Source organism: Dermacentor albipictus, chromosome 2 (genome assembly GCF_038994185.2).
Source record: "Dermacentor albipictus isolate Rhodes 1998 colony chromosome 2, USDA_Dalb.pri_finalv2, whole genome shotgun sequence".
Classification (NCBI taxonomy): Eukaryota; Metazoa; Arthropoda; class Arachnida; order Ixodida; family Ixodidae; genus Dermacentor; species Dermacentor albipictus.
In genome coordinates, this window is record NC_091822.1 from 132,328,624 (window position 1) to 132,456,123 (window position 127,500).

General features: G+C 47.1%; 2 protein-coding genes across 2 annotated transcripts in view; both read right to left on the minus strand.

Annotated features, from left to right (window-relative positions):
• The window catches only part of LOC135918862 (adipolin-like), a 22,754-nt gene extending 8,402 nt beyond the window's left edge, over nucleotides 1-14,352 (minus strand). Inside the window, exons 1-2 of the mRNA XM_065452541.2 lie at nucleotides 14,131-14,352; nucleotides 1,445-1,591 (exon numbers count right to left, since the gene is read on the minus strand). Of these exons, the coding sequence (XP_065308613.2) occupies nucleotides 1,445-1,591; nucleotides 14,131-14,352 (369 nt within the window). The remainder of the gene's footprint in view (nucleotides 1-1,444; nucleotides 1,592-14,130) is intronic.
• A 17,627-nt stretch (nucleotides 14,353-31,979) lies between these two features.
• On the minus strand, nucleotides 31,980-83,115 carry LOC135917856 (uncharacterized). The gene is made up of 10 exons (XM_065451446.1): nucleotides 82,953-83,115; nucleotides 77,601-78,028; nucleotides 74,994-75,206; nucleotides 72,996-73,403; nucleotides 71,021-71,199; nucleotides 69,919-70,033; nucleotides 68,810-69,052; nucleotides 44,220-44,398; nucleotides 41,609-41,723; nucleotides 31,980-32,479 (listed from the first exon to the last, which is right to left on the minus strand). Exons 2-10 carry the CDS (start codon nucleotides 78,006-78,008, stop codon nucleotides 32,348-32,350), a joined length of 1,992 nt encoding a protein of 663 aa, XP_065307518.1. The 5' UTR covers nucleotides 78,009-78,028; nucleotides 82,953-83,115; the 3' UTR covers nucleotides 31,980-32,347.
• Nucleotides 83,116-127,500: the final 44,385 nt, after the last annotated feature.

A 127,500-nucleotide genomic window follows, 5' to 3' on the forward strand; every position in this document is an offset into this window, starting at 1 on the left:
CAGCAGTGCACGAAGCTGGTGAGACGATATCTATGCAAGGACACATTTTAGTCTCCCAAAGCCGCTTCGCTACGCAACGCATGACCGTCAGACAACTTGAGGCAGCAGCACATCCAGCAGGGCCTGTGTTAGCCAAATTTATCGTGCGTAAAAGCAGCACTAGATTATCATGGTAGCGATAAAACCGGATGCCGGAATGATGCCGGAACACCATGGCTGCGATGGCCAGTCACTGACGACACTTACGCAGGGGCGTTTTTTTTATTTAGTACGAGTCCAGACACGTTACCTACGTATCTTGGTTCTGGGGAGACTCGTAGCTAGTTTACTGCCCTTCATTAATGAAGGAGGGAGAAAGAAAAGGGAGGAAAGTTGCAACAAACGATGTGCGCTGGCTCATCTCACGGCGTTCAGTGCAAATTCAACGGTGGTTGCGCAAACCACAGTTCCTCGGATAGCACAGCCGCGGGCTTTAGCATACTTATGTGACGGTGATGCTCGACGCCCCATTCCCTATATCTCTTTTTCTTTGAGCACTCTGTATTTCCAATAGTAAGTAAGGGTAGAACGCAGGCAATGTCTTTCGTCATGAAAGAAGGGACAGTTGCGTATAATTGCCATTCTCCACGTCATCGCAAGCGGTTTTGAGATTGAAGTGCATTGAGTTCACCTAGGCTTTGAAAAACGAATAGGCGTTATCTTTCTTTCCTTGTTTATTATGCACCAACGAAGCCCAAAAGCTTTTGTAGCAGGCTTCTTTTATAGCCCAGAAATCTGCCGCAAGGCTCACCTGTTATATTTATGACGTCATAATTATTGTCGGTTGCGCTGCTTAGCACGAGAGGGTGGGAACAAATCCCGGTCACGGCGGCTGCATTTCAATGGGGGCGAAATGCAAAAGTGCCGGTGTACTGTGTATTGGGTGCACGGTAAAACACCCTAGGTAGTCAAAACTAATCCGGATTCCCTCACTACGGCGTATCTCATGATCATATCGAGGTTTTGGCCGTAAAACCTCGGAATTTATCTTTTAAGTTATTGTCGAGGAGAAGATGAAATTAAAAGGCTGCAGTAACGTAGTGATTCCAGAAATGCTAATATGCTGAAAGAATGGGAAGATGAATAGATCTCGGAGAGTACAACGAAACATCCAGAGCACTGCGGGACGCCTTTGACGTCACGCACGAATCTCTGCGCCGGCATCCGAAGAATGCGTAGAATGTTTTCTCTTTCTTTTTTTTTCAAAGTCACGTGGCTGAGCTCAGCTTCGTCCCCCATCCTGGTTCACTGAAGCTCCCTTTCACATGAGGTCACTGTTAATTTGCCGATTTGAAATGGCCGCCTGCCTATTGAACCAAGATAGAACAAGAAACACGTGAACCATTTTTGCTTGATAAAGCATGCAGGTTTCCGCGACAGAACTAAATCATGCACGCCCACTCACCATCCTGAGAAAAGACCGGTCGACTTTCTTTTTGGGCCTTGCAGTCTGCGTCCTCTCAGAGTGCCGCAGAAAAGATTCCCAAGTCATCCGAGGATCGAGTGTCGTCTGTCGTCCAGGCGTCGTCTGTCGGCCGAGCCGCCATTCTGGCTGGAGAAGGAAAGTGCGCAAAGCTTGTTAACCACTAGAGTTTTCTTTTACCATTAATGATGTTGACATAATTAAATAATGAGAAGGTGGCACGAATAGGATGTGCCAGCTTCACCCATTTACATGCAAAACATCGAAATGTAAGTCCCATGTCATATATTATCGTGATGACAGCTAGCAGAAGCACGTCAGAAGATGAAGCAAACACAATAAATACATCAGCCTTCACCCGAAGACGTCGCAGGACAGGACATAAACCTTTAGCCCACGAGCCGGCATGCCCTACACGCGAGCAATCTTGGGCCCGACGAAAGTTTGAGACCTCTGTTAATTAGACATGCGTTTCTTTTCCTTACAAGGGAATACATTGAAAGATGGGGAAAAAATAATAGCTAACAATAATATTGTAACAGCGTAGCTAGAACGAAAACTTCAATCACTGAGTAGATTTGAGGACAAAGGTCCCTATACCAAAATATTTCTAAAGCAAAAACTACTCGTAAGAACACCGGCGAGTCAATATTATTATTGACTGGCCTGTTATTGTTACTGGCCAGTCATATATATCATTAGCGCAGGTGGTCGGCCAATGACAACCAGCACTTACCATCGAAAACCATCGTAAATTGGTCTCCAGGGTACAATGATCGAAGGGCTTCCAACGCACAACAGGGATTATAGCATAACTAAAGAGATTTTATTTACACGAAACACCGTCTTACTTTTTCAAGAAATGGCCTTCGGGGCACGCACGTAACAGTGTACTATAGGGTGGTGGGTTTCAGTGGTCGATAACGAAAGCTACATATGTACTACCATAGCAACATAAATAAGTGTATTGGGCTGCGCGAGTACAAAGAACACCTGCAAGCCTTGCTCCAGATACAGTGCAAAAGCAAAATCATATCATGCAACTAGATTAGACGCGCAATAGCGGAAAACAATTGAGTTCAGCTCTCAATGCACGACTCGCTTTCGGTTAGATGGAACCGCCATGCACGGCCAATGGAAAATAACGAAGGTGCTGGGTACATCGCTCTCCATTTCTCTTATTTTCTCACAAAAAGCCCTTCATAGCCTCTTGGCGAACGGCCAGGTTCGTCCGCTTCCGGGACGGTGCGGCCGATCGATGAAGAAGCAAAACTTGGCTCCCGTTCAACGTGGGCTACATCCGCATTGTACCTTTTTTTTGTCATTCATTTATGACTCGAAGTAGTCAAACAGCCTTCCTCCTAACTTCCTCCAAGTACACGAGTCCGGCGCTGCTGTGATCATTTTTCATTGGCACTGTGCACCACACTTTGAGTCCGTTTGTTTCCGTTCCTGGCTGCTCCTCTCGAGCCGCTGTAACAGTGTCGCAGCCGCTGATAACGTTGTTGTTATTGTTCACATCGCCATTTGCACGTATCTTGTCGACAACAGAGAGCTATAGGCTAGGCTGGGGATGTGCGGAACTTGGCAAGCACTCCTAATGGGAAACAGTGGAGTGGGGAAAAAAAGTAGCTGATCTAGAGACAAAGATAGGTGCGTTCAGAGAAATAATCGCCGCTGTTCTTCCGCAATGCCCGAGAAAGTCAAGGGCATCACGGTAGTGAGATGCTTTTCAAGAGCTTTCTTTTTGTTTTTTAATGATGCCGTGATATCGTCCGACCACGCTTCTTCTCCTAGCGAAAAAAGTGGATGGTTCTTTGTCTGCGCTCGACATTTCTTGCAAAAAAGAAAGCGTCCTTGTGCGCAGATGAAACGATAAAAGGGTAACACAGTAATCAGTACCACTTACTCTAAAAGCGGATGGGTGCGTGCAGCTTTCTTTTAGTCGCTTGTCAGGCTTGCCACTCATTAGTCTACGCTTCTTTCTGAAGAGATGGGTAGAGGTTGGTATTCAAGAATATAACAATTCACAAACGCTAATTTGATGCATTATAGCGCCCTCACGAGTCAATTCGCATAATCAAATTTTCTTGCGAACTAGACTGAAGTACTAGATTTAATCCATAACTCTCGTCACTCTCGTCACTCTCGTCTCCAGGAAACGAGAACTTCCAGAAACAGAACAGCAACGTCTCCTTGGGTCATAGCGTTTCTTCTAAAACATAATTACTCGAATATTAGTTATAACGTCAATAGTCGCTCAGGCAACTTTGTTGGGACACAGAGATCAATGCTCGAGAGAGAAAAAAAAGAAAGAATCGAAGTTTCCAAGTGGCTACAGGACAACGAGAGTCACTGATGTATGGCTGTCTTCGACGAGCGAATGACCTCAATGGTGTATTGATTCCACGCAGCCAATTTTCTACTCGGGCACCGTGGAGCTCTTCATTACGCCAAGCACAAAACGTATATCTTTCACCCGGGCTTTTCCTTGCAACATTCGACATAAAAATTTGAGCACCACGTTCTCATTAGCTTTTCCAAAGATAGGCTGCAAACTAGCCTACTATCGATCAAGCTTCCCGTCGAACCTTGAGCGCTATAGTGCAGCCCTGATGATAGAACCACAAGAACGACAATTTGCTCTGCATTCTCCTCACTGGAACATTTTGAAGGCAGCTACGCAACCACGCTGGTTATTGTCTAAGTATGATTCTTTCTTGACTGCCCTTTCTTGCAGCATAAACAAACAAACAAAAAGCGCACCAAACATGGAATAAAGCTGTTGAGCGACTGCTTGGCAGCGCGCGAGTCGATAAGCAACAAACGAGCAGCGAGTCGGATCAATGTATCCCCTTAGGAGAGCACAGTTGCACTTTTCTTTTGCTTCCGTGCTCAACCCCGTGCTACCCGACCACCAGGCCCTCATTGATTCCGCGTCTGGGACTGGACGCCGCCATTGTAGTGGAAAGAAGTATCGTGTCCGCAAACAGAATGCCGCATTAGTAACACGTCTGCAGAAGAAAACGCTCACTGAGCGGGGGAGAAAAAAATCTGAGAGAGTCAGTGACAACAAAAGAACTGAGCGAAAGATACTCGCCCGCTCATTAAAGCAAGTTACGCTGAGAGCAATATCTTGTGCCTCACGCGAGCTTTCTGCAGTACTGCGAAACGTATTTGCGAGGCACCAATACAAAGAGGAAATGGGGACATGTGTTACATTAACAGGGGTTACAAGTTAAGGCTTTTCTGCCTTGCTTGTTAAGTGAAGGCTCTTCCCTGCTTTGCTCCCATGTAGACGCGCCAATAATTCTCCGTAGCGGGTGAGGGGGCGGAGGGATGTGTGCAGAGAATGGGAAGTCGTGGGTTGGAATGACTGGTCACTTACCCTTCACTGAGCGGCCGAGCCGAAGGCATATCTGCAGTGGCGCTGGCATCAAAGTATAGCCTATACAGAATGCTGAGGTGGTGAGAGGGTCGGGGATTGCGGCACTTTCCGACTCCCTATGCCATTTATGCTTTGTATGATGCCCTTGTTGCCAAGTGTAACAACATTGCCTCTGTATCGGCAAGCAGCCTCTTATTTCAAGAGTGTGAAGACCGCAGATATAGTATATGAATCGACAGATAGATGCAGAAGTGGACTTTCAAGCTATGTTCGCTACTGACTGAACTGAGTGCCATTGAACTTTCGAAAATAGTGAAGCAATAAAAGATTAGGCCGCCAGCAACATTTATCTCTTTTACTTGTGCGCGCGACTACAGTGAAAAGATAAAGTGGGAAGACCAGTAGTCGGCTCAAGGTTGAAAAAAAAGAAACATGTCAGCGCATGGGTCGTTTGGGAATTAGGAGCATGGAAACGCCGCCGTGTAGCTTTCTTTGGTTTTATTTTTATAGAGAAGCTGCATATGGCTAGGGTTCTGTGCATTTTTGGTCTCCATCAAGAAAAACTATCATCATCAACGATGCACTCACCCGTAAGCACTCCTACCCCAGTAAGCAAGCAAAAATTGCAATGGCTCAAAGTCCCGTCAGGTAGAGGCTAAAAGCACTCAGCAAAGTGATGCAAACACTGCTTACATTCTTTCTAAACACGTATACAACATACACAAGAGCATGTCGAAAACTGACATCATCAATGGCCCATACCCCCGTAAGCAAGCAAGCAAGCAATGCAATGGCTCATAGCCCCGTAAGGTTCGTGGCTACTCACTTTGCGTGGGTTAGTTGCGATGACACCACCCCTGTGGTCGTCGTTGGTTATTTAATTGTGGATGTGTTGGGACCGAAAAGGTAGTGGTTTAGTCGTTTCGTGTTTCAGGCATATCCCTCGCGATGCCACAACGAAGGCCCAACCGACAGCGCATTGGCGTACGTGCACCGATTTGACATTATCAAAGAATGTGCTTTCAGTTGCGAGCATGCCGATCAGGGCACATCACAGCGACCCCAAAGCCATTGTGACCGTCGTTACTAAGCGACAATAAATTATACAATAAAGACTTTACCACAAGTTCTCTCACCACTACGTTTACAGCTTCGCTGGTAATCCGCCTTCACAGAGGGGAATGGCTCATGATTTCTTTTTTTTTTTGACGCTTTGATGAAACAAGTGTTTTTCACTGCTCCTGCATAGTTCTGATTCATTCCGGGGAAAAAATTAATAAATTTTGTAGGCGCAGTTTCCGCTCACTATTTCTCATCCGCTACAGAACGGAGGTCCACGAACTCCGTGTCTTTGTTTCGTGTCGACGGAAACGGCGAGAGCGTACGCCTAGGTCTAATTAGCCCCTGTCGCATAATTCTTTTGTCACTTTGAGTGAGCTGAGTAGCTGCAAATTTTACGGGTACTGCTCTGCATGGGGATAAATGCAGCAATAACCGGTCATCGCGCGCAAGCTTTCACAGGGCATCGCTACTACAGTCACTTTGGACAGAAGATGTATGACATGCTGTCGAGAAAAGTCCTGGCCATCGTCCAAATGAGTCGCTGAGCATCATTCAAGAAAGCGCACAGGCTGTTACAGTAGCAGCGGCTTGAGTTGGACCAACTCTCATTTGAAAAGAGCTGGCTTGAAACACTCGCTTTCGACGCTGTTTGCCAGCATCTACAAGGCTAGCCGGTGCTCGGCTGTGAAGAAGAAGCAAAGCTTGTGTGAAGAAACTTCTGCACAACATGTTATTTGCACTTCGCTCGTCTTTTCTAATTTAAGCCTCATTCGCAGTACGGCAAACGTAATGACATCGCACAAACTTTTTGCCGACGCTGATGGATGTCAGAAAGCAACAAATACTGCGCGAGTATATTTTTGGCAGAGAACTTCCAGAGCTTGCGAGAGAACTAAACCACTCCATTCAAAACGTCGTCAGTAACAGCGAAATAAGTATTCGGCTTTTGCTCTCGTAAAGAAAAGACTAAGCAAATCCCGACAGTTAGGAATATTCTGTTATTCTTTTGTACCGACCAGCCATTCCACAGGAACAATTCAGAGCTCTACTGCTACTGGATGGAGCCGCGTATTTTCTTGCTGATTTGAACGAAACAGAAACGTTCGTTACTCAGAAAAACAGAAACGTTTCTTCGTCTGCTACTGTCTTCCAACTTCTCGGTTCATAGAGTTTTTCTGCACAAGCAAAGCAGACAAGAAAGGGAGCGGGGGAAGGGGGAGGGGGACCTTTTACTGGCAACGAGCTTTCTCTAGAACAAAGAAAGAACTAAAATATTCATCATACGCCAGAAGCTGCTGCCTGTGTTCAAGCGATTGATTCCGTGCTTCCTCCAGCATCGCGAAAAACCGAAATCTCTTCAGTGGAAGGCAACCGTACCAGCCCATTTTACTGAAATTGCATTGTACAAAGATCTGTGTGCGCAGAAGTTTGATAACAAGCATTTCCTATAATTTGACGACCAGAAACGCGAACTAACCAAGCAGCACTGTTTACTCTCACAGCGAAGGGTTAGTTTCCGAGTTCTTTAGCAAACCACCACAAGTAAAACCCGGAAACTGTCTAAGAAACAGACGTATATAAAAAGCCATGGGAGTACATGACTTTGACTCAATTAAAGTCTTAAAGGTGCAGGTTAAAGGTGCAGTTAGACACGAAAACTATATCAATCATTCGGATATTTGTACCACGCCATTGCATCGAGCACGATACATCACATCATTTGAAGTCTGTTCCTTAGCCACTTGGTAGTGCCACCGGTAGAATTTCTCGATGCATGTTGTTGGGGATTTCATGCTGCGTGATGCGAACATGCGATTATGCTAAGTGGAATTGTACGCTGATGCACGCCTGCCTGGAGCTTGTCTGGGAAAAAAAAGTGCTCTCGTATCAGTCTTCTAGTGAAGAAGACAATGTCAGAAGTGAAATGACAAGAGGAATAAATAAATAAATAAATAAATAAATAAAGCAAGAAATATATGTACACACGCGTGCTTCGAGAACGGAGCGGAACACCGGCTTCGCTATGTTGCGACTTTGGAGGTGAACCGCACAGCTGCTGTGGTATTGGTACACCGGTGTTGTGGCCTCGAGTCTTCAACTACGCCGCTGGTAGACCTACTGTGAAGCGTAGACAAGTTGCCCATCGGGTAGAAATCGGTTCTTATTGCCGGAACTGCGACGAATGCTTTCTCTGCGATCATGTTAACCCTTCAAACTAATTACGACTTGTTAAGACGCGACCCAAAGTGAAACACGACAAGAACAGGAAAGAGCGTCACTCGCAAGTTTATTCGAAGACGATAGGTTGGAGTGAACCTGTTTGCTTCGAATAAACATAGTTGCGAATTGATTGATTGATTGATTGATTGATTGATTGATTGATTGATTGATTGATTGATTGATTGATTGCTATAGCAAGGGTGAATGCTGAGGATGACGAGATGGCCGTCGACAATGAGGGCATCGTAAAGGCGAACCGGTCGTTCACAGCAAGCCCTGTTTCGAGCTTTGAGCTGCTGTCCCGCTGAAAGGCGTGTGCCTAGAACAAGTTCACTCCCACCGTAATGAATAACAGAACCGGTCACCATGCCGATGGCTCATGTGAGGATATCCAGCAAAACGAGCGTGCCACCGATGCCAGAGTCTCTCACTTCTTGCTCGTGGGAGCTTCGGATCGCATACAAGGGGCCACACTTCGCGCGACGCTTTCAAATGTCACGTTGCTCGGCTCTTTCTTCGAGCACCAAAGATGAGCAGCTCCGCGAGCCAGCGAAACTCGGTAAAAACCAATTTCTTTGAACTTCGAGTTTCGGCCTCTCCTGCGAGCACACCCCACGCAAACAGAGCAGGCAAAGAGAGAGGGTGGGGGAATCTTCGCTCAAACACCGGCGAACTCGCTGCAATCAAAGACGAGGCACTCAATGTGCCGACCGTGAAGCTCTGGTGGTCTTGACGCGGATCCAATCTTCGATCGGGTCACGGCGCCAGCAAGACTGCGACCTCGCGCCCGCCCGACAACCGCTCAATTGTCGCCGCCGTTAAGAGGAGGGAGGGGGCGTTCTAGCCGGTGCTCGAGCCTTCCGCGGGCCTCTTTTCCGTTTTCCCTTTTGCCCCCTAGCGAAGGAGCGGTACCGCCAGGCGTTAAGAGACACACAGCGTGGACCGGCGTTGTTTTCCAAGCAAACAGCGCCGCACTCCGCTGCTGTGTCCGAGGATCGAGTGAGGCAAAACTTTGCGTCCCAAACGGCAGCCGTCGGGACTTGGCTGGGATTGCTTTGTAGGAACCACAAATACCTCTCTTTCTCGCTTTTCTTTTCATTTTCTTTGTTTGTAATGCCTGCCCACGCTGCATAGTTCGAGGGAAAGTCTTCGGTAGAGTGTGTGCCTCGCGTGACTGGTTCATGTTTTCTCTTCTCGGCTTACGTTCGCGATGCGCGGAACATGGCGGCAGTCATCCGGCTGGGCCGGACTTGACACCAGCGTATTGCAGCTTCACTCGCCAGGAAAGCGACGAAAGTTTCTGCCCGGCCGAGGGTGGCAACCGGGCGTGACAGACAGTCGATCGGAGAGAGCCGGTCCCGCTCGTTCTAATGTTTTCAACGACTTCGGACCAATTACAGTTGTCTTGCCTCGTCCTATACATTGGTTATTGTAGTTTGCTCGCAGTATAAAACATGTTGTGGGGCTAGTTGATGCATAGCTTTCAATAGAATAACGCCAAAAGTGACGGCACACAAGAAATACATCCTAGCGCTTTGTCCTGTCTGTATTTCTTCTTGTGTGCCGTCACTTTTGGCGCTTATTCTATTGATAGTTAGCTCGCCCTTGTCGTTTAGCACCTTTATTTGGGGCACGCGAAAGTTACTTCTACGCTTGAAGTAAATCATAGCGCCCCTCTTACCCGCCGTGGTTGCTCAGTGGCTATGGTGTTGGGCTGCTGAGCACGAGGTCGCGGGATCGAATCCCGGCCACAGCGGCCGCATTTCGATGGGGGCGAAATGCGAAAACACCCGTGTACTTAGATTTAGGTGCACGTTAAAGAACCCCAGGTGGTCAAAATTTCCGGAGTCCTCCACTACGGCGTGCCTCATAATCAGAAAGTGGTTTTGGCACGTAAAACCCCAAATATTATTATTATAGCGCCTCTCTTCGCATTTACTAACATTTGCAAAATATTGCCTTCAATGATAATACAGTGTAGTTTGGTTTGGTTTTCCTCCTCCATCGATGGCACGTGCCCACTGCTGGGGATTCTGCAAGGTTCGGATGGTATTAGAAGATAAGTTCACTTGATAATTGTATAGAAGGAATGAACAAAAAAATCATGTACGAAGTATATACACTTCTGTCTTCTTCTAAATCATGATTGCTTGGGCTTGTGCAGCATTACCGTAATTTTTAAATTTGATGTCAAAGTTTTCAATGTCAGCAGTGTATTTTTCTGCTCGTGTTTTTATTTATCCTGTAATTATTTTTATTGTCATAGTGCGAGTGCGTTTTAGTCGGCACTGACCACCATAGCTGATGGCTTATGATCCTTCGCATGTCCAATGCTACAGCCGAGGCTTTCGCCAGTAAACTACGAGGTATTGAAAAGTATTCCTCTACGCCTGAGCATAATATGAACCATTGTTTTTCACGAATTTTTAGTTTGGAATGTCGGTGAAGCAACTCGTAGTGCGGGGATTTGTTTATATATATATATATATATATATATATATATATATATATATATATATATATATATATATATATATATATATATATATATATATATATTGGGGATAATCAGTGCCGTCTTCACTCCTGATATCTGTCACTTTGGATCGTCATCGAAAATGTCGCTGAATGAGCATACGATGGCGCCACTGAACACGGTTCGAACTCGCGATTTCACATTGCGCGCTGGGTGCTCTAACAACTTCAAAATAACACTTCATGGAACTGGCGATAGCACTAGCATGTTACGCAGCTCTACGCACGTACGGCCAGGCAATAGGAACTTGACCTGATGCACTTCACGGAGGAAATGTAAGTGAACGAAGTCTCTGCACATCCTAAATATGGCGGGAACATGTTGTATATGGCAAAAAAAGTGTTGTGAAGTACTTGTGTAGAGTAATTAATCCGAGTGAACATAGGCTACCCTTGGCAATCACGTAACACGTCGCTCACTATCAAATGTTTCCGCTGAAACGCCTTCAAAGGAACACTAAAGACAAAAGTTGGGCAGTATCAGTAAACTAGTCTTTTTTTTTCGATACATAAAGAAGCCACTCTTACCGTGTAACTAGGATTGAGTGAGAAAATTCGTAAATGCTAAACACGGGCGGTGACGTCGCCTGGAAGTTCTGGCGCCACATTGCCGTGACGTCATGAATTTTGACAGTGCCTGCTCAAGACTAGTTAATTTTTCTATTGGTAAAGCTGAAACACTCCATACTCAAAAAGTGCCTAGGACTGAACTTCACAAATTTCGAGAACTCTGCTGCTGCGCCCAAAGCAACCGAAGTACAGGAAGGCAACTTGAAATCTGTAACGTCAAACTGACGTACCGGCGCTGAAATTTCAGCTTGAAACTCAAAAACTAAGAATGGCCATTTACTCTTCTAGTAATCAACGTATTTCCACGAGATTATCTAAAGCAGTATTGGGGCGAATTATTTGCTAATCTATAGTAGTTTATTATTTCTCTTAAGAGCCCTTTAAGTACCTTAGACTTAAGCCAAGTTTGATCAGATGGGCATTTTGCAATTTGCGTCGCGTCAATACAAATAGTAAACATTTACATTATTCTATTATGCGCAATAACTATTGTACGTAAGTTAAAATTTTACTAAAAATAACTTTACATGATTACACAAGCACATGGCACTCGACAGAAAGGAAGCACAATATGGTGGCAGTCGGGCACTATGGCACTCGCGAGCTTATCTTGTCACATTGCGTGTGTGCAGCCGACAACGTAGTTCTTATTCAAAATCCCACCTTAAGGATCCGCGATATTTTTTTCCAGCTGGTCCACCGAAAAGCAAACCAGATTTTTGATGACAAAAAGCACATGAAGCCCATTGCACTCCTCTACATTGTTGTAGTGCAAGCTGACAGAGAGGCACAACATAAAGGCAAATTTGACAACCACATAGCGGAAGCTTTCAAGAACAGTTGTTGAAAGAAGTTTTTCAAAGTAGAGCATGCCACACAAACAAGCCCATATAGCTAGCCGTTGTACTTTTTCTCCGAAACACTATGTGCCCAAGACACTTGTCCGAACAATTTCGTTGTCTTTGTGTTTAAAAATGACACGACTTCACCCTTTTCGGCTTGCGGAACTTGGCTGATTACCGGCAAAGAGAAGATTAGTGCTGTAGACTCAACCCATTTGAGACTTTCTTAAGGAGACGCGTACATTATCAAAACCTGATCCGCTGCTAACAAGTTGCTGCAGATTCTCAAGAGCAGCACGAAAGTTGTTAACATTCATTCACCTTCGTCCTTGTTCCAGGCAGCCGAAGCCTGCTACCTAAGTCATGAGAATGAACTTGTGCTTCTTACGCAGCCTTAGCAGGCGAGCCTAGTTACTCAGACGTATGTGCTTGTCGGCGTTTCGCATGGAATTAATTACTCACCCACAAAACAAGATGAGCCATGGCATCTCTTTTGCAGGAGCAACCGTGTTTTTCCGCTTGGGCTTCATTTTCAGGACAACTCACATATGCAAGAGCCTTTTGGATTCAGTGCTTAGAGGAACATAAAGGTCGGTAACGTGTATTCGTGGGCGTGCGCGTGTGCGGGCACGTGTGAGAGCAGAAATGCGACAATTCATCGCCGTCCTCTCAAAGCGTCGTTTCTTATTCTTTTAAATTTATATATATATATGTAATTGCGTATGTGTGCGTGTGTGTGTGTGTGTGTGTTGGACAGGCAGGTGTCAGAGGCAATTTTACAGGGTGAAGCATATTAAATACTTAATAAAAAAGCACCTACAATCAGTCACCACAGTCAGGTGGCGGGGTGGTTGCGGGCCTCACTGAATGAAATATGCTAAATAATACAATAAAATAACAACCTATGTTACAAAACATTCCTCTGGACTAACATTTTTCTCCAAGTGCTAAAGTCGTGTCTTCAGGTCATTGGTGGAAAGACTGGCAGCAGCGTCCTCTCTCGATCGGAGGAAGCGGACGTCCGACCACCACCTGTGCAGCTTGCGTTGCTTGCGTCACAAAAAAAAAACGTTCAGTCCGGAATTATTTCTACTTTTCTTGTGTAATTTCGCCCAACTTAGATTTCAGCCCTATTGTGCAGATCCTCAAAGCGATTTATAGACTCCAGATTTATAGAACTCCAGAAGGAGCCAGTAGTTACAGATGGACAAAATACAATACAAAATTAGATAACTACATAATAATAGGTAGAATGTAAGAGTGCTCAAACGAACATTCAGACCTTGCCGCGGAACGGAAGTGGGATGACGTGTATAGAGAACTTAAGTTCATAAACGTAAGGGCTAGTGCCACTTCATGCTTGAATCGCTAATTCATATAGGATGCACTAAAAGACAAGAACGGCAAGTGAGCCACACAGGCATATACGAAAGCGCGCTATCCACTCCGGAAGAAACATGAAACGACATATGCATATGGCAGTGCTGTAGCCTTACATGAACGAGTAAATGGTGCGCTGTCGCATGCATCTTTGCGTGCCTCGTTCAAACTTCCGGGTCTTCTAGCAAGGCTTGCACATGAGTTCATTACTTAAGTTTCTGTAATTTAATTACTTTAGGGATGTACTTTCTTAAATGCGATTGATCTTTGAGTTCGTAATTATTACTTGCTTAGCTTTTGGTGGCAACTAGCAATCATAAGGTACAGTGCTTGCAAGCTACGATCAGAGCACGCTTGCTAGATAGATGCACAGCCCTAGATCAATTAAACCTATTGTTCACTATGACTCTGGTTATTCAAACATTTAGTGGAGGGTCTACAAAGGGTGCCAGCCTCGGTATACAGTCCATCCCCAGAATATTAACACCCACCAACAGACGCTAACACTACGTTGCACCTAACATTTGCTCAGAGGACGGGCCGTGGCCGCCATTGCATAGAAGCTGCCTTGTACGCTTTGCAACTCGTCTATCGTAGCATGTGAGCAACGGCGTAACCAGGTCCCGCGTGAACACACCTGTAAGAGAGCCACGCGAGAAGATTGCGCTTACCTGTCTTCTCCAGGACGATCCTGCAGCACCCCTGGGGCCCTCGCGTCTCCTAGAAGGCATCTCTCGCGTCTTGCGGTCAACCTCCGCGGCGATTGACGGCGCTGCCGTCACGTTCACCGCCGACGTCGACGTGGGAGCCGGCGTCGTAGCCGTGACCACAACGGCCACGGCCGCCGCCACAGTGGCGACGCACACCAGCGTCGCCACGCCGCAGGACACCATGAGCAGCCTCTGCCGTCGCCGATGCCCCTTGTTCTCCAGCAGCACGTGTCCCGCCGCCGTCGTAGATCACGGGTTTAGGCCTAGCTCCGGGGCACGAACGGCGCTTAGACCTAGCGCTTGACTTGCGGCGAAACCAAGGCGCGACTGGTGTGGCAAGACTTGAGCGCGACCTGTCTAGACGACACAGTCCAGCCACCGTTTGCTATGATGGCTAAGGGGGTTCCAATCGTTCCAAGCAAGCTACGGGGACGACTGTTAGACGTCGGCTGAGCTTCCGGCTCCGTCCGCGCACTTCCTATCCCCGCCTCTTCCTGCACCTGCACGACTATACCTACGAATGACCAATGCGCGAGCGAACCAGGACGACCGCTTTGCGAGCGCGTGAGATGGGAAACCGTGTCCGAAGGTGTCACGCACAGACCTCTCTGCCGACTTCAACACCGCGACGAGGCCACCTAAACGAAAGAGGAGGAAAGAGACGGTTCCGAGGTGGAGGAGGCGGGAACTGTTTTTCCCGCGGATTAGGGAGGTGCGTCGTCGCCGCCTTTCCTGTCACACCCGCTGGCCTTTTTTTTCCCCTCGCCGTCAGTAAAGCATGGGAAGGTGGTACAACCGCGTGTTCCCCCAAGAATAGACGTACGCGGCCATGAAAGCAAGGGGCGCAACGACACCTGCGTAAAGAACGACCGCCTCGAGAAATTGCGCCTCCCTCCGGCTTCTTCTCCCTTTTGTTGCAGCCAAGTTCGCTCGCACAGACGCACGCACGCTCCGTGCGTGTACTACGCATCATTGTTTGCTTCGGTTTTTGCCCCCCTCTAGAAAAAAAAAAGAAAAAGAAGCGGAGGCTTGTTCGTGTGTCACAACGCCTCGAGTCGGTTCTCCTTCTTCCTTCTTTTATTTTTCGCAAGAAGGACAGGCGGCAGCCGGGCTCTTCCGCCACGTGCACGTGCGCGGCCCCGGAGAAGAGACTCCTCCGCAGAGAGCCTCACACGCCGTCAGCACCGACGCTCGGTGGTGGGGCAAGCTCCATTGTCCTTTGGGCCCGCCCGCACGCGCGCTGTTCAATCGAACGGGGGCTGCACCTGTGCCGTGCCGGTGCGCACCGAACGACCACCATTGACGCCACGCGGAAGGGTCGGCATGGCGTTTCAAGCGTCGTCGGCCGCCGTAAACGGAGGAACAAGGAGGGTGAGGAGGTCTCTCGGAGGCCCTCGCCTCTTCCATTAGGTCCCCTCCTCCGCGACTTTCGCTGGCTGTCCAAAGCGGTTACCCTGTTTCGCGCGTTTATGGTTTGTTTTTTCTCTCCCCCTGCAGGTGTTAGCTTCCTTCTTTCTTTCTTTATTTCCTCCCTTCCTTCTTTCTTTCTTCCTTTCCTTTCTTTTCATTTCCGTCTTTCTTTTTTCATAATCTCCTTTATTACTAGTGCCAGTTCGTTTACGTTCCAACTCCTCCGTTTCATTTGGAGCAAGGCTTTCATGCTGCTTCTCCGGTTGTTTACACACGTGGGCAGGGTTTTTCAAAGCGGCTGCTAAACTAGTAGTATACGAGGTGCCGGCAATGCCTCTTTCAAGCCGAAAGCAGCGTTTCTCTATGAGCGCACATATCGAGACGGAAGTGGCCAGAAGGCCGTGGCATAGAAGGTTGGCTTTCACTGAATGGTACCACTAGCCACAGAGGACAGAAAAACACTGTCCTGTGTGTGAAGCACGGAATTAGGTTTTCATTTGAACCTATGGTTCCGTCGCTGTCGTCAGCTGCCCGGTTGCGTTCGCGACGTCCTTCAGCGGAGCCACTTTAACAATATTCTGCTGTCATACTACATTCACAATTTTACTCTCTCTTTCCATAACCCTTCCTGAACAAATAAATTCATTAGTGAATTAAATTACAATTAGGTTATTACCTAACTAATTATTTTATTAGATTGACGAATAGACAGGCGCTCTAACGAAGGAACGAATGCGCATAGTAACAAGCTTTATAAGTCCTGGTGCTTGTGTGAAATGATTATTTGATATGTAACCGTGAACCCTGAATGATGTATGACGGAACCACCCAAGAGATAAGGAGTAGCCGGCGCCTTAAATTGCGCGCCAACATCTCCTTATATCATATCAATAAAAAAAAAAAACGAATGCTGGGTGGCAGAGGGGGGGGGAGGGGGGGGCGCTTGTTCCACCTAATACGTGCAGAAATATTTCACAGTGAGGAGGAGGAGGAAAAACATTTCTTTAAAAAAAAAGGACAAGCAGATGTGAAGCTGTTAGCCTCTCGGTGGTAGGCATTTTCCGTGTCCGCATCCGTTAGCAAAAATGTGCGCCGATCCCGGAGGCAGTGCAGGCCAGGAGCAGTGGCTCATACCCCCGTAAGGCGGAGGCTTCAGGAGAAGGAAAGAAAGAGAGAAGGCGGAGATGTTAACCCTAAATGTTAACCACCCTACTCTGGGGGACGGGAATGAGGGAACAGAAAGACGAGATAGAGAGAGGGAGGGGGAAGACGCGCTGAGCTAGCGCACGCACGCGGTTGGCCTGAGCGAGTCAAAGGCATTCACATAAGCTACTCAGCCTCAAGGAAGACAAAAGTGCCTTCACAGCTCTGTGGGCCGACGAGTGATGGCGACGTTCTTCAAGTAGCACCTGCATAGACAACGGCCGATCGTCCAGGCGTCGCAAAGTGATAATGTCTCTCTTTCCGACTGAAATCGATGACAGTGGCTCAATAAATATTCGATGTTCTCTTCGCCGCCGCAGATGTTGCTCGCAGAACTGTCGGTCCTTCCAGTCAAAGTAGTGTACACCTTCGTGAAAGCCACTCCTTACCACAGTCGCTACAGAAGCGATGTCCCATGTGGGTGAAGCCCTGGTTAAGGTCGGAGTTGAAGCGAAGTGTTCAGTTCATGCAACCTGGTGCGTCTTATATTTGGGATGTTCCACTCTGTTAATGCAAGCTTGCGTGCGAGGTGAGGAATCTGCCTTGCAGCGTCTGTCCTGGAAAGAGGAATGGGACTGCTGTGTAGTTCTTGGTGGCTGCCCGTATGGTATGATATGAAGAACCTTATTTAGGTCCTGAGGGATCAGTCTGGGACTGATGCGGGCCGCTCCCACGTCGGTACAGAGAGGCCGAGCCCCTCTGCCATCACACGGGCCCTCTCGACAGCCCTGAGTTGGTCCGCCAGCACTTCAGTGTGCAGCATCCGCTGCCACCACTGTTCTCCTCGAGAACCATCACCGGCCAACGCCAAGCAGCGCCACAGCATGTGTTCTAAATCGAGCAAACCCACGCACTTACTACAATTGACTGAAACCCCGCAGTCCGGATTAATTTTATTCATGGCTCGGACAGCTTTGTCTGCTTGATCATTTCCACGGATTCCGCAATGACCAGGTAACTAGTGGAAAATAATTTCGTGGCCTTTCTGTTTGTTGTTGTGATGAAGTTTGACCATTGTGTATGTTGACTGTTTGTGAGCTCCACGTCTGAGAATTGACTGCATGCTGTGTAAAGCCGGCCTCGAGTCGGAAAAACTGGCGCATGTACCAGGATTCTCCGTGTCAATAAACTGAAGCGCACTGCACAGAGCCGTCAGTTCTGCAGCCGGGGACGTCGTTGACATGTGACGTCTTGAGTCGCAGTGTTACTCCTCTTGTCGGTATAAACACAGCACCGCCAGAACTGGCCGATGTAGTCAATCCGTCAATATAGATGTGTAAATGGCTACTGTGTATCTCGTACAACGGGAGTAAGCTCAATTGTTTTAGTGCAGACGGAATTAGAGTTTACTTTTATTGCGATAGCAGTTATATGGACACTCCAGGCGCACTTCTGCCGTCGGCGTCGCCGTCGCCGTGTGGTTCCGTATGAGTGAAAGCGTGTCAGGGTGAGCCGGCGAACACGGTTCAATCTCGCATGCGCGAGCGAAGAACGCGGCCCGGATGCATGGCCTCTTCTGTGGCGCGCGATGCAGAGGGGTGATGCGAGGGAGGAGGGGCACTCTTCTCTGGCGGCTGCTACGGTGCCTCGTTGTCCGCCTCTCCCGCCGCACCGTACAGAGTGGAGACAACTGTGGCGTCTACTACGGCGTTGGCCACGCGAATCGCGGACCCCGTTAAAGACGCTTTGGCGGACGCCGTAGTGTGACGCCGTAGACGCTCGTGTGTCTTGAAAGCGATCTGCGACGCGGCTAAAGTGCGCGCCCGCGCGGGCCTCATCTTCATAGCGATCTGCGATGTTTGCAGAGTGCGCGTAGTGTCGGTAGCTTCGTACGCGCTGTGCATTCGACGTTCTGTTCACGTTGAAGCGACAAATGCACGGAGGTCAATTGGCTCGAGGCTGCTGCCGCGATTCCGAACTCCAGCATTTTCACAGACAGCTTCCGCTGTCATTGAGCGAGATGTGTTCATGTTTGCCTGTGCGCGCGTGACACTGTGCTAGTCAATTTAGTTAGAATACATTGACGGGCTAGTTGGTTTGAATCCATGATAGAATGTCCAAGCGCGACTGAACAAGGACGTAGAAAGAAGCAGTCACATAAAGAGAGCGCTGTCTGTGTGTGTTTGTTTTTTTCTACGTCCTCGTTGAGTCACGTTTACATATTCTATCATTCTTAATTTAGGTAGTAAGCGAATGCTTACAAGTTTATACGGCCGATAAAACTACTTTCCTTACTTGGTACAGCTATCTACTAATTTGCTATCGCAATCGGTGCTTCGCGTTTCGGGTGGAACTGCGAATTTTTTCTGATGTCCTTGAATTCTGAGGTGTACTTCAGGACGGCACAAACACCATGGAAGAGACACCGGCCTGGCCGCAGGTATGTTCCCCGATGGAAGTGATGCCCGATATGCGTTGACAGTGGTGCTAAATGAGATACGGGGTCTTTCCACGATGAGTGCTGCGAGGTGGTGGCAAGGGGTCCGGGCAATGTACCTGACATGTGCACGCATTGCCTCGACGGCGATGTGTGTTGTGATTGAATAGTCTTGAGTTATGGCAATAGTTTCAGTCGTTGACGAACTACGTGGTAATTAAAGGCATATCCTCAGAGTTTGGGCCTGAACGCTCTGAATTGTAGGAAAATTACTTTTGCTGGTGTAGGATATAACAGGCAGGCCGTGCAGGAGGAACCTAACAAACAATACCTTGTACAGCTGTAACATGGGCTAAGTGGGCACCCCCTGAACAGATGACAAATAGCAATCAGTCGCTTTTTCACATGGTTCAGGTGAGGGGTCCAGGACAGGTCTCGGTCGATCCCAACCCCCAAGGACCTGTGCCTTCTGCTGAACGATATCACAAGTCGGTTGATTGATATGCCGCATGTAGACATTGGCTTCCGGGTAAATGCCACCACTGCGCCCTTTTCCTACGTCTCCTGCAGTCATTTTTTACGAACATGGCATGACGTCGGTAACGCCGCCTTCTGAAGCCGAGCGCGAAGCTCAATCCGTATCACCCCCGACGTCCAGATACAGATATCGTCGGCGTAGATAGAGAACTGAACGGTGCCTGATAGGTTCTCGAGCAGTCCATTAAGGGGTAGATTAAAAACCATTGAGCTTAGTATTCTGCCCTGAGGGACTCCGCGGCTACTGTGATACTGGGGTGTGGGTCCATCCCCTGTGAGAACGTAGAAGGATCGCATCTGTAGGTAGCTATATGAACCCAGAGATATATGTTGGCTCCAAGTCCTATTGCTTCTGACGCTGTAAGGCTGGTTCATGGGTGACATTATCGTAAACCCTTTTAACGTCCAGAAATAAGGCAGCAGACGAGTGGTTACAGGCCTTCTGGAATTCGACGCACGTTACCAAGTCGACAACATTGCCTATAGATGAACGACCGCGGCTTAACCCTGTGAACGTGCCTGGGTAAATTTCTTAATGCTCTAGGTACCACTCCAGACGCGTTAGAACCGCCAGTTCCTTTACTTTTCCTACACTACTAGCAAGCGCGATCGAACGGTATGACGCAATGTCCAAAGGCAACTTGCCGGCTTTGAGGAGCGGAATCAGGCGACTTGACTTCCATTCCTAGGCGAACGTGCCAGTCTGCTGCCAATCGTTGTGCATGAGCAGGAGTGACCTTCGAGCTTGTTCACCAAGGTTACACAAAGCGTGGTATGTAATGCCATCTGGCTCTATACCTACAATGCAGAGTGAGTGAAGTCGTAAAATCCTTCTGTAGGACGACTGCTGGTGAAGCAAGTTCCACTGGAACGCCGGCTCCCAACCACTCACCATTATCACGTGATCCCCGTATGGAGTAACCTTTATTCCAGGACGAACTATAGGCTGCGCTTGCTTTATGCAGGCGTTCCTCGGAGGCTTCAAGCACTCAGAAAAGTGAGGCAAACAGTGCATACATATTTTGTAATCACGCATACTACATGCAGATTAGCCTACCTTTAAGTAAAGAATAATCCCAAAACAAGCACTTCTACCACAGAATTGATGATAAGGCGCTCTTTGTAACAATGCGAAGCTCGTATCGAGACCCGCATGTGTTTCCCGCCAAATTACTATTGCGCAATCTGCCGCGGCGATGACAGCTTACACGTGGGGAGTGACGTCCCTGGTCTTTCGTACACTGATTTCAATGTTGTTGCAGCACCACTGCGGGTGGTGGCTTGGTGTCAAAATTAACACAACTGTATATTACCATTACTAGCATTACTCTAAAGCAGTACAGCATTGCAAACCACCCTCAGCAGTTGTACTGGTGGTATTCAACAGCTTTGCTGGACATCCTCTTAAGCACGGCCCGGAATGGTGAGTCAATGCTTTAAATGACACAGCAGACTTGCGCGACCTTGCAGGACCAAGGTTCGATATCCAGCGACGCGGTTTCTTTGAAGCAGTTGCATTAAGAAATTTTGATTGCCTGTAGTTAAACCACATGCGCGCTTCAAAACAATGTCCTCATATTACTCAGGACATGGACACGATCTAATGCAAATTTAAGCTCGGTGTCATATTTCTTTCTGTCGTGGAATCTAGAAATTATGCGTATAACGCTCCGGTAACGTCGCAAATGACCTACACATAGGCATTAAAGGGTCCCTGAAGCACCTTTTATCCAAGTGGAGAAAGGCATTGAAGTGAAAATGGGCTATTTTAGTGATACTTTGACGCAAAAAGTACTTCGCTGCGTTCAGCAGAAGCGGAGTTATTGGCAATCAAACACGGCCTCCGCTGTGCTCCCGTTCCTTCTTCCATGCCTTGCACTGCGAAGGCTACGGCGCAGTGGGGCGTGCCCACGGCTCCCCTCCTTCTAAATGTCACCGTGATGCGCAGTTCAAATATCATTTTGAATGTCAGCGTAGACGCCACGACTTCCGCCTTTGGCGCCTACTAAAGGTAAGCTAAACGCGGTTGTCCTCATCGAGCCGCAGTGCGCTAAGCCAGTGGATTCGTGGAGGCACCCCACGGTGACCTCGGTATCTACGCCATGTAGCCGAGTGCAGCTTGATGTCAGCTATCGGCCAATAGCAGCCGTCTAAGGCAATGACAAAATAAAGCGTCCGATGACGAAATAAACGGTCCAGGAGAGAGTGAGGACAGTGCCTTCTGTTGAAAAGAGAGCATTTGAGAGAAAGGTGACTTCGCGATACGCTCTGCGAGCTCCTCGCACCGCATAAAACGGCAAAACTTGGCCGAGATGTTCACACTAGCGGGTGCTACCCGTGGACTATGTTATTTCACCAAGTCCTAAGGGCCCCTTTAAAATTTGCCAGGACATAAGGCATAACGCCCCCCCCCCCTTTCCCTATTTCTACCAAATGTGGAGCCGGTGCTACTTTCTTCCCCTAGGACCACGGGACTACGCGCTTAGTATAAAGCCTGCAACATTGGAGAACATTCGTGTTCAGTAAATATTTCGAAATCGCATATTTGGGTCAGAAACATTACACGTAGTTTCGCGACACATTACTTCTAACATATAGCCTAGTGCTCGACGAAAACTCGTGTGGGGAGGAAACATACTCAAACCAACATGGCTCCTAACACGCCTCTAATTTTCCCTGATTGACAACTCCGCCTTGCCGTACCCTTATTTCAGGACACTGGAAAACATTGTGAATAACGGCCCTTTATTGCTTTAATACCCTAGCTTAAGACTTTTTTTCCTCTCTCTCTCTCTCTCTCTCTCTCTCTCTCTCTCTCTCTCTCTCTCTCGCTCGCTCGCTCGCTCTCTGTGTCTATTATCTTTTTTTTTTTTGCAGAAGCCGTAATTCGACGACCGCTAACATTTTCCCGCGCACAGAATGTTACTCCCATTCTTTGATAAATTTTACTTTAGCCGCTGTTCTAATCTTTCTTCGAAAACTGGTGAAATTATACGCCTTTCATAAAACACACTTTAGCATTCTAGAGCGCTCGCTACATAATGTACAGCAATGATGGCAGTTAATATACGCCTTTCGTAGAACCCAATTTAACGCTCCAGAGCACTCGCTAAATAACCTGCTGCAAAGACTGCCATTATTCCACTCACTTTCAGCTTTCCCTACACATCAGGTCTATTTCCTCAATATATAAATAAGATCTCTCGTTTAGTTAGGCGAGTTGAATACCGGGATCACACGAATGCTCAGCAATAATTTCCAAAGCTCCTAGGTAATCCAGAAGCGTCAGAATTTCTCCACACATTACCCTAAGCATACGTTCCGGTTCCAGCGAATGTGAAGTTGATGTCACAGTCAGTTCTCTCAGGATACTTAGACGCATTGCGGAAAACGGTCGTGTGATGCTTTCAAACATTTGCTTCAGGAAACGTTTTTGCAAAAGCTGTAATTTAGACTTGCGCATTTACCTTCGCATGGACATCAGACATAACGGCTCCCCCTCCCCTCCTTTCCTTTCTAAGCTCTTTCTTCTTTTTTAGTAAGTCTTAGGTAGCGTGGTATCGGAACACAGAACATTGGAAAAGCGTCCTGGCCACTGAGTTCTTTCTATGGCCGCTCTTCCGACATGATTTCGTTCCGGCAATTGAACGAAATGAGAGAGCAAAAAGAAATTGTTTTGTTTGGCGACATTGACGCCAATAGGGAGTTTTAGAAATAAGCGACTAGAAGTTAGCGTGCGCTAATCACCATCCGTGCAAAAGAACCGAGGAACAGTTCTCAGCAGGCGCATTGTCGCTGACCCCGGTCTTTGAGATACACCAACAGGCTTGAGCGCGACATCTATAAACCTATCGGCAATCGACGGGCATACAAAATGACGCGCATAGCGAGTTCGTGGTTTTGCTTATGCCTTGTGGGCGCGTGTTTCTGAAGTTCCCCCCCAAAAATCCGAGTTGCCATAGCTTACATACCGGCGACGCGACTGTCAAAGCCTTCCCGCGGACCCAGTGAACTTTACGGCGGAGCAGAGATGTAACCCGACCCAAAGACGTGCGTCACAATGACAGTAAGGCTTTGTTCACACCTGGGAAGCGAACGGAGAGCGATAGACGTTCTTTTCGGAGATGAATTTCTTTTTCGAAGATGCACAGGGATCAGCTGAAGAAGGGAAGGCCCGGCAACGCAGGGGTTAGATTCGCCCGGCTAAGCAAAAGAACAAGACAATTGGGACAAGCAACGTTTTGCTGCTGCACTTTTCTATGAACCCCCGCTTATCGGCAATCTTTGTCCAACTCTCACTCTCGTGTAAGGTGTCCCTGTAGATGCTGTGAGTTTTATCTGACAACACGAGGTAATATTTAATCGCGTCGATTAGCGTCCCCGCTGACACTTTCGGCGCCATGTTCAATGTTTACGTGCCAATGCAGCTTCTGGCGCTGCGGAAATGCTTTCCCCAAGGCGAAGAAAGTTGATCCGAGAGTGATCACGTTGGCTGCCTAGTTTTCCACTCGCTTATGGGCGAGAAACGGGCGGATTTTTTTTCTTTTTCTTTATTTGGGGGGGGGGGTGCTTTTGACCGCTACGACACCAAATGTGAACGTAGCCTAAGTGATTAAGCGATATACGCGTGGGGCGCTTGCTCTTGCTGTGGCCTTAAAACATGGCTCATACAAACGAGGGCGATTGGCAGCACAGAAGGTGATGAAAACTACCCACAGCAATGAAAGACTAAAAGAAAACAAGAAAGCTTTAGGTGACCCAATAACAGTGCACTTTGATTCAATACACTAAAGAAAAAAAAAGATTGCACCCCTATCGGCACCCCTAGCCACACCAATTTAAGGGGTCGACTGAGCAAACAAACCAATAAATGATAATTATCCTCATAGATTTTACCATATATAGAAGCATGCACTAACTATCTTTCCGACATTTCATAATTTATTTTTTTCTTTGCTGTCCATGTCTGTTTTGATGGTCTAAAATTTATTTTTCGAAATAAGAGAACGCTAGTTCACTTGTGTATGACATTCGCGCTGAGGCTGGTGTCAAATCATAATCAGCTTATGGGCTCCTTTCCCTAGAGAAAAATATATATATACTGGGGGAAAAAACACACACAAAAACAACGGACTATAAATAAAAGAATGAAGCTTCCGCCTACGGCGCCGATGCAAAGTCTAGTGAAGCCCTTTATTTTTTAGTTGTTGCTTCGGCTGTCGTTACGTTCTTTTTTTTTTTCGCGCAGCAACCCGAATTCATCACAAAGGCGGAAAAGCACGTTTACTATACGTAAGCGGAATTCTACCCTCGCACTTTTTGCGTTGCCATCAGCAAACCATGGTGTGCGGCACTCTTGTTGACATTCAATATTCGCTCGGTGTGCGTCAAAACCGAAGTGGACATAACATCTCTAAGCTATAGGATGCTCAGTGGCAGTAGCTCCGGCGTCCAGCGACAGGCCGCGGATTTCCCACGTTTTCCGAACTGGCATTTTTAAGCTAACGCACGAATCCTTCTCTTCTTGTTCTTGTTTATTTTATTTTTTTTTGTTTCCAGAAAGCTCGGCACGACAGAGCTGTCACCTTTCAGGGAGTCATTGCAAAAAAATGCAATAACTCTCTGAAAACGGTCGTGGGGCAGAGTGCTTCCCTTTTTTTGTTTTATTTTTTTTTCTTCTGTCTTTTCCGCAGCCGATATTTGAGAGCGAGTATGTGTCTGGCCTGGATTTAGTATTCTTCAGGTGCGGCTGATTTTGCGCCGCTAACATTTGAAGGCAGCGTTATCGCGTTTCGCCAGCGAGTGTGCAAATCCGCGTTCCCTTTCTTTTCTTTTTTCTTTTTTCCGCCACCCAACCTGACCGACTCGAACGGAATGCCTTCCGTTTGATGGCCGCGGCTGGAACTCAATATTAAAGGGTTTCTTTGGCACCTCTTTTCTTTCTTTGTGGTGCTCTTTTTTTTTCATTTTTGTGCCTGTGTGTGTACGACTTTCCTCAGCAAGCGGAGTTTCGACCCGTGTTTCGACTCAAAGTCAGAGACGTCAGTATACCGGAACTAAGGTTAGCCTGTTAGTGGCGACGATACGCGCCTTGCGGGGAGAGAGTGAAAGAAAGAAAAGGGAAACGCGCTTTGGAGCATATTTGCTACGTGTGTAGCTGGCCTACTCTAAAGGGAGCAAGTGTTTTCTAAGAATTACGCAATAAATATTAAGCAGACATGTGTGCGGTCGTAGCAACATTTAAAAGAGGCAATATTCATTATAGAATGGCTGGGCTGGGCCCCAGACTATATAACTACGTTCGTTCGTTCCTGACGGGGAGGAAAGCGAAGCTGCGGATGGGCGACTTTGTCTCCGACGAGTTGCTCCTGGGCCCACGGGGCACGCCGCAAGGCTCGGTCATTTCTCCTGCACTCTTCAACATCTGCATGATCGGCCTCTCGAGGAATCTGGCCCAAGTTGAAGGTATCAAACACACCATCTACGCAGACGACATCACCATCTGGTGCACCGGCGGTAGCGAAGGGCAAGTGGAAAGCGCCATGCAAGAGACGGTAGACGTCACGGAGCAGTACCTGCTACCCACCGGACTCAGATGCTCCCCGACCAAATCTGAGCTTCTCCTTTATAGAAAAGAAAAAGGGCGCAGACCCAAGGGCTGGAAACCGGTCTCGGAAAGTGACATTCACCTGTTCACTCGGAGCGGTGACCCGATACCCCGGGTCGACACCATCAGAGTCCTGGGTATGTTTATAGAATCACGCGGCGGCAACGGCACTGCGTTACGCAAGATAATTGCGAAAACAGACAATGCTTTTGGCCTTGTCCGAAGGGTCACGAACAGACATCGTGGCCTCAAGGAGGACAACCTGCTTCGGCTCATCAACGCCTTTGTGCTGTGTCACTTCACCTACACGGTGGCCATGCACAACTGGCTCAGAGCCGAGTGGGAAAAGCTTAATGCCCTGATTAGAAAATTCTTCAAGAGAGCCCTCGGGCAGCCCGTCCGAACGCATACAGAGGACCTCCTTCGGCTCGGCATACACAACACCATGGAGGAGATAGCCGAGGCTCAGGAACGGGCCCAGCTAACTCGGCTGTCCACCACGCCGGCCGGCAGGCGTATCCTCGAGGAGCTCGGACTCGCACCAACCAAGAACTTGGCTGAAGACACCCAAATCCCCAGAGAAATAGGGGAGAAGATCGTGGTCGCCCCTTTGCCCCGCAACGTTCATCCCGTTCACAACGCAGGTCGTCGCAAGGCAAGAGCATTGAATATGCTAAAGCAAGTAAACAGGGACAAAATCGCAGCAAGCTTCGTGGACGCAGCTGCATACCGAGACGGCAAGGCTTTTGCGGTTTCCATCGTTGACACGCTGGGTAAAGTTATCAACTGTGCTTCCGTCCGGACGACGAACCCAGAGGTGGCCGAGCAAGTGGCCATTGCACTCGCCATGCAAGACGGTCGGAGAGACAGGGTGTATAGCGATTCGAAAGCCGCCATCAGGGCATTCCAGAAAGGCCGGGTAGCCCGGCAGGTAGTTCAAATTCTGAAAGGCGCCAAACACGGCAACACCTCCATGCACTCGATTTTTTGGTTCCCTGCACACGTCGGGGCGATTGAGGGAGTTCCTCTGAACCTCAACGAGTCTGCCCACGAGGCTGCGCGTGGCTTTACCGACCGCGCTGCCCTCGGGTCGGGCGACTCTCTCCCCGGACACCGAGACGCTCCTCTCACACACAACGAAATAACTAAATTCTTCTACTTAGAGAGAAGGGTTTTCCCCCCACCTCACTCCAAGTTAAGCAGGCCGCAGGCGGTCACACTAAGACTTCTGCAAACGAACTCGTACCCAAATCCGGCTTCCCTTAATAGCATATATCCAGAGATTTATACCAATTGTTCTTGCGTGGCCTGTGGCCAGGTAGCTACGTTGCCTCATATGCTCTGGGAGTGCGGGTCGCTGGGCCCGAAGTTCACCAAGGAAGAGTGGGACGCCCTCCTGCGAAGTCCCGTCTTTGAGGATCAAATACTGGCCGTCCAGCGCGCCCGCGATCGGGCCGGCAGACTAGATCTGTCAGTCCCGTCGTGGGATTAGCCAGGTGCGCGTTTTATCGCGCTTTGCTGGACCAAATAAAAGTTTATTCACTCACTCACTCATTATAGAAATCTAGTGCTTACTGTCTTTGCTACTAAATACGTTTTCAGTATAAGAAAAGCGACGGTTGAAGCTTATCTAAATAGCAGGACAGGATCTGCGCAAGCTAGCATGGTCTACCATTCCTGTATACTTTCAGTTTTTACTTTAGCCATATACCATCTGTTATTCCGTGGCCAAATAATTAGGTCGTCGCACCCTGAGCCCGAGGCCATGGATTACATCGAGGCCGCGGCGGCCGCATTCCGATGGGGGCGAAATGGAAAACGGTTGTGTACTTGTACATATATAGTGCATGAATCTCAGGTGGTCAAAAGGAATCCCGAGTCCAGTGCTACGTTGTGCCTCATGGTGAGTTTGTGATTTTGGCCCGTGAAATCCCGGAATTGTAATTTCACTTCTGTTTGTTTTATACGCTCGGCGGCGTTCAATGATGTTCCCATCGCGCCCAACTACAACTTGCGAGCAGCACCGCACGCAGGGAAAGCAGAGGACCACTCTTACGGTGAGACAAAGAAAGGACACCCTTAGGCACAATGCAGTACAGGGTTATGATGTCTACGGACAACCTATACACCCACCAAAATGTTTTCTTGCGCGAGTTTGTTAACATCGAGGAAGTCAAAAACCATAGCGTGAGAAGACAAAGCGCCAAAGACAGGCGCTAAGGGCCGATTTATGCTCGAGCCGCCCATCGCCGCAAGCCGCACCGCACGCGTGCGGTCGCGCGAAAGATTGCACGTATCAAACACTTGCGCACAAATTTCGGTTTTCAATGTGTAAGGTATACACTGTGCACACAGTGTAAATGGTAATTTGAGCACAAGTGCTGGATACGTGCAATTTTTCGCGCGACCGCAAGCGTGCGGTGTGGCTTGCGGCGATGGGCGGCTCGAGCGTAAATCGGCCCTAAGTTTAACCGCTGTCCTGCGCGCTGCGTCATTCGCTCTATACGATTTTTAACTTGACGCACCTTCTAAATATACATTTAGGATAGTCCATCCATGGCCACGTCCGTGTCTTCAATCGTTGCGGTCTCCCCCAAAGACACAAGCAAAAGCGGGCACTTCTTGGAAGAGGAACAATAAGAATACTTTACTATACACCTCGGCCACAACGTCGAACGCAGAAGACCGTGCTACATTAGCCGTCTATACGGTGACCGCCGCGCTGACAGTACGTGGCGCGTGCACCTGCGCAAAGCCCACAACGGAAGAGGAAGCTCGGCGCCGGGGCTCCCCTTCCGACCCTTTCTTCCCTTCGCCGAACGAGCCGAGCGAAAAGAAGCCGTTGCGACCGCACGCTGCGCGCCTCGGGACTTGGCGCCGCAAGCGGATGCAGGTGTGCGCAGTTTCCCCGGGAATGTGTGGAACCCGCGCGAACGCGCTGGAAGCACTGTAGGAATGCAAGCCGAAAGGACAGCGCCGCAATTCTTTTTTTTTTTCGCCCCGGTTCGTACGATGGCCTCGATAAAGAACAAAGTTTGCGACACAGGGCGCTCGAATGTCGCTCACATCTCTCGAAGTCGAAGCTTATCGCGTCTCTTTGCTTACCTAGCGTACTTTCCTTCTTTCTCTTTCTCTCTAGATCTCTATGCACCCTTTCCTACCTTCGTTTACGCTTGCGACATTCCGAATGGAGTAGAGCGCTTCTGTACAGCGCACAATGGCAGAGTATTACACGCAAGGTGATAGCGGTATCAGACTAGGAGTTTAAGCTATAGCGGACGTTGACTTAGAAACCACTACTGACCTTGCGTACGAAAAGGCTAAGAAGAGTCAAGGTTTAGCGCCTGCGCCGTGTTATCAATGCAGCTTTGTGTGTGTGCCTATTTGAGCGTCTATACGTGTGCTTACGTGTGTGCGTGCTTGTGCGCGTGCGTACGTGTGGGTTTGTGGGCGTTGTACGTGTGTGGGTACTGCCGTCAGATGAATGCACTTAGTCGTTACACAGAGTCAAGAGATGCTTTACTGCGCACCCGATGGAATCTCTGTAGACGGTATAAAAGCTTATGCCTCTAAACTTTAAATTTCTACAATCTATCACAAAGCTTGTGGATAACTACAGGTGGCCCGTTAACGACGTTTTACAAAGGAATGCCTGTGCCCTTTCCGTTGTCGAAAGTTTGTAAGACAAAGCAAGGGTGCGAGAACGTACAGGTATTCCATTCTTTTCTATTGCACTTCTGCAACCAGCCCTCCACGATCGGTAAAAAACAATTCCGGGCCACCCACACTTCGCGTGTCTGTAAATCGACGTCACGAAAATCGCAATAGCTCCCTATCTGTCATGACGTCTACACACAGCTTATGCATGATTAGACCAAATACAACAAGAAAAATTATTTCTGATTCGACGCTTTATTTTTCTATTGGCCTTCTGCTATCGGTCAAAGGTTTTCGGACTGCGCCCACTTAGCGTGTCTATCACGCGACGTCACAAAACCGCGAAAACTCATCGCGTCCACGTGACGTGTGAGCGTTAAAGATGCATTAATATGCCCAACAAAACTGTTTTTTTTTTTCTGACTCACCGGAGAGTGCCCCGTTCTGAAAGGAATAGAAGATGGCTGCTCGGCGATCGCTCAGGCACTGGCTATACTCGCACCTGCCGGAGGGCCTGTATTTATTTACATATAATAATACTTTCTGTGTGACAGTACAACGTTATCGAGCACTTTCGGCACGTTTACAACGCTCGCTCTCCCAACTCTTATTTGTCGTGGATTGGTTCTGGCGGCATTTTTAATGTACCGTTGCACGTCGCCGCGATTGGCGATGTTTATAATTGAGGAAATGGTCTCGCGGATCCGGCTACATTGTTACCTGAACGGCATCGGTTGGAGGGCGGAGAAAAAGTCACGTACAGTGCAACCGCGAAACAACGTTGGCGCTAAGAAGCTCCAATGTCATGCACCTCTCCTCATGCTCCGCACGACCGAATAAATATTTACAGAAGCAATGCCCAAGATTGGTCTTCACATGAACGCCGTTGTGCAGCGACTCTTGAAACTGGGTGTTCCTGAAATCGAGGAAATTCATCCATCTAGCGGTTAGGGTTGTTGATGAAAAAGTAGACGTCTTAGTTCGATTGCGAACTATACATAGCAGTAAAACATATGCAACGCCATCATTGTTGCTTACGTTGCATAAACTGTGTTCTGTATGTAACGATAGTCTATTGTATTCTTGTTTCTGTTGTTGCATGCTCCGAGTGAGTGCATTCGGGTGCTGGGGTCCCGTCAGGCAGAACACGTCTGCCTGTTGCCCTTGTATCTGAGACCTCGTTGTCTGAAATAAATAAAGCTTATTATTGTATAATATAAATAATACAGCCGTGTGAAGGCACTCACCTTTCTTGTCACCGTGCACACCTATTCATATCGATCATTGGCGATCGATGATTTCATTCGCCGCTTGCGGGGTGTTGTAATCGATGCTCAGGTACACAACACTTTCCAGTTGGTAGCACTGAAAACGGGCTTTCGAAATGTTTCAATTTTTCTTGTGGGGTTTCTTTCAAATTTTTTAAGCACACTTTCGTATACTTAGGCGTGCGTGTTTTGGCGAAAATTCGTGCCACCGGGCCTACCATTGTGCTTGGCTGTTTCCGGGGAAAGAAAAGAAAACATTCAGCATGTAATTACAGCGCATCCATAAAATATTTTTTTTTCTAGGTCAGAGCCCCAGCAGGAACTTACGAGGTTACTCCGTCATATCTAGCATCCCACAGTGGTGAAAAGTGAGATGAAGACTGATGCTCTAAAAAAAAAAAGAAACAAAAGTCGGCGGCTGTCCGTGGTTAAGTTTACCTTTTGATTATCGGCGGTTTTATTTCTCTAGGGCACCCTTCAAAAGGATAGCGCGGAACTCTGACGAAGGAAGTAGCGCCAGTGAGCGTCTCCGTTGCGTAATGAAAAATCAAATCAAGCGAAGCCTTCTGTTCGATCCTGATTAGGTGGGCAACACCGCCCCAGAAATATCACTCAGAGTTAGTTGGTAAATACAGGATCTCGCATTAAGCCAAAACGACATTCATCGGATGCCAAGTTTAATGTACATGATGCTTCAAACATACAGACAAGCATAAAACACACGTGTACGTAAATAACTGAGAAATACAAAACGGTTTTTAAACAGCCTTTATTTCCAGAACAAATGTCATGAAACAAAGAATACTAATTTAAGCTCGTACCCTTTATCAGTATTTCATCTCCATGTCAATATACATAGGTAAGCGACCACTCGGCTGAGCTTCATCTTTGCATCAGCTATTACGACATGCCTCTTGGTTTGCACAGACAATCCTGCAGCAAGGCCTGCCCATCTTGGTCAGAATAAAAAATTATCTACAAGGATTCTCACGGAGCACGAGTGACGAAGACAACTCCGTTGCTGAGCCACCCCCAAATGGTCGCCTTCACGGTGGTTAGCAGCACTGGGCACGCAGGCATTCCGCCGGCCCAAGGAACCCACCCTGCGTCAGGGAGCATCTAATAGCTGTCAAACTCGTCACTGTCATACGTTGGTTTTTGCTTCTGGGCGTTGGGAAAGACTCCACTGGATTGGCTGGACTGCCTTTGAGCCACTTCCTTGCGGTGGGCCAACTCCTGAACGGAAAGCACCTGCAAACGTGGTTTGCGATGCCGCGTTCAAACAACGAACACAATGACGTGGAAAACTAAAAAAAACTAAAATTATGGGGTTTTACGTGCCAAAACCACTTTCTGATTATGAAGCACGCCGTAGTGGGGGACTCCGGAAACTTTGACCACCTGGGGTTCTTTAACGTGCACCTAAATCTAAGTACACGGGTGTTTTCGCATTTCGCCCCCATCGAAATGCGGCCGCCGTGGCCGGGATTCGATCCCGCGACCTCGTGCTCAGCAGCCTAACACCATAGCCACTGAGCAACCACGGCGGGTGTCGTGGAAAACGATAGGCACGCAAAGCTGTCTTGGGACATGTTGTCCTCGGAGCCTTTATTGTGTTTATGTCAGCTCATGGTGCGATGTTTCATTTGCTTTTTTTTCTTGGGATACATATTTGTGTTTCTCATGTGAAAAGAAAGTAACCGGCACTATCTCCTGGTACCAACATCATCTTATTTAGTTGCGTGAATTAAAGAAAAAAACGCGTCAACGCCATCTTGCCGAGGCATGTCGGCCTTAAGTAGCCGGAACTGACAGCATTCCTATACGTGAAGCCACTTCTAGCAGGCCGAGACCAGCAACCTGCGTCGAGGCGATAAAACAGAATGCCCCGAGGCCATGTTTTGGTTGTTCGCTCATAGTCGGCCGTTGAGCTTTTGACATACGCTGTCCATGTAGAACTTACTGGAACACGCCCCCTCCCCTTCCCCCATCCCCCAACGCTATTCAGCAATTCTTGAGCATTTTTAAAAAAAGAAAGAACGGCCTGCAACAACGCCTTCGACTGCGTGGCGCCGTGCGCGTGGCGTATTTCCGTTTCGTCAACGGCGACCGGCGCACATACGCTTGTGCGCATGCGTGAGTTGCGAGAGAGACATCTAAGAGACCGTGCCTAAGCATTACGGAGGAGTACGTGTTTGCTCCGTTCGTCCCTAGGCGATGGCAATGCGCGCTATGCGAGAACCTGCGCTCAACTTCCGTCCAAGCGGGATCACAGCGGCCGATAAAGAGTCCGTCACGGGGAAGAATACCGAACAAGAAATTTGCAGTAACAATTTGTAATTATTAAGGCGAAAGGCTTAATAATATATATATATATATATATATATATATATATATATATATATATATATATATATATATATATATATATATATATATATATATATATCTTGACACGTGTATTTATATTTATCGGGCGACCAGGTTTCACCGCCTAACAAATCTTATCGCGCAGCGCGGGATGCGCTTGCATGTATCCGAAGTTTCTGGAAAGTTATCGATGCTTCTATCCGCAGTCTGTTGTTGCCGAACCTTGTGTTATCTGATTTATTCGCCTGACGCGAATGATGTAGAACTTTATGGAAGGCACGCGGGTCCCAACGATTAGTCTGGAACATTCGACGATTGCGTATAAAAGCCGACGCGCTTGAACCGCTGATCAGATTTTCGACGATCGCCGACTGTGTTCGCCGCTTTCGTTGTGCTATAAGTGTAGCCTGTTTTGTGGGCACAGGTTCGCCCAATAAAAGCTAGTTTTGTATTCCACCGTACTGCTTCTTTCTTCGCCGTCACTACCACGTGACATCTGGTGGAGGTGCTTTACGTCCATGTACCGGACGCCCCCGACAAGCCGTAATACAAGCCCGGACCGCAAAGACAACACCAGCGCCGTCCCGGAACATCGAGCAAGCCGCCGTCTTCAACAGCTGCCCCCGGAGCACGGACTTCTACCTGAGAAGACCAAGAAGATTGTGGACAAGGCAACCCCAATGGCAGCCCCAGCATCCCCCATCGTGCTGCAGCAGCCCAGGGAACCTCCGACGTTCCGCGGATCAACATTCGAGGACCCGGAAACCTGGCTCGAAACGTATGAGAGGGTCGCTAAGTTTAATAGTTGGGACAGCGACGACAAGCTGCGGCATGTCTATTTCGCATTGGAAGACGCCGCCAGGACGTGGTTCGAGAATCGGGAAGCCACCTTAACGACGTGGGACCTTTTCCGAAGCGGCTTCTTGCACACGTTTACAAGCGTCGTGCGAAAAGAGCGAGCCCAAGCTCTACTAGAAACCAGAGTGCAGCTGCCAAACGAGACGATCGCAATCTTCACGGAGGAGATGGCCCGTCTTTTCCGGCACGCCGACCCGGAAATGTCGGAGGAGAAAAAAGTTCGCTTCCTGATGCGCGGCGTCAAGCAAGACCTTTTCGCCGGACTTATTCGTAACCCACCGAAGACTGTGGCTGAGTTTTCTGCAGAGACATCAACGATCGAGAAAACTCTGGAGATGCGCACCCGGCAATATAACCGCCAGGGGCACACGCCGCAGTATGCCATCCAAGGACTAGGTTCGGACGACCTTCAAGAGACCATCAGGGCCATTGTGCGCGAAGAACTGCGCAAGGTCCTGCCTTCGTCGCAGCCTCAAGTGGCCTCTATCGCCGACATCGTGAAGGAAGAGGTGCACCGATCCCTTGGAGTTCCTGAGGTGCAACCAGAACCACCGCAGCCGGAAGCAATGACCTACGCCGCCGCCGTCGCCCGCCGTCAAGGCCCCCCTGCGCGACCGCGCCAAGGTCCTGCAACACCGCAATTCCGTCGTCCACCGCCGCCGCCGCCAGCGCGCCCACCCGTCGCCCAGCGCACCTATACGAGGAAGACGGACATTTGGCGAGCCCCCGACCACCGCCCGCTCTGCTATCACTGCGGAGAAGCCGGCCATGTGTACCGCCGATGCCCATACCGCGACATGGGACTGAGAGGGTTCGCCGTCAACGCGCCGCGTCCACAGCTTGGGGAGCGCCCACGTGACATTGCCGATTACCTAGCCGCCACTCAGTGGAACTCTCGACGACCGTCCCGTTCGCCGTCACCAGGCCGCTACCTGTCGCCGCAGCGCCGTCCATACACTGGCCCAGCCCGGGGTCGCTCTGCAAGCCCATACCTGGAAAACTAAAAGCAGCAACCGATGGAGGTGCGGTTGCTGTTCGTCGAACTGACGAAGATCCTCCGCCGCCGACGAAGACGATGAAGAGACCATCTCGACGACATAACGACACGCCGCCGTCCCGACGAAGTCTGGAAGCCAAAACTACACCGACGAAAGACGACTTGACGACGCGACGTTCCAACCTCAGTTCAACACGACGCAGCCGTGATCCAACGCCAAGACCTAACTGCAATGCCAGACAAAGAACAACCGACCTCGACGTGCTTCTCGACGGCCACGCAGTCACTGCCTTAGTCGACACAGGGGCCGATTACTCCGTAATGAGTGGACACATCGCCGCCCAGTTGAAGAAAGTTAAGACCGCATGGGAAGGCCCTCAGATTCGCACCGCTGGAGGACACCTCATCACGCCGACTGGGATCTGCACGGCAAGAATAGCCATTCATGACCGGACTTACCCTGCCACCTTCGTTATCCTCCAACAGTGTTCACGAGACGTCATTCTCGGTATGGACTTCCTGGATCAACACGGCGCAATCATCAACCTGAAGTCGAAGTCAGTAACGCTGTCGGAAGATAAAGCAATGCCGCCGGAGAGCCCTCGTAGTCACCACGCCTTGAGTGTGCTCGAAGATCAAGTGAGCGTCCCGCCTCGCTGCAGCATCGTTATTTCGGTCAGCACCGAAACACCCGCTGACGTAGAAGGCGTCATTGAAGGCGACCAACGTCTACTGCTAGACCATGAAATTTGCGTCGCAAGAGGGATCGCTCGACTGCATGGAGGGAAAACTCAAGTGTTGCTGACAAACTTCAGCCAGGAGTTCAAGCACATCAACAAGGGCACGACGATCGCGTACATCGAGGAAATTCTGGAAACAAGTAATGCGTTTGTCCTCTCGGATTCCGCCGCATCTACCCCGACGACCATGGTTCCCGAACCAGACTACGACATTAATCCAAATCTCCCTATGATTAAGCAACAGCAGCTCAGAAGTCTGCTCCGACGATACAAAGGCTGCTTTTCGACGTCATCGAGGATTCGACAAACACCAGTCACCAAGCATCGCATAATCACCGAGGAATGCGCTCGCCCACTCCGTCAGAGCCCTTACCGAGTTTCGGCGCGAGAACGTGAAGCTATAAGAGAACAAGTCGACGAAATGCTGCGCGACGACATCATCCAGCCGTCGAAAAGCCCGTGGGCATCCCCTGTTGTTCTGGTAAAGAAAAAGGACGGAACCCTACGTTTCTGCGTCGATTATCGTCGTCTGAACAAGATCACGAAGAAGGACGTATACCCCCTCCCACGGATAGACGACGCATTGGATCGGCTCTGCAACGCTAAATACTTCTCGTCCATGGACCTAAAGTCTGGCTATTGGCAAATAGAAGTCGACGAAAGAGATCGCGAAAAGACCGCCTTCATCACCCCAGACGGCCTCTACGAGTTCAAGGTTATGCCATTCGGACTGTGCTCGGCGCCTGCAACGTTCCAGCGCGTGATGGACACCGTTTTAGCAGGATTGAAGTGGCAGACCTGTCTCGTATACTTGGATGACGTCGTCGTCTTCGCCGGAAATTTCGACGTTCACCTTAGGCGGCTGGCAACAGTACTAGAGGCCATCAGGTCATCAGGACTTACTCTGAAGCCGGAAAAGTGCCGCTTCGCTTACGAGGAGCTTCTATTTTTAGGCCACGTCATCAGCAAATCTGGAGTCCGCCCCGACCCACAGAAGACAGCTGCCATAGCAAAGTTCCCACAGCCCATCGACAAGAAGGCAGTGCGTAGATTTCTTGGCATGTGTGCCTACTACAGGCGATTTGTCAAGAACTTTTCACGCATCGCTGAGCCGCTGACGCAGCTAACTAAATGCGACGTCGAGTTCAAGTGGGAAACGCCGCAGGCCGAGGCATTTCAAGAACTCAAACGACGCATGCAGTCGCCGCCCGTACTTGCGCACTTCGACGATCACGCCGATACCGAAATCCACACTGACGCCAGTAGCCTAGGCCTCGGCGCCGTCCTGGTCCAGAGAAAAGATGGACATGAACACGTGATAGCTTACGCTAGCCGGTCGTTGTCAAAAGCGGAAGGCAATTATTCTACAACCGAAAAGGAATGCCTCGCCATCGTTTGGGCTACAGCGAAATTTCGCCCTTACCTATATGGCAGGCCATTCAAAGTCGTCAGCGACCATCACGCCTTGTGTTGGCTAGCGAATTTAAAGGATCCCTCAGGACGGCTGGCACGGTGGAGCCTCAGACTACAAGAATACGACATCACCGTAACATACAAGTCCGGACGAAAACACTCAGACGCCGATTGCCTATCCCGCGCCCCCATTGACCCGCCGCCGCGAGATGACGAGAATGACGACGCCTTCCTTGGAATAGTAAGCGCGCAAGACTTCGCCGAACAACAACGAGCGGACCCGGAACTTAAAGGCCTCGTCGATTATTTGGAAGGGCACACCGACGTTGTCCCCAGGGTATTTAAGCGCGGATTATCTTCCTTCACGCTTCAAGACAGTCTACTCGTGAGGAAGAACTTCTCGCCAGCCCGCGCCAATTACCTTCTTGTTGTCCCGTCAGGACTTCGTCCAGAAGTATTGCATGCCCTACATGATGATCCGACCGCTGGACACCTCGGATTTTCTCGGACACTATCGAGGATACAAGAAAAGTATTATTGGCCGCGCCTGACCGCCGACGTCGCCCGTTATGTCAGAACATGCCGAGACTGTCAGCGACGCAAGACACCGCCGACAAGGCCAGCCGGATTACTACAGCCAATCGAGCCTCCTTGCCGACCATTCCAGCAGATCGGGATGGACTTGCTGGGACCCTTTCCGACGTCAATAACCGGAAATAAGTGGATCGTCGTGGCGACGGACTACCTCACCCGCTTCGCTGAAACAAAAGCACTGCCGAAAGGTAGCGCAGCCGAAGTGGCGAAATTCTTTGTCGAAAACATCCTGCTGCGACATGGCGCCCCAGAAGTCCTCATCACCGACCGAGGAACGGCCTTTACAGCGGAGCTCACCCAAGCCATTCTGAAATACAGTCAGACAAGGCACAGGAGGACAACGGCTTACCACCCGCAGACGAATGGTCTTACGGAGTGGCTGAATAAGACCCTCGCCGACATGCTAGCGATGTACCTCGACGTCGAACACAAGACCTGGGATGCCGTCCTGCCGTACGTAACATTCGCTTATAACACGGCGGTGCAAGAAACAACACAGATCACGCCGTTCAAGTTGGTTTACGGCAGGAACCCGACGACGACGCTCGACGCCATGCTGCCGCACGTAACGGACGAAGAGAATCTTGACGTCGCTACCTATCTCCAGCGCGCCGAAGAAGCCCGACAGCTCGCCCGCCTGCTCGCCCGCCTGCTCGCCCGCCTGCGAATCAAGAACCAGCAGAGGACCGACAGCCGACACTACAATCTCCGACGACGCTTCGTCGAGTACCAGCCCGGCGACCGTGTTTGGGTATGGACCTCTATACGCCGACGAGGACTGAGCGAGAAGCTTTTGAGTCGCTATTTTGGACCGTACAAGATCATCCGACGTATTGGTGCACTGGACTACGAGGTTGTGCCACACGGCATTTCGCTGTCACAGCGGCGCCGCTCACGACCTGAAATTGTCCACGTTGTGCGGCTCAAGCCGTACCACCAGCGTTGACGAACTTTGGGACTTCGCGTAACTGACGTTTGGACTTTATTTCTTTTCGTTGTTTTGTTACTTATGTTTAATAAGTGTCCCTTTGTGTTTCGCTCTCTTTGTAGCATCGGGACGATGCTTTTTAAGAGGGGGGTATTGACACGTGTATTTATATTTATTGGGCGACCAGGTTTCACCGCCTAACAAATCTTATCGCGCAGCGCGGGACGCGCTTGCATGTATCCGAAGTTTCTGGAAAGTTATCGATGCTTCTATCCGCAGTCTGTTGTTGCCGAACCTTGTGTTATCTGATTTATTCGCCTGACGCGAATGATGTAGAACTTTATGGAAGGCACGCGGGTCCCAACGATTAGTCTGGAACATTCGACGATTGCGTATAAAAGCCGATGCGCTTCGACGATGCGTATTCGACGATGCGTATAAAAGCCGATGAACCGCTGATCAGATTTTCGACGATCGCCGACTGTGTTCGCCGCTTTCGTTGTGCTATAAGTGTAGCCTGTTTTGTGGGCACAGGTTCGCCCAATAAAAGCTAGTTTTGTATTCCACCGTACTGCTTCTTTCTTCGCCGTCACTACCACGTGACTATATATATATATATATATATATATATATATATATATATATATATATATATATATATATATATATATATATATATATATATATATATCTTATATCTCATCTGTCATGCCACAAGAACTCGACTCTCTTTGCTCAGTGGGAACTATGCAAATGGGAAGTTAGAATGATAGCTATTGAATTATAATCAATATTGGCCTTTGAAAAAAAAAATAACAGCGGATTGCAGGAGCTTCAACGCCTGCATCCGCATCAATATATTGGAAGCTGATTATCAAATGCACGGCATCAGAGGCCAGTGTATTCAGACCAATCTTCGTGTTGCGAGATCGGTGCTAGAGGGTGTAGCTGATGGGATTGGGCCGGTTGCAATGGTACACCTAGTTTTGGCTAAACTGTTTGGCATGATTAATTACTCGTTCCTGTTTAGTGTACTAGAACATATAGATATTCAATCGCGAATCCTTAGAGGTGTCAGAAAGCATTATGCTAATGGCTCGACGAGGCTGGTAGTGAACGGTTATCTCTCCGATCCGATTAGGCTTTTAACATCAGTAAGACAAATGCCCTATGTCACCACTTCTGTTCTATTTGTATCTAGAGCAACTCTGTACGCACGTTGTGAAAGAAAAACATTTCCAATGGGGTTAAATTGCCAACGAACAAAATTCTGGTTCTTGCATATACCGACAACGTGGTCTTCTTTTATATATTTTTGTACTGATAAAAAGTCTGTAAAGACTGCTCTTGCAATTGCGAAAATATTTTTGTGCAGCTTCTGGTGCTAGCGTTCACATTGAAAAAAAGTTCAAGTTTTTGGTTTGGTCTTCGGGCCAGATTGCCGTCACACAAAGCAGGCATCGAGTGGAAGAAATACCTGCGCTATTTGGGAGTACCTCTCTCACAGTATCGAAGTATCAGCACTCATTGGTGGGAATAAGTTGGAAAAACGCAACCTAAAGTGAATTCATGGCGAAGGCGGAATCGGTCAACGTTCAGCCGTGCTGAAGTGTGCAATGCGTCCGTAGTTTCCCGTCTCACGTATGTGGCGCAAGCACTGCACTTCCCACGACTTCGCATTCAGGCACTGCATCACTACACGCCACGAGAACTAACAGAGGGGGCAGCTTCTTTTGGAGTACTCAAACGTGGTCACGTAGTGAAGTCCGGCTAGGCACAAGCGGGCGAAAGCAAGTTCGCGCCAGTGTTACCTAAGGCGCAGTACCCGCATTTTCCTTTCGCAACGCACGCATGCGCTCTCGCATCAGGGAAACGCGGCGTATCTCACTCGTGTCAGCGCCGTTGACAAAACGGAAACCTTCCTTCCTCTCGTCTTTCCTTTCTTTCTCCTCTCTACTCCTCTATTTCCCTCCCATAGCGTATAGTAGAGCCAACCAGGTGACTATCTGGCTAACATACCTGTCTTCCCAATTTTTCTTCTTATTTTTCCCTTCCTTTCTTCTGCGTACTCCTCCCCTTAATACTCTAGTCACGTGGAGGCGTTGTCCCCGTCCAAGTGAATCGCTGAGCGGCATTGGGGACAACACGGACTGTTCTAATCGGGCAAGCTTCCATTTCACAGCCTTGTTAGGGTACACTCGTTCTCGACACTGTTGTGCAGTATTACAGAGCTCGTCCATTCGTTCGCTTAATTCTTTCTTTGTTTCGTGTCTTGTAAACGAACTGGATTACCTGGCAACTTCAGTCTGTTCTATACGGCTACGAACGATATATGATCGCAAGCGTCGTGTAGAGTATAAGCACGCATATCGCAATTAATATTCTTTTAAATATCAGCGTTGCCTGCAGCCGTCACCTAAAAGACATCCTTCTACTATCTGTATTTGGCACATCTTCATATTAAACGGCCCTTTACTTACAGATTTCAGTGCAGATTCTTGGATGTAAGATTGGCATTGTGCCCCACGTTCTGGTGTGACAGGGCATCGAACAAGGTAGGTTGTCGAGTTCACAGCAGTCCTGTGCACGCAGTCTCTGTATATAGTGAGATATAAAAGGAAGAATATTGTACAAAGACGCTACCTGTCCAAACTTTTGAAGGCGTATGCCGCAGCGGCATTTTTTAGTGGCAGCATCACGGAAACCACATAAGCATATATTGCAGTAGCTCGGAAGGTTGGGCTACTTGGTGGACGTTTGTCTTGTAGAGAAGGGAGTGTATTGCACTATAAATACATGGACAACAGAAGTAGAAATGGACAGGATGCGTGTAGCCTAGTCCACTTCTTCTGTTGGCCGCCTGTTTATAGTGCAATACATTCCATTTTTACAAGATAAGCATATATGTTGCATTAGTAATACGTAATTACATTACATTTATGCCCATCTCAGATGTTGACAAATGAGGGGAAAAGGACATAAAACTGCGATACTTGTATGTTAGATAAAGGAAACCCAAAATAGCTGTCACGTGTAGGAACAACGTCATCGTGTTAAATGACGGTGTTGACACGGGCAGAAAATATCCTAATGACAATGAAGACGCGTAGATACCAGTAATACATTACTCCATCGATATAGTCAGTAGCATAGAGAACGACGGCAGTGATGGCAGAGATAAGCAATTGAGGTCGCTGATGAATCAAGGATTTGCTTAACGTTAGCTCCTGAAGAAATCATTTGAGTATTGGAAGCTCACGCGATTTCAGTACACTGAATACGTTTTCTACGCTGCATGCTACATAGGGCACCAGTACGTCAGCAATGTACGACGTTTCTGCAGGCCGAATTCGGACACAAGGAAGTTGCACCACCTTAATTTACCATATCAGCACACTTATCCAATTTGTATATCCAATTATATTGTTGTAGCAAGCAAAGACGCGTCAGTGCAATGCTTTCACTTACTCACTTTCGAGCACGCTTCATTGAATGCACGTAAAACTCATTGCCGACTGAGTGCTGCCGCCCTGCCATTCCAGCCATGCTTGACTACAGCACTTAGATACTGGCGAACCGAAAATAACTACGTGTGAGGTTCGGTTGAAGTTTATTACATCGAAAAGCAAAGCAATGTTCAAGAGCGAGGCGACCAAACTTCCGGCCTTCTGGAGTAGCGAAAGACTATATTTAATTAGGCTAAGCACTTCTAGCTTGTCTTAATGAAGTATTAAGTAGGCAGAACAGAAATGGTTGAGGGAGTAGTTGACGTTCGGGGTATTTGCGTTAGGCTAAAACGAAGAAGCGTGATACGACTTAGCACACAGTATTACGTGTGGCTTGCCTGAAGAGTAAGTAGCTTCCCCAATTCCTGCGATACCCGTTGCCGCCTATTGCCACCACATATAAGCTAGTTGGATGCTGTTCTTGATCTGTTTAAATCGTTAAACACGTGCATGCCAAAATCATTCGATCTGTCGGACGATGAACATTGGAAGGTGGCTACACGGACTAATAGATCCCGGAACCCCTTGGGAAAAACAGAAAAACGCACATGAACTAAAGACGGGTGGCGGCACCGCCTTCAAGTTTCCGCACCAACTCGCACCGTCACGTCATAAATTCTGACGGCTTCTACTCGGGCCTATAGTTAAGTACAAACCCTACGCAAGCGATCTTGCGCGCGACAGGCGACGCGATAGAGATGGATGTCGGGTTCGCGCGTGGACTGCCAGTCGTACGCCATGTGCGCGACGACACTGAGCGACGTCTTTCCGGTGTTGCCGGTATGATGGCATCAAACACGCGCCGACATTGGCGTGACGCATACTTTATTACTTTGTGTATTTTACTGTAAGGACAATCGTAAAATATGTCTGAAGGTCTTGCAGTAGGTTGTTATCCTTGCACGTATCAAAATTCAGTCGTCTGCTGGTTCCGTGCGACAGTCGCTAGCGCTTGACAGATGTACCTCCAGTCCCGGCTTCGCGTTATTGGCTAGTCGCTCATAGCACTTCTAGACGACGAGCGACGAATTGTAAACTTCCAGAACTGAGCCATCGAGCGACGAGAACGAGAGATCTGTTCAGACGAGGGCCCATTTCTTCGCTCAAAGCCATCGCTCAAAGCCGTCGCGCACGAAATCGCTCTCATGGATCTTGGGCTTAAATTCTTTATCAGTAAAGATCGACTGCACTGGATTCTAAAGGAGCCGAAGACTAAACTCGGCAAGATTCAAGGACTTCTACTGAGCTACGACCGTTCAAATGCGAGAAAAAAATAAATCTGAAATTTGTAACGCCGCGCTGGCGAATCGCCACTGGGGTTTCGGAGTGCAAATCAAAAATATAACTTTTTGATTCAGTTCATCTTCTAGTAACCAGCCACCTCTTACACCAAAGTAACGAAGGGTAGGCTGTAGAAGGAATACCTCGGCAGTCTAAACTGAGTCAGCGTTTCTCTTTGGTGGCCCTATAAATGTGGAAATATATTTGCGCTCTGCTGGATGGTTTTTTACAAGCAGCTTGGTTTTTTACGCACATGATTGTCTCGCTTAACGAGGCTATAATAATACAACAAAGCGTAGCGTACCTGCACAGCAGGTGCCCGCACCACAGGAGATCGACGATTTCGCCGAACGGAGTCTCGGCTAGACACTGGCAGCACTCCACCGTGAAGGACGTCAGTGGCGTCTTCAAGGCGACACCCTCAACAGCCCCGCTTGACACGACTTGGGGTTCGTTCACTGACGTACTGCTGCTGGCTGGTGTCTGAATGGAAACGAACTCGCATAAGCCTCTTTAATTTAGTACTGAGATGATAGTTACGACCTTTTATTTTCTTTCTTTTTTCTTTTTGCGCCAAATGAAAGCCCTCGACCATAAAACGCTAAAAGAATACTCGCGAGCCTCACGGCACCCTAAACTATTTGCTATAACTTTTTCACGAAACAGCTTCAATTTTTTTTATTGAAATGAATATTAGGAGAGGTTGGCGCCTTTATGGTGGCACGGGCTACTCCTTGTCACTTGGCAAAGAAAACAAACGTGCGTAAAAAGGATGAATAGCGACACAAGATATGACACTCAGTAGAACACTGGATGAATAAAAAATATTCACTCCAACAGCACATGACTGGCAAAGTTTTGTGCGTTAGTTCAGTCCACGTAAGCATATATAAGGTCATATATTTTGAACAGCCAAAACACACAATACATGTAATACACTGTAAGTACAAAACAGAATTATACATATTGCGTAAAAGTTGCGATCACCACATAAACCAATTATGAACCACGAACAACATTTATGCTACTCATTTAGCGTATTCGGATCATCTGAAACTTAATATTTTCCCAAAATGTTGGTGTCCTCTAAAAACTTTTTCAGAGCAAGAATTGCTCTTTTGTTTGAAGGCCCGCAGTTGGCCATGGGCCAAGCACCTTTTTTTAGAGTGAATGGTCTTCTGTCTAATAAAAACAAATTTGCTTGCAGCACCCTTCTTTGTGGATCGTATTTCGTGCACTCGAGGCGCTTCAGTATAATTTCTCATGGAGCGCACATGTCATGACACCATGATGCAGAAGTGGTCACGTGGGAACGGTCCCTCGTGACGTTTTGCCGCTCGCTCCGGCTCACTCGGTCGTCTTCTATGTCGCAACTCCTTGAGCGGCCCGACGTAGCGGCATAGCAGACGCCCGAGCGAACCGCTATGAATGGTAAAGAAAGTTTATTCGCTTTGATAGCATTGAGTGCATCTATAGTTTCTCTTAGCATACCATTATCTAAAACCTTTAACAAAGCTTCGCTTTACAAGTGTACACAGGGACATTGCGAGTCGTAGTTTCGGCAAAGTAGCACCAGGGGCCCTATAACGTAAAACTATTCCAATCTGTTTTTATTTTTATCTCCTGACGCCGAATGTACGTAACCACTGGGGCAAGAATCGGGCGGTAACTGGCAGCGTTGTTTGAACAGCCCAATCCAACGCGCGTCTCGTTTATAGAATGCCACTTTCTTTTACTTTCAAAGCCAATGGCATTGCCTACATTGAGCAGTTTTTCTTATCTAACTGGCTGAGAAGAGGAGAGGAGCACGTTCAAGTGGAGAGAGTTCCGATCGGGCTGAGCCAGCACAGTGAAACTAAATAACCGGATGAGAAGGGTGGTGATGGCGTCTGCGATTGGTCGGCTTCTCCTTGCTTAGCTTGCGGTGGCTGCTCGAAAAACGCAGCGGCGTGCAACGGAAGGTTAAAAATTCCGCTAAAACGCATCCTCAGCAAAGTACATAGGGCAGAGCAATGTCCTATTCGTGGCGAAAGGTCTCAATAACACTATACTGCCACGCAAAGCTTTTTTTTTTATTATACGTAAAAAGAAAATTTACTTGCCAACCTTATCGCGCGAAAGTGGAAGGCCAGCGAAGGTGTTAGAAAACCACTCAAATGCCGTCGATGGGGATATGAAATGCTTTATTGTTCTGCCTAGTCTGAGAACAATACCGTTGTTGAGCATATGATTTTGCACTCTTCGACGCTCATCGTATTCACGCTGCTCTTCGGGGCTGGCTTTTAACTTCGCGAGGTGTACCCATATCGGTCTTGCGATAAAGTGAATGCGTTGCTAGGCACGTCTTCCATTTATATATGAAGTTTGGTGATGTCACTCACTGGTTCGTATGCTGCTGTTCTGTTGCCCCTTTCCCACCGGAGCAGCTTATGCAACCGCAAACCGGCAAACACACGCGGGAAGAAGGAACGTGTCTCGCATTGTGTACAGGCCCCTTATGATCCATCATGCCGTTTTGACGCTTGTTTTGTGCTTTTCTTTATTGACACGAATACTGAGCTGTGTGTTGTATGCCCGATTCCGAAGGAAATATGCACTTTTTTTCTGTTCAACTTTTTTCTTTTGCCGACTGACGCAAAAAATCCCGACCAATTAGAGGCTAACAGCTTCGCTGTAGTCAATCCATGCTACCCGGCAGCACCAAGTAGAAAGTGCCACACTGATCGGTGGGCAGTCATCTTCTGTTCCTCTCGGAAAAGGGCAGCCTCCAGCTATTCAGGAAAAAATTCACTTTTCATCGGTGTATAATGCGTCCCCAACGCGTACACGCCACTTTGACGTAGTGAATTTCAGCGGTTTTGTGACATCGCCTGACCGACAGGCAAATTGGGCTCAGCCCGAAAAAGTTTGGCCAACATCAATTTATCAAACGACGCCTTCTTCGCTAATGGTTAAAGAAGGCGTCGAAACAGAAATCATTTTTTTCTTTTGTTTGGTCTATTCATGCAAATCAGTGTACACATATCAATATTAGACGGGGCGTTTTCGCGGTTTTCGTGAGGTCATGCGACACACAGGCGCCGTGGGGGGTGGCTCCAATATTTTTGACCAGTCGTGGAGGGCTGACTGCGGAATCGAAATAGAAAAGTTTGGCATAGTTTTACGTTAAAGTGCTCCAGAACTATGCATTACCAGCAAATTGTTCATGATTTATTAAGTTGTTTATTTATTGGATATTGCCAAGCCCATTTTTGGAACCTTTTAATCAGGGTAATATTTCAAAAAACATGAATACATACTACACTGTGATACACGCAATGTCACTGATACACAATCGACATTCAACCAAACAATTTAATCATAAAAGAACTCAGGACATTGAATTTTCAAAGTATCCGTCCAATGCTCGTTAAAAAATCGGCAGCATGGTTGCAAAAGTATCAGGCAAAATGTTCCCCATTTCTGTTGTTTCAAGAAAGAGAGACACGGAAGGCGTCAGTACGTATTGAGTAAGCTGAATAGGGCTGCTCTGGTTTATACACATGTACATTTTATTCCTGACAGCTGCAAGTAGTATTCTTTATTTCTTCTTGAGTTTCATTTTGGTTCGTTAGTTAAATTTGGCTTGTTGACGCAAAACCAGCTTAGGCTACACTGCGCCAACTTCAAGGCGTTAGAAAATTCATAATAAAACCATTCCTTGCTCTGGAACAATTTTTTTTTTAATATCAGTACCCTTTAAAAGTTTGAGAACATTCGTGAGAGGCATAAGTTGACCTTTTCCTAAAGTTACATTCCTGCAATACATTCCTGCAATTCTGGTGCACAGTTATGTCGGCGCAGCCCTTGCGACGTCATTCAGTCGATGCATTGTCTTATTTTCCTCACGAAGTCTCGAGTACTTCTTCACAGCTTTCTGTACAAGCTACGCCCAAGAGCGCCTCCGGTAACATTCTAGCAGTAGTGATGCCCACTATATAGGCTTGCCTCTTTTGCCATACCACCTTTATCGCATTGATAAATTGCATAGCAAATATACATACACAAGGACAGAAAAAACGAGACCACATACGAACGCTAACTTCCAATAAAATTATTTATTTTCGGCGACCCATGTTTATGTCCGGCACTCATCACATTGCATATGCGCAATTCACACCCATAGAAAGGTTAAATTCTTTGGGGAAAATTGCAGTGATGGCGTGACACGCTGAGCCAAGTAGCTAAATTATTTCATCCTCAATTGTTTCACGTTTTAGTATAGATCACTGATTCTGCTGGCCACAGTACATTAAGCAAACACTGGTTCACAGCCACACGAACTGCAATGACATGCAAGGCCAACCGTCAAGCACGCTCGTCTTGACATTGTATGAGTGTATTCTTAGTCGCTCATTGATACAGCGTCCCGTTTTACCGATATACTGTTTACCACAAGAAAGAGGGACACAATTATTCAAATTGCTAGCGCAGGTGACGAATCTATCTTCGAGCTTTTTCGGCGTGTGGCGACATTTCCTTTGATTACACAGCTTTATGAGCATCTGAGGTGCGGAGAACACAAATTTAACTTTGGAATATTCTGCAGATTTCTTTATATTATGAGACGGTTTATCAATGTACATTATGACAAGCACTTTTTTTGCGTCTGCCAGATGAAGCACCCAGATGACAAACTCTCGGCGCACGCAGCTGAGTTAGCAGCATGGTTTATTGTATCCCTCTTGTGGTAACTAGTATATAGGTCGAACGGAATGCTCTATCAATGATCGGCTAAAATAACACTCAAACAACGTCAAGAAAAACTTGTGCGATATTTGGCTTGCATGTCACTGCAGTTAGTGTGAATGTGGACTATTGTTTGCTCAATGTACTGTTGCCAGCACAAGCTGTGATCCACTAACGTGTGAAATAATTGAGGCTGAACAAATTTCGTGACTTGGCTCTGGGTGTGTCAGCACGCCATCTATGCACATGTCAGAGAACGAATTAACCTTCCTAAGGATGTGTGAACTTCGCATGTGCAATGTGATTAGTGACGGGTATTAAACATGGGTAACCTAAAATAAAGTTTTGTTGGAATTTAGCGCTCATCTGTCGCCTCGTTCCTTATGTCCTTGCCTATATCTGCGCCGCAGTTCACCAATACGTTCTACCAACAAGCTCAAACAGACACATTATTGAAATCCTTTATCTTATTCAATAAAGTCACTTCCCAAGGAATCCGTACATGTGGTTAACCACCGAGGCTTAAACGTGAGGCCCCGGTGTTTATCACTGGGTTAATCCCGACGATTCATTAAACGATGGCTTCGTAGGCTGCCGGATGCTGGCTGCGCTCGGCTGTATGAGCCTGTTCTTGTGCCCGGGCTGCACCATCGGCACGGCGTAGATGAGCCCGTTCCCGGATCTGCTCACGGCATTGCTGATTGAAGGCTGCCTGCTCTTCAGGAGTACGCATGACGCATGGCCTCCACATTTCAGAGCCGGAGAAACCGCTGCGCCTGCGCTCAGCTGCGACGGAGGGAACGATGTCACTAGAGAGTTTTAGTTTAGGGGACGCGAGCGGCTTGCGTACGCAAGAACTAGGGGCGACGGTACTGCGCATGCGCAGACATTGACGTAGGGGTCTGCGAGCTATATTTAACGAACTGAAATGTACATGTATTACGAAGCTGAGCCACTCTCTCTTTTTTTCGCGCATGTGCATGGTGTTGCACCGGAGGAGTTTTCGGCGTACAGGCGACAGAAAGACGCATGGACGGACGGATGAATTGGCTAGCCATATACAGCTTCGCTGTAAAACGTGGCTCAACTTCGTAATACATGTACATTTCAGTTCGTTAAATATAGCTCGTGCTAGAAATTAAGAAACAATAACGCGAAGGGAAGGTGGGTGCAACCGCCAGTGCTGAAATGCCTCACGTAACGTGGCTTAACTCTCGGATGAATGATATGCAAATTAATGCAGTTGTGTTTAACATATATCGTATTGCACCTTAACTCCGCGGCTGTGACTTATAACTGCTTTCATTAATGGAACGTTCCCGCCCCGTGTTCATGGTCGAGGCTTGTCTCGTCGCGCTAGAGCACAACTACTCAAGCTGAGGGTTGGTTGCGTGGATGTGTATGAATGTTTATACAGACAAGGACGTGTAGCAAGTCCATTGTGTACGTCTTGTGGCTGCCGCGAGGCACTTCAGCACCTTATATTTCAGTGTCCTGCTTTCAGTGCGCAGCGAATGTCGCTAGTGAGAAAGTATCATCTCCTTGACCTGCGGTGTGCGACACTCGAGGAATGTTTATACCCCAGTGGTTGTGCGTCTAAACGTGATCAGGCCCATCGCGCCCTACTTGCCTTTCTAGAGTTAACTTAGGTTCACGTTTGTAGCGTCGAAATTATTCTATTCAACATTTTGTAGTAGCGTGACCTTCAGTAAGCGGCCCTACTGTGTGTGATCTGTACTGTGTTCTACTTTAGTATTTATATCTGTCCTGTTGCCCTTCCTTTCCTCTTTCCTCTCCTCCTTCCTATCCTCCATTTCTGTGTTGCTGTCACCTCCCTTCAGAAGAATAGGCAGGCGTTGTGCCCCTTCCGGTGGCATTTGCCAGCCTGCTTCTCGCCTTCCCTTTCCTGTTAACTGTATGTATGTGTCCAAAACAAATAATAGTTACAAAAACACCTTTGCTGGTGCATTCTAATTGAACCTTACGCGTAGTGATTCGAGCTTATGTTCGCGCTATTTATTTTCAGACTTACTTTATGAGGAACAATAAAATTGGGGTCTACCAAAATTCCTCTCATTAACTACCCGCCCTCAGCGGCACCCGTCGACGCTGACATCTCGAGCGTGCAAACTGGTTTACTTTGTACAGACCGTGGTTATTTCCATATCGACAGCTGTTTAGCCCATGTTGAACAGTCAAGAAACTCACCAGGCAATCTTTCTTTTTTCACCTTGTACGTGTAAACGTCAAAAACCGCGAGGAGCGGACTCTTACAGCTACTCGCCTGTAGCTTCGTGGGAAAAGTAACCGTGCATTACGCCTTTCAAGCAAATGAACGCAATATCCAAAGTTTTCCTCATATAATACGTATTACATCCGCGACCGCCGAGTCATCTACTAAGGCTAAAATGCAACTTTTTTTAAATTTTTATCAGTCTGGGAGAGCCTACAAAAACCAGCACGAACCCCAGTCATGTTTCGTTCTTTATTTTATGAACACAAAAGCCATCGCTTGTTCTACAACAATGAGTGATGCAAGAACTCTACAAGTACCAGTTTCATATACGCCACGGCTCGTATAAATAAACCCAAGCGCCATGCCATCTGTCGGGCTATAACGGAAACATCATATGTATTACAACGCACGACCTCCCCTCTAAGAAGGCAGGCACACTGCAGCCCCCACTTTCTAATTACGCTTTATTGGATTGCAGCGCAATCACCACCGAGGCTGATCACAGAGACGGACGCGCGTCGACACTAATTATTAAATTAAATTAATTAAAATAAGATTCCTTTTAATGCCGCGTTACACGGGATTTAGAATGTTTTGTATAATTAATTATATTCCCGGCCGATCTCTTTAGCCGTTACCGTTCTTGTAATTCTAGCCAACTATATTGTGCTCTATACTATTTCCTTCCTCACATCACTGCAAACGTTTTAAGGTGTATTTTTACAAGCAACTGCATGTTCTGACAGGTGAGCTTGCTTGTATGTATCAGTGAATTACCAGCACCCACATCTTGCAGGCCATTGTCTTTCGACAGTGTTATGTATGATACATCAGGCATTGATATAACATCGTAGAACTCATGTTTGCCAAGCGAGGTATAGGGCAGTCTCACGGCACTAGCATTTCCTTATTTAACCCTGTAATGCTCCGACACAGTTTCACAGCAAGGAAAATAGGAACAAATTGTTGAGAATTACGTCTGGCCATGGAAAGTACACTTGTAGAAAAAACAAACATGTTTCACAGTTCAAACAGTTCAGCCTAGTTACTGAATTAATTATTTAGTGATTGGTTTGCTGAGCTATCCACAGCTGAAACTTTACTCCAGCATATTGATAATGCAACTATCGACGTTGCCTTAAGTTTTACACGTTTCAATCAGCACTTGAGGCAATAAACTAGGCGCAGCATATATGATACATTGAGCATTACAGGATTAAATCTGCATCCCCATACGAATACGAATAGACTTGAACCTGCAGTATTTTGCCTACGATACTGAAAATGTTGGATGAGGTCAGTGTACGAATAACACAAGCAGTGCACTGAACTTTTGAATTTCACCTTACCACCTCTTAGTTGCTACATTCCACAGTACAGACACACAGGCATGGCACAAGAAAGCAAACAACATGTTGTGGCCTATAGTTACATGTCTGGTCACCTCTAGAGGACAAAGGGTCAATGTCCATTCGAGGTGTCCGAAAGCAGCCTATTCTGTGAAAGGGTTCGCGACTATCAGAGCCTGGTTGTGCTAATTCCTGCAAGAACCCAACATCGCCAGACCATGAGAACTGCGTGAAATGCTGCTTCCGAATTACCACGTCATTGGCGCCACATCAGCGGCAGAGTCTGGTGGTATTGTACGACGTAGTGGGCGGGATGCCACGAACAGTTCAGCCATTCCGGTCGACCGACGATTACATGACCCGTTAACTAATGGGTGACGATCTAGGATGGGGTACTTAAGAAACATCTCCCGTATGTGCTCTCCCAGAATGACTCAGTGAGCACGCCCAAAACCATGTAGCTTATGCTACGAGAACGACGCAGCTGTAGGTTACGATGTTTTATATGTAGTGTTCTCTGCTTCTGCCAGCACGAGTATGCCTTTCCCTGTGAATACTTTTGCCTTATTTCCTCCATGTGGATAAACCCCTTGTTCTGTTACTAGAACCTCTCGTAAAAGTACGGACGATGGCGTGGGCCCACTTAGCCTCCATGCGACGCCCCGGTAGCGTAGACAAGCTAGTGCGTTTCCAAACCCGCCAATGACGTAGCCTGGAGCTCGACCCTCTGTGTGACGGCAGACTCCGAGAACATGACACCCAAATTTTGCAACATATATGGCAGGCTAATCAAACATTTTTTTTGGGGGGGGGGGGGGGGGGGGAGGGGTGGAGCTTTTTCTGCATTGTTGACGAGTTCCGTGGCTATTGGCTTTCTGAGAAAGTAAGGAAATACACCTGTCCGTTCCATCAGTCATCATTTATGTGCAGACGAAGGGAGGATGCTGCAGACGAAGGAAGAAAACGTTTTATTCCACTTCACGCCATTCGTTTAGGCAAGCCGCAGAGTACCACGCACTATTTCACGATAATCTGGCATTGGAGTGGAAGGCACAAGGTCCTTCTCCGGCGATACTGCGACTGAGATAGCACTCGCCACTCAAGCAGACGACGAAGACAGACACGCGGCGGGCAAACACGGGTATTCACCCGATTCTGTTTTTGACTTGCTCACGGACAAGTGCGCTCATATACGATCTCAATGGCTTCGTGGCTCGCGCTGAGTGCAACTTCTCTTCCATGGCCAGATTATTGCAAAACGCCATTAGGGTTTCGGAGGCGGTCGAGTGTGCCGGGGCCCAACTAATTTATTTTATTTTTATTTAATACATGCTGCAGACCACAACAGGGTCCAAGAAGGACAGGCACAACATAGTAACTGTACAACAGGAATAATAATGCGGCACACAAGACAATACAGATGGCGGAAAAAAAGTGTTAACAAAATTACGACCAAGTTGTAAAATGGTTCCATTCAGGTATGGTACGTGGGAAAAAGGAAAATTTATAGCAGTTAGCTTTAGCAAAATGTGGCGTTAGTGACTGTGTGTGGGGGTGTCGGGTATGTCGGGTGGACAGAGGAGGTAAGTATAAGGAGGGGTCTATAGTGATTTTACGATTCAGTAGCACCTGAAGGAAATTAAGGCGAGATTTACTTTTACGATTTACGAGTGTTTCAATGTTGTTAGTCGCCGTAAGATCGGTAGAATGAACGGATGGATGGATGGATGGATGGATGGATGGATGGATGGATGGATGGATGGATGGATGGATGGATGGATGGAAAACTTTATTTGGTCCTGCAAGTAGTGATAATCAACCACTAAGCGGGCCGCTCCCACGTCGGGACCAAAAGGCCAAGCCTCACGGCCAGGTCTTGAGCCTGCTGAAGAATCATTCATTTGAAATTTTGAATAAATAAACCTGACAGCCTTTCTTTGAATTCGTTCAAGTTTATTAATGCTTTCTTTAGTAAAGGGGTCCCACGCTATAGATTCATATTCTAGTTTCGGCCTGATGTAGGTGTAATATGCTAGCACTTTAATCTTTGGGGGAAGAATGACAGGGAAGAATTAAGGTACGTTATGTGCATGGGCAGGGGTATGGGCCAACGAATTCTGCAGCAGCCTTTGTAAGCGTAGGCGCTACAGATCCTGCAGCTATAAAGTACGAAATTCAGTGTTTACCGTACTTCGTATATTTGTAACCCAGTTCCACAAAAATTAAAAGCGACCGTCATACATTGAACCCGAATTCAGCTCAAACTTTAGTATCTTATATTGCTGCTACTTTCGTTCCTGCACTGATGCGCTGTTTGTTGCCACGCCACAGCATCAGGCTGCAGCGTGAAAGGGCATGGTGAGTAAGTGGAAGATTTGGCTGTCAAAAAATTACACGATAATTTACCAAAAAGTAAAACTTAACCAAACGGGAGTTTTGAGGGTGATAAAATCATAGTAACGTGTTTTATAACGACTGTCATTAGTGCCCGGTGTTAGCCGTGGAATATGCAAGCTTTTTGACCTAAACATTCAAGATTTTTATGCTTGGGCGAATCACACTGCTGTCCGTATATGGAAGAATAGAGTGGGTTCATATGAGATCGAGCGCTGTCTTGAGTGCCACATGAGCTTTCCGCGTGCACACACTGCAAGCGTTCATGACGAACTCAACAAGCCAGCATATGTATCTGCCTACAGTGTAGCAAGCAGAGCTCTGCTATAAGTTTATTTTATTGCTTTAACATGTTTTCTGTGTTTATCTTTTGCTGTACTCGGACTCCAAGCGCAGGCTCTTGCACTTGACATCCGCACAAAGTGCGGTCATCTAACTTGACAGGGCAGCGTACGATGTCCGTGTACGGGTCGACTGCCATTGGGCGTATGCAGTCCCTGCAGAAAGAAAAAAACAACAATATCGGTACCAACTATTCATTAAAAAAGATGAAAGACAGCGTAACCCTAGAACACAGTACTGAGGTCGGCCAGTATCTTGAGATGCATTCCAAGGTTCCTTACAATGCATCTTGCCGTAAACATTTTCATCATCATCGCCGTCGTCGTAATCATCATCATCATCATAATTAGCAGCAGCAACAGCCTATCTTATGTTCACTGCAGGACGAATGCCTCTCCCTGCGATCTCCAATTACCCTTGCCCTGCGCCTACCGATTCCAACTAACGCCTGCGAATTTCCTGATTTCATCGCCCCACTTAGTCTTCTGCCATCCTCGACAGCACTTCCCTTCTCTTCCCTAAACATTTTATTGAACCATTAAATGCCACCTTCTGAAATTTTGGCAATACACGAGGAGTTCTAACTCGCCATCCTAGGAGCATTTTACCGTAAGAATTTCAGAAAAGGCTTCACTAATAGCTGAGATAGATGTAAATGTAATGTTGCTACAAGATGGTGGAATGAGGCTAGGATGAAGCAAAAGCCCCCTAATTGTCTGCAGCAGTGCCTGCAAGCGACATTCGTCGCTTGCCTACTTTCTCATTGGAGATCAGGACCCATGGACTTGATCTCCGAATCTCAGATTTTGATCTCAGGACTTGATGGACGGTAGACCATGGTAGAGTTGTTGCAACCTGGCATTTGAGTCTCTAAAAAGGATCACATTATGTGGAAGCAATGTCTTTAGTGTGCACAGAGCAGTATCTGTTGCCACGCCTTCCACAACTGTCAACGAAGCTTGCAATCCAGAATGCCCAACCATGCGTATCTTAGACAGCGAATATAGAATGCAGCTGTGCAACAATCTTCGTTTACTTTGACAGAGCCATCTGTGTATACTCGGAGGTGCTTCGGGTAAGTCGTGTTCAAATGTTCTAGAACTAGTGACTTGGCTTCTGCAGCTGGAATGCAGCTCTTTTATTGCAGTCGTGGTACACTCAGGTTGCCAATGATGTCCTCGAATGTGCAGGGTGGGTGTATCTTTTCCCTCTGTCTCGAGCAATATAATCCCGAGACTCGAAGCGTGTTCAGTGCCGCATGAAAATTTGAGCATGGCCTGTTACCTACGCATCTTAAGAGGGCTTTGCCGGGTGAAGACTCGCTCAAACGCAGTAGCTGGGTCGTGAGAGTCAAGGAAGCCTGAAGTCGCAGAGGGCGTGGCTCAGCTTCGTACAGCATTTTTTCTGCGATCCTAGCTGAGGGACTCCCATGCACAGCCGAAGAACTTTCCTGCGTATGGCTTCTAAGCGCTCGTATTGGCTATCTGAAGGTGACATCACAGGTAGCTGATATAGGATCCGATTTGTAACCAACACTGTATATAGCCGTAGCATCGACGTCGGGTGGTTGACCCAGTGTATGCCAGCGACTCGCTTGAGCACGTGAAGCCTCTGCGACGATGACGCCACAACGTGTTTAACAGCATGGCGCGAGAGTAGCTTGTGGTCCAAGGTAATGCCAAGAAATACAAAGATGTTGGTGACTCGTCGAATCTGATACCCGTTCAAATTATGCTTTAAACGCGTATAGTTTTTTAATTCCACGAAATAGTATGAATGATGCTTTATCTGTAGATATAGATGAGCCAAGCATTTTCAAGTAGCCATGAATGGCATTTACTGCTCCCTGGGCTATTCGCGCGAGGCGAGGATGCTGGTAGCCGGAGACCCACATGTAGATATCATCAGCGTATATATACATCTTAACGGGTTTCCGATGGTTTAGTATTCTTCGGCGACGTTAAATAACAAGTGAGACAAAATACTCCCCATTGGTAAGCCACGAAATATACCAATTTTATCACTCAAAGTGTCGCCAAGACGAACTCGGATGCGGTGATCATTAAGAAACGTATGTGTGAAGTGCAAAATGATGACCCGTGACACCTATAGCGTGTAACTAGCTGGTGATGACTGTTTAATACACGTAGTCGTAAGCCTTGGAGACATCCATAAAAACAGCGAATGTCGACAGGCCGTCGCATTGTAATGTTCTATGTGATTCAGCGAGTCCAGCAGATTGTCTTGATCACTTACACGCTGCCGAAACCCAGTCATGCGCGACGGTTGTTTCCGACCCTGCTCGGCGTAGCAAGCGAGTCTCGTACACGCCATCTTCTCCATTAGTTTCGTTGCACAGGCGGGCAGCGATACCGGTCGGTACGAGTCCAGAGCAGTCGGATCTTTTCCAGGCTTCAGAACTGGTACCACTCACGCTACCTTCCATAAATGCGGGATGAATAGGGCTAGTGCGTTAGCGATCGCCCATTCGCATTTCCAATAGCAGACTGCACAGAAGCAGGGCACAGGTTTCGCTCTCGTGCGGCGCGCCGCCGAAAGCGCCATCTGGTTCCTCTAGAGCGAACTACTCGACCCTTCTGACGCTGTCGCGAGTTTGTGAACACGAATGAAAGTTTCAATCGTTTCGAGATGCGAATAATGAGCAAAGAGTTCCAAAATCATTTGTGCGTCTCCCATCTTTAAGAGTTTTTTAGCAGTGCGGAAGCTAGTTGATATATACCTAGAGCGCGTAGAACAAGGCATGTGTGTTTATGTCCTTGCTTCTCTTGCACCATTTTATCTATTACAAATAACTGTTGACGCTTTCGTGCGTTATTGTGCGCCAATGAGTGTTTCAATTGTTTCGAAATTGGAGCCGCAAGGAGCGAAAAAGAGCATATTCTGCATGACGCTACGTCAATAAAAGCCAGCGAACGTGGCGAGCCGCCTTTGTGAATGCATGAGAATGCGTTCTCATGTCGGGTTGCTGCTTGTAGAGGGCGCTTTTGTCTTGGTGCTTAGGGTATATACGTTTGTTTCTGAAAATAAAAATCAGTTGGAAGTCAGCGCTTGTCTACGTCGTCCTTTTTTGTCCTCCGTCTATGTATGCGCGGTAAGTGACGATTGATATCGTGACGACGACTGACGTCGACAGAATGATGTCGCTTGCTTGACGACGGCGGCATAATTACGATGGCGAGGCGATGAGACAACTATTGCTTGATGACGGCGTAACACCGAGAGTGACGTGGATGGAGGAATTAAGACGGAATGAAGCCGACAATGAAGTGACGACAATGAAACAAGGACGAAGGTATCGCGACAACGCAACGAAAACAACGGCATAATGTCGAATGCATGACGGACGGAACAACGACTATGGATTGACGACGCAGCAATGACGACCCAAGAATAACGACACTGTGGCAATGAAGCAATGATGACCTGAAATGAAATATATGAAATGACAACCACGACAAAACGATGAACGCATGACAACGACAGACTGACGATGTCGCAGTAGTGACAATGCAACGATGACAACGGTATGACAATGAAGGAATGGCGACAAAGGAATGAATACGATAAGAATGAATGCGACAAAATAACGGCGAAGTAATCACGACGATTGTATAACGACAAAGGCGTGTTTTCTTTGGAGCTCACATCTGCGCTTACGTAGCCCACATGCCACCCCTGCCCGTCTCGCTTTATACCATATCCGGCAGAATTTGCAATATACCCTGGACTAGCCAACGGTGCAAGGCAGCAGCCACCAACCGAAAAGTGAGGGGAAGAGGAAAGAAAGCTTCGTTTTGAAGAGTTCACAACCCTTCATTACTTCTCATTTTTTACGCTGCAAAGCGAAAATGCGAACATTTCATTTCCCTGAATCGAAATTGCATACCACGTAGAAGTGCCAAAAACTCATTTTTTTTTACCATGATTACCGATTCGCCCAAACCTGAAAGACACCTGAACATTATATGTCAAAAGACATGCACACTTCACACGGGATACACGCGAAAGCACATAAAATGAACTCGCCCCTTCTTTATGACGATTCACACCAGAGCGTAGACTGGCGGAGCTGCATTCATGCGTTAATGCAAAATTCTTTCGCGATCTTAGTTAATCGTGCAGCATAATCTTAAAACGAAGTTCCCGGCACCCAGCCTCTTCATGCTTTTATATTACAATACGTATATATTTTCTTCACGTTAATAGCGCTTAGAAATAGAAACAGGATGCACTAAAAAAAAAGACAAGTTGTGGCTGGTTTAACTGACGTGCGCTCTCATTTTATCTGCCTTCATCACCCCTCAATTGCGAAATGTTTTTGTTTTCGTAACCTTCAGATACGTTTGCAAAGGAAGCCTCTGGTTTATCAGATCTAGCACTTCACCTGTTTTGCGTAGCTGATTCAGGCAAAAAAAAAGCAATAAGAGCGTGTCTCACCTGCAGATCAAGCGTTCGCAGAGCTCAGTGCTTATTATTTGCTCGAGTGGCGTATCGGCCAAACAGACGCAACATTCAACCACCGCATCCTCTTGAACTGACTCGGAACTTGAAGACACACCGCTGATAGTCTGGAACGAAACATTAACAAAAATGACTATTACCGTGCTCATACGCATGCGCACATTATATAAATGTTTGGTTGTTAGTTATACGTCATGGGACTACGTACTTTTTTTTTCTGTCTTCGGCATCTTGCGTGCCGACGGTTGGTGAACGGTCGATACGGGACACTGCTTTCGAAGCATACAGTTAACATAGCCTCGCTCTTCTCCTGGGCCTTTTATAGCTGCTTCCCTGACTAATATTCGCACTTGGGCCCAAATGTACCGAAGCTCGAAGCGGGCGATCTCTCTCTACTTGAAATGAAATGAATGAATGTTTATTTTGACAGAAATAAAATACAAAGAATTTATGTCAAAGAGGCTGACAAAAAGGCACGAATGCCTGACTAAGTGGAAGCCCCCTTCCCCGACCCATTCCCAGTGCACAAAACACTTAAGCACGCAGAGTAAGCATGGTACACAAAGTGCATACATACACAAAAAAAAATGAAATGTACATGAAATATGCAACAGAAATACTGAATTTGATTTGTGTGCAAAAGAATGAACAGTCATACCTGAAGCGACAGCAAATACATGTTCACTTTTTTTTTCGAAAATGTTTAGGGACGGTGATCCATTTATTATAGTAAGTAAGCCAGGGTGATGATTAAAAAAATCTGCTACTATGAATGCCTGCTTTTGCATGCCGTAATTGTTACGGATCTTGCCCTTGTTGTAAATTAATTGCCTTGTGTTATATTTATGTTCATTCGGGAGGTATGTTTTAAAAAAGGCGCTTTCATTGTGTCTTACCTCTTTAAATATTGCAATGGCTGTTTTTTCGTTAATAAGGTTTTCTAAAGTTAAGATACAATTCTTCTTGAAAAGAGGAGTGGCTTCTATAGGGCGCATTCTCAATTACCCGAATCATGCGATTCTGTAAGGTTAGTAAACTATGGATGTTAGTTTTCGTCGTGGTACACCACACAGATAAACAATATTGGAGGCGCGAATGCATTAGGCTATAGTATAATTGTTTTTTTAATCTAGAAGATAATAGACGTTTTAATTTATTAATAATACCGATGGATCTTGCAATGCTGGTTTTAATGTTGCCGACATGACTGGACCAGTTTAAGTTTTCTTCAAACGTAACACCAAGGAACCTCTGGCACGTAGAGCGTATAATTACTTCATCACGGAATTGTAAGACTAAGCTATCATCAATACCTTTGCTACGAGGCCGAAAAATAATGTATTTTGTCTTTCTAGTGTTTAATTCCAATTTATTTGCTCTAAGCCAGTCTGAAAGATTACTGAGCCAAATATTTGCTTCGAACACCACTGCGCCGTAGCGCTCTGCTCAATGCAACCGCGGTCATCACTTTCTATGTCTAAAACGTTGAACACCCTCTCCATTGGTCATCATCATTATTAGTGCCAAGTTTAGTAGTAGCGGTAATATTAACAATAATTCCCCACTACCCTGAACAGTGACTGAATCAAGACTGTCAAGGGGTAAACGAAAGGGCACAAAAGATTGTGCAGGCTGAAGCATCCTACCACGAATATCGGCGTTAATGCGATCAGCATTGAAGCAATGCAGCGACACACAACATTGCGAACGCCGAAATGCGTCAGTACGAGAAAGAGAGAGAGAGAGAGAGAAAGCAGGAAGGAAAGGCAATTTGTCACCCTACACGTGGGAAGGGGAATGATGGGGGAGTCAAAGAAAGAAATAGAGAAGACATGAGTCTATATCGCACTTGCGCATGCACAATTCACACGGGATACACGCGAAGGGTTCTACTGATTGCAAGACGCAGATGCAGCATGTCTACAGTCGGGCACTCAAATCTGTTGCCTTCGTGTACTGAAGAAGCGCTCGAATGAATTTCTGGGCTGACGAACTGTGAGACCAGGCTCCCGAGACTTTGCTTCTGTAAATGGCCTATCTTCCCGTCTATTCAAGGCACACCGGAGAGTGATGTTGACTGTCGAGGCAAGAACAGTGGCACAGAAAATAATTGATGGTCTCTTCACGCTTGCACTTGGCGCACACTGGTGAGCCCGCCATTCCAATATATGATTTCCTGGGAGTTGCTGAATGCTACGCCTACCCACAGCCGGCATAGCAGTGTTGCGTCGCGTCGTGAAAGGTTTGCTGGCGATTTCAGTTTCAGTGATGGGTCGAAGCTGTATAATCGGCTGTACCGCGGTGTATGCCGGTAACAACGTGGTGGTACGCGCTGGATTGCGAAGCTTTCTTGCAGCGTCTACTCTCGGTAAAGGTGTAAGGAATGTCCGCACTCCAGCCTGGGCACACCGGGAAACGTCATCGGCGAGGTGATTACCAGCGATGGTACAACGTCCCGATAGCCACTGAAATATATCATGTACTCGTTCAGAAGCGCAATTGTATTTTTTTTTTATGTGGGACACCAGCTGGTCGTAATTACCACGTCGTCAACCTCGCAAGCTTTGGAGGGCTGCTTTCGAATCACCAAGTATTGCCCATTTGCTAGGCGATTCTTTTACAATATATTCCGCAGAAGCGCAAAGAGTGGTCAGCGCGGAATCTGTAGATGTTGTGACGTGCGCTTTAAACTTGGTGACGACCGATTGAGATTGCACAACAACAGTGCCCGTCGAACTTTCCGAGACCGAACTGTCCGCGTGAATATGGATTCGGCTAGCGTATGAACAATGCAAAAGTTCCAATGTTGTCTGCTTGAAAGCCGCGGTGGTGAGGCTTGCCTTCTTCACAATTCGTGGAACAGCAAGGTACACAGGAGGCTTTTTCAAGCACCACATAGGGGATGGCGTTGTTGCTGGTGAGTATCTCAATGGCAAAGAGTGCTGGTTAGCCACAATTGGTCTGGAAAACGCTGCCTTGGGTCTTTTCTCAGGCAAGCGAACGAGATGGTCAGGGACTCTGGATCATCATCATCATCATCATCATCATCATCATCAGCCTGGTTACGCCCACTGCAGGGCAAAGGCCTCTCCCATATTTCTCCAACAGCCCCGGTCATGTACTAATTGTGGCCATGCCGTCCCTGCAAACTTCTTAATCTCATCCGCCCACCTAACTTACTGCCGCCCCCTGCTACGCTTCCCTTCCCTTGGAATCCTGTCCGTAACCCTTAATGACCATCGGTTATCTTCCCTCCTCATTACATGTCCTGCCCATGCCCATTTCTTTTTCTTGATTTCAACTAAGATGTCATTAACTCGAGTTTGTTCCCTCACCCAATCTGCTCTTTTCTTATCCCTTAACGTTACGCCTATCATTCTTCTTTCCATAGCTCGTTGCGTCGTCCTCAATTTGAGTAAGACCCTTTTCGTAAGCCTCCAGGATTCTGCCCCGTACGTGAGTACTGGTAAGACACAGCTGTTATATACTTTTCTCTTGAGGGATAATGGCAACCTGCTGTTCATGATCTGAGAATGCCTGCCAAATGCACCCCAGCCCATTCTTATTCTTCTGATTATTTCAGTCTCATGATCCGGATCCGCAATCACTACCTGTCCTAAGTAGATGTTTTCTCTTACCACTTCCAGTGCCTCACTACCTATCGTAAACTGCTGTTCTGACTGCTAAACATTACTTTCGTTTTCTGCAGATTAATTTTTAGACCCACCCTTCTGCTTTGCCTCTCCAGGTCAGTTAGCATGCATTGCAGTTGGTCGTCTGAGTTACTAAGCAAGGCAATATCATCAGCGAATCGTAAGTTACTAAGGTATTCTCCATTAACTTTTTCCCCATTTCTTCCCAATTCAGGTCTCTGAATACCTCGTGTAAACACGCTGTGAATAGCATTGGAGAGATCGTATCTCCCTACCTGACGCCTTTCTTTATTGGGATTTTGTTGCTTTCTTTATGGAGGACTACGGTGGCTGTGGAGCCGCTATAGATATCTTTCAGTATTTTTACATACGGCTCGTCTACACCCTGATTCCGTAATGCCCCCATGACTGCTGAGGTTTCAACAGAATCAAATGCTTTCTCGTAATCAACGAAAGCTATATATAAGGGTTGGTTATATTCAGCACATTTCTCTATCATCTGATTGATAGTGTGAATGTAATCTATTGTTGAGTAGCCTTTACAGAATCCTGCCTGGTCATTTGCTTGACAGAAGTCTAAGGTGTTCCTGATTCTATTTGCGATTACCTTAGTAAATAGTTTGTAGGCAACGGACAGTAAGCTGATCGGTCTATAATTTTTCAAGTCTTTGGCGTCCACTTTCTTATGGGTTAGGATTATGTTTGCGTTTTCCCAAGATTCCGGTACGCTCGACATCATGAGGCATTGCGTATACAGGGTGGCCAGTTTCTCTAGAACAATCTGCCCACCATCCTTCAACAAATCTGCTGTTACCTGATCCTCCCCAACTGCCCTCCCCCTTTCCATATCTCCCAAGGCTTTCTTTACTTCTTCCGGCGTTACCTGTGAGATTTCGAATTCCTCTAGGCTATTTTCTCTTCTATTATCGTCGTGGGTGCCACTGGTACTGTATAAATCTCTATAGAACTCCTCATCCACTTGAACTATCTCATCCATATTAGTAATTATATTGCCGGCTTTGTCTCTTAACGCATACATCTGATTCTTGCCAATTCCTAGTTTCTTCTTCACTGTTTTTAGGCTTCCTCCGTTCCTGAGAGCATGTTCAATTCTATCTATATTATACTTCCTTATGTCAGCTGTCTTACGCTTGTTGAATAACTTCGAAAGTTCTGCCAGTTCTATTCTAGCTGTAGGGTTAGAGGCTTTCATACATTGGCGTTTCTTGAACAGATTTTTCGTCTCCTGCGATAGTTTACTGATATCCTGCCTAACGGAGTTACCACCAACTTCCATTGCACACTCCTTAATGATGCCCACAAGATTGTCGTTCATTGCTTCAACACTAAGGTCCTCTTCCTGAGTTAAAGCCGAATACCTGTTCTGTAGCTTGATCTGGAATTCCTCTATTTTCCCTCTTACCGCTAACTCATTGATCGGCTTCTTATGTACCAGTTTCTTCCGTTCCCTTCTCAGGTCTAGGCTAATTCGAATTCTTATCCTGTGGTCACTGCAGCGCACCTTGCCGAGGACGTCCACATCTTGTATGATGCGAGGGTTAGCACAGAGTATGAAGTCTATTTCATTTCTAGTCTCGCCGTTCGGGCTCCTCCAAGTTCACTTTCGGCTATCCCGCTTGCGGAAGAAGGTATTCATTATCCCCATATTATTCTGTTCCGCAAACTCCACTAACAACTCTCCCCTGATATTCCTAGTGCCAATGCCGTATTCCCCCACTGCCTTGTCTCCAGCCTGCTTCTTGCCTACCTTGGCATTAAAGTCGCCCATTAGTATAGTGCATTTAGTTTTCACTCTACCTATCGTCGATTCCACGTCTTCATAGAAGCTTTCGACTTCCTGGTCATCATGACTGGATGCTGGGGCGTAGACCTGTACAATCTTCGTTTTGTACCTCTTATTAAGTTTCACTGCAAGACCTGCCACCCTCTCGTTAATGCGATAAAATTCCTGTATGTTACCAGCTATATGCTTATTAGGAATCCGACGCCTAGTTCTCTTCTCTCCGCTAAGCCCCGGTAGCACAGGACGTGCCCACTTTTTAGCACTGTATATGCTTCTTTTGGCCTCCTAACTTCACTGAGCCCTATTATATCCCATTTACTGCCCTCTAATTCCTCCAATAGCACTGCTAGACTCGCCTCACTAGACTCTGGATATATGGCGAAAATGCGCCTGGAGTGCATCGACAGCTATATAAGTCGTTATTGGGTTGCAACGGTTGAAGCGCATCGAGTTAACCCCAGACATGTTCCAAGGGTTTGGCCTTGAATGCCTGTAGGACACGGATGTTAGTTTCGTTAGCATTGGACAGCACTGGTGTGCTATACTGCTAGTATCCTAGGAAGAGCGTCCTGTATAGTTGAAGCACAGATGCCATTGATTTGCACCACGTGTTACCGGCTAGAAACCTTAGTATATGGGTGATAGAGGAAATCCTCTTCAAGTAAGAGATATGGGGGCTCTATGAAGGGCCTCTGTCGATAATAACGCCTTGAAAAATCGGCAAGATTTTGCCTATGAAATTTTTTGTTCTTCAATAGAATTGGGGTACCAGGTCACGGATTTGTGGGTAAAAGCGACTAAGGCGCACTTCTCAGTCCAAATGCTGAGGCCTTGAACATGCAGGTACGGCAATGTCAGTCACTGCTTCTTGGAGCCGTGCACGCACCTGACGACATGTAACTGCCAAAGCCCATATGCATATGGCGTTAGCTGATATAGAAAGGTTGACTGTATGTGGTAGAGCGTCGGCAAGTCCAAGGGTTGCAAGGTTGAACAAAGTAGGGCTAAGAACCCCGCCCTGCGGGACGCCACGGCAAGTGTAATGATCAGCAGTTAGACCATCTGCAATTTACCCAAAGAAGGATCTTTTGAATAGATAGCTCCGAATATACTGAAACATTCATCCACCAATTCCATTATTTTCTAGGGCATCAAGGATGGTTCATGCGTTAAATTAAAACAGCCCCCTTTTACATCGAGGTAAAGTGAAACCGACATAAGCTTGAGGTGGTGCTGTTGCACATTGGTTACGACGTCGATGGCATTCTGAACAGAGGAGCGACTTCTAAACCCAGTCATGGCCTCGGGGCATATGTTGTGGCGCTCAAGATACCACTCAAGGCACGTGAGAACCATTTTTTCCATAACCTTCCCAGCACAGCTGGACAGTGCAATAGGTCGGTAAGATGATAGGTCAAGTGGCGGCTTAGGTCAAGTGGCGGATTTCCCGGTTTTAGGAGTGGCATCAAGCGGCCGGACTTCCATCCTTCAGGGACACATATGTACGAGGAATGTATGCTGCCAGGCATACATTCCTCGTACATGTCCCTCCCTCGTACATCCTCCCTCGGGTCACACGGGGCCACCTAGCAGCGCCGGGATGAGGTCTACGCGTGGCACGTGTATTACTATATATTTGGACAAGACTGACTAAATATATGCAGAATGTTTCCCATAACTTGAACCAAGGATATAAAAACAAAAGTGGTTAACCGCAAGTGAATGAAACCAACGACAAATGGTTTGCCGTCATGCGTTTGCCATGAGAAACGCGTTCTGACCATTCTTGTATGCCAGATCGCTCTCTGCTTTCTATCTCGATGCAGGGAAACTGCGGTAATTTCTCAGGCTGATGGCATGACGATGGCGTCCAATTGTTTGTAGTGTTCGATGTCGTTGCATTCGAAACTTTATCATAACTACCAATTTAAACGAATTTCTTCGTAAGCTACGTATCGAGACCCGCTCTACGATTTTGGTAATGTTACGTAATGTTTAACGAAAAATAAATACAATTTGCGGGAAAGTTTCGCGTGTTATGAAGAAGGTGACATCTACAACACAAGCGTGTGTATCACCTGCGAGAATGTGTATCACCTGCGAGAATGCAACACCAACTAGTTCATGTATCCATCATATTGCAAAGTTTTAGGGTGTTGGGAGACGGGCCAGTGCAAAATTGCAAAAAAAATGCACTGAAAAATGAATTTGTGATGCTCATTGCGCCGAATTCTTGTGGCAGCGCGATACAACTGATACCGGACCGGAAGGCTAATTAATTGGTTGAAGCTAGTTTATTCAGACTAATTCCTGAAGTAGGTGCAATCTACATGAGTAAAGTAGCTGAAAAAGTCGCTGGGATCTCAAAACAATATGTTGCGTGTCAGTCCTAGCTTGCTGAGCTAAGTTTGTTGCTGCATCTGCTCTAAAAGCTAAGTCGTCGTTAACAAAATGCATAATTATGCCACAGAAGGTGTGTGCTCAGATCAAAGAATTTAAATATGCATGCTATCAGAAATGCTTGTTTCACGTGCTTCCAGCCCTCGCGCTCCATCTTGGTGAACGCTGCTCCATCTTGGTGAACGCTGCTCCATCTTGGTGAACGCTGCTCCATCTTGGTGAACGCTGCTCCATCTTGGTGAACGCGGCTCCATCTTGGTGAACGCGGCTCCATCTTGGTGAACGCGGCTCCATCTTGGTGAACGCGGCTCCATCTTGGTGAACGCGGCTCCATCTTGGCGAGTGTGGCTCCATCTTGGCGAGTGTGGCTCCATCTTGGCGAGTGTGGCTCCATCTTGGCGAGTGTGGCTCCATCTTGGCGAGTGTGGCTCCATCTTGGCATACACGTAAAATGCAAAAACGTATTATATCGTTCAAAGCTGACGAATTCGATATGTCAATTTATATCTTACGTGAATTTTTTACGTTGTGCTCAAGGGTTCTGCAAAAGCTGCATTTCCATATTACTGAACTTCTTTAGATTCATGTGTAACATATCAATATTGTCCACTTTAGATGTAATATGAATGAAATTCACAAAATTGGGATATCGTTTTTCGTTGCTGAGTTACGGAGTTGTAAACTTGATGGTCTTGTTTTCTGAAAATTTGCGATTTTTGCCAACCTTTAGTAAAAAATTGTAAATGATCTAAATCAAGAATTGGAAACCAACAGTCACTGATTTTAAGCTTTTCTTTTAAATGTAACAAACCGTCATATTTGATGCAGTGGTTGCCGAGAAAGACGAATTCTCCTTTTACATGTATTTAGATGTATTTACCCGAGCTAAAGCTTCATCTTAACTCTTCGATTGGACGATAGCAGTGTGCACGCAGGAATCCATGAGCTTTCGTCCACCAGCTCACGATGCTGCATTCGGCCACCGACAGGGCTGACGGTGCACCGACGATTATTCCTCCGATTAATCGTCTTTGTCGGTGCTTTTCGCACTGTCATCGGTTTCGCCGAAAATCCGCAGATCCCGGTGTTAGGCAACGTGTTCTGCGACTCGATGATCTCATCGTGAGGCGCGACAATGAACACTCGGGGTAGTACTGAGAACCTTTCGTGAGCTTTAATGGCGACATAAAAAATAGAAGTAGCAGCTTTGTTGTGCCCTCCGTTGATCCGCTCCGCGTAGTAGATTGGCACTGTTTTGACGGCCTCTTTTTTTCCTTCTACGTACTACCAGGAGATTATATAACTCCTTTGCCGTCATTAGCATTCGACGCACATATATGCCTCGTATATATATCCGCAAACGCAACCACCGAGATACCAAACGACCCAGCAGCAGACAGCAGCCAGCAGCAACAGAAGCAGCAGCCACACCAAACCCTGGAGGGTGTAGGCAAATAAAGCTTCACAGTACGCTGCAAGAATATATGCAAGAATGTATGCACGCACCTCACTCGCCTCTTCATCCAATGCAGCGCCATCGTTGACCACGGAGCGAATGAACTGCTCACAAGTCCGGCCCGGGTGGATCGTGCTGCAGGCCACACAGTACTCGTTCCGGCACGATGGGCAGCTGAGCCTTTGCGTACCCGGCCTGACCGAGAACTTTCCTGGACAGCCCTCGACCGGGCACCGTAGAATGGCCAAGGGCAGCAGCTCTTTGTGGAGCGCGTACTCCCTTTCAGTCATCACCTGCAGTGCGGAGGCACAATATATCTGCTATGACTGAGAAGAACAAAGATAATCCGAGGGGCTGTATCTTTTTTTTTTCAGTCGACCGTTCGATGACACAGAACATGAAGCTAGATAAAGCATAGCGGACGTTAATTATTTTGTTTAATTGAAATGTTGAACTAAAAGTCATGCAGATCCAACGCACATCTTGGAATCTATGTGAAGCGAAGCGTGCGCGAAGGGGTTAATCAAATGCTGTAAATTTGCCCATTTCATTCCGGCATCTTTGGCACAAAGGAAACTGGCACGCGCATGCGCACCTGTGCTACTCAATATCGCGCAGCGGTCATCTCAACGAGCTACAGTGGGCGTCGGCACGATAGAAATATAAGCGCGATTGTGGCCTAATGGCTGAAGCATGGGACTGCTGTGCTGGAGAAACAGGGGTCGTTAGATCCCACCATTGGGAACGTCTCTCAATTGTTTCATGCATGAGCTATTCTGCAAGACAGCAGCAGCACCCACCAGCCACCGTCGGGAAAGTCCGGGAGAGTTCGGAAAGAAAGCTTCGCTTTGACAAGTTAGAGGAAAATGAAAGCGAACGAAAAGTTAAGTTGCCGCACGCGGTGACCCAACCCGCATCTTCAGCATTTCGCGTGCGGCACTTTTCACTTTAGACTTTTGTTTCCCTTTAATTTAATGCCCTTTACCTCCTTAACATTACAGACGAGAACACACAGCAGCGTTTAATGCACTGCTTATCGCGATCATCAAAAGGAAGGCTGTGAGGGACGATGCTATCACCCCAACGCATGCATTGATAGCAACTTAGAAAGCTCCTAAACAGGTCAGTCTTCTTTTTCAGCCATAATTTCTATACTTACAGATTTCAACGCTGACTCTTGGATGTAAGAGTCGCAGGAAACGCCTCCCTCTGTGACGACGGGGCAACGCACAACATATGTGAGCGAGCCAACTCCAGTCGTGTGAATGCACTCTCTGCAAGGACGATGGATTAAATAAATCAACGGTTGCAAGTCTTCATTGAACACTCGTTAATGTGGTGTGCAATGTTAACTTATCCTGCTCGCCTACCAATGCAATGTCGAGTGGCATAATACTTCGCAACTGCATTTCCAACTTTGCGGCGTGTTTTATTCTTTTTCTCTCGTTAGTAGCTATATATAAAACGCGCGTTTATCAATCAGCCTAAAACATCATCCGAATGCAGTGCAGTTGACAGCTGTCAACGAAAACAACCCGAATGGTGTTGAAAGAGCGCCATCGCTTAGAAGCTCGTGCCACTTCTAAACGCGACGTTGTGCTAGAGACTGCTCCATTCGGGAGTGGCGCTCGTCGCGTACCTGTAACTACGTTTTCCCCAGTTTTCTTATTTTTCGGGAATTACGCTTACTCCACTTGACTGCACTCTGGAAGAGGACATTCATTCTATTTGCGGAGTTCTCGTATCCCTCCCGATGGAGTTAAATACGACAAAAACGCTCTAAATCTGATCAAACTGCGCGATAACGAGCAGCATACGGACTAGCAGAGGACTTCATGTGAATTCGTTATCACCCGACTTCCTTTATCGGACACTGAAACCAAAGCACACGGATGTTTTCGCATTCCGCGCCAATCTGAATGTGGCGACCTCGCGCTCAGCAGCAGCACAACTAAGCCACCACAGAGAGTCGCAAGCGGTTCATCGCGCAAAAGGAGTTGCCGGCACAGCGTTTTCTTTCCGAGCTAACGGTCTGCGCAGATTAACCAGTGATGGCGCATTGACTGTCCAGGTTGTTCAAACGGTCGCCGTTTGAACAACCTGAACCTTCAAGGTTGCATTAAGCATCATGCAGGGTCGCGTGCAACTGTCCTGGTTACGCCGAGAGAACAGCCGCATGCTCTGGCGATATATTGTGCAAGCATACAGCGGGGTAAATTGCCGCTTGTAAACAAATCATGGTCGATGTCTTATCGCCTTACCTGCAGAGGAAGTGGCCGCATGGAGCGACTTCGACAAGGTCCTCGTAAGGCGATTCAGCTAAGCATGCGCTGCACTCGAGCATCAGGACTTCGACTTGCGCCGCCGCCGCCCGAGCCGACTCGGGCCATGAGCTGTGGCCGGGTTGAAGCTGCTTCGGCACAGTTTCACTCCGATGAGACTACGGACAAAAAAAAATACAGGCGAAAAATAATGCATAACGTTCGCTTCTATACGATGCCACTCAACCGTCCCGTACGCGATGTTGGGCATAACTCAGAAATGAGAAAGAGAAAACGTATTCATTGTTATTATCGTCACATTATTACAAAATATAGGGTGGGAAACGGTGCAATTTCCTGCATCGGGAGTCAGAGGGGATGGAATAGGGGAATCGGGTGTGAAAGGTAGGCTTGGTTTTAGATCTACTCCTCCCGCCTCGAACACAATTACAGCTTTCTTTAGTTCGGTTCGCCCTGCGCTGTACACATAACGGTAGGGTACCAACACGCCCAAACGTGGTAACAAACGGCGCACACAGAGAGAAATGCTACATTCAAGGTCCGCCGATAAATAAAACAGTTCATAGTGCTGGAAGCTGTAGAAATTTTTCACAACTTGCCTGTATGCAGGTTGGGCTTTAGAAGTCGTAATACTTAACAGCGCTGTATCTAGCCATCGCCTCGTTTGAATGAATTAGGCGCGTTGCCGCGTTCAGTCTAACTCCCTGACTTGCACATTTATTGACTGCTCAGCAGCGTACGGCACCCTCCGTTCCTCATCATCGTCATTAACGTAAGCATACTCAAGTTTCCACTATAGGATCTGAATGCAAGCTACTCGAACGGCAGCTTCTTTAAAATAAACATCATAAAAGAGGGGTGTGGTTGCCACTTGCTTGTTCGGGATTTCGCGCTGTTTCCAATATAACTTTAATTTACTGCAAAGGAAACCCGCGTGTCGTAATCTCGAGTCATTCCCCTGTGCCAGCCACTCCAATCTAAATATAGGAGACTTAATTTGCCGTAGCCCTGCGATTTCCGATCACCTACTATTTCATCTTCTTGCCGCGGGCCTTCTTTACTATGTTTCTATTTTGCCTTTAACCTGTGGCATGTTACCATTTCTAGGCACCACATTAGCGTGGACCCACTTCCTGCTAACTTCAGCTGGAATGTGAAATTCGTGTTTTCTTTCTAATCTGTATTAAACAAAATTTACTCAGTTTTAATGTCCCTCTAATCGTCACTGAGATCCCTATATCATGTTATCATTACGCTTAAATCATCTGCTTAAATCATTGGATGCATTTCTGGAGGCGCAGGGGGCCAAAATAAAGCAAACTAGTGCATTTTAGTCCAAGCTCCGCCGACGCATCCTAAAGAAGCTAAATCGTAAATACGTGGTTGTTCCAGGTGCATATGTAAGAAATTGGCAATTATCCGTGTGCCTTATTTCCCCAGTCTCCGAAGACCTGTTTCCTGCAAATATTTATGCCGTGAAGCGTCTTTAAAAAAGGCCCGAACAGGGTCGCTTGTTGAGACCGATGTAACGAACACACGTTATATCATTATGGCTTATATATTTGCAACCATACCAGCCAGGTGCCTTGCTTTGGTATCGTTGCGAAGAGGAAACAAGCCGTTGCTCGACCATGCATGCGTGTCGTGCACAGATGACGAAGTTGTCACACATGCATGACTCATCCGGAACTGTATTTAACTTTGCACGCGTGGCGTTCAGAGAGCCGTAGCTCGGTATAGTGCGTTTTTCCATACAAGCAGGAATAGTCGCGTTTGAAAGGGCTCACTAGGCCATCATAGGTGTAAGATTTATCAAGCTCGAACTGCTGTTCATCGGGTGTTGCAAGGCATACGAATGTGCGATATGTTGCAAAAAAAAATTTGACGTTTGCTCGGTTATGCCTCCGCGTATCTCTCCGTGTATCCTAACTTCTCTTATCCCAATCTCTCTTACCTCGGTCTCCGTCCGTCCATTGCTCATACTGTTCGCTGCCTTCTGAACAAGGAGTTCCTTCTGCATCGCTGCTTCTCGGTTGATGGCTGCTTTCGCAGCAGCGACGCAAGCCGGTGGCCGGTCGCGCGACTCGCTGTCGTCACCCCGACTGGTCCTCGTGTTTGGTTTCTCTGGATAAGTCTCGCTGGGCTCGCCAGCCGTCGCGGCCGCCGATTCCCGCTGCGACCGGCGGCGCTCCTGCTCGTATGCCTCGCAGGTCCGGAATTCGTGCACGGCACAGCATTTGAGGCATGTGATGCTCTCGCAGAGTTGGCATTTCAGTTGCTCCGCGCTAACGCCAACGAAGGCTGTAAATTCGCAACCCGTGCCGGCGCACCGCACTTGCATCTCGTCCTCTTCGTCATCGAGCTGCGGGTGGAGAAACGACGAGAAGTTTAGAGAGCGATGGTTCGATAGCATTCATTCATTCATTCATTCATTCATTCGTTCATTCGTTCATTCGTTCATTCGTTCATTCGTTCATTCGTTCATTCGTTCATTCATTCGTTCATTCGTTCATTCGTTCATTCATTCGTTCATTCGTTCATTCGTTCATTCGTTCATTCATTCGTTCATTCATTCGTTCATTCATTCATTCGTTCATTCATTCATTCGTTCATTCATTCGTTCATTCATTCGTTCATTCATTCGTTCATTCATTCGTTCACTCGCTCACCCCTGTATTCTAGAACTCTTCTCCACTCCACTGTTCATGGAGACCTCGCCTCAAGAAAGTGGATGGTAGCGCCACCCCTCGACAGAAGTCGTCACAGTATTTCACTGATACAACACAAGGAACGCGCTGTTAACACTGGCTTCCGAGAGCGGGGGCGATTTGGCGTCGCGACGATGCCCTCTCCCCTCACGCAACGCCTGGCGCGCTACTGCGGCAGCGTGTGTGCACTTTTGCCCGCTCTGCTCCACTGAGGCTCTCTTGTGCCGCGACGTCGCGGCCAATTTAGGCGCTTTCTTTCTCCTGCAGACGCGGGACACCGGCTTTTTCGCTCAGTGAGGCATTTGACGCTTTCGCATCAAAATTAGCCCTAAGCCTCTACCAAGCGCAAACTTTTGCTCTCCATGCGACATTATCTATTTCAAATACAGCAATGTAGAAGTCTTCATTCCAACATTTATCGTTACTAGTCATCTGAAGTTAAAGCGTTACTTGACATGCTTTAGATGGATGCATTTCTTTCACTGCGAATATATTTGTGATTTAGGAAATGAGTCGGAGAGTGCCTGTCCGTCCCTCACGTTTTAGACCAGGCACAGCACGACGTGACGCAAAAGAAGATATACCCGCACAGGTATCCTTTGTTTTTTCCCTAGCAAATCAAGAAAGCAAGTTGTACAGTTATAGCAGGCGTCATGTTAGTTTGCTATATCAAGTAACACTCAGTGACCTGCAGTGCCCAAGATAGCTTTGATGATGGCCATCGTTTGCACACCGCCGCTGTTGCGCTGAATCTGACAAACTTTCCCGAAGGTCAGTGTCAGTACATGAACCGCAGTGGCTCTGTAAAGGTGGTTACAACCGCGCTGCGTGAAGATATCGAAAAGATGTCAAGAGTTTTCTTGTTCGTAGTACTGTTAAAGGGGATAATAAAGATTCAACATAGATTGTGACATGCCTGTTCAGATCGACATATTTACAAGCAACTGGAACCTTCTTTCAGGGGATATTAGAGGGACTTGAACCAGAGATATTGAGTTGCTCAATGTAACCCGAATACACGCTACAGGAAAGGAGGAGAGGTCGGCCTGGAGAGCATGTCTCTAGCTTGGTACACCCCACTGAGGTAAGGAAAAATGGGAGATACAGGAAAAGAGAACTAAATGGCGGGTAACTATATTATACTAGAGTGAGCTATTGTACTGTATGGAGCCGCCCTACTACTTAGCCCAGCACTATTACTTCTTGTCCGGTACACATCGCAAAATCTACATCCGTGTGCATACCTGCCGCCTATACTCTTTGCAGGTGAGGTATCCATGTACGGCATTACATTGCAGGCACGTGGTCTTCCTGCACTTGTAGCAGAACAACTTCGTTTCACCCGCGTCCACGTAATCCTCGTAACCGCAGTCCTCGGTGCGACAAATGGCCTTCCGCTGCTGGTGCGTTGCACCCTGGTCTCCTAGCTTGGTCTCCAGGTCAACCTCTACAGGCTTCTGAACGAAGCGAAGCATGGAAAAATAAAGGAGTGGAGCGGGCAGAAAAAAATGTGGGAGTGTATAAGTGTGCATAGTCAAGAAATGTTATTCTGTCTTTTTTAAAGCGAAGCTTTCTTGGTACACTGGCTGCGTGCCACTGGGTACGTACCCGAATACGCAACTCGGGGCACTGCGTTTACGCCAATGGACAGGTGTCCATTGGGTCATCATGCAGAATGTGTGTGCCACTTTAATCCAAGGAGTATAGAAGCATTAAATGTATTTACATATGTCATACTCCTCTTTGCAAGCACATCTAACCAACATTCCTAGAGGGACAAGCAACAGCTTATGTCGCGGGCCCGGGAAGCAGCGAAAGCTGTAGGGAACCAGGACTGAGGGCCTCTCCCAGGCGCAAGCAAGAAGACGAGCCGGGTTGAGTTTTTTTTTAATAAAGTTATGTCATCTACCTCCTGCCTCGAGAAACACCATACAAAGTCTTCATCTTTCACATTTCACGTTGTACTTGCTTAATGGGACCTTTACGGAACTAGATTAAGAGTGTAGTCACAACCGCACCTTTTGCCGAGCTGCCTTTATGAAGCGCATAAGAGCTTTGGTGGTCTTGTGCACCCTTGGTGGTGTGGTGCTTGTGCATGTGTGTGAGTTCTTCGGCTAAGGTCCCAGGATCTTTGATTGCAAGAACGTCTATTGTCTAAGCAGCCGAGGCGCCGAGTATATGGCCGCGATTCAAAGGATGGACAATAGCACAGAACAAGTTGAATGGTTCCGTCGTATTATCAAGAACGACATGCGGCGCTTTTTGGCCATGGCGATGATCAATTCGTAAACTTTTGTGAATGCGATGTTCAACCACATGCATGCGTGACACTGAAGTTGTTTCACGGTGGGAGAGTCCGGGTGGAAGGTGGATGCAGAGACGCAACAATGCAAGAAGGGCAGACTGTACGCCATATTGTAACGTGTTCGCCGACGTCTTGTAGGCAATTATGTATTGCAGAAAACCTCGATTAACAGTCTTCAAAGGGATCTACTATTACTTCATCGTTGACGGCGTTCCCAAGCTGGCCAACTGCCTCCCGTTTTGAACTTTCTCAGTTGCGAATTCGCAGTTTTTCTCCAATATCTCGATTGTGAAGGGCAGCTGGAGTCTATCGATAGTCTGGACCGCTCATCGTTTCTTAAGACATGTCCGCCGTGTTGGCTTAGCATGCACCTGTTTTTCCCTGTCTCCCTCGCTCAATAAATGCGAATATACTGTGCTCAGCTCGCACACCTCCATAGCAACTAGATTCTTTTTAAGAATTTGGTCTCCGCCTCTCTCTTCTAATGGGTTTTAGGCGTGCCACGTGGGATCAGGACTTCTCCAACGAGTTATTTCCTTCGCATTTGTAGGGTCCGTCAAATAATGAGGAGGAGGGTTACCATCACTCGCTCGTCTTCCACTTTAAAATGAGAAAAAAAGAGGTAAGAGAACCCAGGGGTTCGACTTTCTTTTGTGAGTCACAAATGCAATTACTTGAAGTTTATAGACAAACAAACCAGGCAAGGCACAGCAAAAAAAATAATAATTTTACCTGGAGTGCTAAAAATACGGTGTTGATCAGAGAGCAAGCAGGGGTAGCCGATATTATAGTTGACATTAAGAGAGAATGGAGGAGGCAAGCCATGTAATGCGTAGGACAAATAACCAGTGGACCATTAGAGTTACAGAATGGGTGCCAAGGGAAGAGAAGCGCATTCAAGGACGGCAGAAAATTAAGTTTGGTGATGTGAAATTAGTAAATTTGAAGGTGCAAGTAGGAATCAGCTTCCGCAAGACAGGGATAATTGGAGATCGCTGGGGAGGCCTTCGTCGAGCAACAGACAAAAACAAATAGGCGGTGGAGGCAGCGCAGGCTGCCGATGATGACGATGACGACAATGATGGTGACTGAAATATCAAGAAAAGAAAATTAAAGTGGTTGTGAAATTTACTCGCCACCGGCACTCACACCATCGGCGTTTAGGTTGAGCTCCTGCCGGCGGGGCAATGTATTTTAGTCGGCTTTCATTTTCTTTTTCTTCATTATACATTTCAATAGAAGTAATAATTTTCCATTCGCTCTGTTTGTCTTCACTGGTAGTTACATTTTCTTTTTTTATCGCATAGGTTGCCACACCGCATGCTATAATTAAATAAACTTGTACAGGCGTTCTTCGTTAGCAGGTAGCACAAGTGGCTCGTCGTACTTATTGTCCACAATTAACCACTCGTAAAGTCTGTGGGACAAATCTGTCCATACACGAGCACCCCTAAGCCGTTTATCTCGTGTGGCCTTTATCCCGGTACACTCCATGTATAGTGGGCAACACTCGAAAATTCAGTGAGCAATCCGTCATTGCACTTACCTTGCTGGGCGATGTTGACTGACGTGTGACGGCCGCAGAGCGGGGCCCCCAGGTCGAGCTGAAGCTCGCAGAGGCGTTAACCGAAAGGGGTCTTGGCAGCGTCGTGGCGGAGGCAGCTGATGGCGCCGAGTCCTTCGGCGACGCCGGGTCGCCTTTACTCGACCGGGGTGACCAGGTGTCAAAACTCTTGCTGCGAGCGCCCGCCGAGGTGGGCGAGCGAACGGGACTCTTAACCGCGGGCCCTCGCAGCGCCTGGAATTCCGCGCAGTTCATGCCCTCGTGCGCCGCCTTGCATTTCAGGCAGTTTATGTGGCAGCAGGCGTAGCACTTGGCGAACCTGGCGCCGGGCCTTGCCTGCAGGGGCTGCCCGCAGGTGGACCAACTGCAAAGCGTCTGCTCGGCCTCCATGGCTGCTTGTCCGGCTGCACCTGCAGCCGCAATGTCGGGCGCGTTCCAGTTCCCGCTAACAATGCATGCAGAGGATCTACGCTTACAGCTCACACGACATGCTTCGAGCCGAAGTAATAGGACGCACCTGGAAGATGTCTCTGCGACTTGACGTCACACCTCGCCTCGAAAGAAAGGTTAACAAAAACATCGCGCCATTTCGATTCTCTTTCGTGTACGAAGCAATTAAAATCACAACGTAGCTTATATTAATTACGCAAGAAAGCGTGAATACCATTTTCTCGCGCTCGGGCTACCTTCTCGTTAAGTTTCTAGGCATTCTGTTTAGCCGACATTTTGTTTGGACGGCATTAGTAGCATGCATCGATTTCTGTTTTGGTGCTATATACGCGAAGCTGTCTTTTCTGCCGTTTCGTCAGAACTTAAACAAGACCCGAGATTACCGCTGCCAGTTAGATGTCTATTTAGCCCGCTACGGCGCGAGTATTGGAACAACCATTCATTACCAGATGTTCATCGGTGCCGCCATCTTGGATTCCTTTACGAGCTATCTCACACGTTCTTGAGTTGTTATTTAAACTTATTATGGTCGTGAAACACCGAAGGCGCGTTTGTATATCAGTTTTCTTATATATGAATAGTCCATATAGTATGGTGCAATGGTTTCTACAGTTGTAAAGTACTTACTTTCACGAACAGCAGGCGAAAGCGGCACCGCAGCGCTCTCGTCAAATCGTCAATAGGCACACACAGCAACGGCGTGGCAAGACAGAGCTCATGAAGGCTTCGCGGAACTCTTGCAAGGCATAGGGTCACATGTGCTAGACTAAGCTTCGCGCGTGCGCTTGTTGCTTTATTAACTACGACAATATTGCGAGTCTGGGAACTAAAGATCGCATTAACCCAAAATCATGACTAAGAACAGCATGCTAAGCACAAAACTAACAAACTAACGAAAATATTTCACAATTTCGAGTGTGACGAACTCGCAGAGCCACTTGGATAACGTAACGCCGTCAGAGGAGAAAAACCTGGGACTTCGGTTTAAGCGCAAGACCGCAAAAGCGGTAATTCGCTTTTCGGAGGCGACTGGGCCGTACGACAACCTGTGACTGCCTGCGAACATTTTGCCAGTGCGTTCACATTGACTGCCTCTTCAGTATTTTTCTTGTATTTCCGCCTTATATTTTCTCCTTACCCAAAAGTAGGGTAGCCAATCCGGCAGAGCCCAGGTTTACTGACCTACCTTCCTTTTTCAGCATCGTTTCAATGTTACGCGGCAAAACAAAGACTCATGACTAATAAAAAATATAAGAACAACAAACAAAAATTTGGTAATCTGAAATCTTGGGCAAGTTGGTGATTCAATATCGACATGTATGCACAGCGCAAAAGGCAAGGACTGAAGGAAGAACACAACACAGGCGCCGACTTCAACTTATCTTTATTTGTCAAATCGCCAGAACTCTATAGACGAGCAAAAGTAATAAAAAAACAACTTTTGAATTAAGTCACAAGTGAACCCCTATTGCATCACAGCCAGATACTTGATTTCGTTTTTTTGTGTGTGTGAGAGCCATAGACGGCATGTTGATGCAAAGGTAGCCCAGCCGCTGTATCTTGTCAGCCTCTATGATTTCGCGTGTAAGCCGTTCTCTGTGTTTGGAAATTATGACGCAGTTTTCACATTCAGGGTCACAATGGCAGTCTCTGCAGTGAATGCCAAGATGACCTTGCACGGCGGTATAAACATTGTAAAAATGCTCTTTCAATCACTCAGCTAAACATTTGCCTGTTTGGCCAACGTATTTCTTTCCGCAAGTCAAGGGAATCATATAAACCACACCCACGGCGCATGCTCCAAACCGCTTCCTATGGTTATTATTGCAAATATTTCGTCGTGTGGCATGAGCATTCACACGCCTACAGAGCAGTGATAATTTTTCTGGGCAGAAAAAACAATCTCGACAGTAGTGCAATACCGGGCCGACCAGTTCCGACCAATACCAGGGCCGACCAATACCAGGCCGCCTTAACCAGCCTGCATTCACAGCATCGCTGGTCACCTTTCTAGACAGAGCGGAAGGGCACTGAATTATTAGTGGGAAACATTGAGAACAATGTCTGTATTTCAAATTTGAAACCGTAACCTCAACGGCAGTATATGTCACTGTATACGTAACAGATTTAAAGTACTTTCTATCGTAATTAGTCATTTGTCACTCAGAAGAAGTTTTTTAAAATTGCTAACTTTAGTCTCGGGCTCCCTTAAAACGCCATATACACCTCTTATTGATAAACAATTAACTGAACCCTAGAAAACGCTGCCGGAATCATTGACGTCACTGCAGGAAGGCACGAGAAGTTCACAGAAGCGTCGCCACCCGTCGTTCCTTTTGCATGTTACGAGTGACCATTCCAATATCTCTGAAGCAGGGTTCATCAAGAAAGCTTGATGTTCCTATGGCCGCCGAGCTATGTGGGAATCCAACTCATGACAACATGCTCAGCAGCACGAATTCCATATTCACTATAAGCAACATCTGCGCGTGGAAGAATAAAGAAACATTCACGACAGCGTGATTTCGAGCACGATATTTAGCTGCAGTATTCGCGCCTCGGGTGACAACAAATTAAAGCATTATTTAGATCTAAAGTGCAGCGTGTGTAATGCCCTCTCGTGCCTTTTGAAAAGATTAGTGGGGATATTTCCGTAGCTTGCTTGGGCAAGAGATTTGCAGCATACGGTAACATTGGACAACTACGAGATGGCGTGTATGGCGCCATTATTTATTTATTTATTTATTTCATAATACCCCTAAAGGCCCCCGAAGGGGTATTACATAGGGGGTACAGATAGATGAAAAAAATGTGAGCTTTGCGCGTTACGGAAAAAAACAACTGAAGTACACAAAAGTTATACAAAATTTTTACAAAAGAAAACACAAAAGTTATACAAAAGTACCATATTTAGCAAAATACACAAGTAAAACAAAATACGAAATACATTAGGCAAGTGAAACTCAGAAAATACAAAACTGTCTGAGAAAATAAATTAAGGGAATTAAATAGGTACAATGTAAAAGAAGTAAAACGGGGTGTTGCTCGAAACTGCGTCAGTTGTCACGTTAACAAATTAATGAGACATGAATTGACTTGTACAATGTGCACGCAGAATGGTAAGACAAATGATCAAAACAATATATACACTGAACAACGTATGAAGAAACGGTACATGATGGATATTTACACGTAACTATTGCGTAAAAGTTCCTGAAAGGTTGCGAAATCGGTTTGAGTAGCAATGTGTGATGGTAGGTTATTCCATGCAACAATTCTTCGGGGAACAAAGGAGTTAGCATAGTTAGCAGAGCGACAACTGATGCGTTTTATCTTGAAGATATGGTCTGTGCGTGGAAAGAAAGCTGTCGCTGGTTCGAAGATACGGTGAAGGTGCGGATGATGATAAAGTTTGTGCAGCAGTGAGAGGCGGGCAATTCTGCGGCGATGCGATAAGTCGTCAAGTTGAGCGCGAGCTTTTAGTGCTGAAATGCTAGTATATGGTGAATAATCAGAAAAAATGAAACGGACCGCGCGGTTTTGCAGTGATTCGATTTCTTGGGTGATATATGTTTGAAAAGGATCCCAGATGGCTGATGCATACTCGATTTTGGGGCGTATTAATGTGATATATGCTAGTCTGCGTAGTTTAGCTGGAGCATGCTTAAGGTTGCGTTTGAGGAGGCCTAAAGAGCGGTTAGCTGATGCCAACGTCAGGCGGATGTGATGCCACGTTAGATCAGACTGTAAGTGAACACCAAGGTACTTATATGAAGTTGTCAGTTCAATTATGTTGTTAGATATTACATACGATGTTGGAATACGGTGGTTGCGCCTAATAAATGATAATAACTTCGTTTTAGCTGTATTAAGAGTCATCAACCATGTTGAACACCATGTGTTAATAGCGTTAAGATCGGTTTGAAGAATATCTGTGTCATTGTCGCATGAAATTATCGATATATTACGCAGTCATCGGCAAAAAGTCTGATGTGGGAAGACACACAGTTAGGCAGGTCATTAATATAGATTAAGAAAAGTAAAGGGCCAAGAACGCTGCCCTGCGGAACACCGGAGGTTACTTTGGTATAAGAGGAATTACTGTTGTTAACAGACGTATATTGTACTCTGGAATGACTTGACAACGACCTTGAGAATGATCTTGACAACTACACACCATTGGACAACTACGGCGTGTATGGAGCACTCGGGCTACGTGACAGGCTCCCTGCATTCCCATATTCCTAGCCTGCACAGAGGTTGGTAGAGTTGCTGAGCAGATCGCGCAGCGTGTAGCGGTGCTACCGATAGAGGAACCTGGTAGGCGTAATGAAGCCAAGGCATATAAGTTTTACTTATATTCCGTGTGTTTCCGGATGGGCGCCTAAATCGAGATTAGGCTTTGGTCTACGTGAAGGCCGTGATTGTCATGCCGTAAATTCGTACCTGTCACTCTATAGTTTGTTTTCCTTTTTTTTTAAGCTAGTAAAAAGTCACTTTATTATCGATACCATGTTGCGACTGGGGGTCCGAAGATGTGGAATATGCTTTGCTCGTGGAGGAGTAAGGGAACATGGGACCGGGCCCGATATCCAGGACGTTTTACACACAAGTTTGTATTACATATATAGAGGGAAACTCAAGTAGTACATAAAAAGTTCAACAAGAAGTTTTAGCAGCCGATCTCCCGCCGTCCGTCGCTCTTTTTATCCCCTGCGTGGTCATTGTTCAGTCGCCTCCCCCAATCAGGCGTCAGGAGACCGATGACCTCAGGCCCCACTAATCTGGAGATCTGTTACCCTTTCCCTCCGGAGCAAGCTTTGTCGAAAACACATGCACATCACTGGGTGGCACAGACAGGGGATCGGGAGGTAGCATACTGACTCTTTCTCCGATGTGGACGTGCCAATTTGGGCGCCCTACAGGTGAAAGACCCTATCCTTGCACTGACCGCGTCTCCGGCGTGGACGTGGCAATTTGGGCGGCTGACAGGCGAAGGACCATATACTTGCTGATTGTCAAACCCCTCCTGACCGAGGTACTCTAGTGGCGGTCATACAACATCCCCTTTGAGAACGACCTTGACGAGGCCATCGGCCCGTTTACCATAATCGCGTTCTCCGTGACCGGAGGTTGTCGCGAGGTGAACGACCGATCACAACAATACCTCTGACATTCGTGCCTATTCTTCAGGTTATGCCACTCGGAAACGACAAAGAAGACAATAACACAGATAATCTTCTGAATCAATAGCTCTAAGCGCAATTTTTTCCCTAGATCATTGATTAGAATAGTCTTACTAGTGATGATTTAGTGCCAGATACACTCTCATTACTGTCATTGAGGACCACCTGTTTTGAGATGATTTTGCGTTTCGCCCTGATGTAAAGTCTTGTTCCTCCTAATTATTTTTTGTTCTCTTCTAAAACTATCTGCCAACAATGCTATCATCTTGCGAAAGATTGCAGTATAAATAAATAAATAAATAAATAAATAAATAAATGTTGCCGAACATGCGCGGACAAGTGTGCTTGGTTCCAAAAATAGTGAAAAGACGCTACGTAATGTGCACATACGGTGTAAAGCTTCCTTGGCGACAGCCATCTAGCAATGAAGTTTCGCTTTGCTGCCACTAAATTGTATATTGCGCCGTGCTCAACAGGTGTCGCCACTGCTCAAGAGGCAAAAGTATTATTCAGCGTCTACGATAGTTGAGTCACGCATACATGCACGCATACCAGGCAATACTGTTAATGCGGCGTCAAATTGAAGTATACGTATCCTGCTTCTAAATCAGTTCGTTTTACTCAGGCCATGAAATACTCCATGTCACACCGTCAGAGCACTGAACTGGAGCTGCATGCGGTGATTGCTGCTGTTGAAAAAAAATCACTTCCGCGAAATTCTTTCTTCAGTTTTCTTTTTTTTTTTTGTACTCGAGATGAGTGGCTCACGTGCAATTTCTACCTATATGGACGAAAAATCCTTCACAACCTTCAGCTTCGTGTGACAACAGCATTTACTAATAAGTCACCATTTCCCCCCCCCCCCCAAAAAAAGATACACACAAATGACGTATTCTGCGACGATCACTTCGGCGATACTATCACCTTCGCGTGACGTAGTGCTCAACCAGTCAACCAGCTCATCCAATTTTGCTCAACCAGCCAATCAGTACACGCCTGACGTCGATACTATAGCGGAGACGATACTGTCACCGAAAGTGATCGTCACGGAATACGTCCCCAAGTGATGGATCGCCGACGCTACGCCCATAACATTCCACAATGTTGCACGCTGCGTCCAGCCAGAGCGCAAACTGAAGATGAAAAACCATTAAAGTCGAGCAGTCCGAGTTTCTACGAGCAATCCTAGAGATCCAGCGGGAAAGCGCCGCCCGCATCCTAGAGTAAACAACTTGATTTCGACAGATAACGGAGCTATAGGTGAGTCACCGCGGCGCCATATTATGAGCATTCGAGCACTTATCCGAATCCATAGTTTCGCTTTGGCCCGAAAGGGTAAAAAAAACAAAACAATATCGCACCTACCTGTGCATCAAGGATAATGCTCTATTGAATGTCTTCACAATGAGAACAGCTGTTTGTTCTCCGCACCATCAAAAAAAAAAAGGAAGAATGCTATTTGCTAGCGGTGCTTATCAGCATTGAGCTATCACATACCACGGCAATGTGCAGGCATTATCGAATTGACCGTGTGAACGAAGACTATGTATGGCATATGAAACTGCACTCAGCGCTCGGCGTACAAAGTAGTCCGCCCACATCAGCGAATTAAGAGTAGCTATTTCGAGGTGAACCTCGCACTGTTTCGCAGAAGCCCGTCTTTGACACACGTATACCTTCATTTCCAAAGCTGGCAGGCGCATAGCAACCATGGCGTCCGCCGATGCTTGCGAACGGCGGCAAGAGGCACACGCAGATAAGGCCTTAATGCGAAACACTGTGCAGCTTACGACGAGGGACTCCGTTTCTAGTTGACTCCGCGAGCAGATGTGCACTCCAGGCGAATACTGTGGTGTCGGAATCGAAAAGAACGAGTGAGATCTTGCGCTCACCTTCAACGCATCCAGTGGCCGAAGTATTGTATCCCGAAAGCGAGCACTGCTTGAGCTACGTAAGGGTGTCTTTGTACAGCGACTCGGAGCACCAGCACGCCCATGCGAACACTACGTCGACCTTAGACGCGGCGAAACAACACGTTCGCCTCCCGTTTCAGATATGCGCCACGAGGGGCGGGCGGGATTCTTGGTGTCTCGCGCGCGCCGAGTCCTGCCTCGTTGATAAGCGGAGTGCGTGGTAACAAAGAAACAAAAAAAAAATAGGCGGCTCCAAACGGAATCCGATAAGACCGTCAGCCCTGTCAGCGGCATAGGAGCTGTCGTCGCTCGCTCGCCATAGTTCCTACGCGAGCTTCGAAGTGTGCGCTCGCCATAAAACGAACTGGCGCTTTCTGTTTTTTTCTTTTCCTTTCTGTATTAACTTTTTCTTTTTTTACATATTCCGTGTTCTGGAAGCTTTTGCTGTTCAGGGGTGCATTTCGATGCACATGGAACGCCGGGTGTTGATCAGGTCTTGGTAACCATACTAGTTATTCGTTGTGAGTTACGTTTGGGGCTAGCTATTTTGTTTTAGTGGCACGAGCATCGAGTGACACGCTTGTTTCTTGCGCAGCACTTCCGGTTCGCCTCTTGAGACGACCCGGGAAGAAATTCGAAATAAATCAGAAAAATAAAGGAAAAATATAGTAAAGTACAAACTTCATGGGTTTCGTTATAGAAATGATATCAGAGCACAAGTTCAGTTACAACTGAAGTGTCTGAAGTTACTGAAGTGTCTGGAATAACTATAATTAATTAGAAATCCCTGAGATGACCGGAAACGAAGATCACAATAAACTAGAAAAACAAGTATTTTTCAAATTAGTGCAGTACAAATTCATGAGTTCCATTATAGTTATGATATCAGCTCGTAACTTTAGTTGCAAGTTGAGTTATTCAAGTGTATGTTATAATTAGAATTAATTAGAAATCGCTGAGCTTGAACTAAATTTAATATGAATCAGAAAAAACAGTACAAAATTAACGGGTTTCATTATAGATATGATATCAGAGCATAAGTTTAGTTGCGAGTTACTGAAGTTTCTGCAATAATTAGAATTCAATAGGATTTCACACCAAGTCCCTGAGTCGTAGACTTTAGGGGCCCGCCACGTGAGCCCGACTTTGGCGAAATTCCTGGAAACCCGGAAGTAGAAAGTGTAAGTAATGACGTCACGCACAAGAAGGTGGCATGGTATTTAAACGGTTAATTAGCGGAAAACAGTTTCCTCCGAGTTCGGTTCGTGCGTTGCGTTCACCTAAAGTTAACCTAAAGAACACCAACACCGAGGTTAGAGTTCCACTAAGAGACACCTAAGTCAATAAGATTAGGGTCGCCTACAATTTTTTGTGGTTTTTGTTTGGTTAAACGCCTTAAGCAACCAAATAAAACCGTACGTTAGCACTTGAAAGTTTAATGAAGTTATTTATTCTAACTAAGAAATATCACAACTATCATCATCAGCCTGGTTACGCCCACTGCAGGGCAAAGGCCTCTCCCATACTTCTCCAACAACCCCGGTCATGTACTAATTGTGGCCATGCCGTCCCTGCAAACTTCTTAATCTCATCCGCCCACCTAACTTTCTGCCGCCCCCTGCTTCGCTTTTCTTCCCTTGGGATCCAGTCCGTAATCCTTAATGACCATCGGTTATCTTCCCTCCTCATTACATGTCCTGCCCATGCCCATTTCTTTTTCTTGATTTCAACTAAGATGTCATTAACTCGCGTTTGTTCCCTCACCCAGTCTGCTCTTTTCTTATCTCTTAACGTTACACCTATCATTCTTCTTTCCATAGCTCGTTGCATCGTCCTCAATTTGAGTAGAACCCTTTTAGTAAGCCTCCAGGTTTCTGCCCCATACGTGAGTATTGGTAACACACAGCTGTTATACACTTTTCTGTTGAGGAATAATGGCAACCTACTGCTCATTATCTGAGAATGCCTGCCAAACGCGCCCAGCCCATTCTTATTCTTCTGATTATTTCCGTCTCATGATCCGGATCCACCGTCACTACCTGCCCTAAACACAACTATAACGAAAGTATATTTACGTATATTGACAGAAATACATCGTTTCTCCCGCTGAAAAGAAAGAATTGGTTTGGCCAAGGTATTTTCTAACAACCTATCCGAACACAGCCGGCAGTGTAGGAAGGTGTAAAGCGGACTGAGAAAACAAGAGTCTGTTTGAACCCCTCAGCACAGAAATGAAAATTTTCAGCGCATGATGACCCCGTTAAGTGCCGTAATCTGCTCGCTGTTCTACTATTGTTTGATTACGCAGGCCGCTTACACAAATTCGCATTGTCGCGCTATTCCGGTGGATGTGGTTTTCATGGCGTGGAAATTTCTATGCATTCCATGTATATGTCTTTCGTAGGCACTTGGCGGCAGGGTCAACAAAAGGAATTGAACTGAACCATCTACCAAATGCAGTTTTTTTTTATACTTTTTTTTCTTTTTTTTGCCTTGTTTGAGTGGACCCTAACGGAGGAGCTGATCGGTGATATTCCTGGGAGTTTATTTGATGAGTATCAGCCTTCGTCACCGCACACAGACGTTCTGAAGGTAAAACACTTCTCGCCCTATACGTATTTGTAAAAATTTTGCGATATCTTCTTCCGCAGAACTTGAAACGTGACATTTACTCCACGCTAATACCCTCCCGATTCGCGTATTATGCCTAGCTGTGGTCGACAACAGACACAAACGCCGCTTTCTCTCTGCATACTTCATAACCCAACAATGCTTGCAATAGCACACCTGGGATGTAATGAGCACATTACACCACATTAGAACAATTACCGAATAATCGGAATAACGAAATTTCACAAACACAAGTACATGTTGCAGGATTTACGGCAATATCAGACTGATCATTCTTTAACGCATGTAGCACCAAATAATTATTTTATTCGTATAAGGAAACCGGAAACGATATCAGAAGAACTTTGATCAATAAACCACGTTGCATGACAAGTCCCAGAGAACAAAAGCTAGTTTCTTTTTTTTTTAATACCGAACATCTTAGAGCATTATCCCTTCTCTTAAAACTGTTAATTCAGCGCACGAGAACCAGAATTGCAAAAAGAGTGCGAAACAACTACTACATGTAGAAAAATAAATGCCTTCTAAATTGTTGCTTCATGAAGTAAACCCTTCTTTGGTGTGAATTATTGCCATGCAATGCAAAAAAATGCTTCGTTTTTTTTCTTGTTTACATGTATGTATCTGGTATTTAGACGTTTCTTTCTTCTTCTTTTTCCCCCCTGTTCCGTAATACCACAGCAGCTGTAAAGGTGGATGGGCTCAGTCAGGCAATTGCAACCTGCAGTCGAGTCCCCTGAGGCGCACTTCTTATAAATCTGCCTCGAATAAGTGAATCAAGAAAGAAAGAAAATATAAGTCGCAGACACCGCATTGTACCTCGTAAATGGGGAAACGCTCTTCACAGCCACGCTGATTAGGAGAAGAGGAAGAAATAATCAGCCTTTTGTTTTCTGAGCGCAATCCCATATTCGGGTCTTCACATTGAAGGCCTTAATAAAATCGCAAGTTTATCACGAAATCCGCGCTGGGATCAAAGCCTAGTGATATTTGCTCAAAGATCACTGTACACGCCAAACGAAGGGGCCGCGTACGTCCGCTTTCACGCGTGCATGCCACGCGCGAAAGGGCACTGTCCACGACGAGAAATAGCTGACGTCATAGTTTAGCATTCAACTGCGTTGATAAAGCAACAGGGTTTTTCTGGACCTCAGGTGTCTTGACAAGGGCTTACTGGGCTAGTTAGTGTTAAGGACAATGACACAACTACAATGACAGACACATAGAAGCCCGTCACGCATGCTACATTGTGTTCATAGCAACCGTGACACGCGTCTGTATTAGTTCCTTTCGCTGTTGTTGCGTCGTTGCGCTGCGCTATGCCTTTTGCAGAGCCCTATCAAGTAGACGACAAACAAGATTTCAACCGCAGAACTTAGCGCGGAGCTTCAAGTACACAGCGAAAGAAGAACTTGTAAGCCGGGTGTGTTTGGATGAGGAGAGACTCGGCGGGGGGGGGGGCACCTATTTTAGATATCAGCGAAATTTTTATGGGAGATGCCTATCTAAAAAGGAATCAACCTTCGTTTCGCGGTACTTAGCACGGAAGTCGTGAAAAGAATTCGTGTTTCACTAGAGGTGGGAAAGAGAGTTGTAACGACTCGCAGGTTTTGCAAATTCGAAGCCCTGCAACCCTAAAATTAACGCATTTTGCTGCGCGGTATCTTTTTTCAGTAAATCTAAACTATTATTACTATTGGGCCCCCGGAAGTTAAATTTATGTAGCCCACATTATGTGTGATTGTGTGAAGAAGAAACGCATGGCCACGAGAGCCAGAGCGGTGAGCGAGCCTTAAACTAATACGCAGATACACTCACAATAGCATCCCACGATGGTCCTATAATCTCCATGTTACCTTCGTCAGCTTTCATCACTGCGGTGAGATTCAGAAAAAATACTACGCGCAATCATCATTGGCAACATCTGATTTCCCGCATCTCAGTTTTCCTTGGAACAACAAATGGCGTTTCTCTAGAAAAATCGAAGCAACGATTACAAAACTACGGTGCCGAATCACCCAACTGAACTTTTACCTCCACATGTCTGCTCAGGCTATATCGCCCTTGTGCCCTTTGTGCAATGAGAGTGAATCTTATTCTAATGCTCGCTTATTCTCGCTTATTCTAATGCTAAAATGCTAAGTTTATTCACCGCCCAATTCATGGCCGATTCCCCAGAGTGGGTTGCACCATTTCACTAGGGAACAAGAACAAGAATCGAGCGTGGAACGACTCGGACGGCAGCTCGCTGACCGGCGGTTCGAATCGCGACCTCCTTGCCTCGGGCGTTCTGCAGCCATGCAGGCATGTTGAGGCCGATGTCCGGCTCTGCGTTTGCTGCTCACCCGGCGACCGGCGGCCTGCTGTCATAGCGGCCTGGTGCCTTATATGATCTGAGGGCGTGTGGTAGCCAGTGGTGTTAGTGGCCTGAGACCAAGGCGGCGCGAGGCCTGCGGGCGAAGATCCGAGGTGTCCGCAACCTGCGGCAACAGTGGCTGTATAGCCACTGACCTGTACTGCAGCGGCCTGGTGCTCTGCCGGCCAGCTGTGCACTTTCACTGCTGATGCCGCGCCATGGTCTGGTAGAAGCCTCCTCGGGAGGTGCTGGACTAGGCGGTGGTGACAACTATCTTTAGTGTTCAACGAAAGTTTTATACGAGGTGCCTCTGTAGAAAGGAATCAACGTTCGTCTTGCGAATCTTTGCGCGGATTTCGTGAAAATATTTCTTATTTCCTCGTGGGCACACGCGTTCCCCCTCGCGCGCTTACGCTCCCCCTCCCCGCAACTACTAACATGGGGGGGGAGGGGGGCAAACAGCGAGGCGTTGAAACGGAGACAAGAAGGCACGAAATGAGGCCTGGCGAGAAGGCCAGAGGGCCACGAGCCACAAGGGAGGGTGGACAGCGAAATCGGCGCCGTCGTGGAGACCGGGATATCGGCGGCGTCGTGCTGACAGCGAAATTGGCTTCGACGAAGAGAGAGATCTGGACACTTGAAGCAGCGACTGCAACAGTCGCGTCGACGACACGTCCGAGATCAACTGGACCTTCGCCAAGAAGGACTATCTTCCTGCTGACAGAGTGAGAAAGAGGACCTTATGCATATTTACCTACATGTGTATAATCTATAAGGAGTGCAGACTTTTCGTTACGGTTGGACTCCGGGAGAGAGGGGTGCTGAAATGACGTAGTGCGATCATGTCGTGTTTTTCGTTCTAGTTTCTGTGTCGCATTAAATTTTTTGTATGAGTGTATATAAAAACCCCATCTTGTCTCCATCCCGACCCAACCCCGACACGGATCTGTTCTCTTCTTCGTCGGGGGCCTCGGGCAGCGCCCACGGCGACAACCGCCACGGCAGCGATAACGACAAACCGTCGAGTAGGGCGGTCGATGTGTGCGTAGGCGCGTTGGGAATTACGTTAAAGGCTATTATGATTGTCATTGTTCTATTGTTTGTCGAGCGTGTAAATTATCGCTTCTGTGAAGTATAGTCTGTGTTGCCCGTACAACGCACCCGACTGCCGTGTCCATTGTCAAGAACGGCGAGCTGCGAAACAAGATTGCCACACAGTGACGACAGGGCGACACGACGCGCACCTCTCCCTCTCCGTCGCTGCAGCTGGGAGGCGTTCAAAGAAGCGGCCTTTGCGCTGGAATCCGCCGCCTTCCACCCGCCCCATCGACATTGTGACGGAACTAGTTCGGCGTGTGTGAACAATGATTCCGGAGTTCCCCAACGCGGAGCTGATTTGACACGCATGGACAAGCTGCCGTGGGGACAACGTATTTTTGTGTTTCTCACGCTTCGGAGTGGCGCAGAACAACGAGCGACCCTCGATCGGCTCCGATAGTTCCCGGAACGGCACCCCGCGCGGTTGCCTCTGTGTACAGAGCGCGGTTGCCTTTGTGTACGTAAACTGATCTGCAGTGCAGCGGCGAGTTGGTGATGAGTAAACGAACAGTCGCCGCGTCGTAGGACCGGCGGATCGAGTGTATAAAAACTGTGGTTGTGCGAATGCTGAGGACACTTCTCTTGAGCAGTCATGTTAGACTGAGTCACTTCTCTCATGCAGTCAAGTTGGACTGTTACTCTTTTTCTCCAGCAGTCATGTTAGACTGATTTAATTTCTGTAAATAAACCCTTTTCCTCATTCTCGATGAGAAGCAGTTCTTCACTTCATCAACGATCGCAGCGTAAACAAGTTGGACGACGGCATGGGCCAGCTACCTCCGAATTCATGCCGTACTCCAATCTTGGCAAAGGACCACGGACGATGGGATTGAGCCCCCAATCCTGACAACTGGCTGACAGCGGTGAGATGGACTTTGCGACATGGTGCTGTATCTGCGGTGAGCGCTTGGTTTTTGCTTTGACTCTCTAGGCTTCATTTTGTGGTTGTTCTGTTTAGAACAGTAGGGAAGCTAGATTGTTGTGTGTTAGCCAGGTTGTGTTTACCTAGCTAGATTTAGAGAGCAGAATCAGGGCAGTAAAGCAGCAGTCATGGAGTTAAGGACACTGCTGAGAGACGAGTTGTTGATTGTTGGTGAGGAACTGGGCCTAGATGTACGTAAGGAAATGCTAAAATCAGAATTATTGCATATCATTTCCGAACAGGCCAGTGAGGAAGAAGTTGAACTGGGGTTTGAACTTCTGAAAAAGAGAGAAGAACGAGAGAGAAAAGAAAGGGAGGAACGCGATAAAGATCGCGAGTTAAGAAAAATGCAACTTGAACTTGAAAGCAGACGTTTGGAGTTGTCTCAAGGAAGTGAAGGCGCTCTGGGTCGATCAAGTGAGGCAGAATCATACCGCATGGACAGGCTATTAAAGCCATTTGAGGTCGGGACCGACATAGGCTTGTTCTTAAGCAATTTTGAAAGGACTTGCGAAAAGATGAACTTCGGTCCGAGTACATGGCCACAGCGGTTGCTGTCTATGTTGCCGTGTGAGGCAGCGGAAGTAATCGCCAGACTGAGTGTGCAGGATGCATATGATTATGCAAAAGTTAAGGCTAGTCTCCTGAAGAAATACCGCCTTTCAGCCGAAGCTTTTCGGCAAAGGTTTAGGAGCACAGGCAAGAAAGATAGCGAGGGCTATCCGGAGTTTGCATATAGCTTAAAGGCCAACCTAGTCGAGTGGCTTAAAAGCGCGGAAGCGTACGACAGCAGAGACATGATCATTGAATGCATGTGTCTAGAGCAGTTTTACAAAACCATCCCCCAAGCTGTGAAACTGTGGGTGCAAGACAGAGGTAATGTAAACACTGTGGAAAGGGCGGCTGAATTAGCCGAAGAGTACGCAACCCGTAGAAAGTTGAACGCCAAGGAGGGAAACTGGGACGGTCGAAATGGACCGCGGAAACCATTTCCGTTCAAAAAGGGTGCGCAAACTAGACGATCCGAGCCTGTAGACATGGCGGAAAAGCCCGCAGAAAAGAGCGAGGAGAAACTTAACGGAGAAACCGCACAAAAAGAACAGAAAAGAAAATTCGAATCTGTTAGACGAATTCGCTGTTACAAATGCCACAAACTGGGACATATAGCTGTAAACTGCGAGAAGTCTAGCGTAGTTTTTTCCTACGTGGAGGAAAAAGATGAGAATATGGAACTTTTAAGTCCATATCTCCACGACCTGCAAGTTAACGGAAAACCATGCCGAGTGCTAAGAGACAGTGCCGCCACGCTGGACATTGTCCATCCGTCTTACGTGATGGTAGATGACTTCACCGGAGAAGTAGCATGGATAAAACAGGTTGTAGAAGAACACAGCGTGTGTCTGCCCATGGCCAAAGTCAAAATCAGTGGACCATTCGGGGAGCTAGAGACTGAGGCTGCAGTTTCCAAATTTTTGTCACTGCAGTATCCCTACATCTTTTCGAATCGTTCGAATCAGTTACTGCGTGACAGAGGGCTCAAACTGGGAGAGGGCATAGTACAGGCATTGACCCGAGGCCAAGCTCGTAAGATCGCGGCGCTTTCGGCTGAAAATGCTCAAGCTCCTCCAGCGGAAGCAGAAAAGGGGATAACTTCAATACCGGAATCCGAGCTAGGCCCGAGGGACAAAAGAACAGTTGAGGAGAGCCTGCCAGTTGACCAGCTCAATGAGAGCGTAGCACTAGAGTGTCAGAGTTCTAGCCTGCAGGAAGAGCAAGCAGACGCGCTCACAAGCGAGACAGGGTTGTTATTATCACCGGCCTCAAAGAACTTTGATCAACTCTTACGCGTGGATAGAGAGTCACTGGCAGCTGAGCAAAAGAATGATGAGAGCTTAGCAAAATTACATGACACAGCTAAAGAAGGCATTGCTAGGCGCAACGTAACGATACATGAGAGAGGAGGATTGTTGTATCGGCATTACAGAGATCGAAAGGGTAGGATTTTAGATCAGTTAGTCATACCTACTAAGTATCGGGAGGACCTTTTGAGTCTTTGTCATGGAAATGGGTGGTCCGGCCACCTAGGCATAAACAAATCAAAGGAAAGATTGCTTATGGAATACTACTGGCCTGGCTGTTTCAAAGATGTAGAAAACTTTGTAAGATCATGCGACGCCTGCCAGCGTTCTGGTAAACCAGGAGAGACATGGAAAGCTCCACTGAAGGTAGTGCCCTTAATAACAGAGCCTTTCAGACGACTTGTAATAGACACGGTAGGGCCTCTTCCAAAAACAAAATCAGGCTACAGGTACTTGATCACCATGCTGTGTCCGGCCACCAAGTTTCCAGAAGCAATCCCTTTGAAAGAGCTCAGCTCCACCGAAGTAGTAGACGCGCTTTTGACAGTGTTTGCACGAGTTGGGTTTCCAGCCGAAATTCAGGCAGATCAAGGGTCAGTATTCACGAGCGCACTGACTTCCACATTCTTGCAAAAGTGCGGGGTAAAGTTAATACACAGTTCTGTCTATCACCCTCAGTCAAACAGTGTAGAGAGGTGGCATTCGGTGCTTAAGCGAGTTTTGCGTGCGCTCTGTTACGAGCACAAGGAGGACTGGGAGAACTGTCTGCCGGCAACTTTGTTTGCTTTGCGAACGGTTCCACATGAAGCGACAGGGTTCTCACCAGCAGAACTAGTGTATGGGAGGACACTCCGTTCTCCACTGAGAATGTTAAGAGAGATGTGGGAGGAAAGAGGGGAGAGTCGAACCGTGGTTGAATACGTGCTAAATTTACTGGAACGGCTAAGCGCAACCCAAGAACTAGTCGGAAAGAACATGGCACTAGCTCAAAAGAACGCCAAATTCTATTACGACAGGAATGCGAGGCTTCGTACGTTTAACGCCGGAGACCAGGTAATGATCCTCAAACCTTCAAGAAAGAACAAGCTTGAAGTTCACTGGGACGGGCCCGTTAAAGTGTTGCACAAACTTTCAGAAACTAACTATGCTTTGAGAATGCCCGGTCGCAGGAAGGAAGTGAGGATATATCACTGTAATTTGATGAAGCCGTATGTAGAGCGGAGCGGAGTCGTTAACTATACTGTCAAAGAGCCGGATGGCATTGGTACCAAGTTTAAGAAGGATAGGGCAACCTCCAACTCTGAAATCGGCCTAGAAGAAGTAGTAGAACACTCGGTAAGCTCGCATGCTCTAAGACCCGAGCAGCTAGACGAGCTAAAAGGGGTGTTAGGGGAATATCTCCACAGATTCAGCGATCGCCGGGTAGAACCGAACTGATAACGCATGAAATTGAGCTGACCTCTACCGAACCAGTAAGATCAAAACCTTACAGGGTGTCTCCAAGACAGAGAGAGATTATGGAGGCAGAGATACAGCGCATGCTAGAGTTGGGAGTTATTGAGCCCGCTGAGAGTGACTACACGTCACCGCTAATACTCGTAGAAACCCCTAACAAGGACCCTCGTCCGTGTGTTGACTACAGGAAGTTAAATGCGATCACTAGGGATCAGCTGTACCCGATACCCAACATTGAGGAACGAATTGAAAGAGTTAGCGCTGCTAAATACATTTCAACTATAGATCTCGTGCGGGGGTACTGGCAAGTTCCCCTTTCAGAAAGTGCCAGCCGCTATGCCGCATTCATCTCGCCTGTAGGCACTTTTCGCCCTCTCGCACTCAGCTTCGGGCTGAAGAACGCGCCGTTTAGCTTCTCTAAGTTAATGGATATTGTCCTAAAAGACTTGCAGGAGTTCGCCTTACCTTATCTTGATGATGTGGCCATTTTTTCGGACAGCTGGGAACAACACGTATCGCACCTCAAACAGGTGTTCTCACGGTTGAGGGAAGCCGGCTTAACGATGAAAGCGGAAAAGTGTAGGTTTGGTTGTTCGCAGGTTACTTATCTGGGCCATGTTGTCGGTCAGGGCATGAGACGGCCGGCTGAGCTGAAAATAGCGACGATTGGAGATTTTTCTCAGCCGCGCACGAAAACGGACCTTCGTTCATTTTTGGGACTTGTGGGGTACTATCAACGGTACATTCCGAATTACTCGCAATTGGCAAGTCCATTAACAGACGCCCTCCGAAAGGGAGCACCGAGTAACGTACACTGGGATAAGGACAAAGAGAACGCTTTCCAAAGTTTGAAAACGCTATTGATTTCTCGCCCTGTGCTTCGCGCGCCAGACTACACAAAGGAATTCATAGTTCAATGCGACGCAAGCGACAGAGGTATGGGCGTGGTACTTAGTCAGGTCGGCGACGATAACTAGGAGCATCCTATCCTCTACGCCAGCCGTAAACTAAATGTAAGAGAGGAAGCCTACAGCGCTTCAGAGAAGGAATGCGCTTGTTTGGTTTGGGCCGCCCAGAAGTTGTCGTGTTACTTGTACGGAGCGAAGTTCATCTTCGAGACCGACCACTGTCCTCTGACGTGGCTCAATCAAATGTCACACAAAAACGGCCGCTTGCTCCGATGGAGCCTCACTCTCCAAGAGTACAACTTCTCCGTTAGATATAAGAAGGGAAAGTTGCATAGCAATGCGGATGGTTTGAGCAGGCTAATTTGAATTCTGCGTTTGAGGGTCCCGCCTAAATTTTAGGGTTACTACTGTTAGCTTTTCTTTAGGCGAAGAAAATCCCCTCTCATTCAGCAGAATTCCCTCCAATAATTGCTGAATTTGTCAGCAGGAATTTGCTTCAGAAATTGGCATAGTGAAATGTAGCATTTTCTTTTGTTTCTGCACTTATGTTGTTGTTTTTTTGAAGCCTATCGAGTCTAAAGTGAGAGCCAATGCACGTCATCTCGGCGCACAGCCGTGTTGTGGGGTTCATTTTGCAGTTGCCTGTCCTTGTTGGATGTTTTGGGGCGGTGACATCAATGCACAAGTGGTCGCTGCGAGCCAAGACATCAATCCCCCCCTGACCAGCAGCCGTTCTCTTCCTGCCTAGCGGTTGTCAGCGCTAGACAGTCGAGACTTTCCGGGCCAGGGAGGCGCTGTCAAGAACGGCGAGCTGCGAAACAAGATTGCCACACAGTTACGACAGGGCGACACGACGCGCACCTCTCCCTCTCCGTCGCTGCAGCTGGGAGGCGTTCAAAGAAGCGGCCTTTGCGCTGGAATCCGCCGCCTTCCACCCACCCCATCGACATTGTGACGGAACTAGTTCGGCGTGTGTGAACAATGATTCCGGAGTTCCCCAACGCGGAGCTGATTTGACACGCATGGACAAGCTGCCGTGGGGACAACGTATTTTTGTGTTTCTCACGCTTCGGAGTGGCGCAGAACAACGAGCGACCCTCGATCGGCTCCGATAGTTCCCGGAACGGCACCCCGCGCGGTTGCCTCTCTGTACAGAGCGCGGTTGCCTTTGTGTACGTAAACTGATCTGCAGTGCAGCGGCGAGTTGGTGATGAGTAAACGAACAGTCGCCGCGTCGTAGGACCGGCGGATCGAGTGTATAAAAACTGTGGTTGTGCGAATGCTGAGGACACTTCTCTTGAGCAGTCATGTTAGACTGAGTCACTTCTCTCATGCAGTCAAGTTGGACTGTTACTCTTTTTCTCCAGCAGTCATGTTAGACTGATTTAATTTCTGTAAATAAACCCTTTTCCTCGTTCTCGATGAGAAGCAGTTCTTAACTTCATCAACGATCTCAGCGTAAACAAGTTGGACGACGGCATGGGCCAGCTACCTCCGAATTCATGCCGTACTCCAATCTTGGCAAAGGACCACGGACGATGGGATTGAGCCCCCAATCCTGACACCATTCTGACGTTATCTATCATATCACAGTATGTTTTGGAAAATTTCCGAACTTCGGTTTTTGAGCAACTGTCTCTGACTAGAGAGCTTTAGAATAGAGGCCCCAATAGTTTGCAGCACTAAAGAGCTTTGCGGGTCTTAGCGTTGGGGCACGCAGGAGTGAAAATTTTAGAATAGGGCTCTGAGTTTGCGGATAGCGTCTTGCGCTGCCAGCGCCACTACGGCGTCAAAGAAAATCTATTAGAAATAATTAAATAAAATATACCATTTCATTATAGTAATAGTAATTTTTACTTGTGTGTATTCGCGTTTAATTACAATTTAGATGTTATTCTGTAAGCAGCAAACAATTAGTTGCGCTTAGTTTTGAGCAAATCAACTTTACGTGCCTTCACCAGCCAAGCTTAGCCGTGTTAGGCCTACGAGCCATAAAATCCACAATCGAATTCCGTATCAGCGGCGTCTAATGATTCAAACTTCATAACACACGCCAGTTCAGAGCAAGCGATAACCGCACTCGCTTCTCCTAGCTTGCGAACTTCACGCGTTACCACGAATCGAACCCAGTTTGGTGCCAGGTTAGAGCCGTCGCTTCGATGGGTGCCGCCATGTTTGCTGATGCAGAGCTTTTCGGGTCGCTATTTGGGCTCGCGCTAAATCGGTGAAATAGCATTCCCAACACAAAACCCAAACGCAGTTTGCGTCTCGCGCGTGCGCAGTGGCTTCGACGCTATTTCATTGGGGCCCCAAAACGTTTGGGGTTCCTATTCTAAAACTCTCTACTGACCCCGAAATCAGCTGGGTTTTTTCATCCATTTTAGCCAGAGCGATGAAGGTGAAAAATATTCCTAACAAATCTTCAAGAGGTTTCTCGCAGATTTAAAAAAAAGGAAGTATGAAGCTGCACCACGTATTTATCTCGTTATAAAATCCCCCAAAATGCCAAGCTTGCTAAAGTAGCGAGAATTAGAAGCTTTCAGAGACGTTTTAAAATAGAAATTTCCCGATTCTTTCTGAAAATTTCATAGAACATCCACCGAGGACTCCGACACGGATCCATTCTCTTTTGCGAAACGTGAAGGTCACGTGGCACGGTGATTTGGATCGGCAACGTGCCCTACGGGTTGTCTCAGAACCACGTGACCCTCGAGTTTCAAGGAAGAGAATAGATCCGCGTCGGGGTTGGGCCGAGATAGAGACAAGATGGGGTCTTTATATACACTCGTTCGAAAAATTTAATGCGACACGGAAACTAAAACGAAAAACACGACACGGTCACGCTACGTCATACCAGCACCCCTCTCTCCCAGAGTCCGACCGGAACGAAAAGTACGCACTCCTTATAGATTACGTCGGCAAATATGCATAACGTCCTCTTTCTCACTCTGTCAGCAGGAAGATAGTCCTTCTTGGCGAGAGGCCAGTTGGTCTCGGAGCTGTCGTAGACGCGACTGTCGCAGTCGCTGCTCCAAGTGTCCACGTCTCCCTCTTCGTCGACGGCGATTTGGCTGTCAGCGCGGCGACGCCGATATCCCGGTCTCCACGACGGCGCCGATTTCGCTGTCCAACCTCCCTTGTGGCTTGTGACCCTCTGGCCTTCTCGTCAGGCTTCCCTTCGTGCCTTCTTGTCTCCGCTTCAACGCGTGCTTTGCCCAAAAGACCTGCCTGTTCGCCGCCCCCCCCCCCCCCCTCCGTGTCAGTGGCTTCGGGGAGGGGGAGCGTAAGGCCGCGAGGGGCAACGCGTGTCTCCACGAGGATTCCGTTGTTCTTTTTTTGTGTGTGTGATTCACCGCGCGCAAGGGATAAGGGCACTTGTCGCCGGCCGCCTCCCTTTGTGCGTCCCTTGAGGCTGTCACACAACTGCGCCCACATATTTCATCTCGTTATAAAATCCCCAAAAATGCCAAGCTTTCAGAAGCAGCCAAAATTGGAACATTTCAGGAAAGTTTCAAAAGAGATTATCGCCGATTTTTATGAAAATGTTATGAAGCACCCACGTAGGACTGGTAAATGTAGCACTTCAAAAAACATGCTACATTATTTTGTTTTAAGTGAGAAGAGAGAGAGAATGAAGAGGAAAGGCAGGGAGGTTAACCAGATATGAGTCTCCGGTTTGCTACCCTACACTGGGGATGGGGGATAGGGGTTAGAAAGATGACAGAGAGGGAAACGCAAAAAAAGAAAAAAAAACGAACGCGCACACATGGAGACACACACACAAAAGGCGTTCCAGTTAAAGTCGTTCACACAGGCCGGTAGATCGCAAGAAGCGCAAAAGCGCTTGCACGGCCTTCTTCTGTGACGGTAGGTCCTTTCGATGTTGCAGAATTCTTTTTTCGGATAGTGGTTGGTCGTCCAGTTGGTCTAGTTCCTGGCTGAGGCATGCCCTCTGTGAACTGTACTGCGGGCAGGTGCACAAAATATGGCCAATTGATTCTTCATGGCCGCAGTGGTCACAGGTTGGGGTGTCGGTCATCCCTATGCGGAAGGCATAGGCTTTAGTAAAGGCAACGCCCAACCAAAGTCGATATAAAAGCGTGGCGTCTCTACGGCGAAGCTGTGATGGCGCTCGAAGACTTAATGTTGGATCAAGTGAGTGCAGTCGCGGATTTCTTAAATGTGGCTCATTCCATTGCGACGCGGTGCACTGCCGAGCAAGTAGGCGGAGCTTCCGTGCAGCGTCAGTTCTAGAAAGAGGAATGGGGACGTGGCGCTCCTCAGTATGGGCTGAGCGGGCAGCGTGATCCGCCCGTTCATTGCCGACAATCCCGCAGTGACTGGGAAGCCACTGAAAGGTTATGTCGTGGCCTGCATCACTTATATGGTGTAATGTCTTTGTAATATGGAATATTAGTTGTTCGTGCGGTCCGCGTCGTAAAGGTGACAGTAGAGACTGCAGTGCCGCCTTCGAGTCACAGAATATTGTCCATTTGTGTGGCGGTTCATCACCAATGTGATGAAGAGCAGTAAAGAGCGCTGCGAGCTCTGCTGCTGTCGATGTTGTCGCGTGGGTCGTCTTAAATTTGATTGTTGTAGCTTTCGCTGGTATGACGATTGCCGCCGCGGAGCTGCTTGAAAGGACAGATCCATCAGTGTAAATATGCGTAGAGTCACGGTAGTTCTCGTACAAATATAGTAGCGTGAGCTGTCTAAGGGCTGGTGATGACAGATCAGCTTTTTTCGAGATACCAGGTATTGCGAGGTTGATTTTCGGCTGAGCGAGGCACCATGGAGGGATCGAAGGTCTCGCAGCCGGAATGAAACAAGCTGGCAATGATTCATCATATGCAGTTATCGTTTGGCTGAAAGATGTGTGTGGCCTGTCCGCTGGTAGAGAGGCTAAATGGTGACGAGGAGTCCTGGCTAGATGCCTGATATGGGTCCTGAGTACTTCAATTTCAATGTGGGTCTTGACAAGGTGGTCTCTAGCGATTGCTATCGTAGCCACTGTTGAAGCACTCTGAGGCAGGCCTAGACAGATCCGGAGCACTTGACCCTGAAGACTTTGTATAGTGCGTAGATTCGTTTTGCCTGTGTTGTTTATTGCTGGCAAGCTGTATCGCAGAAATCCCAGAAAAAGCACCCTGTACAGTTGTAACATGGCACTAGGCGACATTCCCCAGGTCTTGCCAGCGAAAAATTTGAACAGGTGGCATATGCCTGTCAACCGCTTTTTCACGTAAGATATGTGTGGGCTCCATGACAAGTCCCTGTCGATTATGACTCCTAGAAACTTGTACGATCGGACCCGTCGTATTACTTGGCCATTTATCGTTACACTGTAGTTTGCCATGGGTTTGCGCGTAAATGGCACCAGTGCGCATTTCTCGGAGGAAATTTCGAGGCCTCGATTACGGAGGTAGACAGCAGTTTGTGTCGCGGCTTTCTGAATTCTCGCTCGCAGCTGTAGGCGTGTTACTGCAGATGTCCATATGCAGATGTCATCCGCGTACATTGATAGCCTGACTGTGGTTGGCACGTCCTCAAGGAGAGCAATTAGTGTTAGATTGAATAACACGGGGCTAAGTACACCGCCCTGGGGGACGCCGCGGTAGCTATAATGTAGAGAAGTATGGCCTTCCTCGGTGCTTACAAAAAAGGATCGCATGGATAGATAGCTCCGTATCCAATGAAACATCCGACCACCCACTCCTACCTCTGCGAGAGCAGAGAGGATGGCTTCATGCGTAACGTTGTCATACGCCCCTTTAACGTCGAGGAATAAGGATGCGCAGAGACGCTTACGGCGTTTCTCATGTTGAATGTAGGTGACCAGGTCGACGACGTTATCGATCGATGATCGACCGCGTCGGAAGCCCGCCATGGCATCTGGGTAGGTGTTGTGGTACTCCAAGTACCACTCCAGGCGTCCTAGGATCATCCTCTCCATTACTTTGCCCACACAGCTCGCCAAAGCGATCGGGCGATATGAGGAGAGCTCCAACGGCGACTTGCCAGGCTTCAGCAGTGGAACAAGGCGACTTGTCTTCCAGGTTGTTGGTAGCGTGCCATTTCTCCAAGATTCATTGTACACCTCAAGAAGAACCTCTCTCGCTCGCTCCCCCAGGTGACACAAAGCTCGGTAGGAAATTCCGTCAGGTCCTGGCGCTGATGTGCGGCTACACAAAGCTAATGCTGCCTTAAGTTCGTGGATCGAGAATGGTAGATCCAACCGGTGATCACGTGGTGGCGGACAGCTGCTCGAAGGCGATGGAATGTTGGTAGCTGTGAGTTGGCCGGATAATCTGGCGCAGAAATCCTCTGCCACGTCAATCTCCGATCTCTTTTGAGAGAGGGCAAGTGCCTTGAATGGGAATCGCTGTACGGGAAGTGTCCGCAGTCCGCGCACCGTTCTCCATAGTTGCGATAAAGGCTTGCGTGGATCTAGCGACTCACAGAAGGCAGCCCACCGTTGCGATTCGAGCTTGTCTAACCGGCGCTGTATCTTCTTTTGCGTGCGCCTGGCGGTCCGTAGATCGTCCATTGTTTTCGTACGTCGGTATCTTCGTTCAGCACGTCGTCGGATTGCTCGAAGTCGTTCTAGTTCCACGTCATAATCATTAAGTTTCGAGGAGCATGTTAGAGTACGCATAGTGTCTTGCACCACGCTCTTGATTGCCTCTTCCAAGTCGAAAGATGGATTGGCATCGCAGTGTTCTTCCATAATAGACTGAAATTTAGGCCAGTCCACTCTTTGGATCGTATCCCGTATTTTGGAAGCGGTCAGTCCTCTGATCTTGATGTACGTGGGGATATGGTCGCTTCCGTGCGTCTCTATGTCCACAAACCACCCTGCACGTCTGACTAGGCTTCGCGAGACGAAAGCCAAGTCAAGACAACTGCTGTACGTGGAGCCACGTAAGAACGTAGGACTTCCATCATTCAGCAGCCAAAGTTCATTACTGGAGGCGAAAGATACCAGAGCTCTGCCTCTTGCGTTGATGATCGGACTTCCCCAGAGTGTATGATGGGCGTTGAAATCTCCAGTGATGACCCAGGGATTGGAAGTTGAGGAAAGGATGTCTCGTAGTCTGTTGTAATCAAATCGACTTGACGGAGATAGGTAGGCGCCTATAAAAGTGAAGGCCAGATTCTTTTTCCTTACGTTTAGGCATATATATTGATTGCTGTCATTAGGTGGTACAGGCTGATGAGTGTAGGTGAGGTCACGGCGAATGAACACCAAAACCTTACTGTTTTCATAAACAGCTGACGACATAAATGATTCATATCCAGAAAGCCTGATTTTGGTCGATAAGTTCGGCTCGCAAATGACGATAATGGGAAACATATTGGCGAACACGAAGCGACGGAAATCCGAAAGGCGCGCTCTGAGTCCGCGGGCATTCCACTGAAAAATAGCTGCTTGTCGGACCTCTTCCCTAAAAGACCGTGACTGTGGAGCCATGATCTACTCAAGGGTTGCAAGCACCGGACTCAGAGCGTCCAGTACTTGAAGCGCACTTCTGGCAGACGGTGTGTGCATGTTGCTTAGCAGCACGCGAATGGCATTCATTAAAGGCCTAATAAGTGCTATCACTTGCTCATCTGTTTTCCGCGACTCCTCGGATACAGCACCTTGCTGTACTGGGGGCGGCTTCTTCTGCGGCTCTTCTGGCGGTCGTGTACGCGGAAGTGGCGGCCATTCCTTTGTGGAGAGAGATCTGGCAGTTTGCTCCCTTCCAACATTGGTGATCGGAGTGCTGGAAACGTCCGCTGATGATGATGCTTGACGAGGGGACTTTTCCTGAAAGCTTGAGGTTTTCCGCCGTGAAGACCGTTGTCGGTGACGTCGTCTTCGCCGTACTTTCACAGCGGCCTCTTTGTGGGTAGAGTTATCTCTCACCATTTGCTTAAGAATGGTGAACTCTTTCTTGATCTGGGGACAGTCTTTGGAAGAGGCGCAGTGATCACCTTGGCAGTTAGGACACTTGAAAGTGGTTGCGCTGCAGTTGTCTTCTGAGTGGGGTTCGGCACATCGAGGACACACGGCCGAATTTCTGCAAACACCCTTCACATGTCCAATCTTCTGACAATTGAAGCATTGCATTGGTCTTGGAATAAATGGTCGAACCTGGTGGCGAAAGTGGCCGACCTTCACGTAGGGTGGAAGGCAGTCGCCTTTGAAGGTTATCTTCACACAACGTGTGTTGCCGAGGCGACCAACATGCACAATCACGTTGTGTTCGCTTGCTGGTTTTATGAGAATTGGGAGGTCTGCATTAGATATTTCATTGTCAATGTCATAGATGACTCCAGTTATTGTGGCACCATTCGTTGGCACGATGGATCGGACCTTGATGTTTCCCAGCTGCGTTACATGTTGTAGTATGGTCAGTGCACTCGGGTTCATCACATCGATTGCCAGGATGTTTCGTCTAGTATTTATCCTGACATCCTTGATCTCATTTGGCACGGTGTTCTCTAGATACACGGAGAGTGCTTGCCTGTTGAGGACGCGCAGGTTGTCGGTAGCGTTCTGTGGCACAAACAGGATGGAGTGAGGCCATCGCTGAGGAGCTGTTTTCACAGTGTTCGAGCTGGACGCCGAAGATGAGTTGATAATTCTTCGTTTGGCCTTGCGGTACTGGACAAGTCGAAAGCTGTCCTCCGAGGACTCGTCACCTGATGCGCAGTACAGCTCTGTGTCCTCGCTACCACTTGACGTACTTCCTCGCTTCCTCGAACCGATGTCCGCGGGTGAACGGGAACCGGGAGGATCCTCGGGGTTTTGTACATCCATCACCGCGATGGAGGGGGCGGTAGACCCCACAGGTGCAGTAAGAAGTCCAGAAAAACACAGAGACGGGCGAGATGTGTTCCGCAAGAGAAGCACTTCGTCTTCCTCCTCCTAAGTGAGAAAATTTCGCCTATATTAAGGCCGTGTATCGTAATCCCCTTGTTAGGAATGGCCGTACGGGGTGGCAACGTGCCAGCTATTTCAGCGCGCTGCACGTGTTTCAATCCAACCAGACGGGGCGCACTTCAGAGAACTACGGATGACCGGCAGCCACGTGGCGCGGGGTCAGCTCAGGAATGTGGTACTCGGCCGTGCCACCCGGGACGAAGCAGAGTTAATCTACAAAGCCCTCTGACGTCGGCTCCGGACCTTTACACCTGTGTGTGTGTGCGGCCCTGAAACCTGTGCAACACGTGTTTGTGAACCCTCCTTCAAAAGGGCGGGTCATCAACGGTGACGTCGAACGATGACTGGACGAACGTTTCCGTCCACTGGGAATCAAGGGACGACCAAGTGCTTATAAGCAGCGTTTGCCGGCTGCTAGAGCATGCTCGTCCTCGGGAGCTGAGTGCTCGTTGTCATGCTAGAAATGTACTAGTGAGCCGTGTGCTCGTAAGCTGCTTGCTGTATGTTAGTCTTGCGGGCTCCATATGGGAGTCACGCTAGACTGTCGATTTATGTCTTGTCGAAAATGTTAATATGTAAATAAATCCTGTTCACCGAGTGCCTCTCTACGACCTTCAACTCCTTCAAATGGTCTCAGCGGCGAGGTCGTCCAACGACTCCTACATCTGGTTGACAGCGGTAGGATCGTCCGACGAATCTAATACCCCACAACGTGTTCCGTTCTAATAATAAAGTAAAAATCAAACTCAAATTGAATTTTGAACTCATTCGTATTGCTGCAGTAAAAAAAGGAGTGACTCAGGTTGTGTCTTTTTTTGCCTGCTTTCAGCTATGAAATGAGTCGGGCTTGAGTTTTCAGGGCTGCTGCCTCCGTGTTCCTACCATGGTGCGTTAAGGTAGAAAGCACTCCAGAGCGCATGTACAGCAAGTTTTTTCTAAGGCTAGTATGGGGGAAACCTATTTCTGGCATTGATATCTGTTTACATCTGCTTTCTCAAATGCTTCCCGCGTACGTGAACGATGCACCAGCCATGTGGGAACGCGCGATGACGCCACTGCAGTGGATGAGCCAGCTGGTTATGTTCAGATGAGGACCAGTCTCAAAACGGGTCCCAAATACTTTTCATTGTCACATAAATTTTTTATATTCGGCACAAAAAATTCTTCCGCATCACGGAAGGTCGACTACTTTTCCAACAGACGTTTATTTTGTTTGTATTTTTTTTGCACAATATGCAGGAGCATAGCCTTCGGGGATCCCAGTAGCACAAATAAAAACTGCGTGGTCTCATTCATATTTTTTATTTGAACGTGGCTTACAGGGCCCGGTGTGCATTGAGTAAGGGGGGCGTAGTGGAAGTTATATAAGCAATAGGTGAAAAACTTCCATAAACACATACGCAGAAAAAATTGTAAAAAAGCATATTACAACCGAGGAGTGAGAACACAATCGAAAATACGATACATGTGTGTGTGTGTGTGTGTGTGTGTGTGTGTGTGTGTGTGTGTGTGTGTGTGTGTGTGTGTGTGTGTGTGTGTGTGTGTGTGTGTGTGTGTGTGTGTGTGTGTGTGCGGGCGTGCGTGCGTGCGTGCGGGCGGGCGTGTTTGTGTGTGCGTATGTGTGGCGGGGGGCCGCGGAATGAATAGGTCGGTAACATGTAACATGTAAGACCAACAAGGAAACAATTAGGCTTATCATATCCGAGCGTTTCGGTGCATTAAATGAGACAGACTGCCGTAGCGTTATGATGAGAGGAAAGTGCAACAACTGCCCCGTGAGCTATAGCAGCTGTTTTTGGCAAGCTTCACTGTCTAACACTGCGCTTGTGAATGAATACTCGCGCCGTTATGCTGACTCTAATTAGCGTCACTCTTGGACGACTGCTAAATCGTCGCTGCGTGTGAACTAAGTAGGATGGCGCAGGCGGCGCGCGAAGGAGACACGAATAACTTCACTCTTTTGGATCGGTTTCTAGGCTGGTTTATTCTGCAGTAAACTGATAGAGTGGGGGAAAATGCGTGAGAAGAGAGAAGTAAAATAAAAAACTGACAGGGACCTAAAGGGACACTAAAGTAAAATACAAACTCGATGTGGACTGTTTAAATACTATTCCAGCAACCTCCCAATGCTTGTTCCGTGCCAAGGAAAGACCTAGTTTACGAGAAAATTGCATCTGAATGGCACGAATACCTCTATCGCCATTCATTTCTCCCGCTGTCCAAACAGGGAGTGGTGGTGTAGCATACGCCATCACCGCCCTTTGCAGCCGCCGCTGAGTAAAACGGCGCCCGATATAGAAGGCGGTAAGGTGTTTAGCACAAAACGCAAACGCCCGGCGATGGTGAGCAACCTAGTCACCTTGCTCGCTCGCTGGTCTTGGGCGCTTTGTTACCGCTTTCGAGGCGGTATTCGTGTTTGCAGTACTCTAACATGGCTACAGGTACGTTTATTATGTCGACAGGTAGCCGAAAGACCTCAACTGGCACAGAAACGCTTGAAACAAGTAAGCTTACATTGTTTATTGCCAATGGTGAATGACGCAGTACGTGCTCACAATTTTCGCACAGGCCAGGTGGACGCAATGCAGTCAGTCACGAAACTTCCGACACACAGAAAGACAGATATTCATCTATTCAATGGAACTGAAGGCTGAAATCGAGGGAAGCTTTCTCATCGTGTTCGGCGTGCCGCTAAAGCAGGGAGAGCGAAGCTTCGGCCAACAATATTTATGCTGGGCTACCCTCGTACTTGTAGTTGCCTATAATTGTGTTTCATAGTACACATATACGTATGTACACATATACGTATATGTAGACATGTACATATACATTTATGTACACATATAGTACACAGTACTATAAACGTGTTTCATAGTACACATATACTGTCTGCGTTCGACGATTTCAGCTAGATTAAAAAAGAAACGTAAAAAGTTCCCGGCAAAGATGTACTTCAGGGGGAGTATGGTAGCGCGATTCAAAGACGGGACAAGAGAAGACACAAAGGGACACACACAGCGCACATTGACACAACAAGCCCACATTGCAACCCTCGTGAAAGATGTACTGTCAGCAAGATAAGCTCGAGCTGCAATGTCGCACTGTTTTGATAGCACATTGGCGAGAAACATGTAGTGTAGGGGGAAAAAACGTCATGCTAAATTTCACGGCACATATTGTCTGCTTTTCATGCGTCTGCTGCTCCTTTAGTGTACAGGTGCGGCAGTAAGAGCTTTGACACAAGTGGAGCACTCGTAGGAAAGCAAGGAACGTTATCGAGACAGCAGTGTAAACAGGGACCTCTGCAAATATTGTGTCAATAAACAAGGACACTAAATAAACATTTAAGTAAGGCAAATTCATACTCACGGAACCTTGGAAAATGCAATTTACGGTTTCATGTTGAAAACTACATCTGGGGTTGTGTATTCACACAGGGCAAAGAGGTTGCAAGGAGATGAACACTTCAACTGAGTAACAGAGGCAAGCATGGCGAGCCTCAGCCTGGAGCCAACGTTTGAACAAGCAAACATATTTGTGAGGGCCGCGACGGAGACAAGTACCCACGCTGATGCTTTCCTTGCTCGTCCGCTGTTGGTTGGCTGAACGCTGAGCCGAACTTGCTCCGAGCATACTTCAAAAACTTTCTGGGAACACACTGTGCCCAGGTTTGTCATCTGCTGTTTGAAAAGAAAGAAAAATTGTTTTCAGCGATTTGTCTGAGAAGTGTGGAATAGGCCGATTGGTGTGAACATACCTATTTTAGCTATCTCTTACGGTGCGTGGATAGCCTAGTTATTGCTTTCCTGCAAACTGTACGTGAACTATTCGTAATTAACGAATGTAAAATAATGCACGTAACCATATCTAATTCTAATCCTAGCACTTGCCTTCTTAAAAACACTCTCTTATATGTCATCATGTCTAATAAATATCTTGCTTTACGCATTACAAATAACTTAAAGTGGTCCATTAACAATGCTGATCATATGCTCGGGTGCTTACGGCTCAACTTTTACGAAGCACCGTCTATGTTAAAACTAAAGCTTTACAAGACCTTTACAAGACTTAATCTTCTTAAATCTTCTTAATGTTAAACTTAATCTTAAGTCGCGTTAATCTTATTACTTCACTTGAACTAGTAAAAAATAACTATACTCGTTTCATTGTTTCTAATTGTGACGGTACTGCTAGTATAAGCTCAATTAAAACTACCCTAGCACTTATTCCACTAGCTAACCGCCGCAAAGTTGCCTGTCTTTCGCTAGTTCATAAAAATTTTCCATGACACGGCACTTCACGACGATTTCATACTCCGGCCTCAATACATTTCAAACCACGTCGATCATAACAGTAAGGCAGGAATTGATTCATGTTACACGAAGTCTTTCTTTCTATCTTGCATTATGCGTACATCTCAGAAATGGAACCACCTTCCCTCAAGTATGGTAGCCATCACCGATAACAAACATTTTCGTAAAATAGTTAGCTAACATTATATAATCAGGATGATTATATTACCAGGACTCACTGACCTTGTTTGTTTGTTTTACTCTACTACTTTGTAACCATTTCCTCCTTTAATGCCATGTGGCCGTGAGGGTACTTTAAATTTTAAAAAATATTATAAATTGAGTGTTCACCACAACTGCAGTCATCATGAAGTGTCATTTCCTCAGATTTGCATTGAGCGCATTTATTAGTTGTAAAATTCTTTGCATTTTCATGTAACAAATTATTGTTGTGAGGGAGCATGTGATACCTGGCGGTGATGCCCATCAAGCTGATTTGCAAAGAGCAGATGACAGAGCTTGTGCATTATTAGCATGTAGGAGCTTGCTACATTGTTTCTATTCTGGTCGTCATGGCTATAATGACTAGAAAAGAAACAACTTGGGACTCAACACGTTACTTCTCTGTCTGTCATGAAATGTCCTTAAAAGCAAGTAAGCTTGTATGTAAAATTTACCCATTCCCGCTCGGTACGATACAAAACTGTTGGCTGTTGCTTTCCTGATAGGGGTCACAGCCCTCTATCTGGTAAACTCGCAAACACTTCATGGTGAGGCACATAGTTCAAGAGGACCTGCTGTCATTACGGTGACCATTGAGCCTCATATGGCTAGGCATGGGCAGCTTGCAGACCAATAAGCTCAATATTTCTTTTTTAGCCCGTCTTCCTGAAGAGAGACATGATGAAGCCATGACAAACATGCAAAGAAAAATGGTGAAGCAAAAGTTAGTTCAATAAATTAACAAATCACGGTTTAGTTGAAGGGTTCAGAAACATACCTTGTGAGGATTTTGGCCCTTGATGTTAGTTTCAGTGGTGGAACATTCACTGTTCTCTTGTGCGTACGTCCAGAGACAATAAAGTCCAGAGGGGTGAACAAATATGAGCGGCGCCTTGGCGGCTGGAGTCGAAAGAAAATATAACCTCAATTACTATGGTGTAAGTGTGAGTAAGTTTGTGATCCACGTATGACTAAGAACAGTGCAAAAAACGCTCCATGACACAAAAGTGCGCCCACACACACAGCTGTATTGCGTCTGCATTTCTTTCATTGGTGTCAATGGTGTCAATGGGGCTTCGATTAGATGACTATTCTTTCCGTCAGAAACTAGGTAATAAACAGTCATTTTGTCATGTCTCAACTGCAGTTAAACTGTGTCCCCGGATGTACATTTGCCAAAAATGTGCAGTGAATTTAACGCAGTTTATCACTCATACAGAAACAGTCAAAGCAATTTAGTATTTATGCTGTACTCCGTGTTAGGAATTTTAGCAACGTGGCAAAATGACAAGAGCCTCGTCTGAATTGCCTTTGAAAAGCAACAACATTATAATTATTATTATTTTCCACTTTTAAGAAATGACTACAGGAATCTGCTTTATCCGCCTTGCACTAGAAGAAATTCGAGGTTGAGAATGCGTAGCAGTGCTTTTTTACTCACGGATGCACGCACCCAGAGGCTGCAAGGCTAATGCGCTTTTGTGGGTAATCTCCAAGCAGATTGTGATTGGTTCCAGCAATTAATTTTCGCGCTAGCGAACACATTTTTTTTACGCAATATGTCATTACGCGGCCAGACGCGGCGGATCACTCACGGCGGAAGCCGTGCAGCCATTATGCCAGCTGAACGCCGCAGCTGATAGAATTCCCCGTCTTTAAACATGTTCGCTTGGTGGCGGCTATCGAATGTTGGACGCATAAACAGGCTGAGATATTATGATGTAATTAAAGCAAGCCTGCGTGATGTTGCTCAAACGAAACTACCACCCCGTTCGCAAATATTACCGCCGTACAATTCGAATCGATAAACGGCACGTACTGCAATCGATACCGGTGGGCTGCTGCTTATCACACGTCACTGGGGTCTCAAAAGCTTTATTCAAGTAATAAAGTGCAGACGATGTTAACATAAGTACACTAGAACAATTGTCTGCTTATCTTATAGAACAATGCCATGTTTGTTTGTTACTATATCTACATTTACAGACCAAATATTTACCCGCGTTGAGCGCCCCTGCAGAGAAAGTATGAATTAAAGTGTACGACATAATTACAGTAGCTCCAGTTACGCGCGTCATGCTGAAACATGCCGTGGTTGATCTTTCACCCTCTGTGGCGATTGTTGGAACTTGGGAGTGTGCGCGCCCTGGTATCACTATTTGCCAGGAAAACCCGTGCAGACCTACGCGATAACGAAACTACCGAAATGCGAAAGGGATGGCCAGCGCGGAGTCGAGCGAAAGCGAAACCTTTCGACCGACCACGTCGTTGTTATTGGTATCAATCGGTTCTTTCTTTTTCCTTAAAGTAAGATAGAACTCGACAAGCAGCATTTACTTTCTTCCTATAATGCAATACGATGATGTTTTTATAACGAGTAGTTGAGTACTAGCAACAAAATTTAAGGGAGGAATGCCTTTGTTATCGTGCAAGTACTTGAATGTCCCGGGGAAGTGTCTAATCGTACCCTGCATTTACCTCAATTTCTCGGTTACTAACGTTCTGTTCGCGATAATATTGACGCCTTAGAGATTCTCGAGCACCAATCTATCACTTTAGCTTGACTGATTATTTGCCTTTATTGTCCCTTTAAGTATCCCTACGTCATTTGAATGCGAAAGAATTATGACTTCTTTATTAATTGGTTACATCCATGATAAGTGACGTCATATATTGTCACGTCTTTTTCCCAACTCTACCTTAATCCACCTTAATCTACCTTGCTCTAATTTGTACGAAACTTAATCCACTTTAATCCAACTTCAGTCACTTTACTTCACCTTCATTCACTTTGCTCCGTTTTAAGTCACCTTACTCTAACTTGTTCTAACTGTAATTCCGCATTACTACTGACGCCATATAGAGCGCTGATGACGTCATTGATGATGATGATCTTCGTTACCACTCGCTGCGGACAGCGCCGACTTTTCTACCTTACGGGCCACATAATGTTTTCGCATTAATAACTTCGAAAATAGGCGCATGTCAAGCACCGGAAGAGCCGCGGATAAGGGGGCAGTGGCCACTGTCTGGTCGGCAACACTGGGACGCACTGGAATTCCCTTGTTCGGACGATTTTGTTAGCATTCGCCTCGGCTCTCGCTGCAACCGCGTGGTACATTGCGCCTCTCGTCTTCTCAGTAGCATCTTTGCGGTATAATATGCGTCGTGCTATCCTCGAAAGTCTCAACAGCCCTTGCCCATGACCTGGCACATCGTGACGATGTAGGGCTTGTGCATCGTTCATCCAATCAGCAGTCTGCAAAAGCGATGCGAATGATACGGCGATTGTCTTGGCAAGGCCCACGCCGCTGTTAAGTGCCACCAGACATTGCGAGGTGCCTAGGAAGGAAGCTCACTTAAAGCAGCTCTGTTCACGCGGATTGCACCGCTGGCGTCATCACATATGCTGTGATCCAGCGACTAAGTTTTCTTCGCTCCTTTCCGCTTATCTCTGGACGCTGTATTACTCTACCCCACAAGTGAGTTTACTCTGTACTCACTGGCACCCACTGCATTACTGAGAGCCCAACAACTGTTCAGTGTGGCACAGTTTTTATGGTGAAATTTCCGAAACGAATTTACTGCGCTGACTACTTAAACAGGCACTAGCGGAAGGTTAAATTTCAGAGGAATTTTCGATCGTTCAAAGACTTCGGCACTGACATTATAAAAGAAAGCGCCGGATGCTGACACAGCTCCCCAAGTGCATCATTCGCACTTTTTATGTCAAAATTGATTTAAGAATTTCAAAGAAGGCATTGAAAATTTGGAAGAGAAATCTAGACAGCCAAATGAATGTTTCCAGACCGCAGAGAAAACTGTGCCATGCAGTAACGCGGTCATTTGCGCACCATCAGAAGTGTCGCCACTAAGCCCCCTCAAGCTTTAAATAAAAAGAAGAGGCTCTCCTACACCAAGCGTATGGGAGTTTAAATTACTGCAGCTGTTGTAAGAAACGTTCGCTCCGCAATTCACCCAGCACGCGCCCTTAAAGACACTCCGTCCCAATCCAGTTGCAACACCTGTGCCAACTGGAATAAAAACCTGCGCACAGCGTAGATCAAGTACACATCTTTTCGAATGCGCTGCCGTCTCCTGTATTTGATACCGCTGACCCTAACAATAAAATACGTACAATACTTCATTCCAGAGGCGAAGAAGCAACTCATTCTAAAGGCCAGGAAGATAAGTGCACAACAAGGTATGCGGGGCCCTTTGGATTCACACTGTACAAAGAAATTGAGCGAAGAAGAACCAAGAAAAAAATCCTTGAATACTACACAAAGGCTAAGCTGATGGCTTCAAGGTAGAGCCAAAACAAGAAATATATAGAGCGCGTCGGTACTGTTGGAAAAACTGAATTCATTGCGAGGCGTTTCATGACACAGCCCTGCACGCAGGAGACCTACTCACTCTACAAGCTTGCTAATTGGCGGTTGGTCTTACACAATTCGTATCTTTGCACCCACAATGGGTCATATCGTCACGAAATCTGGAGGTATGTATAGATTGTACAAATTTGAAGCTCAGCCTTTGTAATCAGAATGTGTCGCGTTCTTCGACTACGTTGGCCGAGAGTGTGCATAGGGTCATCTAAAGAATTGTCTGACCCTGGAAGCGCCTGGCATTGCACCTGAAGAAGAGATGATATGCTGCTACTTGGGAATCATGCGAACTAATAAAAGAAGACTGTTATGCATCTAGCTTTCCTAAAGGAATTTCAAAATGTGACGATGAAATGAATCCCTCATAACTACATAAGGCGCACGCAAGCAAATGCTATACACAAAGGAAATTAGTGTTGTGAAAAGGGCTTCATTGTGTTTCATTTCGACGTCACGGAAAATTGGTCCGTCGCGCTCCCAGATGAAGCGCAATCATATCATTAATGGCAAAGCGCGCAAATTAGCATCTTTACTCGCGTTGCATCATCAGGAAAGTCGGCACGGAACTGTGCCCTGATTGGTGACGACGTCTTCCACGGCTCCTCACACGCTTGATTGGCTATGAATAAAATCATGGCGCACATTGAGGATTATATTCCAATATACACCCAATTGACACACGCGCGCGATGGAGCAGCCGCCCACTTTAACAATCGCTTTCAACTGAGCGAGTGGCAATGCAGTGAGCTCAAGGCGACCAAGCGGCTTTTCACGGCTATAGGGCACGGGAAAAAAACGCTTACGATCGTGTCTGTGGGCTTGTCAAGTAACAAGCCACACTCACATAGCCTGCGATCGCCAACCACCGAGGTCATTCAATGCGCAAGTGATTTTGTGAAGATTGTCACTGGTAAATTTAAAAACTTTGTCTTACTGCACATAAAGAAAAATGAACTAGAAGCCTTGAGAGAACCGAAGAAAGAAGAATGGAAAGGTGTCAGGCTGGTGGAAGGAATTCGCACAACTTGCATGTGGAAGAACGCAACATCTGACCGAGGAACTTTTTTAAAAAGAAGTTAAATTATGGTAACTTACGTGCCAAAACAATGATATGATTTTGAAGCGCGCTGTGGTGGGGGACTCCGGAATAACTTGGGCCACCTGGGGTCCTTTAATGTGCACCTAAATCTAAGTACACGGTTGTTTTCACGCCATCGAAATGCAGCCGCCGAGGCTAGCGATTTGATCCCGCGACCTCGTGCTTAGCAGTCCAATACCATAGCCACCAAGCAACCACGGGAGTTAAAATGATATTACTTTTGCGTAGCGTGGTGCGCATACACTACGTGGAAGAGGCTGTGAATCTGCAGTTTGCAAAACTTGCTCGCCCGACTGATTATTACTGGTTTTGGACAACGCGAATAAACTCTCTCAGAAATTCTGAACCTGAAGCTGTGGTTCTTGTTCTTTCATATGGCTTCCCCACACTGTCCCTTTCTACGCACTTTGCGAATGATAAATTAGTCAACTTCTGTTAGCCTGGTGATGGCTTCTAAATAAGCAAGAATTACAATAATGCTCGGGCTGCCTGTGCATTATTGCAATGAAGCCCAGTCGCCGTGAAGTTGGTTGCTTTATAAACAAAATCAGGATAAGCACGTCGTTGAACAGTAAAGCCGATCAAAACTCATAGTCTACATGGAATACTTCTATTATTATCAGAGTATAGCAACACATTTTGCAGGAAGTTCATGAACAGGTGGTCCTGAATAAATTTACAGAAGTTCGAAATGTTTTATTTAAAAAATATAGGCGTAAACCTTACTTTTCATGCCCTCTTTTCCTGATTTGCCAACAAGTTTCATGCAATACAAAAAAATTGGTGAACACACCATCTTGTATATTCTGTAGCACTTAATGAATAACGGAGCAAAAGAAATATTAAATAAAACCCTTAATCCAAGGCGCCTTTCAAAAAACGTCCAAATGAGCCTCTAACCTTTTCGCGTACTGTCTGGTGAAGATTAATTCAATTCAGTTTGCCATAATTCCGTGTGAGAGGTAACATAGATGTGGAATAAAAAGTATAACGTGTAGAAAACATTGTTCTCTATATCATGCGCTTTTAAAATTTGCAACGTTTTACGACGCGATAGGGAGATTCTTGAATCTTGTCTCAGCTATGATTTCATCTGTGTAAAAAAATATGTGGGCTTTAAAAGTAGTCTAAGTTCCGCGATGAGGAAAGATTTTTTGTTATAAATCTAAAAATTCAAGTGGAAATGAAAAATATTTGGGACCCGTTTCGCGACTCTCCTCATCTGAATGTACCCAGCTGGCTCATCCACTGCGGTGGCGTCATCGTGCATTACCACTTGTTTGGTGCATCGTTCAGGTACGCCGGGAGCATTTCAGATAGCAGATGTAATTAGACATTAATGCCAGAGATGGTTTATGCCGACTAGTCTTAAATGGATGGATGGATGTTATGAGCGTCCCCTTTGGAACGGGCAGGTGGGTTGCGCCACCAAGCTCTTGCTGTTATACTGCCAAGTGTCCTACCTAGCTAAAAGAAGAAAATAATTAAAGCTAAAAAAAAACAAGGTGAATTCCCATAACCAAATTTTCTTGCTGAAAGAAATTCGCTGTATACGCCCTCCCGCGTGATTGCTATGCCTCAACGCACCGTAGTAGGAATGCGGACGCAGGAGCCCTGAAAACTGAAGCTCAACTCATTTCATGGCTGGAAACAGCCAAAAAAGACACAGTCAGAGTCACTTTTCTTTACTGCAACAAAATGAATGAGTTCACAATTCAATACGAGTGCGATGTTTACTTTATTATTAGAAGGAGACACGTCGTTGGGATGACCATACATGGGTTCTAGGCTCAAACTTCTCACCTAAAACAAAATAATTCAACATGTATTGCACAGCTATATCTACCACTTCTGGGTGGGCATGCTATAGATTTTTCATAAAAACCGGACGATGATTCCTTTTCTTTAAAACCTCTCTAAAATGTTCCAATTTCCGTTATTCTTGCAATTTTGCCATTTTTGGGGTTTTATAAGGAAATAAATAGGTGGTCTAGTTTCATACTAATATTTTTTTTCAGTTTCCGAGAAACCTTTGGAATATTTCTCAGATATAGTTTTCAACTTTCCCCTTAGCAAAATTGACCCCAAATATCCCTATTTCGGGGTAGTTGTTCGAAAACCCTTTTTTGGCAATGTTTCAAAAAACATACTGTGGGTAGCATAAATTTAATTTCCCGTGGACTAATAGTACTAATGAAGTAGATTTACAAAAAAGAAGAAAGGTTACGTTGGAATACGATGCGTTAATTTTAGAGCCATGGGCATTCGAATTTGCAAAATCTGCAAGTCGTTATACAGCACTCTTCTCGGCCTTTAGGAAAACTAGAATTTTTTTTTTTTTTTTACGAAATCCGTGGTAAGTTTCGCAAAGCGAAGGTTCATTCTTTCTACAGTGACATTTCCCCACTTCACAAATATTTCGCTAAAAACTAAAAATACTGCTGTACGTACCCAGCCTATAATCATAAGGCGACTAGATTCCTGGAATCCCAAGCACTACACGCATTTATAAGCGTTGTACTCTGTGTGAATTCCGGTCCTGCAAGAAGCTTCCTCAATATCATCTACTCCATTGGGCTCAGGGAATGCTTTCATTTGTATTCTTGGTATTACCGGAGGAGACGGGGCCACAATTCTCTCCCCTCTGTTTTCGCGGCTGAAAGAAAAAAAAAGGACTAAGAACGATTTCATCGACAATCAAACCCTCCCGGCACACTCTGCTTCACAGTTCGACCACTACTGCTTATAGGGCACTCGATGCAGCTCTACCCTGGCGAACTGTTCACGGACCATTTCACGGTGTGCATCTCTCCCAATACGATCGTCGTCGCGAGAGCGCGTCTTCTAATAAAAGCGGGACGTCCATAAATCATTGCGCCTTTAATCTGATGGCGCCGCCTTTGTGGCATCGCTCTCTCGCCTCGGGTTCTACACTTGGTGTGAGTATTTCTTTATTTATTCCCTTCTTTCTTTCTTTCTTTCTTTCTTTCTTTCTTTCTTTCTTTCTTTCTTTCTTTCTTTCTTTCTTTCTTTCTTTCTTCTGTCCTTTCATTCTTTCTTCCGTCCTTTCATTCTTTCTATCTTGCATTGCCGCATCTTTTCAAAGGCAGGAAGTCCTGGACGCCGTTACAGAGGTTCGTTGCTGCTTACACAAGGCCAATATGCATGTTTCCTTCGCTGTTCTTATCCAGGTTCCCGGTGGGCAAATCAAGGAGACGGCCGATACAGAGAGCTTTTACTCCACAGAGGCGCGCGCATAGGTCCACGTCGTAAGTCATTTTTCGCGTCACACAGCGCGAGGTTGACGGCAAGGGGAGGGAAAAATTGATTTATAAGATGGGGGGAGTAGGGGGAGGGGGACAGACGGCAAAAGAACTGAATGCCTGGAAGGCGCACGGCTATAACACTTCAATGGACTTTACTTCCTGCAGCACGGTCTGGCGTCCACTTTTGTCAGACTTTGCGCGGCCGAAGGTAAGAGACGGGAAAAAGGAGGACGACGCCTTCATGGGCGCATACACGCACGCCCGCACGAAGCGGGCAAAAATACATGCACGACGGACGTCTCTGAGATGGATTGGCTTTGGCACAAGGAGTGATGCCAAGAGCTTGCCTGCGGTGGCCCCGGCTATGCAACCCACCCGTGGCTTGTACACAGACTTCAGTTGCTTTCGCTATTAACTTATCAGTCTGGAAAGACAAAGTTTATATCGAGTGGACAAAGGCAGAGGGATGCGGGCGGCCAGCTTCTGTCTTTTTATAAGAAATTATTAGTCTTTTAAATTCACCGCGGTTTATGCACATACGTCGTTCTGTGATATACTACGACCTTCACGAGGAGGCTGGAGTCGACGTCACATATACGCGTTGGGCGGCGCTCGCAGAGCGGGCTCGGGCGACAGGGCGGAGTCTGCGCCTTCGCACTCGGAACAGCACAGCGACGGCGCGAGTGCCCTTAAGAGTATCCACGTAGTTGACATCGCAATAAAAGACAATACAAAAAAAACGGCGTACACCTCCTGCGCCTTGTTCAACGGATTTCTTGTGGCTTCAACTCTTGATGCAGTTCCTTCATATAATTCGTTCTGTCCTTCCGATAAATGGCTCTTTTTACGTCCTTCCCGCTCAATGCTACAGTTTTGGACCTTTAACTATAGCGGCCACCCACCTTTCCGTTTCGTCAATCTGATCGTGCCCTTTTGAAATTTCACAATTGCGCCAAAAGGGGCACAGGTGGGTTGAACGTTCCTTGTATAGCAAAGGGAACCAACAAAAGCAATGCAAAGGCTTAGAAGGAAAAAAAAAAGCATCAGGAAAGTCCGGCACTTATCGCTCTCTGCACCGGCTGTGTCTTGCGCGGCTCAATCAGCGACGACTCGCCCGATGATAAACCCGGCCGAAGCAGCCCGCGGCAGTGGAAGTTCTTATCAGTGACTTCTCCGAACGCGAGGAATGATCGAGCAAGCGTCCCTAGGGTGTACGCGTCCGGTGATTGGCGCCCGCTGAGGTGCAGTACGCCGCGCCGAGATATATACGTAACTAAAGGGAGAGTTAAGGACCTAACGCGGAAGAAGAGAGAAGGGGAGGCAGGAGGAGGCTCTTTCTTCTTCGATAGAGTTTCAGCTTTATCCGAGGTACATCCTTGGGGCATGTGTGCAGTACGGGCACACTCAATCACACTCCGAAGGTCACTATTGTGCCCCAAGCGTGGCTGCTCCTTCGGGTTTTTTTTTTTGTTTTGTTTTGTTTTTTTTTTCAGTCTGTGTGCAGCTGAACTGGACAGGGAAGTTTTCAGAAAGGCGTTACTTGTTGTTTTCGTTTTTTTTTTTCCGTATTGGCAGGGCTTTTACGAACCTCTACCCAGTAAAGGACAATTCAATGAGAGTAACTTGTACCTAAATTGCTTTACCTAAATCAGCAAAATATATCCGTACATAGGCTGTCTGGAAGCGAGCCATTCTTACTGACTCAGGATGGGTTTTATTGAGCAGAAGTAATCTGCTCCGTGAGTTAGCTAGCGAACTGACGCCTGAAAGAGAGAGAGAGAGCTCTCTCTCTTTCTCTCTCTCGCTCTCCTTCGAAACTCCTATAATTGTTGCTACTGATGAAGTGCGTTCTCCCAAAGCCTCACTCCAGCTTCTGGGCGCTGTGTGCCGTACGGAAGTGGCCGCGCGAGATACTCACAAGTTACCGCTGAAACGGCCGTACAGAGGCCATTACAGGTGCGCGTCTCGCGTAAAACCATAACTCATTGCGAGCAGGGCCGTAAAACTGTGCAATCACCATTTGTCTGCTTGTTTAGGTTGTTTCATTTAGGTTGGCTTGAGTAAGGGTTAAAGTAACGCGACCGATGTAAGCCGGACAGGCACACTTCTAATTTCGGGTGCACTTTTCTAATAAACGAAAACTGAGAAGGCATCGGCGGTTCGAAATGAGGCTGGCTACCCCTTTTCGCATCATACAAATGAACTGTGTGTCCCGCGAAACTCGATCGTGCCAAATTTAAAATTTTGAGAGCACCACGCCGATAAACAGAACCAAAGTAATGTTGTTTGCCTTCGCTTGGAGCAAGTAAGAATTTTTCTTCGTGTATCGCGTAATTGCGTAATTAGGGATTATCAACTGTTTGACTTCGAAATTATATAATCTAAGAGCAATATTCTCAGTCATAAAATTGTACGCCATCAGGAAAAATTTCTGATCCTTCTTTCTGCGCACCGAACACCTCTTCATTGAGCTCATCCCGCACAGAAAACGAAAGGAAGGAATATTTATCCTCAATATCTACAATACTCCATCTCAACGCCATAGCCGATTTCTAACCCTCTTCAAAAAGGCCCTTAACACCGCAGGCAGCAGCCCCCTTATCATCGGAGGTGACTTCAATCTCCCGCACACAGGATGGGGTTACAGACACAGCTCTGCTGCAGGTCGTAACTTATGGCAAGACTCCCATGATCTCGGGCTTACACTCATTACTGACCCAGCCTTCCCCACTCGCCTCGGCACTTCTACTGAACGAGACACGACGCCAGACCTCACTTTCACCAAAAACGCAGACAACACCCATTGGCGCAACACCCAACACGACCTCGGGAGTGATCACTCTATCATCGAAATTACTCTCCCGCACCTACCAGCCGTTATGAGAAGAACGAGGGACTTTACTTGGACGGACTGGGATGCGTTCCGTAAACGCCGTATAACAGCAACGACGGACACTCCCATTACCGACATAGAATCATGGTCATGCGATCTACTGTCTGATACTAAATCGGCCACCCGCATTATCACAACAGACGCCCCGACTGAGCGCATGGACAGTAGACTCGCTCACCTTATCGAGGCCAAATCATCCATCCTCTCTAGATGGAAGGGACAACGGCTCAATAGAAGACTCAGACGGAAGGTCGCACTTCTCAACAAGGAAATTGAAGCTCACTGCCGCGTTCTAAATCAACAGCAATGGACAGAGCTCTGTCACTCTCTAGACGGGCAACTCCACCACCCCCGATCATGGAAAATCCTCAAACATTTGATTGATAGCACCACCACCCGCTCATATCAACAAGATCGCCTCACCAAGCTTTTATTAACAGAAAGCAAGACGCATGGCCAGGACCACGTTAAGAAGAGCTTATGTCAAAAGTACATCCCATCTGGGCCCACTCAACCTCACGGCCCATACACAGGGAGCTCCAACCCTGCCCTTGATGAAGACTTCAGCGTGGCAGAGATTCATGCTGCCCTACATAAGCTGAACAGCCGTTCGGCGCCAGGCCCAGATGGTGTTACGAATAAAACACTAAGAAATCTAGATGACCCCTCGGTGCAACAACTCACCGAATACATCAACAACTGCTGGCGCCAGGGATCCATTCCCTCGACATGGAAAACGGCCAAAGTAATTCTCATCCCCAAACCCGGTAAGCCATCTAGCCTCGCCAATCTCCGGCCCATATCGCTAACTTCATGTGTAGGCAAGGTCATGCAGCACGCACTCCTAACCCGTGTAAACACTCACCTCGAAGACACATGCGCTTACCCCCACTCGATAATTGGCTTTAGACAGCATCTTTCCACCCAAGACGCTATGCTCCAACTTCAGCATCAAATCCTAGATGGCAAATCTCGTCACACGAAGGCGATCTTGGGCCTCGACCTCGAGCGCGCCTTCGATAATATAAGGCACTCCACCATCCTCGAGCGTATCTCCTTGCTCAACCTTGGAGAACGCACTTACAACTACGTAAGAGACTTTCTATCCAATCGGAAGGCCTTCTTGTCGGTCGGAGACATCCGATCGGAGGAACTCTCCCTCGGCAGCACGGGCACACCCCAAGGCTCTGTCATTTCCCCAATACTATTTAATCTGGTTATGCTTGGATTAGCACAGGAACTACAAAAACTCGACGGCATTGAACACACCATATACGCCGACGACATTACAATCTGGGCTGCAAAGGGCAGTGACGGCCAAATCGAAACTGCCCTACAAGACGCCATTGACATCGTAGAAAATTATCTTGAAGGCACGGGACTCCGCTGTTCCCCTGAAAAGTCGGAGCTTCTCCTATATCGCCCCACACTGCGTGGACGCCCCCCGCGGGGCTCCACGACTAAACGCCAATACGAGGAAATCGAACTCCACTTGAGGGATGGCAGACCCATACCCGTGGTCCCTTGCATCCGCGTTCTTGGTATGACCATAGAAGCCAACGGAGCTAACTCTACGGCTATTTCAAAGATCCTTCGACAGACCGCCAATACATCCAGACTACTGAAACGAGTGACCAACCGGCGAGGGGGTATGAAGGAAGAAAGCCTCATCCGCCTTGTCCAATCTTTTATCGTCTGTCACATTACTTACGTTGCGCCCTTTCTCAACTGGTACAAAGCTGAAAAGACTAAACTGGACATCATCATTAGAGGAGCCTGTAAGCAGGCCTTAGGACTACCCAACCACACCAGCACGGAACTTCTATTACAATTAGGTATCTATAACACGCTAGACGAGTTAATCGAGGCCCAACGTCGATCTCAACTAGAGCGGCTTACTCTCACGGAAACGGGCCGTAGCATTCTAAACAAGCTTAATATCACCTACCACCGTCAACATGGAGACAAACACCCAATACCACGCGACATTCGGCAATGGATACACGCCGACCCTATTCCGAAAAACATGCACCCAGACTACAACAAAGAACGTAGGAAGGCACGAGCTACTTCCCTCATCAAAGCTTACGCCAACACCGCGGGCGTCACCTTCGTCGACGCAGCTGAATACCAAGAGGGACGGCGCTTTGCGGCGGTTACCACAGTAGGCGGCTTGCTCCGACATGCTGCCAGCATCATTACCAAAAATGCCGAGACGGCCGAGGAAGTGGCCATCGCTCTGGCCACTCTTGACCCAGCCTGTCACACTATACTGAGTGATTCTCGCACAGCAGTCAACAATTACATCAAAGGTCGTATTTCTCATCAATCACTCCGTATCTTACGACAAGCCCCACACTCGCCTGAAAATCAAATCACACTCGTCTGGATCCCAGCACACGCCGGCGTTGTCCACCCGCACCTCACCAACCTCAACGAGGTTACACACTCCGTAGCACGAGGACTCGTCAACCGTGCCGGAGACGGTGCAGGTGCACCCGCAGGACGCGACCGCCTTACAAGGTACAACGACCTTGTAAAGTCATTTTACCTTGCAAGAAGAACCTTCCCCACCCCTCACCGCAAGTTAAACAGGGCACAGGCAACCACCCTTCGCCTGTTACAGACGAATACATACCCCTCCCTCACACGCTATCACACTATATACCCCGACATCTACCCGAGCCAGACGTGCAAGGTCTGTCAAACTGAATCGGCAACACTCCCTCACATGCTATGGGAGTGCAAACATCAATACCCAGACCTTAATCCCGTGACCCTCTCGTCGAGATGGCACGCCGCCCTGCGCAGCTCCCATCTCGACGACCAACTCTGGGCGACCCAGCAGGCCTACGAAGCGGCGAAGAGGCAAGACCTCGACGTCCCATCGTGGGAGGCCTAGGCCCAGCCGACTGAACTGCTGGTGCTCATTAAAGTTTACTCTCTCTCTCTCTCAAGCATGGAAGAAGCGCGCAAAAGCTACCAAAAAATGCTACGCGCGACTAGTCGCGAGGCACTTTTTTGTGTTTTTGCGGACTTTCTTCGTGTTTTGCGACCTCAGCATTGGGTAAACTTAGGCGATCTTTTTCGTCATTGTAGAGCGGCACATTTCCAGTGGCACATACCTGGCTATTTAAGTTGGCATCGAAAAGGTTCATTAGTTTCAAGAAGAGGTTCAAGATAGTCTTTTTTTTTTTTCGAACAGTGGCACCTATCCTGTCCCGCATTACAGTTCGGATGTCGGCGTGAAAAAGGTTCGTTGAAGAACATCATGCATTCACACATTTGCACACACCCAATGACCCAAGTTAGTCCGATGGTTGGTTTCAAACCTTGTTATCTCAGCACCGCAGCCCGATGCGCTGCCCATTCGACCACGGGCTACACAGTGAGCCAGGTAGGCGGTACACGCTTATAAATAGAATCAAATACATACACATCGCCATGAAAGTGAGTCAAGTACGCAAAGAATGTTAACGCATTGGAAGAAATCTCGGTCGCAAAAATACGAAAATCAGAAGTATGCTGAAAAATAGAAAACGTCAACTGACGCCACGAAGAAGTGTACATGAGATTAGGCACAGAAAGTAACATATGATCAGACCAAATCAGACAATCAGTTTACAGATCATAAAATAAAAAGTGTAATAAAAATTCGCCACTACGTTGCTCCCTTCCAGAAATCTCTGTAGGCATCAGCACTCGCCTTTGAATGCATCTGTTGGCCGTTAACCTATGTTATATGTGGGCAACGCAAGAACGAAGCATCCAGAAAAGAATGTATTACCGACCGTCCACATACGGGGGTACTTACGGCACTGGCAGCGTACGCACACACCTTATTGAATACTTCCGCCTGCAGCGAATACAATAAGGATATACATGCGCGGTTGGCAGGCATTCACAGATCACGAACAGCAGGTTGCCATTGTCCCTCAAGAGAAAAGTGTATAACAGCTGTATCTTACCACTACTCACCTGCGAAGCAGAAACTTGGAGGCTTACGAAAAGGGTTCTACTTAAATTGAGGACGACACAACGGGCTATGGAAAGAAGAATGAGGGTTGTTACGTTAAGGGATAAGAAAAGAACAGATTGGGTGAGGGAACAAATGCGAGTTAATGACATCTTAGTTGAAATCACGAAACAGAAATGGGCATGGGCAGGGCATGTAATGAGGAGGGAAGATAACCAATGGTCACTAAGGGTTACGGACTGGATTCCAAGAGAACGGAAGCGTAGCAGGAGGCGGCAGAAAATACGGTGGACAGATAAGATCGAGAAGTTTTCAGGGACAACATGACCACAATCAGCAAGCGACCGGGGTAGTTGGGGAAGTATGGGAGAGGCCTTTGCCCTGCAGTGGGCGTAGCCAAGATAATGATGATGATGATGATGATAATGATGATGATGATGATGATGATGATGATGATGATGATGATGATGATGATGATGATGATGATGATGATGATGATGATGATGATGATGATGATGATGATAGATGTGAAAATGTGATGCGCAGTTTACTCAAGGATTACTCGTCACAAAAGATGCAAGCTGGGGTCCTAAAGCGTAAAACTATTCCAATATGTTTTTATTCCAATCGCCTCACGTCAAATTTACGTAACCGCCGATGAAGGCATCGGGCGGTGACCCGCAGCGTTGCCTCAACTGCCCAATAAAACGCTCTCCTCGTTTATAGGAGATCACTTTTGTTTGCTTTCAAAACTAATAACATTGCCTGCATTGGGCGGTTTTTCTTATCTATTCGGCGTACAAGCGGTGAGGAGCACGCTCAAATGGAGAGGGATACGATGGGGCCGAGCCAGCGCACTTAAGATAGATAACCGCCTGAAGAGGGAGGCGCCGGCGTCTGCGAGTGGTCCGCTTTCTTTTACTTAGCGTGCGGTGGCTTGTATAAAATCACGGCGGCGTGCAACGGAAGGTAAAGAATGCCGCTAAAACGGATTCTTAGCAAAGAATAGTTGGCATAACGAGGTCGTAAACGTGTCTACAGGGCTCGATGACATTATACGGCTACGCAAAAAGGTTTGTTGTACGCAAATAAGCCGATGCGTTCCGGCATGTGCGAGTAGCCAGTGCCTGAGCTACAGGCGGCAGCCATCTTTTATTCCTTTCGGAACGGGGCAGTCTCCTGCTATTCGGAAAAAAAAATCCAGTTTTGTTCGGCATATTAATGCATCTTTAACGCGTACACGTCACTTTTACGTATGAGTTTTCGCAGTTTTGTGACATCGAGTGACACACAGGTGCAGCCTGAAACCTTTTGACCAAGAGCAGAGGGTATATTGGCGAAAAGGCGTCGAATGGGAAATAATGATTTTTCTTTAGTTCGGTAGAATCGTGCATAATCAGCGTGTCCACGTCATGTCAGATTGGGCGCTATTGCGGTTTTCGTGAAGTCGCATGACGGCCAGGCGAAGTAGGGGTGGTCCACAAAAGCTTTTGACCAATCACGGAGTGCTGATTGCAGAATTGGAATAAAAAAGTGTGGAATAGTTTTATAGCGCCCCTAAACTTGGTTTATCATCAGGCTGTTTTACAGATAAGAAAACCGGTAATTAAAAAGGAATTGCGGCACCACATATTAATAATCATAAGGCATTGTTCACATCTCTTACGCATGCATTAAAGGGTTGAAGCTTACACCAAAGGACCAAAAAAGGGGGGCGAAGCGAGAAATATTTGGATTTATACACCGTTTTGACCTATTTTGCGTCGTTATTCCATTTCTATTTTCTACGCCTTATAAATCACACGTGGAACTAAATACAGATGGCATAACCAAGAAAAAGGAAAAAGGGTGGGACCACGCGTTACAAGGACGAATTATGTCTCTACTTCCTATAGTATGTCTTGGTTGACGGGCTAATAACTACCGCGGCAACTGAATCGGAATCATTACACAAAGCCAGCGTCGTTAGGTCGCGTTAAAACGGGACGCGTCGTATTTTGTTTTATTTCTGAGCCCGTCCGTGACAGACACCTATGCAT

Coding starts and splice junctions, on each gene's coding strand:
- LOC135917856 (XM_065451446.1), bottom strand. CDS start 78,008: ATGGAGGCCGAGCAGACGCTTTGCAGTTGGTCCACCTGCGGGCAGCCC. Junction 70,034..71,020: donor TGCGGCCACTTCCTCTGCAG/GTAAGGCGATAA, acceptor TCGTCCTTGCAG/AGAGTGCATTCACACGACTG. Junction 44,399..68,809: donor TGGATGAAGAGGCGAGTGAG/GTGCGTGCATAC, acceptor GTTTCCATTCAG/ACACCAGCCAGCAGCAGTAC.